The following is a 144179-nucleotide window of genomic DNA, read 5'->3' on the forward strand; positions in this document are numbered from 1 at the left end:
GGTTATCTAGAAAAAGTAGGGGCAGTAACAAGAGTATCAGATGAGGCATTATTTGGATTATCAGGGTTATCACTAGTGGGTGTATCGTCATCCGGTTGAGTTTCATCAAAATCTATTTCCTCCTTATCATTTTCATCAGTAGTTGGATTAGAATAAAGAGCATTCATTAATTCATGGTCTAATTGTTCACCAGCTCCAACATTATGGCAAAATTGACTCTTAGTAAATTGTAATAAACTATTATCACTATCAAGAATAGCATGTGTAGGACGGATATGAGATTTGGTTCGGGGAGCCGGGGGCAGTGGAGGAGGAACAGATTGACTACTAGATTCATCACTCTTGGATTTTTCCTTATTTTTATCAAATAATAGAAAATAAATAAAACAAACAAAACTATAATATTAAAACTTAAGAGTTGGAACGAGTTTACCAAATTGACGAACAACTTGTTAAAAATTGATTATCGTTGAAGACTTGAAGACTGATTCACCAACTTCACAATTTTTTCACAAATTGTAACAATAAAGTAAGCAATAATAGAAGAAAATTAGAGAGAGATTGATGATTTTGTACGAAAAATGAAAGAATGAGGGGGTATTTATAGTTGAAAATAGGAAAAAAGTGTAATTATAAAACGTTTGGGGTTAAAACAAAGTTTGGGGGATTAAATGGCTATTTTGTAAATAGCCAACATCTATTTTGACAGACCCAACGACCATATTTTACATGCCCAAACGGGCAGAATTGTTTTTTTAAAAATTTTTGACTGTTTGGTCGACCAGGGACCGGTTTGGTCCCAAACGGTCCCGGTCCTAGCGGTCCCAAAGTAGAGAGCCTGCCCAGAAGCACGTTTGGCCCACTTGGCCCGTTTGGCCCCGGGCCGGTCCACTTGTGACCCTTAGCTGAAAGAGAGAGCGAGAAGGGAGACAGAGATGTTATAAACTTTGGAAGGGGTGTCTCCTTGAAAGAGTTTGCAGCCAGCACTTAACAGGCTTAGAAGTGAATAGACCTATATAACTAAAAAGAATTCTTGAGCATTCTTTGACACAAGTATTTTAACTGAAAGGTAGAAAACAGTAGTATCAACAGCCAATGGATAAAATATCCAAATATCAATCAGAGCACTGTAGAAAATGAACATACCTTCACTCTAGGCCCATGAGGAATTGCAGGAGAGCCGTCCGCATTATTTGGCAAAAAAATCTCCCAGACACCAAATTCGTTCTGCTTATGGATCATGAATTAGTTTTATGCAACATTCCACCACTGCATAGAGCTTAACATTGTAACATGCAAAGCAAATAGATGATCCTTCTACATATCCTTCATTGTTAACATATTAATTACAGAAGATAACCGTAACACTGAAACTCTCTGTAACACCCACCTGCTCCCACCACCACCACCCCACCCCTGCCCCAAGGGGCAAAAAGGAGAGGAGAGAAGAGAAGAGAAAGACAATGCGAGCTAGTGAAGATGCGACTCATCTACTATAGCAGTGCAAGATTGTATAACAATTGTGGAATATGATCCATAAAATTTCAGGAAGTAGTTGGACAATGCCTGAAAAATCTTTAGGGAAACTGGAAAATAAATGAAAGAAGGAATAAAGACAATGCTTGGACAGAAATTCCTCAAGCGATGATTCTGTCAATTCGGAAAGAAGAGAATAGAAGATCTCTTGAGCAAGTGAAATTTTTTCCTTTTTTTGACACGTACAAGTGGGACTTTCTTTTGTTCCAAACAAAACGTATGATGTTCGCTTAGAGTACTTCAGGAGTACTCAAAAGATGCAACTTGTATAGGTGATAGGATGTCTTCTGCAGAGAGCAATAATTTTTGTATAGCTCCTCTTTGACCTGTACACTTGTCTAATATCCGGTTGATCCCTTTTGTGCAATGAACTGAAAAAGAAGGAATTTTATTGCATGCTCGTAGAAGTAAAGCAGAATTCTGAAAGACTCAGGAAAGTTCTAAAGAACAACACCAGATCTTGAATATTTCATTTTATCAGATCAATGGAACATTTGACAAAATAATTAGACTTCTTTTCTTTTTTTGATAAGTAACCAGACCAGTTAGACATAGAAAGCACTATTCTCACCGAATACCAATTTAAAGTGTGTCGTCATTTTCAGCCCTACTATCAAGGAACTAACGAAATATGAGCCTTACTAGAAATAAGTCAAGAAACTGTCACTTTGAAATCTTAAGAAATCCATATTTTCTTGCAAAGACTCCCTTGTAACATGCAAATTTGAAAAGGGGATCACGTGCCAAAATAACTCGATCAACAAAGGGGTAATAAAAAAGGTAAACAGAAATAAGAATACGAGACATTTGCTAGAAACTTTGAAATGAGTAGCAAAGACAATCGAATGTAAAGAACACAAGGCTCTCAAACAAAAATGGCAACAGAACAACTTGGATATGTACTGTAAGGGATATACCCGAGTCATGATGTCAGCATTTGGGTTCCAATTGTTGAAATCTCCAATGAGGGCAGCCCGCTGCAAGGGAAAGCATAGGATATACATGCAATTTAGACTTTCACAAAACCGATATTATCATATCATAAACAAAATGCAGAAGTTGGTATAACAACTGATGGGCATATAAGGAGATCACCAATGACTTTCCACGTTATTTCACATTATTGATCTCTCATTTCACCGTATACTGCACTTGAACCTTATCTTTTTAGTAATCAGTTTACACAAAACGTCAGAATTTGCAGCTTTGGCAGAAAAATGTTTTGCCATACATCCAGCAATTATGTGTTGCCAAAGGGATTCTCCTTTCTTTTAGAAGGCTCCTCAATCTAAAATCAGCGTACTGAACTCATCGGACTTAGTTAAACTCAAGAAATAACATTTTATTCTGATAAAAGCACCCCCTAACCAAAAGAGAAATACTTGATTTGCTGATATAAGTACCTGTACTGGCATAACACAAACCAGGTCAAAATATCATGATTGTGTTCCTCAAGACAAATTTGTACTTATTTCGCTGATCTTGAGTCAGTGTAGTTCTTGGAATCCTGGGAGCTAATTCTTACATGCCAAAATAGATCTTTTACTTGCTAGTGGCAGAAGAAAGATGATTCACTAATTATTTTGGGATACAGAAGTTTGCAACCTGGAGTATTTTAAAATAGTTTCTCAGTCCTTGACCTTTATTCTGAAAAGATGACTTAATATATGTCTATTCTCACTCCATCCTCAAAGTGACCATCACATTGGACCAGAATAAGTCTTACAAACTAAGTCAATGGCTCACCAAGTCGATGCCTAGATCAAGCTTGCAGAGCTAGTGAGTAATGCTATCGAGTAGCAAAACCAAACTTTAATGAGTTAAGCCAAAGGAATCTTATCCTCGTTTTTAGGTCAGAAGTCCATCCAGGGTGAAGACCATAATCTGTGCAAATGACAGAAACTGTGGAGCAATTACAATATTCTAAACTATCAGAAAAGAAACATATTTAGGTCAGAAGTCCTTAAACAGGCTTCTTGAGAATTAAAACATAAATCTTCTCCTTTCTACTTTCTCTTAGTTTCTCTCACCTTTTTTTTAAAAAAAGAAGTGGTTATCAATTTTGTGGTCCTTTTTATCATAGAGAATCTAAAACAAAACAAGAAAGGAAACATTGACCTTGGCACCAGGAGCCCACTCTCGATAAGTGATACCTGTAGCACTAGCAACAAAGTTCACAGGCAATCAGTGACTGATACTTCAGCCCCTCTCAGTAGAGCAAACTTACAAAAGGGAAAGAAGGAGCACCTACAGTAAGGTCAGGCTTACAGATCTGATATAACATACATATACTCCAAGGAAAAGAAAAACAGAAAGTAAAATGATCTACAATAAAGGGATGAAGTACATAGATTCTCTTCAAAACAATTAGGTGTAACATGAGCTCCAGACGGTTCCTTTTCGTAAACATTAGCTTTGGAAGGTCACTTTCCGGGAATCACTCCTGCTGTCTGAGATAAATACTTCAAATTCCAATATATACCATGCCTAGATTGCTAGAAACTAGATGATAGCTATTTTTAGTAAAGGACTGAGCATGTCAAGAATTAACCGCTGCTATATACATGTCTCCAAATACAAAATGTAATCTGTTTCTCTTTCTTTCATCTGCAGATATTACAACCTATATCACCTTTTCACTCCTCTATAGGTTTGAGTGTGGGCCAAATAAGTACCAAGTTGGCATCAACGAATAACATTATGGCATGAAATTGACAAGGTTTTGCTCAAGGCCGGTCTCGAATACCTTCAGAAAGAAAATTAAATAAGATAGAAAGCAGTTATTACCTACGAGTGAAACCCTTTTTTTCGTAACCACGAGAAAAAGCTTCCAAACCACCCTCATACTTGTCAATTGCCTCCCTCATTTTCTTGTACTCTTAAAACCTAAAAGTGGACAGCATAGAAAAAAAAATCTTTAGGCCAGACCGCCACATTTTCTATGGTTATCTAGCAACTAGCAATGAGATTACAAGTCGAACATTCCCGCCCAAGAGCTTTAATGATCAAAAAAGCAATGAGATCTCATCCTATGTAGTTACAGAGAGGATGTAAGCAAAAAATTTTTCCATCGATAAAATTCTCTCCAATTGCGTTAAACAAGTCGAACATTCCCGCCCAAGCTTCTCCAGAGCTGTGTTTGTAGGCAAGCTCCGGTGGCATTCCCTATTGTCTTCTGGAAGTCGCTCCTCCACAAACAAACCTCCTCCGAAGTTGTGTCTTGGCACTTTAAAACCGTACTCTCCATTTTACTTGAGCTTCCCATGAATGGTGCTCTATATTCAATATACTCTGGTATCTGCTACACGATGCCTTAGTCCCCACTTTATAGTAAAATGCCTTTCTCCTGTTACCAAATGGTAATTCCCGCGACAAAACTAGTTTCACATCCTCCTCTGATGATGTAGCGCAGCTACGCACGCCCTGCACTAGTATTTATCAAATAGTGCTCACTTGTCCAAAAGACATCTATACTGGTGGAACAAGTATAACATGTCTAATTACCTTCTATCAATTTTAGGGCATTTACTGTGGATAGCGTTCATGTATGGAATGTGAACAATGCCTCTACATATAAAACTCGTATGTATGAATAGTATTATGCGGATAATTTGTATTATTTCTGTGAATGGTGCCCATGCTTACACGGAACCAAGCTATTCCCTAGTCCTAGTACTACTTGTAGGGACATGCAATATACCGATATTGATAATTCAACCGAGCGTTTTGATACCATTTGTTGAGACCAAAGACACCCACAGTAAATAAAGGAAAATGATGATAGACATTGAAACTTTCAATTCTCAGATAAGAAAAAAATCATGACTAAAGAGAAAATAATATCAGTATCATAGAGAATAACATACACTTACTACTCTAGTATCATAGAGAATAACATACACTTAAAAGAAATACCCTCTTTAGAGACACTCTCAACATAATACTGTCAAAGTAACCACATTCCTCACATACTGTTGTGATATTGACTTTTAAACCTTCAGTTGGATTGACGAAGGAAACAGTCTCTCTTTTTGTGTCTTTTTCTTGTTCAAAGTTTGCTCCCTCAATTGATACTTGCGTAGACAAAATAGATCACCTATTGGGAGGGAGATTTTGGACTCAAAAAATATTTTTCCATAACCTGAGATAAGCATGCGTCTGTTGCAATTATTTAAACAAGACTGCTCAAGAAGCCTTAGTCATTCCAATATTATGGAAAGGATCTCTCTACCAAAATCCCAGACAATGGACTTTAAGTGTGGTAGGTTGAGCTGCTATGCATCATTTTTTTAATCCTCAAAAGTAATATTATTAATCATGGATTTATAGGCACTATTTGCTTATACGATGCCTAACACCTCAAATTTGCAGGTAATAGTAGTAGATAACTTATTGGGAGAACCTAAGGGCACCAAAGCATACTCATGCCTCCCTCTGAACTAAGAGTGCACACAAATTTATTTTCACGAGTTAGCAATGATACATCAACTGTAGCTAGAAGCCACGCATCTGGCATCTAGAAAACGGAAATATTGAGAAGACTACTTTTTAACGACACTGTTCTCATGGGAACAAAATGCAACAACACTTTCATTCAAGCAGACTCAGAAAGATATCTATTTAGAAGTGTTTCTGCAAGAAATTTGCCACCTCCACCTCCCCCCCCCCCAAAAAAAAGAACTCTCTTTTCAGAATTTGCAGCTTTGGCAAAAAAATGTTCTGCCATACATCCAGCAATTATGTGTTGCCGAAGGGATTCTCCTTTCTTTTAGAAGGCTCCTTAATGTAAAATCAGCATACTGAACTCATCGGACTAAGTAAAAATCAAGAAACAATATTTTATTATGATAAAAGCACCCCTAACCAAAAGAGAAACACTTGGTTTGCTGTTATAGGTACCTATACTGGCATAAGACAAGCCAGGTCAAAATATCATGGTTGTGTTCCTCAAGACAAATTTGTACTTAGTTGGCTGATCTTGAGTCAGTGTAGTTCTAGGAATCCTGGGAGCTAATTCTTACATGCCAAAATAGATCTTTTACTTGCTAGTGGCAGAAGAAAGATGATTCAATAAATTATTTTGGGATACAGAAGTTTGCAACCTGGAGTATTTTAAAATAGTTTCTCAGTTCTTGACCTTTATAATGAATAGATGACTCAATACATGTCCATTCTCACTCCATCCTCAAAGTGACCATCACATTGGACCAGAATAAGTCTTACAGACCAGGTCAATGACTCACCAAGTCGAAGCCTAGATCAAGCTTGCAGAGCTAGTGAGGAATGCTATCAAGTAACAAAGCCTAACTTTAATAAGTTAAGCCAAAGGAATTTTATCCTTGTTTTTAGGTCAGAAGTCCATCCAAGGTGAAGATCATAATCTGTGAAAATGACAGAAACTGTAGAGCAATTACAATATTCTAAACTATCAGAAAAGAAACATCTTTAGGTCAGAAGTCCTTAAACATCTTTCTTCAGAATTAAAACATAAATGTTCTCCTTTCTACTTTCTCTTAGTTTCTCTCACCTTTTACTTTAAAAAGAAGTGGTTATCAATTTTGTGGTCCTTTTTATCATAGAGAATCTAAAACAAAACAAGAAATGAAACACTGACCTTGGCACCAGGAGCCCACTCCCGATAAGTGATACCTGTAACACTGGCAACAAAGTTCACATGCAATCAGTGACTGGTACTTCAGCCCCTCTCAGTAGAGCAAACTTAGAAAGGGAAAGAAGGAGCATCTACAGTAAGGTCAGGCTTACAGATCTGATATAACTTACTCCAAGGAAAAGAAAAGCCCCTCTCAGTAGAGCAAACTTAGAAAAGGAAAGAAGGAGCATCTACAGTAAGGTCAGGCTTAGAGATCTGATATAACTTACTCCAAGGAAAAGAAAAACAGAAAGTAAAAAGATCTACAATAAAGGGATGAAGTACATAGATTCTCTTCCAACAATTAGGTGTAACACTAGCTCCAGATGGTTCCTTTTCATAAACATTAGCTTCGGTAGGTCACTTTTCGGGAATCACTTCTGCTGTCTGAGACAAATACTTCAAATTCCAATATATACCATGCCTAGATTGCTAGAAACTAGATGATAGCTATTTTTAGTAAAGGGCTGAGCATGTCAAGAATTAACCGCTGCTATATACATGTCTCGAAATACAAAATGTAATCTGTTTCTCTTTCTTTTTTCTGCAGATATTACAACCTATATCACCTTTTCACTCCTCTATAGGTTTGAGTGTGGGTCAAAGAAGTACCAAGTGGGCGTCAACGAAAAATATTATGGCATGAAATTGACAAGGTTTTGCACAAGGCCGGTCTCGAATACCTTCAGAAAGAAAATTAAATAAGATAGAAAGCAGTTATTACCTACGAGTGAAACCCATTTTTTCGTAACCACGAGAAAAAGCTTTCAAACCACCCTCATATTTGTCAATTGCCTCCTTCATTTTCTTGTACTCTGAAAACCTAAAAGTGGATAGCATAGAAAAACATTCTTTAGATTTTAGCTGGACATGTCCAGGCGCAGGAACTGCAGAGAAAGATAGCACTGCCACTTGGGGCAGAATGAAGCAGATAAATGCTGAGGCATATAGATACACCAAGAGCAAAACCATAATTGCATAACCAAAGGCAAATAATGTCTCGAGAGCAAGAACATCCAACAAAGCAAACAATTCATAGAGAAAGAACAAAAATTCTGGAAGTACATGTGAGCAATCAGCTCTCAGAGTTAGTAAAATTGGAAAGTTGAAGAATAAAACAGAACTGCTGACGAACAATCCAACCAATACAGAGCATGGTAGACTGCTACTAGAAATTAAACTAGCATGTTGCTGTGCTATGGACCTATTATGTCCTTCAAGAATTAAACTTGGGAGACAAAAACGAAGAATATACAAAGCAAATAATCAAACATAGGCAGAAGAACAAACAAAACCCAACATAGGACCACGGCAATTAAAAACAAACATCGATGACAATAACAAAACAGAAAATATTAAGAGCATTCAGATTGGAAAAAAAAACTTCTGTTTCAAACAATGACTAAAATATTATAAAGCATCTTAAATGGGTATAAACAAAAACAGTGGCTGGTAATGCCTAAACTAAGCATAAAAAAGGGGTCAGATGGACCAAATTGTGCATCTTAACTGGTCAATGGTTCCCCGGAAGGCTTCTTCCCTTCCCAAGGAGACTTGGGACAAGGTGATCATCTCCCTCTTCGTTCACGCAAGTGGTGGTCACCTATCTCCCATTTTGTCCATGGCCAAAAGATTAAGGCACTTAGAAATATGCTGAAAGTGGCTGTAGACGGGATGGATTGAGGGATTTAATGGGGAGCCAGTAAACCTTCAAATTGTCTCCATTACCCCTATGTTTATGCTGATAATACCGTCATGCTCTGTGATGCTGAGGAGAGGCAACCAATGCACCTAAGAGTCATTCGTGATGCCTTTGAGGCAGTTCCTGGCCTAAGGATCAACAATGAACTAAAATTTCCTCTTCCCAGTCAATAAAGTTCACAGCATACACTCACTGGCTGACCTGATCAAACGCAGAATTGGGGAACTACCTGCCATTTACCAGGGAGTTCTCTCAGGGCCAAATATAAAGACACGGCAGGGGAATGGAGTTAGAGAAGGTGGAGAGGAGACTGTCAAACTAGAAGAGGCACTATCTTTCAATGCGTGGCAGACTAGTATTTATTAATTGAGTCCTAGATAGTCTTCTTCCAACAACACCAGTACACCACTACCTTCCTGAGTCCTAAACGTGTGACAAAGCTCAGAAGGCATTCCTATGGGAAAGAAATGCAGAAACCAAAATGTACCACCTGCTTAGGTGGGATAAATGCATAAGTGAAAGGAGGCCGGTGGTTTAGGAGTAAGAAACCTGAAAAAGTATGACTGAAGCTCTTATACAAATGGCTATGGAGGTAAACTTCTCAAGTCTCAACAAGAAGGAATGTGGGAGTAGTGATTAGCAAAAGTATGGTTGGTCAACTCTGTGGTGTTTCAACCAGTGAGTGCTCGTCTTATGGGGTCTGCCTATGGGAAAACACAAGGAATCATTGGGCTGATTTGTTCACTTGTATAGATGCCAATCTAGGCAATGGAAGAAATTAAAGTTTTGACAAGATGCATAATAGGGCCATATTACCCTCAAAGATGAATCCACAGATCCTACGTCATGGCAGATAATTTGCAACTAAGTTGCTGAAGAATGTTCAGAAAGATTTCATATATATGTACACAATAGGACTAGTAAGCAGCAGCATATTGAAGTTGTTACACCCTATATTTTCGTACATAAAAATGCATCGTAAGCAAACTAATGTAGGACCAAAAATGAGATAATATTTAAAAGTATATAAATTAATTTAATCATGTTACCTCTGAGGTCACAAATATTGAAGATCATGAACAACAAGTACAAAGAGGGTTGGACGGTTCAGAAGATAAAGCAATTGAAGAAAATAATATTTCGTCGAAAGTCGACAAGTTGGGAATGTTATAACATATACCTTTGGGGTGATACTAGGGTGCTTAACATGATAAGGAGATTATGTTATGATTTATATTAGTCGTATGACATCCGTGTGTTATGTTTTGAAGTCAAGAGAGTTGTGGAACAAAAGTCGATGAAAGTCATCACAAGTTACATTCATAAGTTTTACTGAAACTTTGGGTCAAATGTAACTGCGATTTTCTCCCAATATACTTAGATTTATGGGATGTTCCACCCATCAAATTAAAGATCTATGAGTCTATTTTCCAACGCATTAAACCGTTTGTTAATACGACATTGGAGTAGAAAGATATGGGCATTTGTGCGATACTGCGCAAGCTGCTATGTGACAAGTAGGTGTGTCACCTACTTGCTTAAATGAGAGCCCAAAAAAATGGGCCATTTTGGGTCGTCCAAAGAGGCCTTTTAAGGGCCTATTTTCTTCATATATTAGACTTAAAATAGAGCACAATAACCAGACATAAGCTCTGCAAAGAATCCTCCCAAAAATTTCTCACAAACCCTAATTGATTTTCTCTCCCTTTCAAGTTCCAATTGGAGGTAAATCCTAGAGTTTGAAGAACCAAGATAAGAGCTGAGTTATCCAACAAATAAGGTGAGTTTACTTCTCTCTTTCATTCAATTTTTCTTCTGTAAATTCATGGTAAGTCGTTCTATACTTGTAAGAACTCACGGGACGGTGATCGGAAGCCGTGAGTTCGAGTTATTCACTTGTAGCAGACTGTTTTGTGGACTGTTTTGTGTTGCTGTTGGGCTGCGTGTTTTACTACTATTTTGTGGAGTTTTGGAGGAGGAAGGGGTTTATAAACACCATATAAATGTAGGGTGGTTGGCTGGTCATTCGTCATAACATTTTCGGGTCGTTTGACACTACTACGGTGGTTGTTTTGTGTACGAAGAGATTGGGGTGTGTTGGGCTGTTTTGTAGTATTTGATGGTGTATATAGGGCTGAAAAATGATGTATATATGTTGTTATTGTTCTGTTCTTGTATTGTTGGTGTTATCTTGAATTTGGAGGAAGTAAGGATTATAGGGGAGATGCTGCCCGTTTTAATACAAAATAGGTTTGTCGTTCGTTGTGCGATAGTTGTACCTTTCGTAACTTGACGATAGTATTATTATCATTCTTGTAGATTAAGGTGCGAAGAGGTGAGTTCAACTTGGTGATTGGAAAGATTGTGATAAGGTATGTTAAGGCTAAGCCTTCCTTCATTTTGGCATGATCTCGTAGCTACATGTGTTAGTAATGAGACAAAAGAGAAGTTCATATTCATGAATTTATTCACACTATTCTAGTCTCATAAGTTACAATATTATTCCTTATCAAGACTCTATATTCAATTTTAGTATTGTCTTCTTCCAGTCAAGAGAGCAGCAAGCCTATATATACAGTATTACAGTATTTTCATTACCATCGAGCTATAATCGATGGGCAGGCCCCTATTGGGCAACCTCTGATCAGATGGAAAGTTATATACCGAGCCTACTGTGGCCGAGCGCCTATGAGCTAGCCCAGCATGGTCGAGATACATAGCCTAGTATGGCCGAGCGCCTATGAGTGAGCCTACTATGGCAGAGCAGTTATATATACCGAGCCTTATAAGGCCGTACAATTATTTTACTTACTATATTGAAGGAGTTGAGTCAGTATCAGCAGGTAAGTATATCTCCAGATCATCTTTGACTCCCAGTTACTTCCAGTTATTATATTATCAGTTCAGTTTCGATTTTCAGTTATGTTATTGCCTTACATACTCGGTACATTATTTCGTACTGACGTCCCTTTTCCGGGGATGCTGCATTTCATGCATGCAGGTTCAGATAAACAGACGAGTAGATCTCCTTAGTAGGTGTTTCTCGAGTTCAGCCTGATCGGTAAGCTCCACGTCTTTCGGAGTTGCCAGGTCTAGAGTGTTGTGTACATCTTATGTATATCTGTATATATATTATGGGTAGGTCGGGGCCTTGTTCCGATCATAGTACATCTATCAGTAGAGGCTTGTAGACATATCCTGTTGGTTAGTGCAGTATGTTGGGTTTGTAGGCCTGGTATGTATAATTTGGTGGTTTGTCAGCTGTAGTAGCTATGACGGCCTTTTCAGCCTAGCTTTATATTGATGTTTAGTTAGCGCTAGTTTCCATTCAGTTTTATATTTTGCTTCGCAAATTGTCTTGCAAGGTGGCCCCATGGCCAAAGTATGACATTATGTGTTCAGAGTCCCTTAGTCGCAATTTGGTATGCCAGGTTAGGTGAGGCACCGGGTGCTTGTCTCGCTCCGAGGTTCGAGGCGTGACAAACTTGGTATCAAAGCAGTTCTATCCTAGGGAGTCTACAAGCCGTGTCTAGTAGAGTCTTGTTTATAGATGTGTTGTGCACCACATTATATAAGCATGGCACTACAGGGCATTTAGGAGTTGGTTACCCTTCTTTGAAATCTAAATCGTGCTACAGAACTGAGTTATAGGAAATTTGAATTAAACATATGTGTTGGTGTTTGCATGCACAGATTACGGTGACTAGGAAGACTACGGCTAGCCAAAGGAGAGATACAGTAGTAGGTGAGGGGACCAGCAGCGTACCCCCAGTAGATGGGGCCCAGCCTGAGGCTCAAGGTGAGACCCCTACTCAGCCATTACCGGCTCCCCCACCAACTACGGAGATTCCTAGGGAAACCGCACATCCAGTTCCCCCTCCACTTCCATCAGATCAGGACTTAAGGAGTGCGGTGCATTTGTTGACACAGTTGGTAGCTACCCAGCAACAGGCTAGGGCATCAGCTAGTGCAGGAACTTCTGAGGGGTCTGGGAGTTCAAGGGTCCGAGAGTTTATTGCTTTGAGTCCCCCAGAGTTCACGGGGACAGATCAGAGGGAGGACCCGCAGGATTTCATAGATCAGCTTCACAGGATCTTTCGTGTTATGCATGCCACGGAGAAAGAGGCAGTTGAGCTAGCAGCTTTTCGACTCCGAGATATAGCCATCCTTTGGTATGAGGGATGGGAGAGGTCCAGGGGACGTGATGCACCTCCAGCTATTTGGGAGAATTTTTTGAATGCCTTCCTTGACCAGTACTTACCACGGGAGATCCGACAGGCTCGAGTCGATCAGTTTCTAGCCCTCAAGCAGGGTAATATGAGTGTTCGAGAGTATAGTCTCCGTTTTGACTCATTGGCCAGATATGCACCATCCATAATTGCTATTATGCAGGACAGGATTCACAGGTTTATAGCAGGGTTAGCCCCAGAGTTAACCGAGGCATGTGCCACCGCTGCATTGCAGGATAGTATGGATATCTCCCGGATTCAGGCATTCGCCCAGAATATAGAAAGGGGTAGGCGTCGACAGCAGGGTACAGAGAGGGCTGAGCAAGGGCAACGTAAGAGGATGAGATTTCCCAGGTCTCAGGAGAAATATCAGGGTAGTTATAGGACCCAGTACTTCGGACGGCCACCTAGGCCTCTGCCACCTCAGTTACAGGGTTACAGGTATGACCGCTATACTCAGTCAGGACCAGGTGAGAGCTCATGGGCATCGGGTTTGCAGCGACAGCGAGGATCTGCGCAGACATGGTCATTTCCTCCACGGTGTGACATCTGTGGTAGAGGACACTTGGGCCAATGCCGAGCAGGTTCTGATGCTTGTTATACATGTGGGCGTCCAGGGCATATGATGCGGGATTGCCCAAATAGAGATTCGGGGGGAATGGCACAACCAGCGAGTTCAGCAACAGGATCATCTATGTCCGTGCATCCTTCAGGGCGCGAGTCTCAGTCTTCGGCTGGTAGAGGTCGGGGCAGAGGTAGAGGTTCCAGTTCAAGTGGTAATCAGAACCGTATCTATGCTTTAGCGGGTCGACAGGACCAGGAGTCTTCACCAGACGTTGTGACAGGTATATTAACCATTTGCTCTCACGATGCTTATGCTTTGATAGACCCAGGATCTACTTTATCGTATATTACCCCATTTGTCGCGAGGAAGTTTGGTATAGTGCCTGAAATACTAAGTGATCCTTTTGCGGTATCTACACCGGTCGGAGAATCGATTATTGCTAGACGGGTTTACCGAGGTTGTACGGTGACAATTTGTAGTCGTCAGACCTCAGCTGACCTAGTTGAGCTAGAGATGATGGATTTTGATGCTATCATGGGCATGGACTGGTTGGCAGCTTGCTATGCCACAGTTGATTGCCGAGCAAAGGCAGCCAGATTTCATTTTCCGGGTGAGCCAGTCCTTGAATGGGTAGGTAATACACCAACACCCAGAGGTAGGTTTATTTCCTATCTGAAGGCGAGGAAAATGATCGCAAAAGGGTGCATTTATCATATTGTGCGAGTTAGAGATGCAGATGCTGAGATACCTACACTTCAGTCTATTCCCGTAGTCAAAGAGTATGCAGATGTGTTTCCAGATGAGCTTCCAGGTATTCCTCCAGAGCGAGAGATTGATTTTAGCATCGATTTGCTTCCAGGAACTCAACCAATATCCGTCCCTCCTTATAGAATGGCACCTGGCGAATTGAAGGAGTTGAAGGAGCAGTTAAAAGATTTGTTGGAGAAAGGTTACATCAGGCCCAGTACCTCACCTTGGGGTGCACCAGTACTATTTGTGCGGAAGAAAGACGGCTCGCTGAGGATGTGTATCGATTATAGGCAGCTGAACAAGGTAACTATTAAGAATAAGTATCCACTTCCAAGGATCGATGACTTGTTTGATCAGTTGCAGGGGGCTAGATGCTTTTCAAAGATAGATTTGAGGTCGGGGTACCACCAAGTCAGAGTTCGGGAAATAGATATTTCGAAGACAGCCTTCAGGACCCGATATGGCCACTTCGAGTTCCTTGTCATGTCCTTCGGGTTGACTAATGCACCCGCTGTATTTATGGACTTGATGAATAGCCTATTCCGACCATTTTTAGATTTGTTCGTGATAGTATTTATTGATGATATTCTGGTTTATTCCCGTTCAGAGGATGAGCATGCGGACCACCTGCGAGCGGTACTCCAAACCCTCCGTGATCGTAAGTTGTATGCTAAGTTTTCTAAATGTGAGTTCTGGTTGAAGTCTGTAGCATTCTTGGGGCATATTGTATTAGATGAAGGGATAAAGGTGGACACTCAGAAGATTGAGGCCGTGAAATCTTGGCCTAGACCTACCACTCCGACAGAGGTTCGTAGCTTTCTAGGCTTAGCAGGATACTATCGGAGGTTCGTAGAGGGTTTTTCTTCCCTTTTGGCACCATTGACGAAGTTGACACAGAAAGAAACTAAGTTTCAATGGACAGAGGCTTGTGAGCGGAGTTTCCAAGAGCTTAAGAACAGGTTGACCTCAGCTCCAGTTCTAACACTTCCAGAGGGTCTAGAGGGTTATGCCGTGTATTGTGATGCATCAGGTGTCGGGTTAGGATGTGTCCTGATGCAACATGGGAAGGTAATTGCGTATGCTTCAAGGCAGTTGAGGAAGCACGAGAGGAATTATCCGACCCACGACCTTGAGTTAGCTGCGGTTGTCTATGCACTTAAGATATGGCGGCATTATTTATATGGTGTTCATGTTGATGTATTTACTGATCATAAAAGCCTACAATATATCTTCAAGCAGAAAGAGTTGAATTTGCGACAGAGGCGATGGCTTGAGTTATTGAAAGATTACAATGTTAACATTCTCTACCATCCAGGGAAAGCTAATGTTGTAGCAGATGCCTTAAGTCGCCGATCTATGGGTAGCTTAGCACATGTAGAGCCCAAGAAAAGACAATTAGCTAGAGAGATTCATCAATTGTCTTCGTTGGGGGTTCGGTTAGTAGATTCTGAGGATGGTGGAGTTGTACTCCAAAACACTACAAAATCATCCCTCATAGCGAAAGTCAAGGAAAGGCAGTACGAGGACCCAGAGTTGGTCGAGCTGAGAGAGCGAGTTCCGCAGCAGAAGAAGCCACTGTTAGAGCTAAAGGGAGATGGGGTTCTCAGATATAGGGGTCGTTTATGTGTTCCAGATGTAGCAGGGCTACGAGACAAGATTATGTCAGAGGCACATTATTCATGGTATTCCATCCATCTTGGGTCGACGAAGATGTATCATGACATTAAGGATGTGTACTGGTGGAATGATATGAAGAAGAACATTGCTGAGTTTGTCGCCCAATGTACTAGTTGCCAGCAAGTGAAGATAGAGCACCAGAAGCCTGGAGGGCTAATGCAGACTATAGAGATCCCGACATGGAAATGGGAGGCGATAAACATGGACTTTATCACGGGTTTACCTCGTTCTAATCGTAAGTTCGATTCCATATGGGTGATAGTCGATAGGCTCACGAAATCAGCTCACTTCCTACCGGTCAGATCTACATATACAGTAGAAGATTATGCAAAGTTATATATTAAGGAGATAGTGCGGCTACACGGAGTACCAGTTTCTATTATATCTGACCGTGGGGCTCAGTTTACAGCACATTTTTGGAGGTCATTTCAGAGAGGTCTAGGGACTCAGGTGAATCTCAGCACAGCTTTTCATCCACAGACTGATGGACAAGCCGAGCGCACAATTCAGACGCTCGAGGATATGTTACGAGTATGTGTGTTGGATTTTAAAAGAAGTTGGGATGAACATCTACCTCTTGTCGAGTTTGCATATAATAACAGTTACCACTCCAGTATTCAGATGGCTCCGTACGAGGCTTTGTATGGGCGTAAGTGCAGATCTCCTATAGGGTGGTTTGATGTTGGGAAATCTGGGTTATATGGGCCAGACCTGGTTCAACAGGCCATAGAGAAAGTAAAGCTTATCCGGGAGCGACTGTTGACAGCTCAGAGTCGTCAGAAGTCATATTCTGACATGCGGCGACGAGACTTAGAGTTCAGGATTAATGACTGGGTATTCTTAAAGGTATCACCTATGAAGGGCGTGATGAGGTTTGGCAAGAAAGGCAAGCTTAGCCCACGGTATATTGGGCCTTATAGGATCATTCGGAGAGTGGGCCAAGTAGCTTATGAGTTAGAGTTGCCCTCAGAATTGGAGTCTGTCCATCCGGTTTTTCACGTATCTATGCTACGGAAGTGCATTGGCGATCCTACCCGAGTGGTGCCCACGGATGATGTACAGATTACAGAGGACTTGTCATACGAGGAAATTCCAGTTGCCATCCTAGACCGACAAATCCGCAATCTACGAAATAAGGAGGTAGCTTCCGTAAAGGTTTTATGGAGGAGCAAGAATGTAGAAGAGATGACGTGGGAATCGGAGGAAGAAATGAAGTCTAAATATCCCCACCTATTTCAAACTGAAGATATGGCTCGAGATGGGATGCTACAACACAGCTCTATTCAGGCTAGCAGGTCAGCAGGTAAGCTTTTATTTTTCACTTTTAGTATTTATGATTTACGGTTGGTGAGGCAAAGTGTTGCTATTTATAAACATTGGCCATGTGTGGCATGCATAGTATGTTTTCTGGATACGTACAGGTTGGTTTTAACCTAATGTACGAAGGATACTCTGGCAAAAGTTTCCAAAGTCTCTAAGAGTAAACATTCGAGGACGAATGTTTCCAAGGGGGAATGATGTTACACCCTATATTTTCGTACATAAAAATGCATCGTAAGCAAACTAATGTAGGACCAAAAATTAGATAATATTTAAAAGTATATAAATTAATTTAATCATGTTACCTCTGAGGTTACAAATATTGAAGATCATGAACAACAAGTACAAAGAGGGTTGGACGGTTCAGAAGATAAAGCAATTGAAGAAAATAATGTTTCGTCGAAAGTCGACAAGTTGGGAATGTTATAACATATACCTTTGGGGTGATACTAGGGTGCTTAACATGATAAGGAGATTATGTTATGATTTATATTAGTCGTATGACATCCGTGTGTTATGTTTTGAAGTCAAGAGAGTTGTGGAACAAAAGTCGATGAAAGTCATCACAAGTTACATTCATAAGTTTTACTGAAACTTTGGGTCAAATGTAACTGCGATTTTCTCCCAATATACTTAGAGTTATGGGGTGTTCCATCCATCAAATTAAAGATCTATGAGTCTATTTTCCAACGCATTAAACCTTTTGTTAATACGATATTGGAGTAGAAAGATATGGGCATTTGTGCGATACTGCGCAAGCTGCTAGGTGACAAGTAGGTGTGTCACCTACTTGCTTAAATGAGAGCCCAAAAAAATGGGCCATTTCGGGTCGTCCAAAGAGGCCTTTTAAGGGCCTATTTTCTTCATATATTAGACTTAAAATAGAGCATAATAACCAGACATAAGCTCTGCAAAGAATCCTCCCAAAAATTTCCCACAAACCCTAATTGATTTTCTCTCCCTTTCAAGTTTCAATTGGAGGTAAAACCTAGAGTTTGAAGAACCAAGATAAGAGCTGAGTTATCCAACAAATAAGGTGAGTTTACTTCTCTCTTTCATCCAATTTTTCTTCTGTAAATTCATGGTAAGTCGTTCTATACTTGTAAGAACTCACGGGACGGTGATCGGAAGCCGTGAGTTCGAGTTATTCACTTGTAGCGGACTGTTTTGTGGACTATTTTGTGTTGCTGTTGGGCTGCGTGTTTTACTACTATTTTGTGGAGTTTTGGAGGAGGAAGGGGGTTTATAAACACCATATAAATGTAGGGTGGTTGGCTGGTCGTTCGTCATAACATTTTCGGATCGTTTGACACTACTACGGTGGTCGTTTTGTGTACGAAGAGATTGGGGTGTGTTGGGCTGTTTTGTAGTATTTGATGGTGTATATAGGGCTGAAAAATGATGTATATATGTTGTTATTGTTCTGTTCTTGTATTGTTGGTGTTATCTTGAATTTGGAGGAAGTAAGGATTATAGGGGAGATGCTGCCCGTTTTAATACAAAATAGGTTTGTCGTTCGTTGTGCGATAGTTGTACCTTTCGTAACTTGACGATAGTATTATTATCATTCTTGTAGATTAAGGTGCGAAGAGGTGAGTTCAACTTGGTGATTGGAAAGATTGTGATAAGGTATGTTAAGGCTAAGCCTTCCTTCATTTTGGCATGATCTCGTAGCTACATGTATTAGTAATGAGACAAAAAGAGAAGTTCATATTCATGAATTTATTCACACTATTCTAGTCTCATAAGTTACAATATTATTCCTTATCAAGACTCTATATTCAATTTTAGTATTGTCTTCTTCCAGTCAAGAGAGCAGCAAGCCTATATATACAGTATTACAGTATTTTCATTACCATCGAGCTATAATCGATGGGCAGGCCCCTATTGGGCAACCTCTGCTCAGATGGAAAGTTATATACCGAGCCTACTGTGGCCGAGCGCCTATGAGCGAGCCCAGCATGGTCGAGATACATAGCCTAGTATGGCCGAGCGCCTATGAGTGAGCCTACTATGGCAGAGCAGTTATATATACCGAGCCTTATAAGGCCGTACAATTATTTTACTTACTATATTGAAGGAGTTGAGTCAGTATCAGCAGGTAAGTATATCTCCAGATCATCTTTGACTCCCAGTTACTTCCAGTTATTATATTATTAGTTCAGTTTCGATTTTCAGTTATGTTATTGCCTTACATACTCGGTACATTATTTCGTACTGACGTCCCTTTTCCGGGGATGCTGCATTTCATGCATGCAGGTTCAGATAAACAGACGAGTAGATCTCCTCAGTAGGTGTTTCTCGAGTTCAGCCTGATCGGTAAGCTCCATGTCTTTCGGAGTTGCCAGGTCTAGAGTGTTGTGTACATCTTATGTATATCTGTATATATATTATGGGTAGGTCGGGGCCCTGTTCCGATCATAGTACATCTATCAGTAGAGGCTTGTAGACATATCCTATTGGTTAGTGCAGTATGTTGGGTTTGTAGGCCTGGTATGTATAATTTGGTGGTTTGTCAGCTGTAGTAGCTATGACGGCCTTTTCAGCCTAGCTTTATATTGATGTTTAGTTAGCGCTAGTTTCCATTTAGTTTTATATTTTGCTTCGCAAATTGTCTTGCAAGGTGGACCCATAGCCAAAGTATGACATTATGTGTTCAGAGTCCCTTAGTCGCAATTGGTACGCCAGGTTAGGTGAGGCATCGGGTGTTTGTCTCGCTCCTAGGTTCGGGGCGTGACAGAAGTCTATAATAAAACCTAAACATCATCAACCAGATCATCACAGGAAAAAGTATAACAGCCTATAGACGATATAATATCATCTCTCAATCTCCCAATCATCGAATTCTGCCTCTAAAATAGGTAAATTACTCAACGAATGAAAACATTTTTACCTGTAATCAAGGAGTTGACGATGGTTTGTCAAAAGGGGGTCTATTTCGTAAATCTTCTGACCAAGTCCAGTGGGAGGAATGCCCCTCTTTCTAACTCTATCAGATTCATCGATGATTGACTCTTCAGAAGTATATAATATTTTGGACTCCTTCAGTTTACCACCTTCTTCTAGTTGTAGTGATGAAGCAAAATCCAACTCTTCAACATTTCCTTTAAGACCACTTGCTGGCTCGACGTCACCGTTCTCAGCTTTAATCTGGCTAGCATGTTCCATTTCTGAACTATCTACATCAGTTGATGCCTAAAATAGAAAAAGTAATAGAACAATTATGAAGAAAAGTGACAATATGCATTGTCAGTGGTTCTATTATATTCCAAAAAGATTTGTACATTCAATTTAACAAGATTAAAATTATATAGTAAAGAGACATGCTCTAAGGATCTACAGATCTAATCGGTGGTTGGAGCAAGATTACTATTGAAGCTAGAGAAGTCTCACTGCTTACAATGTTTTAGGGTTTTCATCATCTTACTAGTGAAGCTTTTTTAACTCATGTGCAAAAGATGCCACCAAGATTAAAAAACTCACACGTCTAGCCACCGAAACCCAAGCGTCTTCTTTCAATCATAGTGGAGTACGAAACTAGAGATATCAAATCAGTCAAAGATTAATTCCAGAGGTACATAAGCTGGAAATATTATCAATCAAGCATCCGATGAATAGCTTTATCTATCTCCTAATAAATTGAACAAGAGGTTGCCTCCAAATTGATTTGAAAAGGAGATTCCAAATTGCTTTATGTATGAGAATTATATAGAGATAAAGGCCCACCATCAAAACTATAAATAGATCAAAACAGTGTTCGAAAATGACTCTCTTCAGAATTAAAATGATGATAATTTTCTTTTATTTGTTGTTGATATTGTTTTTTTTTCCGGTCGTTGGGGGGGGGTTGTTAATAACATGATTTTTTTTGATAAGTAAACAACATGATTATATTGTTGATGGACTAGATACAGATGAGAGATGACATTGAAAGGTGTGGAAACATTCGGAAATATTTGGATGCATGTTAGGCTATTCGGAGAGTGAGTTAATTCATAGCCCCAAAATATTTTTCTTTTTATCCTGTTAGACTATTGCTTTAATTTCTATAAAATGCAGAATTATCGAAAGATTTGGGATGAGTTCTATAAAGGTCTTACATGAAGGTTAAGTGCTGTTGCTGGTCTTACATGACTAGTGGTGGCAAAATGGTTAAAAGAAAACAGTTAAACATCCATATTATCCACTAAAAAATGGGTTGGATAATGAACTTTTTAAAAACGAGTCAAATATGGATAAGAACCATATTATCCATTTAGAAAATAGATAACCAATGTATAACTAATAGGTTTAACTTTTACATTTGTAAAGCCTCAAATTGGAGGTTCTTCAAGTTTGGGAGATTAGGAATTCTTCCAAAAGTGATCATATTCAAAAGGTCATAGATATTATGGTTACCCATATTATCCGCCGGTTAACTCATTTTTTATCCGTATTAAATATGGGTTGGGTCGGATGATTTATCCGTTCTTCATTATCCGCTTTCCACCCGAACCATATCCGACCCGACCCGTCTGTTTGCCACTCCTATACATGACGGTTAAGTTGAGAAATCACTTGTAAAGAGTAGACGTCTGTGACAGAAAGGCCAGACCGCCACATTTTCTATGTTTATCTAGCAACTAGCAATGAGATTACAAGTCGAACATTCCCGCCCAAGAGATTTAATAATCAAAAAAGCAATGAGATCTCATCCTATGTAGTTACAGAGAGGATGTAAGCATTTTTTTTTCCATCGATAAATTTCTCTGCAATTGCGTTAAACAAGTCGAACATTCTCGCCCAAGCTTCTCCAGAGCTGTGTTTCTAGGCAAGCTCCGGTGGCATTCCCTATGGTCTTCTGGAAGTCGTTCCTCCACAAACAAACCTCTTCAGAAGTTGTGTCTTGGCACTTTAAAACCATGCCTCTCTATTTTACTTGAGCTCCCCATGAATGGTGCTCTATATTCAGTATCCTCTGGTATCTGCTACACGATGCCTTAGTCCCCACTTTATAGTAAAATGCCTTTCTCCAGTTACCAAATGGTAATTCCCCCGACAAAACTAATTTCACATCCTCCTCTGATGATGCAGCACAGCTACGCACTCCCTGCACTAGTATTCATCGAATAGTTCTCATTTGTCCAAAAGACATCTATACTGGTCATACAAGTATAACGGGTCTAATTACCTTCTAAATTTTAGGACATTTAATGTGGATAGCGTTCATGTATGGAATGTGAACAGTTCCTCTACATATAAAACTCGTATGTATGAATAGTATTATGAGGATAATTTGTATTATTCCTGTGAATGGTGCCCATGCTTACACGGAACCAAACTATTCCCTAGTCCTAGTACCACTTGTAGGGACATGCAATATACCGATAGGGATAATACAACCGAGTGTTTTGATGCCATTTGTTGAGACTAAAGACCCCCACAGTAAAATAAAGGGAAATAATGGTAGACATTGAAACTTCCGATACTCCCTCAATTAATACATGCGTGAGACAAAATAGGTCGCCTATTGGAAAAGAGATTTTGGACCCAAAAAATATTTTTCCATAACCTGAGATAAGCAATTATCTAAACAAGACTGTTCAAGAAGCCTTAGTCATTCCAATATCATGGAAAGGATCTCTCTACCAAAATCCCAAGCTGATTGTACAAATGGCTTTAAGTGTGGCAGGCTGAGCTGCTATGTATCATTTTCTTAACTCCCCAAAAGTAATATTTATTAATCATGGTTCTATAGGCACTGAAGGGAGCGGACCACAAGGGTCTATTGTACGCAACCTTACCCTGTATTTCTGCAAGAGCCTGTTTCCATGGCTCGAACCCGTGACCTCCTGGTCACTTGGCACAAACGTTACCAGTTACGCCAAACACATCAAATTTGTAGGTAATAGGGGCAGATAACTTTCTACTATTATTTATTGGGAGAACCTAAGGGCACCAAAGCATAATCATGCCTCCCTCTGAACTAAGAGTGCACACAAATTTGTTTTCACGAGTTAGCAATGATGCATCAACTGTAGCTAGAAGCCACGCATCTGGCATCTAGAATACGGAAATATTGAGAAGACTACTTTTTAACGACACTGTTCTCATGGGAATAAAATACAATAACACTTTCATTCAAGCAGACTCAGAAAGATATCTATTTAGAAGTGTTTCTACAAGAAAATTTTCCACCTCCATCTCCACCCCCCTCCCCCCCCCAAAAAAAAGAACTCTCTTTTCATGCGGTTGGAGATTAATGAAACATACCAGGGCATTTTCTGGAACTGTATCAGCAACCTCCAATTGTTCAGTTGAGGATAAGGAGCTGTCACTCTGGCCGCCAGGAACAAGGACTTTCTCTGATGCTGCAACTGTAAAAGATCGGGATTCGGGCTCGTAAGCAAAAATCTTCCCTACATACATATATCAGATTAGTGTTATATCTCCACTAGGCTATTTAAGTGTCAATTAATCATGGTTGAAGAGAGCAAATATTTGTGTAATTAACTAGAAGTGATACTGCAGACACAATCAAAAAGATTTTTTCCCAACCCCAAATTCCCAAGCACAATTTTATAGTGTGACAAATTAATCCTATAGCGAAAACAGATTTTATAATTTGGGGTCGTTTGGTGCGGACTAAATTATTTGCGGGATTATATTCCCAAAATTATAATTTCAAGATTAATTTATACTATATATATGAAATAGGATAAGATATAATATTATGGATTAAGTTTGAAATTAAATTTATATCGTATTTGACTGACGGTATAAATTTATTCCAAGATATATTTGTACCTCTTATCAAATCCAACATCTTATCCTACTAATAATAGTGCGTGGGGATTGGTTGAAAGACTCCACACAAGACTCTTCATCGTCAATTCAACGCCAACTTGAACTCTAAGGTTGTTGTGCACCCGTTTATCTTTAACTAGAGTTTTTGAGTCTAAGTGTTACATATGAAATAACTTTTATTATGAAGTACTTTATTTTATAATATGGATCTTTTTGGGCGAATTTAGATTTTGACGAGCAACTCAATGTCGAACTCCAATATAAATACAAATAGGCAGGACAACTCAATGCACAAAGCATCTCGGTGCACAAAGTATTCTGTATTCACGCAGAGAAAGGATCGCACTTCAAGGGTGTAATATAGACAGTCTACCCTAATACAAGTATTAATGGTTGTATCCACAATTTGAACCTATAATAACTTTATCGTGCTCCAAGACTCTTTTTCCCAATACAAATATATACTCCCTCCGTTCACTTTTACTTGGCACGTTTTGACTTTTCACGTCCCTTAAAAAATAATAAATAAAGTGCATAATTTACCATGATACTCATATTAATTGATGCATATTTTATTGGATTTAAAAAAATAATTTGAAATCAGTAATAAATATTGTGGGTATAACATGAAAAAAATTTATCTTCTCTTGATATGCATAAAGTATCAATTAAAAATAAAAATCTATTTTTAGTATACATGTCAAGTAAAAGTAAACACAGGTAGTACACATGATGAAAAAAGAAAAAGAATCTTTTTTTTCAATTATTTTATTTTTTCAATGTTTTGATATTTTTCCAAAAAAGAAGTGTGTACTCTTGAGCCAAAGGGCCCACGTGGGGTGTTAGAAAAATGGAGTACTATATGAATCTTCGTAAATATGAGGAATGAAAGGCTGGTAATGTATTCCATGTGCAACTGATTAGCCATCTTTTTCAATCTTGTGGGGTTTTCACTTGTGATCTTTTTAGTGGCATTATTCCACGTGTCTCCTAAAAGTTAGGAGTGTACATTTTGTTAAAGATTATTTTGATGCGATATTCTTCTTGCTTATTTTTATGCTTTATACATCATATGCTAATTGAAAAAATACCATTAATATTGATTTTAAGTTCCACTTTAATGAGTTGATGAGATAATCACATGGATTTTAGTGGGTATCTTTTAGAACAACAACGACTCAATGTAATTCTGCTAGTGAGGTATATAGATGGTTGTATGTGTGCAAACTATTTAATCATTTTTTATAGAGTAAATCAACTAGACAATAGCTTTTTTCACAATTAAGCAATGATCTTTATGATCAGTATTATTACTGCTAGTCTATTATTATCTTATTCTTTAATTTTATTATTATTGTTGTTTCTTTTACTTTGAATATCTTTATTACTTTTATTGTCAATACCTTTATTTTTTCAGTATTTTAATCATAACTTTTTTACTCTTGCATTTTCAAACATGTTTTGAAAACGTTTTTCTGGAGTCGAAGGTTTATCAGAAACAACATCTTTATCTCATATAAGGTAGAGTACAGTTGTGTATACGCTATCCTTTCTAGACCCACTCTTGTGAGATCACATTGGGTATGTGGCCATTGTTGATGTTCCAAATAAGCAAGGATCCAGAATTTCAAGAGAATGAGTACGCTATTACGTAGTGGTCGATCTAAAATTTATATTTAACAAGTTCAATCTTTAGATTCTTACCATGAATTTATTATATTTTTGAGATTATAGGTTTAAAATTAAGTTATTTTGTAATTTTATTTGTTTCTCGGGTATATATCTTTACAATATCAGAAATATTTTTACAGTCTACTTGGCCAAAGTTTAATCAAAACGAGCCGAGTTTTTCGGCCTTTATCAAATTTTATGGATCCAAAAGTGTAAGATATGGATCCAAAAATTTGTGAGATAAAAAAAGGTTCCATACAATTAATGTCATTTGCGTGAGGCACAAAATAAATATTTTCTCCGTTGGCCTGTATGATTTGAATACTAGGCCGCTTTCCCCTATTTATCTTCTTCAACCCAACTGCCTCTTGTTTGTCAGCTGAGAAGCTTGATTTTGTTACTGTGTTTGGATTTCAAATTGTAGTTAAAAAACTAATTTTATAAGATTTGGGTTATGAAAATTATATTTGAAAGGTAACTCACCATTGTTGAACAAGTTTGAAGAAGTGGATTTAAATTTCGAATATGATATTAGTGAAAATTTTGGAGTTGGCATTATTTAGATTTAATAGAAATAATTATAGGAGTTCATCTACAAATTTGAAAGTTATTCGATGGAGATTTAATTATACTGATTTGGAACAAGAATTGTAACTAAAAATCGCAGAAAAAGTTTGTTTCTGTAGCTAGTGACGTGTTATACAATTTTTATATATTATTATACTTTTATACATTATTATACACTTTTATATAATATAGATACATTCGAGCCGTGGAAACAGCCTCTTGCAGAAATGTAGGTAAGGTTGTGTACAATAGACCCTTGTGGTCCGACCCTTCCCTGAACCCCGCGCATAACAGGAGCTTAGAGTATCGGGCTGCCCTTTTTTTATAAGATAGGTCATTATTTATAGAAGTAGATAAATACTATATAATAATGTATAGAAGTATATAAATATTACTGCAAACAAATTATTGGCTATTTGGGCATAAACTGAAAAATATGAATGCGTAGGTGCAGAGTATTGTGTTGGGATGTATGTTTTTAAATATTTCTCTTTGATTTAATTATATAAATATTTTTATAGTGGCAAACAGAAAATAGAGATTTCAATATATTAAATTTGGGAATGTCGAAGGAATACATCAAACAAATAAAAATAAGTACGTCGGATCTCAATTACAATGACAAAGAAAAAAGAAAGTATGTCAGATCTTTGTACAGATGCACCGAATAAGTATTGCACCAGATGACCTTTTGAGTTTGATCGCGCATACATATATTTAAATAATTTGAGAAAATATAACATTAGTATATATGGTCTAGGGACAGGAGTATCCCTCCACCTAGATACACCCTTTGTGGATGGGATCCCTTCACACTCTTTCGAGCCTTGTGAATGAAAAAATTCTAGTAGGGAGTGTTTCTCCCTTAAAATAGCCTTATGCGATTCGAAGTTGGATTAGTCGGGTCAATAAAATTCAAAAATGAGATGGATATAACCTAAAGAAAGAAAGGAAAAATTTCAAAGTGCTTGTTTTATTGCAATCTTGAAAATGTTGTTCAACAAGCCCAAGTTGATTAAAACATGTTTTAGTCTAAATTAACTCTAGAAATTTAGATTCTCTTTGAAAAAGTTAGAGCAAAAAAACTCTCTCTAAAATTATTCCCCCCCGGGGGATGGCCCCATCCCCACCCCTCGCATAGGACCAATTATCACCATCGGAACTAAAACTCCCCGACTCACCAGACACAAGTTCAACACCGATGGAAGTTGAATCAACTCCAAATAGGGGCAGTACCCAAATCGACCACTAACTACACTGTTGGGCCCATCATCCTCAGCCAAGAACAAAAAAAAATAGACTCTACCATCCATGGCGTTTCTCATTAATTATCAAGATCTTTGGGAAAAAGGTCCCCCACCACCTATTAAAATCAAAATTGCAACACCTATGGAATCCCAATGAACATCTGAAACTAATAGATCTGGGCAGAAATTTCTTTATGGTGAAATTTGAGAAAGAAGAGAACATGATGATTGCATTGCACAGAGGCCCATGGTTCATCATGGAACACTTCCTCTCCGTCAGAAATTGGGAACCAAATTTTGTTTCAGCGGAATAAAAATACATGATACCACCATCTGGATCTGGCTCCCCCAATTACCCACAGAGTTCTACGATAGAGAGATCCTGGAAAGGGCGGGGAGAGAGGCTGATAGGCTGTTAAAAATCGATATGTGTATCTCTGCTACCTTAAGAGGCAGGTATGCACGAATTTATATCCAAGTACCCATCGAGGTACCCCTCCAAACGATGGTGCTAATTGGTGAGCATAAGCAGCCCATTGAGTATGAAGGGGAGGTCATCATGTGCAAAGGGTGTGGGTGACTAGGCCACATGCTCAAAAGAATGCCCAAACTAACAACAGATAGAGGCAAACGACACAGTAAGGGCGTCGACGGCAGTACATAGTGCCCAAGACGACGAGTGGAAAGTGGTGTAATTCCCACAGAAATCAAAAAGGCAAGGGAGAATGGAGAGATTCAAAAACCAAGGACGACCAGAGGCAACAGAGAACAAACCAGGGAGCGGCCACTAGATTCATGTAAGTTTTCCATCCTTAGTAACATCGATGAGGGTGAGGGCGACAACAGGGCAGAGGAGTAGGGCAGTGCTAAGGTTGTGGAAAACATGGGCCAAACAAGACATGCCCAACAGTCACCATACGGGCCTCGTCTAACTAGCCCTCGACGAGACAAATAACTTAGACCATATGTGCCCAAGTTACAACTGTCTTGGCCTTTAGCGCACGGCCCAAACCAAATGTACAATTTACAGCCTGTGCCAAATATTGAACACACGCAAGGCATGTACTCTACCACACACGTACCTACTGCCTCGCACACGGTACAAGGGAGAAAATACGCACCCACATCGGGTAAGAAAAATACCCAAAATGAATTTCCAAATCTAATACCTCCCTGCTCTAACATAGGTCAGCTTATTGGGGTCCACCAATGGGGCTAAGCCCAATCTCACTACTAACATTACTAACATTGGGCAACGGGAACAAGATTTAATTATGCATTCTCACCTTCCCTCTCATATCACAACCCATCATGTGTCCCATCATCACTTCCCCGCTACTTATTTTACTGACTCTGTCGCCTCTCAAAGATCTCTAATGATGAGAAATCTGCATGCACGAAATTCCAACGGTGAAGATCTTTGCTTAAAAGAAAAAGAATGCATACCAATTGGAATAAACTCCATTACCAGGCTAGACACTAACAACGGAGGGGAAATTAAACAACCCAACGAACAACAATAACATACAGAGCCAAGGGGAGGAACCAAACCAAATGCGAGTATCATCAACCCCACTCCTCATGGATAGTGGCAGATGCAGGATTTTTGCTAACGGGGTTCAAAAAAAGAAAAAATAAAAAATTAAAAGAGATTGTAGCCAGTGGAAATTGAACCAATGACCTCACAAAGGTTTTGAACCCCCTTGACCATTAAGCTATGCTTTTGGGCTATATCAAGGGGATTCAAAACATAATATATAGAGGCAAAAATTAAATTTTGCCTTATATATACAGTGTAATTTTTCGGCAAACCCCCTTCCGCCCCTACCCATGGACCACATCCCAACATCATGGTTGGAGATGGCACTACAAGGTATTGTTTTTCCCCTGAACTTCTCAATAGGGACTGTGCCCATCTCAGTGGTCATTCAAAACCCATACTACTTGGCCAGCTAGTCACATCCAGCCTGAACCATGCCCTGCTGAACTATGGCCACCAGTTGTGGTTGTCAACATTCATGCAAGCTCAGTTTGCACTAAGCCAGCAAATAATGAAAACAGACCAGTTGAGCCTTCTTATGCAGCAGATAAGCCACACCCTCCCCTTCTTCCAACTAGTCTCCCCAAGAGAGGCGATCCCCAACCCCTCTTTCTCTCCATGGACACCAGGGAGGACAATGACCCTATTACTAATAACAGGGTCAGAAAATGTCCATGAGCACCTAGAGGCAACCAACACAGAACTAGAGAAAATGATAGCAAGGCTGAGAGTACCCAAGACCAAAGTTATGCTCTTACAACAGGAGAAAACATTAAGTTTAGATGGCCTGGGGGATAAATATTTATCGTACTATGCCCAGGATGTATGGTAATGTATGGAGTAAGCCTAAGATCAGCCTTAGAGCCAAACTCAATAGACTCAGTTGTGAACCTAAAACCAGTAATGGCCCAGTTAACCATCCAGACTCCTCATGGGATGGAGAACCAAGAGAGCCCAACAGTGAATGGGAAATCCAAAAAAGGAAGCAACAAACCAACCCAAGGTTACTGATGAATTTCATCATCTGAAATGCTAGGGGGAAATTTTTAATAAGAACTTAATAGACAAATTTTATTAATTTTAAATATTAAAAATTAGCATATAAGGTATTATAGTCCAAAAAATAGATTATTACAGTTATGTCCTTTCCCTATGAGTTCTTCCGCTTAATATTTTAGGGCTATTTTGGTATATTAATATTATATTTATACTTTTATAATAATATAGGCTCTCATTTTTCTAAATGAATTTGGACAATATAATACATTCTCAAATTAAATTAGTAATAGGACATTATAATATGTTTTCAAATTAAATTAGTAATAGGAATTTTTAAGAAGTATATTGTAAAGTAATAGGATTGCATGACTAAAAATATTTACTTTTTTAATTTTATATGAATTAGATATCCCGAAAGTAATTATACTAATAGTATTCCTAAAGGTAATCATGTAGGATTCCTAACGTGTAGTATTATATCCTAAAACTAATAGGATTATAAGACTAATATCTAGAATTCTCATTATATCCTTTTAATATGAGTTATTATGCTTAATATTATAATGTTACTTTTATAAATCGACATTATATTCATATATATATATATATATATATATACACACACACGTTTTTTGCCCTTTGCTCTCTATTCGAAGCGCCTCTTCTGCCGAAGTGGAAGACAAACCGGCTGCTGCTTTTGCTGTTGTGAGTTGTTTTTCTAGGTGTGACCGCCAATAATATCAACATTGCCGTTTGGGTTTCCTCTTAGTCTTTCCGGCTTCGCTTTTCTGCTATCTATAAGTGAGTGCTTCTTGCTTCCTCTTTTATCTCCTCCTTTAGATTTCTGTGCCGGGGTTAATGGACTGCAGTGGCTTCGGTAGCTTTTAATTGCTATCCAGGAGTTTGTTGCAAATTTTTTCTTCCCCTGTTTGTTTACGATATAATCTTTAACGGTGAAAAGCTAGGAAATTACAACTACCTTTAGTTGGAACAGATACTTAGATGCGTTGTTATTTATACTCCAAATTCCGTTGTTCTTTTAGGACGGAGGGAATTAATTTTTAATTTTAAGTTACTTTATCTTATCGTGGACAGAACTATTCTTGATTATCACAGAGTAATTTTTAGTTTCTGTACCAGAAGTAGAAACATTTACTAATGGTGAATTTTAGGTTCAGCAATTTTTCTTGTCTTAAGGAAAAGAGGCGTTCAAACGGAGTGAAGATTCATACAGTCGACCCGACTAGCTTCGGAATAAGGATATTTATTATTATTGTTGTTGATTAAGGGATAAGAGGTGTTCAAACGGAATGAAGATTCATATCGCTGATTCGACTAGCTTGGGAGCGAGGATAGTTATTGTTGTTATTGCTGGCTTTAGGAATATGAATTAAGATTTGAGAGCTCAAAGGGACTGAGAAAAAGTGAGAGAGGACTCACAGATTAAATAAAGCTTGGTTGCCAAACTAACCACTGGTTTTAACAACATTTCTTCTGTTATTTATAACAACAGATATGCTGCCAGTGGCCACAAACTGTGGGATAGTTAAATACACCACCAATCAAACCAAGAAATTTCAACAGGCCATATTTATGGATTACAAGTAAGTCATTTTCTCTGATCAAATAAGAAAATGCTCAGCTGACATGCATAACTTTGCAGGAAGAAACCTTTCTTGTTCACCATATGGGAAGATCTGAAGTTTTCATAAAAGATCCTATGACTAAATTCTAAGTTTTGCTGACTTTAAATTTTCAACTAATGATGACTGCTACAAAAATGTGTATCACTTTTATTATTTTGATTCATTCATTGAGCTTCTTAACTTGTAATAGATTGGAATTACTGATGTAGCCCTTTTCTGCTATTGCTGCTGGTTATTTACATGTACTCTGGCGGTATGGAAATTTTTTTATCTTCGCAAAGAATTTGTTGTTTTGGTGGGGGAGGGGGGGCTGAGATCTTGAGAATGGATCAAGGAAATCGTGATGCTCCCCCAGCCATTCCTCATGCTGAACAGGCTATGGGGGATCTGGATCTGGCCTTGCGATTGGGGCCGGCCGAGCCGACAGGGCTGGCTATCCCGATAGCAGACGGTCCACTACTTGCTTTGGACTTCAAAGAGTACATCTGTTCTGCCTAAATTTGCTTCCTCAGTTTACATTTGAAATAGTGATCGCTTTATTTTAAACTTCGAGGGGCACTTATTCATGAGATTACATACTTAAACTTCTCTTTGATGATTTCCATCAGTCATATGATAATTTTAAAGGGTAGAAATATATTCCAAATTGAATTTAGTAATGTAATTTGACATGAGTGGGTTGCTCTAGTGGTAAGCACCTTCCATTTCGTCGTTTTTTATGAAGTTGCCCGTCAGCATGCCTGCTTATCCTCTGCAGATATTTTGGTCATTTTAGTTATAACTGTGCAGTATTTTGTTATTCTTTAGGCTTTAATGCTTTTCTTGAGGATTACAAATGTCTAATATTCGCTCAGCAAAGGTAATAATTTCATGAAATGAATTGTTGCTCAACATTTTTAGTGCATTTTTATTTATATGATATAAGAGTAGTTTTTAATTTTTATAAACTATATATCTTGCAAATGGATATCATGTTTCTGTTGAGGTTTTTGTTATTTAAGATGAAATAGTCTTAAAATGAGGGTGAATGGAAAATGGAGGAAAAATGAAATTTTTGAGTAAAATTTTAAGTTTCTCCCTCTTGACAATGAGACATTGTCCCATATTGGAAGAGGAAAAGATTTTTGGTGGGTATATATATAATTGCTCTTCTTGTAGCTCTTAAAGAGTTAAGAAGAAAGCAAGCCTCGCGCCGTCATTGTCATCGCTCGGCTCGGCTTTGGCTTCGGATTTTCCAGAATTATTATTTACAAATACAGCAATATTGGCGGGAATAACAATTTTAAGGAATTTAATATTTATTTCTGTATTTGTATTATTCTTATTATTCTGCAAACTAAACCTTTTGAGGTTTTGTGTACTCCCATTTTGGAGAGTAAAGCTTTCGTGGCGTTTTGTTGGAGATTAAAATCTACGTGATTTTTACTCCAGTTTAAAAACGATTATTAAACGTTTGTTTGTGTCATTCTTTTACAGGAAAAATGACGGCTGAAAGCGAAAACCAAGCTGCTCCGACGGTGACTGCCAACGCATCGACAAGATGAACACCGGCGTTGGCACCGGCAGAAAAACTCGAAAAAATTTTCGGGATTGATTTCAAGCGCTGGCAGCAGAAGATGTTCTTCTACTTAACTACGTTATGTCTACAGAATTTCATCAAGGAAGATGTTCCTGATCTGCCAGATAAAACTCCAGAGAATGAACGCTTTATCGTGATTGAAGCGTGGAAGCATTCCGATTTTTTATGCAAGAATTATATTCTTAGCGGACTGGATGATAATCTGTATAATGTATACAGTGGCGTAGAGACGTCAAAAGAATTGTGGAATGCGCTTGAAAAGAAATATAAAACTGAAGATGCCGGGATGAAGAAATTCGTTGCCGCAAAATTTTTGGACTACAAAATGGTAGATAGCAAGTCTGTTATTACCCAAGTCTAGGAATTGCAAGTAATTATTCATGATCTACTTGCTGACGGTCTTGTCATCAATGAAGCATTCCAAGTAGCAGCAATGATTGAGAAGTTGCCTCCGTTGTGGAAGGACTTCAAAAATTATTTGAAACACAGACGAAAGGAAATGTTCCTTGAAGATCTCATTGTTCGGTTGAGAATCGAAGAGGACAATAAAGCTGCTGAAAGGAGAGGCCATAGAAATTCAACAATAATGGGAGCAAATATTGTTGAAGATAACAAAAAGAGAAAGAAGGCTTCTGGTCCGAAATACAACCCAAGCAAGAAGCGGTTCAGTGGAAACTGCTACAACTGTGAAAAAATCGGACACAAATCTACGGAGTGTCGTGCTCCGAAGAAAGATAAGAAAAGGGGTCAAGCAAACATGGTAGTAAACCATGATGATGTTGATAATTTGTGTACCATGCTTTTTGAATATAACTTGGTGGGAAATCCTAAACTGTGGTGGTTTGATTCAGGAGCCACTCGCCATGTTTGTGCAGTTAGAGAAGCTTTTACTACTTATGCTCCCGCTGGACCCGGAGAGACAGTTTATATGGGAAATGCTTCAACAGCAAAAGTTGAAGGATATGGGAAGATATTTCTGAAAATGACTTCTGGCAAGGTCATGACTTTGAACAATGTCCTTCATGTTCCTGAAATGAGAAAGAATTTAGTCTCTACTGGACTTCTTGTTAAGCACGGTTTTAAGTGCGTTTTTGTGTCCAACAAGGTTGTCATAAGTAATAATGAAATATTTGTAGGAAAAGGTTACCTCACCGAGGGCCTTTTCAATCTGAATGTAATGATTGTGGAAAACAATAATAATATTTCAGCTTCTTCTTACCTACTTGAGTCAAATGATTTATGGCATGTACGTTTGGGTCATGTCAATTATAAAACCTTGTAGAAAATGATTAACTTGGAAGTACTGCCTAAGTTTGAATGCGAAAATCAAAATGTCAAACATGTGTGGAATCTAAGTATGTTAAACATCCTTATAAGTCAGTTGAAAGGAATTCAAATCCTTTAGACTTAATTCACACAGATATTTTTGACATGAAGTCAATACCATCTCGCGGTGGAAAGAAGTATTTCATAACTTTTATTGACGATGGTACTCGATATTGCTATGTTTACTTACTGAATAGTAAAGATGAAGCAATAGACGCATTCAGGCAATACAAAAATGAAGTTGAAACGCAACTTAACAAGAAAGTAAAAATTATAAGAAGTGATAGGGGTGGTGAATATGAATCTCCTTTTGAAGAAATATGTTTAGAATATGGAATTATTCATCAAACAACAACCCCTTACACGCCCCAATCTAATGGGATTGCGAAAAGAAAGAATCGCACATTAAAGGAGATGATGAACGCGTTGTTGATAAGTTCTGGTTTTTCACAGAACTTATGGGGGGAAGCCATTCTTACGGCTAATCGAATATTAAATCGAGTGCCCCATAGCAAAACACAATCCATTCCATATGAAAAATGGAAAGGAAGGAAGCCCAACTTGAATTATTTTAAAGTGTGGGGGTGTTTGGCAAAAGTAAAAGTTCCTAAACCCAAAAGGGTAAAGATAGGACCGAAAACCGTTGATTGTGTTTTCATAGGATATGCGACAAATAGTAAAGCATATCGATTTCTGGTTTACAAATCAGAAAATCCCGACATTCATAATAATACGGTTATAGAATCAGATAATGCTGAGTTCTTTGAAAATATATATCCGTATAAAAAGGAATGTGAGTCGTTTGGTGAAGGATCTAAACGACCTCGAGAAGAAACAAAAGAAAGTATATGTAATCAGGAGGATCCAAGACGTAGTAAACGTCAAAGAACGTCTACTTCATTTGGACCAGATTTTGTGACTTTCTTATTGGAAAATAAGCCTCAAACATTTAAAGAAGCTATGACTTCTTCAGAATCATTGTTTTGGAAAGAGGCAGTCACTAGTGAAATAGAATCCATATTGAACAACCATATATGAGAATTGGTTGATCTTCCTCCTGAAAATAAACCTTTGGGTTCTAAATGGATTTTTAAGAGAAAAATCAAAGATGATGGCACTATTGATAAATTCAAGGCAAGACTCGTAGTCAAAGGGTATAGACAACGAGAAGGTCTAGACTACTTTGATACATACTCTCCAGTTACAAGAATTACGTCCATACATATGTTAGTAGCATTAGCTGCAGTGTATGGTCTTGAAATTCATCAAATGGATGTTAAGACGGCCTTCTTAAATGGAGAGTTGGAGGAAGAAATTTACATGGAACAACCTGAAGGGTTTGTGGTTCCAGGTAAAGAAAAGAAGGTTTGTAGACTTGTTAAGTCTCTTTACGGACTAAAACAAGCACCTAAACAATGGCATGAGAAATTTGACCAAACAATGTTGTCAAATGGTTTTAAGATAAATGAATGTGATAAATGTGTGTACATTAAAAATGTTCCAAATTACATAGTCATTGTTTGCCTATATGTGGATGATATGCTGATAATGAGTAATGACATTGCCAACATAAATTCTACTAAGCGTATGCTCAATAGCAAGTTTGATATGAAAGACTTGGGAGTTGCTGATTTAATTCTGGGAATTAAGATCCATAAGACTCCTCAAGGTCTGGCATTGTCACAATCTCATTATATTAAGACAGTACTTGAAAAATTCAAGCACTTGAGCTTTAAAGTTGCAAAGACTCCAATTGACGTGAATCTTGCATTAACAAAGAATAAAGGCCAAAGCATATCACAATTGGATTATGCTCGTGTGTTGGGATGCTTAATGTATATCATGAATTGTACACGACTAGATATAGCTTGTGCTATAAGTAAACTGAGTCGATATACGAGCAATCCAGGCCAATCTCATTGGATGGCAATGAAACGAGTTTTGGGATATTTAGAACATACCCAGAACTTTGACTTGCACTACAGTAAATTCCCTGCGGTGATTGAGGGATACTGTGATGCAAATTGGATCACCGGTTCAACTGATTCTAAGTCCACGAGTGGATATGTATTCACTATTGGTGGAGGAGCGGTATCTTGGAAGTCGTCCAAACAAACATGTATTGCCCGCTCTACAATGGAGGCTGAATTCATAGCCTTAGATAAAGCCGGTGAAGAAGCTGAATGGCTCCGGAATTTCTTGGAAGACATTCCATTTTGGCCCAAACCGTTGGCACCAATATGCATACATTGTGATAGTCAAGCGGCAATTGGAAGGGCTGGGAGTGTTATGTATAACGGTAAATCTCATCATATACGACGAAGACATAAAATCGTTAGGCAATTACTCTCTAGAGGAATTATCACGATTGACTATGTAAAGTCAAGTGATAATGTGTCGGATCCACTTACAAAAGGCCTAACTAGAGAGGTAGTTGAGAAATCATTAAGGGGAATGGGGCTATGGCCGAGAACAAGTCATTGTGGCGGTAACTCTACCTAGAAGACTGGAGATCCCAAGATCTAGGTTCAAGGAGATCAAACAAAGTCATTAATGATGGTTCAACATTGTCAAATAAAATTTTAGTCCGTTCTCGTGATGAGACAATGTTCAGTACCAAGGATAAAGTATTAAGGCTTTTTAATGATTTCTAAATTTGATACGGGGTATATCAAATAGTGTATCTACAGGATGACACGTTTAGGAATCACCTATGTAAGTGTGAAGTGTTAGCCGCTTCAAGGAGAACTTTGTAAGGCCAGTTCTCTATGCACTTATGAAACCAGGCGGTGTTCATGGCTGAAACGAACATAACAATGAGAACCAAAGACGGTTAAGGGTTGATTGTGTGACTTATGGTTGTCTAGGTATACACCAAAGATCGTCGGTTCAAAGATATCATATCTACCGATTGACCGAGTATATCCGACATAAGTTCACTACGGAAAGTTCAAAGAGAAACCTACTTATCCAGATGCGATTAATCCTTGCTTGCAAATCACACTGTTTTTCCATGCATACTTCCGTGATATAGCCATTCCCCATTCATGTGGGAGATTGTTGAGGTTTTTGTTATTTAAGATGAAATAGTCTTAAAATGAGGGTGAATGGAAAATGGAGGGAAAATAAAATTTTTGAGTAAAATTTTAAGTTTCCCCCTCTAGACAATGAGACATTGTCCCATATTGAAAGAGGAAAAGATTTTTGGTGGGTATATATATAATTGCTCTTCTTGTAGCTCTTAAAGAGTTAAGAAGAAAGCAAGCCTCGCGCCGTCGTCGTCGTCGCTCGCTCGGCTCGGCTTCGGCTACGGCTACGGCTACGGCTTCAGATTCGGCTACAGCTTCAGATTCGGATTTGGATTTGGATTTGGTCAAATGATTGATTGATTAATTTTTTGGACCAAATTTATTTGTTAATAGTAAATATTAACGTAAGATTATCCGCATTTGTAACGGATATGTTCCAATCCGTGTATTGACCACCAGTTGCAATAGCAGCCGCCTAATGCTCTTCCCACCATGGCCAAGTGCTTGCTCCACAAACAAGCTAGTGCATGCTCCACCATGGAGGGTGGAGGGTCGTTCATCTTTAAAGCTAGCTGCTATATATATGTGCAGCAGCTGTTGAAGAAAGATACGAACGAAAAACGGAAACACCAACAAAACTGAAATTCGCTCAACTTTCGACTTTGGATTTTTAACGAAAAATCGGGTTTACCTATACTCACTGTTTGCAGGTCTTTCCAATTGCACGTCTGATATAAAATGCATTTTCAGATTGGGATTGTTACATAAATAACCTGTTAGATTTAATATTTATTTTTTATAACTGATATACATATATTATACATTGTTATATATATGTACATATATTGGTCAGAAAATTGACACTTAAACTCTAAACTGCTCCGTGCAACTTCTTTTAAATTAAGTAGCCCAAATAATCATAGAGCAGGAAGGAAGGAAAGTTTTACAGCTTTGACTATAGCTATTGGGTTCGGGCTTTACCCGGTCTCATCGTAAATGGGGATAACCAGGTAGCTCATGGTCAACGTGTTTACCTGGCCACCTCGAAGATGAAATTATAATTTGTTATTACAGTTATTATCCGTTTGATTTCTCTTACCAGACTTAACACTTCCTGAAAAACTCTATCTGCAAACACCTCTTATCTTCACACATCTGCTCCCTCACTCCTCCCTTCTGACCATAGTTATTTTCTTAGTCAACTTTAAGCCCTCATACTATGTTGCATAACTGATGCATTGGCTACCTTATTTTGTCCAGTTTAGTGCTGCCTGAGAAAGACTTGTTTATAATGCAGTGTACTATTCATCTGTACGAGTATTCCAAAACATTTATATGCTTGAATTTGATTTTGAACTTTCTGCCTTAATTTGTTATTACCTTTGTATTGTTGTAAAGTAATTAACAAGAATTATGTAACATATTTTTCAATATGAACTACCGGTATAGTTCAATAAAGAAATGCCACTAACCTGAGATTCCAATACATCGGTGTAGTTGATTGATGAACATATTTTTGTTGATGAAAAAAGTTAATCATCATAGATCTTTTGTCGGCATAGCTAACATGGTGTTGTAACTATGTAATCTGCCTGTATATACGTATTTTGTAGGCTGCCAACTTGTGTTTGACTGGTAACACAAATGAGAACCTGCAACTTTTTTAGGCTGCCATAACACCATTACTAACGACCTCTTATTTCCAACATTGCAGAAAACATGGAAAATGCACTTTGCTTTAGTAACTTATTGCCATGTATATTTACATTTTTGTTAGCCCGTAAAACATATTAGTCCTGTAACTAATGCAAATAGTGATTACTGAAAACTCAACCCGAAAATATGAGCTTCCGGAGTCCTTATCCAATAGTACTTATCTATTGAAGTTATTACCTATTTGACTAGCCAGAGTAAATAGAAATAAAACTAACTTTTTTTGGATGGGTAAAAATAGAATGATAAATAAATAGAAAAAGTTATTGCTTGTCCATTACAGACATGGGATCCAAAGGAGTATTCAAAGAGCTATTTTACGATGAGTTTAATATAGTTATCTTAATCTCTTTTCATCCCTCCCGATTGAGTTTTGCAGACTATATCTCAAATAATAATACATCTCATAGAAATTTATTCATTGTTTTTATAAAATAATATAAATTTGGGTCCGGGCCCAGGGCCATTCTCTATACGTAGAAAGTATAAATATGTCCCCAAATGAATAACGCTAGCCGTGAAAGAAATTATATAAAAAGTTGATTATACTATGATATTAAGAGTCAAAATAGTTAAAATGCAAACTCACAAAAATACATAAATCACCTACACGCGCAACACGAAGACTATTTCACATGCACCATGCTCTTCCATATAGATATCATCCGATGGATATTTGGTCAAGACTATATAAGAATACAATCTTCAAACAATAAAAGACAAACAAATTGATCAATTGCATTTGGGAGGAAGTGTTAACCAGTAAAATTGAGACTTTTTCTTGCTAACATGTGGGCATGGGAGGGATACTGATAGGCTCTGTGTTTCCAAATTGAATACATAAAGACGACGGTCTTCGTGCTTAGTGAAGTAGATGGATTCTCTCTTGAGATTAGTACCTTTTGTGGAGCAAATTGTTCCCCTATAATCCTCTAGAAAAATTGCAGTTTCGCCAATGCTTTTTACCTTTACCCACGCTTTTTCTGTAAAATCAAATCGAAACACCAGAAAGCCGTATATCTCCTGCATTTGCCATCCATGATACAACATGTGAACATATAACAACGTGTCATTATCGTATTGAATGAGGTTACACGCATAGTATGGCATGTCTAAGAATTCTCCAAAATCATCCGGGGGTTGGTTAACCATTGGTGTAGCTGTTACTATTCCTGAGTCATGATCTAGATCGAAAAGTACTAGAATTTCTCTTTGAAAAGATAATCCATAAAGCTTTCCTCTGAAAATAGTCCAGAACCACATTATGCTATTTTTGCTAATTGGTTGTAAATCATATTTGTGAAATTCTTGATTATACGTCCCTGGCTTACAAAAATAAAGTGAAGACGGGGGGTCAAAGAAGAGAATGCAACATTCAGGCTCATGGGGTGGAGCGGACAAGAGGCATTGTAGTTCGTTGTATCTAGTATCTGGGAGTGGTGGGAGTTGAATTTTGTCATTTGAAATAGGATTCCAAATGTAGCAATCTCCAGAATTAGAGTCAAGTAATACCAGCCACCCATGAGCACATTCACATATCTTTTTGTTTCGAAGCTCTGGTATAGTTCGCATGTAATACCGATCTTCTGAGATGCTGAAAAATGTTTGCTTTTGCTTGTCAGCTCCATGAAAAATAACAAGCCAAGGGTGTTGTTGTGGAGAGGAAGGAGGTTCACCATATTTTTTCATGACTTTTTTTCTTTCTGCAAAAGAAAAAGAGAATAATATTATTAATGTATTGCTAATAACCTATTAATTACAAAGAATTAGGTAGAGTTAATTAAGTGTTTTAAGCTAGTCGATTAATATCATTCGATTCAAGAAAGAGTATATTTTTGTTGAACAAAATTTTTGAAAGAATTAAGAGGACCCAAATTACTTAACAATTTGAAGATTAATGAACTGTGTTCAATTCGTAAGTTTTTAATTTTGTATATCCATATTGGCATTAAATCAAGGTTTTATTTTTATTTCATCCAAAATATGGACAAAAATTTCGATCTACTAGTTGCTAACTTAGATCACGTACACAGCACAACAAGTTATATATCGAGATATTAATTGCAAATCTTGAAACTTATATATAATGACCTAAAATTAAGAAAACTAATATACATTTGGAAATTAACGCAAAATACCAGTACTGAAATAATAACTGAAAGAACAAGAAAACCAACGAGAGGAGCAGACACAAATTAAAAAAACTTACCTTCTCGATTAACCTCGTATGCTTTTGGTGAAAACTTGTAAGAATAATGAACAAATCAGCTTAAATAGAATGAGTGGTTTCCTAGTTCAAATACAATAAGGAAAGGAGTCAGCTTTAAATAAGGAAAGGAATTCTTTTCCAAGTTCAAATAGAATAAGTAATGAAGTTCAAAAACAGTAGAGGTTTGGAGATACAACGTGATAGATGAAAACTTGGAGAGGGAACAAATAACTAGTTTGGATAATAGAACACTATTTGTGAAAAAAGAAGCTTCATTCTTGAAACCTTGTATTGCGCCAGGGTTAGGAAATAAAATGTTTTTTTCAATGTTTCATGACAACAACAAGGTCGTTTTTTATTGTTTGGCCCCTCGCAAATATTACTCTTTCAATGCAGCTTTCTCAAGTCCAAATTGTTACAAACTGGACCAACCAACACCCTGCATCTGGATTGATCCCTCATATGATTGAAGTAAAGAATGATTTTCCCTTTGTTTTGGTATTTTTCATTAGTTAACAATGTGGTATTGGAACTACAAGATAAAGAGACGAACTACTTGCTTTGCGTTTTCACTTCATTTATTTTGCGCAACTTTCGCATTATTTGGTATTATATATTTTGATAAGTAACCCCGAGTACTGAACACAGGGTAAAAAATCAAAACAAAAAAATACTTATATGATAGTAGAAACTTGGCCAAATTTATGGACGTATATCACTTGAATATAATCAAAACCATGGACGGATTTATAGGTGTAATTACGGGGCACATGAACCCATAGTCTCTTCGTAAAATTAGATATTTTATATATATATTTTTTTTAAATTAGTGTAATATTAACTGTTGACATTCATGTTTTAAAAAGATTGAATTGTTCACTTGGTTTAAGGTTGAGTTATTTACTAAGAGGTATAATGAGCAATTCCTACTAATTACATTTTTTCCCCATTTTTTTTTAAAAATAATGCACCCATGCATGTACTAGAAATTCTAAATCCGCCTCTCATCGAGATAATGACCATGTCATGGTTAATTCGGTCACGAGAACATATATAGCAATTGAAGTCATTTAACCGACCGAAAAACATATATTCATTCCCAGTTTAAATTCACTTAATAGGAGATATTTATAAAGGAAATTTTGGACGGTGGTTGCCCATCTCTTATTTGCCAACCAATAAGATTTCTGAAATTAATCACTCGAGTTGGTTTGATTATTTTTTTCTATTGAAAAGGAGGTAGATGTTTGCACGTATATTGCTGCAGTGGCGGAGTCAGAATTTTCATTAAGGGGAGTCAAAACATGAAAATAAACTTACCAAGAAGTGAAAGGGGTGTCATTATGTAGTATATGTACATATTTTAAAAAAGATTACCGAGCTAAACACTGTAACAACCGACACCCATAGGGTGCATGTGGCTCTGCCACTGTATTGCTTCATATGTGGGTTTCGATCCTCCAAGACCTCTAACAGGGGCGGGTCCACGTTGGTTCAAGCGGGTTCAGACTTTAATTGGTCCTCCCATGTTCTTCATTTTCTGATTTTTTTTTTTTGGCTATTTCAAGGACGGAATATTGAGGTGAATATTTTAAAGACAGAATACATCGACAAACTCTTAAAGTTGTCTTTCACTTTTCCCTTAGATATTCCATCTAAGTCCGTTCCATTTGAACACTCTAATTACAGCTTAAATGTGTCATTTGAACACAAAATTCATAGACACCCAATTAATTCACACACCAAAGTGACGAATACGATGAGGACACGTGGATTTAACTTAATACCTCTCGTCGTCATCTTCCCAACGACCCCTCACCGGAAAAATTAATTTTCGGCCATTTCTTTTCCAAAACGCAGTAGCAAATGAACAGAACAGAAGGAATCCATTACCAATAAAATCATTAGCAAATAAACTAGAGCAGCAAACGAAGGGTAACACCAATGAACAACCAATTTAGATCCAACGTAAATGAACAAAAAATGGGGCTTAATCATAACAACCAATGAACAGAAGCATGAAGGTTGCCGGAAACACCAAAATTCGACTAAACCACAAAGTCGTCGGAAAACAAAATTTCGACCAGATTAAATAATGGTGGAGTTTCACCATATGTTTTTAGATCTATAATCTGTAAACAAAAATGAAAAGACAAAACGAGGAGAAGACGACATCGACGCATAAGGGTCGCCAAAACTTGTTATTTTCGATCATATCTGCTCGAATCTAGCCGCATCTGGTTAAGATTAAGATTCAAGTCACAAAATTTAATTGTTGAGGAAAAAGCAAAACTTCGTCGGGAAATATGAAGTTTCGCCGGACGAGTGTAAATGAGAGGGCTCTTGCCACTGTTCTTGTTCGTGCCATCCTATAGTTGCTCACATGGTGGAAGATAAATAGGAAAGATGAGGTAGGCAGCTAGCGGCGATGCTACTTTTCCGGCAAGAATTGCAGCGTCAATCAGATCTTAAAAATGAGAAGGAAAATGAAAAATTTATGATGGTGGCTAGATTTAAAGGTGGTAGTGGGGTTGTGCGCAGATCTAAAGGAGGATACAATAGTAATGGTATGAACAAATCTAAAAATAATTTGGGTTAAGATGGGGTTTTTTTTTTTTTTTGGATGATTTCAGGCGCTTAAAAAATGTGATAAACACTTACTTTGACATGTCAGTATATTGTGTTTAAATGACATATTTAAGTTATTGGAGTGTTCAAATGGAACAACTTAAGATTGATATTTATTTGTAAGATTTTTTTAAGTTTAATAAATTATTAAATTTGTAAAGGTAGATTGATTTGTTGTTAAAATTTATGTAAATCTAATTTTTCTAAAAAATTGTGCAGCTTCGAAACAAAATAAATAGTAGCGGGCAAAAAAAATTAAAATTTTGTTAGAACAAAAATAAAGAGTACAAGATAAACCTTGTTTGTTTGTTAACTCAGAGACGCTTCTATTACTGAGACTACTGTGATGACTCGCCATGTCATCATGCCACATAAGCGCCATTTGGCATATATTAATGCCATGTGGAAGCTTACATAGGAGAAATGCTTGCATTTGTGAGAAGATTCTAGAGAAGTATGGACATTTCCTTTGGAAGATCCTAGATGTTTATGAATTTGCTAGGAAAGTCCTTGGAATCTTCTAGGCTTGTAGAGAATTCTAGAGAAAGCCCTTATCTTATAAATATTAAGGACTTGTGTAACAATTAATAGTTGCACACTAGCCCCTAGGAGACTAGTATATAAAGGAGGCCATTCATTTGTAATACATCAAGCAAACAATTCAAGTTCTCTCTAATATAAAGCTTCCATTAATAATTCTCTTGTGTTCTTTCTACCATTCTCTTAGCGATCTTGAGTGTAGTAAGGCTAACTTGGCATAACAAGAACGCGAGCAAATTGTCAAGTGTCGCACGTGTACTTAGTTAATTACTAAGGACGTGACAACGTGGTATCAGAGCAAAGGTTGAGACTAAGGGAATGGCGAACGACAAAAAAATTAACGCTGCCAACACTCAAGCCAACGTCATCCAGGATGCTACTGGCAAGAGCGGCCGTAACAAAAAGAGAAATGCCACCAACAAGGGCCAGGAGGTGCCACCTGAGGTTGTGTCAAACGAAGGGCTTACATCCCAAGAACCATCTGCCACTGAGGCGAGCGAGGATGAAGTGGAGGTCCTGCCTGAGGACGTCTCGCTCGGTAAAGAGTGGGTGATGAAGATGAACGCGGGGATGGACGTCGTGGAGATCTTTGGCCAACGCTTGTGGAAGGTGGAAGGCACCCTTAGTGTTCTTGAGGGGCACACTCTTGAAGAGATTGAGAGCATCCGAAATGACTTGGAGGGACGTACACAGACCGAGATGGAACTAAGGCAAACTATCACTGCCTTAGAGTGCAGACTCATGGAGGCTTTGAGTACTATCGATGCTATGAAGGCAAAGATAGAGTCACTCGAGGAGCATGTTAGTGCTGGCGTGACCGAGGCAGCTAGCAATGTTGTGGTGACGAGGGAGGCCAAGATCGAGGCTCCCAAACCCCCAGTGTTCAAAGGTGTTCGTGATGCGCAAGAAGTGGAAAACTTCCTTTGACACTTGGAGAACTACTTCAAGCGCGGCAAAGTGAAGGACGACGAGGCCATGATCAACACTGCGGTGTTGTACCTCTCAGAGACTGTCATGCTATGGTGGAGAAGGAAGATGGCCGACGTGGATAAAGGTATATGTACTATTAGCACGTGGGATCAGTTCAAAGCCGAGTTCAATCGACAGTTCTTTCCAAACAATGTCTTGTATGAGGCAAGGCACAAACTTAGGGAGTTGAAGCAAACAAGGAGCATATGTGTCTATGTCAAGGAATTCACTACCCTTATGCTTCAAATCCCCAACCTGACCAATGATGACTTGTTATTCCACATCATGGACGGGTTGCAAAATTGGGCTAAGCAGGAGTTACAACGCCGGCAAGTCACAAATATAGACCAAGCCATAGTGGAGGCCGAATCATTGATGGATTTCAGGCATGACAAACACAACAAAGGGAAATTCAAAGAATCAAAGTTTAACAATGTCAAAGGTGGGGGAGACCGTGGCAAAGGCAAGGAGATACAACAACAACACTACAAGACTTAAGATTCCAAAAAGCTGAGTGGCCGTCAGGGGTACGCTGAGAAGAAAGCGCAGGCCGAGAAGAAGGGATGTTACATATGCGGAGGGCCTCACAGCTTCAGGAATTGTCCCGACCTAAAGAGCCTTAGCGCTATGGTCCGTGAACGGAAGGAGCAGCCGCAAGGAGAGAGTTCGGGAACCGTACAGTTAGGTATGATCGGATTATGCAGTGCTGTCACAAAGCAATCTATCCAACCTACCGAGAATGGAAACTAGTACGTGGATATCACCATCAACAACAAGCCTGCTCGTGCAATGGTGGATACTGGAGCAACTCATAATTTTGTGACTGAGGCTACCGCAAAAAAACTAGAATTGAAGCTTGCTCCAACCAACTCCCGCGTCAAGACTGTGAATGCCGAGGTACAAAATGCTCGTGGGGTAGCTAATGGAGTTGGTGTCAAATTGGAAACTTGGAAAGGTATGACAAACTTTACCGTAACCGCTATGGATATCTTTGACATCATATTGGGACAAGAGTTCTTTAGACATTGTCATATTTTGATCGATCCCTACCCCCAACATCTCTTGGTTATGGAGCGAGAAGGAGCTTGCATGGTACCTACAGTGTCTATGCCACACGGACAGAGCCAAGCACAACTCTCAGCTATGCAGGTTATAAAGGGGATCAAGAAGGGGGAGCCGACGTTCGTGGCAACCATCGCAAGTCTGGAGGAAGACAAGAGTTTTCAAGAGACACTACCACCTTGCATAGAGAAGTTGCTTGAGGAAAAACAAAGATGTCATGCCCGAGGAGTTGCCTAAGCACTTGCCGCCTAGGCGAGAGGTGGATCACAAGATTGAGTTGGAGCTAGGGGCTAAGCCACCCGCATTTGCCCCATATCGTATGGCACCGCCCGAGCTAGAGGAGCTTAGGAAACAATTGAAAGAGTTGCTAGATGCTGGTCACATTCGCCCATCAAAGGCACCTTTCGGCGCACCAGTATTGTTCCAGAAGAAGAAGGATGGATCACTACGCTTGTGCATAGACTACCGATCACTTAATAAGGTCACGGTGAAGAATAAGTACCCAATCCCGCTCATTGCTGACTTATTCGATAGACTTGGGCAAGCCAAGTATTTTACCAAGGTGGATCTTCACAAGGGCTACTACCAGGTTCGCATTGCAGAGGGGGATGAGCCAAAGACAACATGTGTGACGAGATATGGAGCCTTTGAGTGGTTGGTGATGCCTTTCGGCTTAACCAATGCACCTGCCACATTTTGCACCCTTATGAATAAAATTTTCCATCCCTACCTTGATCAGTTCATGGTAGTCTACCTAGACGACATAGTCATCTATAGCAACACCTTGGAAGAGCACATGAAGCACTTAAGGAAGGTTTTCTAAGTCTTGCTGGAGAACGGGCTATACATCAAGAGGGAGAAATGCGAGTTTTCACAATCAAAGGTGCACTTCTTAGGCCATGTTATTAGCAATGGCGAGCTACACATGGACGAGGCTAAGGTACGTGCTATCCAGGAGTGGGAGGCACCTATAAAGGTAACTGAGTTGAGATCCTTCCTTGGCCTTGTTAACTACTATCGTCGGTTCATCTGTGGCTACTCAGCAAAGGCCGCACCATTGACTGAGTTGCTAAAGAAGAACAAGCCATGGGTTTGGACGGAGCATTGTCAAAGAGCGTTTGAAGACCTCAAGGCAGCTGTAACAGAGGAGCCAGTCTTGGCATTACCTGACTTTGCCAAGACATTTGAGGTGCATACAGATGCCTCAGATTTTGCCATTGAGGGTGTCTTGATGCAGGATAAGCATCCCATAGCATTTGAGAGTCGCAAGTTAAATGAGACGGAGCGGCGTTACACAGTGCAAGAGAAGGAGATGACTGCTATTGTGCATTGCCTTCGTACATGGCGACATTATTTGCTTGGGTCGAGGTTCGTGGTCAAGACCGACAATGTAGCTACTAGCTACTTTCAGACGCAGAAGAAGCTCACCCCAAAACAGGCTCGGTGGTAGGATTTCTTGGCCGAATTTGATTATGTACTAGAGTATAAGCCGGGCAAAGGTAACGTTGTAGCCGATGCCTTGAGCCGGAAAGCCGAGCTTGCTGCAATCACTTCAACAAGATGGGACATTCGTGAGGCTATAAAAGAAGGCATGCAACACGATCCAGCAACCAAACAACTTATCGAGTTTGCCAACCAGGGCAATACGAGACGTTTTTGGGTCGAAGACAGCCTACTACTTACCACAGGTCGGCGGGTCTACGTGCCTAAGTTTGGAGACATTAGACGGTGGATTATAAGGGAGAGTCATGACACAATGTGGGCTGGTCATCCGGGCCAACGTCGCACTAGGGCCTTAGTTGAGTCAGTCTACTATTGGCCACGCATGCGAGATGACATAGAGTGTTATGTGCAGACTTGTCTTGTCTGTCAACAGGACAAGGTTGAGCAACAAAAACCCGGAGGACTTTTGGAGCCACTACCAGTTGCAGAGCGTCCATGGGAGAGCGTGACTATGGACTTTATCACTTGCCTACCGAAGTCTGATGGTTATGGTACTATTATGGTGGTCGTGGATAGATTTTCCAAATATGCCACCTTCATGCCCGCCACACCAGGTTGCACCGCCAAGGAAGCCGCCAAGCTATTCTTTAAGAATGTGGTGAAGTATTGGGGCTTACCAAGGCATATTATTCCGTTTTACTGGGAACTTTTGGAGAGAATTATTCGATATACTTGGCACGGAACTGCACTTTTCCACTAGTTTCCACCCACAGACAGATGGACAAACGGAACGGGTCAATGCCTTACTAGAATGCTACTTGAGGCATTATGTAAGCGCGCATCAAAAAGATTGGTCAAGGCTCCTAGACATCGCCCAATTCTCTTATAACTTGCAGCGGAGTGAGTCCACGGGACGGACACCATTTGAGCTAGCCACAGGCCAACAACCACAAACTCCACATTCATTACCAACCGCGTTCGAGGGAAAGAGTTTGGGGGCTTATCATATGGCTAAAGGATGGGAGGAGCAGCTTGACACTGCTAAGTCCTACTTGGAAAAGGCAGCTAAGAAGATGAAGAAGTTTGCAGATCGTAAGCGGCGTCCCACAGACTATAGAGTTGGGGACATGGTCATGGTGAAGTTTAATCCAAGACAGTTTAAGGCACTACGAGGCATGTATCAGAATCTGATTCGCAAGTATGAGGGGCCATTTAAGATAGTCGCCAAGGTAGGCAAGATCTCATACAAGCTTGACATGCCATCATATCTTAAGATCTACCCTGTCTTCCATGCCAGCATATTTAAGCCCTATCATGAAGACAATGATGATCCAAGTAGGGGCCAATCAAGTCGAGCGCCTATTACTATCACCGTCTCGCATGACCGGGAGATTGAGGCTATTATTGATTACCAGGCCAGGCGAAAACAAGGGCAAAAAGCCACCGCAATGTTCCTCGTCCATTGGAAGGGGCAATCACCGGAGGAGGCCACATGGGAACGTTATGAAGATTTATGGCAATTCAAAGATAAGATCCGAGAGTTTATGCAGCAACATTGCGCCGCGGTCGTCGCAACATTAGGTGGGGGAGAGTGTGATGACCCGCCATGTCATCATGCCACATAAGCACCATTTGGCATATATTAATGCCATGTGGAAGCTTACATAGGAGGAATGCTTGCATTTGTGAGAAGATTCTAGAGAAGTATGGACATTTCCTTTGGAAGATTCTAGATGTTTATGGATTTGCTAGGAAAGTCCTTGGAATCTTCTAGGCTTGTAGAGAATTCTAGAGAAAGCCCTTATCTTGTAAATATTAAGGACTTGTGTAACAATTAATATTTGCACACTAGCCCCTAGGAGACTAGTATATAAAGGAGGCCATTCATTTGTAATTCATCAAGCAAACAATTCAAGTTCTCTCTAATATAAAGCTTCCATTAACAATTCTTTTGTGTTCTTTCTACCATTCTCTTAGCGATCTTGAGTGTAGTAAGTCTAACTTGGCATAACAAGAACGTGAGCAAATTGTCAAGTGCCGCACGTGTACTTAGTTAATTACTAAGGACGTGACACTACAATATATATCTAAGTCAATTTATTTAACTTTATTCCCCTTTCTTTATTTTGTGTACCTCATCTTAATTTCCTATGTTTCTATGTCTACTCTCTTTTATATCCTCTCTTTATACAACTCATTTTTATTATTTATCAAATTATATATTTTCTTCCTTATTCTTTTTCTTTTTCTAGATTTTCAAAATTATTTGACTGTGACTTTAATCAATTTTTATTTTTAATCCATCTACTATTATTTTTTCCTTTAATTCAATATATTTTAGAATGATGGTATGATATAAGTAGATTGAATGGGGTGTATTTGGTAAAAAAAAATTAATTTTATATTTTTAAGTCACATTATTCAAAAGAATTTGAATCGAGAGAATTAAACCGAATTGGACAAAACTTATTCGATTTGATGATAATGTATTTATTTATGTATCAAAAAGTTGTAAATCGAACTGAATTAACTACAAAGCACCGAACCGAACCAAATTAAGTCAAATGAATTGAACCGACTAAATTTTCAATCTTGTAGGTTGCATTAATCAAATCCTAGATCTGCCTCTGGCCTAATGGCTCAAACTGCTCGTCTCATTTCCTAGTTGTCTCGTTACTATTCATAGTATCTGCAACAAGAATATAATACTATATAAATAATGGTTATCCGGGTAAGGCGTGAATGTTATCAAGGTCTAACATTTACATTTTTGACATATTATAAATGTTAAAATAGCACGGGGTTGCCAGTTTTCGGACTGATAATTAAAAAATAGCCAGCGTTTGCAAAGTCATTTTAAAATAGCCATTATTTTGCTACAACACGAAAAGTTCCAGCATAATATACTGGAGATCGGAGCACCTGTCTATGAACTTCCAAGATATTATGTTAGAACTTCAGCACACTGAAAGTTCCAACATAATATACTAGAGATTGGAGCACCTGTGTATGAACTTCCTGCTGGAATTCCAACAATATATTCCAATAGTCTACTACTAGTCCCGACTCGAAGATACAAGTTGAGTTTTATCCGATAAACCAGTGCCTCTTCAATCTTCTCCAATCTTTGAAAAATCTTTTTATTTTTCTCAATCCAAACAGCATATACCACAACAAAAAAATTAGGTTTCAACAATAAGATTACCTAGAAGGAAGAATTCTCAAGTCGTCATTAGCCGAGGTGGGCCAAGAAGCAGAAAAGTGAGTTCGATATGACAGATGTAGGGCTTATGTCATGCTACTTGGGCCTAAAAGTGAAGCATATAGAGGATGAAATTTTTATCTCTCAAGAAAACTATACAAAAAGAGATATTAAAGAAGCTTAACATGATCGATTGCAACCTCATGAACACAACGATGGAGAGTAGGACAAAATTGTCCAAGTTTGATGAAGGAGAAAAAGTGAATCTTACATTTTTCAAAGGTCTCGTGGGAAGTTTGAGGTACTTGACTTGTACCGGGCCAGATATACTCTTTGCGGTTGGAGTAGTAAATCACTTCATAGAAGCTCCTACCTCCACTCATTTAAAAGTCGCTAGAAGAATTCTTCGTTACATAAAAGATACATTTGATTTTGGGCTATTTTATTCTTCTTCTAACGTTTTCAACCTTATGGGATATTGTGATAGTGATTATGCAGGAGATATTGATGATAGAAAAAACACAATCGATTTTGTATTTTTCTTGGGTGATTCTGTTATTTCTTGGAGTTCAAATAAACAGTCCATAGTTACTCTCTCGACTCATGATGTTGAATATGTTGCAGCAACATCATGTACGTGTCATGCTATTTGGTCGACAATATTGTTGAAGGAACTCAATTTACCACAAATTGAAGCTACAGAGATTTGTATTGACAAAAAATCTGCACAGGCACTCGCGAAAAATCCTGTGTATCATGATCGAAACAAGCATATAGACACAAGGTACCATTTCATCAGAGAATGCATTATCAAGAAGGAATAGTTGAGCTCAAATATATGAAGTCTCATGATCAAGTTGTAGATATCTTCACAAAGCCTCTGAAGTTTGAAGATTTTCAGAGATTGAGATCAAGATTTGGAATTAAGAAGAATAATCAAAATTAGTGGGGAAATTTGTGGGACCTATTTAAGTAAAAAAATAAAGAAAACAAGTTGAATGGAAGGCTTACAAGTTGTGCAAGTTGCAAATTTGATAAATAAATAAGGAGACAAAAAAATAAAAAGAATTACATGGGATGAGGCCCACCATATTAAGGCATTATGGGAAGTTAGGGATCGGGAGAAACAACTTCAAACTTAAAGAAACAAAAGGGAGTAGTTACTGAAACAAAATTGGACGGCAATAAATTGACAAACAAAAGTGAGGAAAATATAAGCTTTTGGAAGTAAGATTTACATTTAAAAGGAAGGAGAATTGAACCTATATAGCAGCTTTCAGTGAAAGTATCCTTCGACGTAAAGAGGTCAATTTTCCCTTTCTTTGATTCTTTTTTTATTTTCTGGTGAATTTCTTTAATCTCAATTTTTGTGTTTATGGTATTTCATTGGGCATTAGAAATCTAAATTCCAAAAAAAACAAATTATGGACAATAATGCTATTAAGTTTCAACTTATATACAGGGTAAAGAAGATTGAATAGTATAATGAAAAAAAGATATGATTGCTTGTTATTTAGATGATTTTGGACTAGTTCAAAAATTAACCGTAGCATGGGTAGACACTAGACACAATCTTGAAAGATTGAGAATTAAAGATATGACCTTGAGGGTTGGGCATTCTAAATTAACTAGGAATTAGCCTAAACAAGAAAATTAACATGAGATCGATATTATGTAATTATAGATTGATTGGAGGAAGTTGTATGAATTGCTCGAGGTGAAGCATTTAATATTTCGGCACAAGTACTGTGAGTAGTAATCTTACCGCAATTTGTGTTTTTATAACTTGCATGATTTACACTTGATTTTTAAAATGAATATGTTACCGATTATTTTGCGTTGCATGCTGGACAAGTTTTTTACTAGATATGATACCGAAATAGTTATTTGAGATGATTACCATTGTTTAAAATATTTTTGTTGTCACTAGATCTCTTTTACCGTTACTTGAATTTACTGTACTCGAAATGAAATTATATGATTTGATAATAACCGAAATACCCTATATTATTTTAAAATATTTTCTACGAGCATATACGGATTACAGAGAGAAGTATAAATGGGAGTAGACATTGAAGGATCCTGTAGCTAACGGACGGATTCGTTAGACCTGGTGCACCTTGTAATTACCGATTACCGTTACAACCCTCACTAGTGGGAAGGTAGAACTAGCATACCGTTACTAATTTCCCTCGAGTAGGGTCTACCGTTATATTTGACTTCTTGCGAAGAAGTCCACATTTATACCGATTATATGATTCGTTCATTGAAACCTCCCAAACATGAATATTGATATTACATAATATTTACCAAGCTTATTACCGAATTGTCAGTTGATTTATATTATATGAAAAATATGATGAGACTGATTATTGTTTATTATTTTTGAAAGGGCATTTTTATGATTTTTTTTGTTTAATATACTAGCATGATTTCTGACTTGTCCCCAATAAAAACGGTTGTTGTTAAGTGTTATTGCTCACTGAGCTAGCGACTCATTCCCCGCTAATTTATTTTTTACAGAGATAGCAGTTGACGCGGGCGGGGATTTCGTTAATTAGAGCACACAGGTTGATAGTTCTTGGTAAGCCTCGCACTTGTTCGCGTGGGCGGAGATTTTAATTATTGTTATGATTTTTTCTTTGAACTCTTAAAGTCATTCCATAGTCATTCTTTTAGTGTCGTGAGTATTTATTTGTTGATACGGACTACTTACTAGTATTATACTTTTTCCGTATTTTTAGAGTTGGTTTTGGTTTTATTATGTTGAGGAGGTGGGTAATATTGGTGGAAACCCATTTGTGGTTAGTTGATGAAGATTGTGACTGATTAAGGTGAATATTGGTTGGTTGTTACTTGTTTATGAGACAGGAAACTTTTTGGATAGCCCCAAAATAGGGAAAACTCTGTCCGTTTTTTTGTAAAATACCGGTGAGGCTCACTTGGGGGCACTTGCTCCTAAGTGCCGGTCATGATCCTAAATTGGGACGTGACAAAGTTAGTATCAGAGCTTAGCCTTTAAGTCCTGAGTCATGGAGCAATGTTTAGTAGAGTCTTGCTTATGGGTATGTAGGCGCCCATACTTATGATCTTGAGGCTAATGAACATCTAGGAATGTTTTCCCTTCTTTCATTCTTTGATCGTGTGTTAAGATAACTTGAGATTGACTTTGGAGTATGTCTTTCGCAGATGGCTAGGACACGCACACCCTCATCTGCTGGACGTGGTACTACCCGGGGTGGCGGTCAAGTTGGGCTTCATCAAACTAGAAGACAGACTACTCCTCAACCTGAAGTTGGGAAAATGGGTCAACCCCAAGCTGCTATGCCAGATCAAGTGCAAGGGTAGGGAGTTCAGGACACTCCACCACCAGTGCCAACTGTTGTAGATACGGTTGCCTTACCTGCAGACGTAGTGGCAAGGTTATTGAATGTGTTAGAGGCATTGGTGCCTACTCAGGGTGGAAGTTCAGCTCATCAACCTACTTTACAGTCACAAGCACCTACACAGACTCAGACTTTCGGGAATAAGGAAGTATCCCTACAAGAGTTCCTAAAATTGAAATCACCAAAATTCACAGATTCTGATAATTCAGCAGATCCTCAAAGTTTCTTGGATGGGACACTCAAGGCATTACGTGCTCTAGGATGTTCTAGTGAGAGAACCATGGAGCTCGCAGCATACAAACTAGAGGATATGGCCAACACATGGTATGAAACTATATTGCTAAGAAGGCCAACAGGAGCAGCACCACTGACATGGGATGAGTTTAGTAAGTTGTTCATGGATCATTTTCTTCCAGACAACCTGATGCAAAAATATGCTAGAGACTTTGAGAGATTGGTTCAGACTCCAGATATAGATGTGTCAACATATAACACCAAGTTTTGTAAGCTGGCTAGATATGCTTTTTACTTAGTGCCTACCGAAGAAGCTCGAGTTCAGAAGTTTGTTGATGGATTGGTTGGTCGTCCATACACTACAGTATCCCCATAGATGAAGACCTTATCCTACTCTGTTGTAGTCGACCTTGCTAGAAAGATTGAAAACAAGGGACGTGATAAGCGTGTAACTAGTGATTTACGTAAGAAGGCCAAGACAGGATGGTCTTTCAGTGGCAGTTTCAGTGAAAATCGAAGAGCGGGAAATCAGGGACAACAACAACAGGGTTCTCAGACAGGGACACATTTGTCTTCACAGTCCACATACATACCACATTACAGACAAGGCACTAGGGGACCGTCAGCATCTGGACATCATAATTCTAGGCAGATATACGCCACTACTCCAGTCTGCCAGACCTGTGGTAGATCACATTTGGGCCAGTGTCGTGTTATAACTGGAGGGTGCTTTCGGTGTGGCTAGTTGGGACATCACTTGAGGGATTGCCCCCAACCTCCGAGGAATTTCAATCAGGCTTCTATTCAGTCAGATACACCTACTCAGACTACTCGTAATACTCCAGGTGCTACAGGTACAGAAAATAAAGGCCGAGGTGTTGGGGACCGTGCTACTATGACTCAAGGACAAGGGAATGCTGGTAGAGGTCAGGTGAGAGTTTTTGCATTTACTAGACAGGATACTCGGGTCTCGAATGATGTGGTTACATGTATTCTTTCTGTCTGTTTACATTTGCAATTTGAAGAGATTTGCATTTCTATATGGACTGAAGGCAAATAAATGGAGTTTCAATACGTATCTGTAATTCTAAGAAATTTGCAACAAAGTTATACTGTATAATCGCAATGGGATTTTGCTATTCTAAGAGATCACGGTACAATCTTTCTCAAGAATATCATACGGATTTTTCCCTACTTCGATCCACCGTTATATATTTTGTTGCAATCAATGTATGTTGGAGGGATTGTCAAGAGAATCGATTCAGGTATGTTAATGCTATCCCTTCTTTTTTTGGCATGATCTATACGACACAAACAAAACAAGCAAATGCACAATTTCTATACATGACTCTATTCATAGAAATACTAGAAATGCTTATGTTCTTGATTCCCCATGTGTCATATTATTCTATCATCTGTTCATGGGTCTCAGAAAATACGTAAGTTGATAAAGTTTATTTCATGATATTAATCAAAGGCATAATGGTCTTATGACAGTCCGAAAGATTTTATTGACGTATTTATCATATATTGCATTCATTACGCTTGCGTTGATTGATCCGGGATCTACTCACTCCTATGTGGCCTCGTACTTTGCTTTGAGGTTTAGTAGACAACCTGAGTTATAGAATGACCCTTTTCTAGTTGCTACTCCTGTTGGAGAGTCTCTATTAGCTGAATACGTGTATCGTGCTTGTCAGATTCGGGTTGAGGGTAGAGATACTCTAGTTGATCTTATTGCACTTGATATGATTGACTTTGACATGCTGATGGGAATGGATTATTTATCTTCTTGATATGCTATCGTCGATTGTCATGCAAAGATAGTTAAGTTTGAGATACCAAACGAACCCAGTTTTATTCTAAAAGGGGGTCAGGTTCCAGAGACTTGCAAAGTTGTATCTTTTATGAAAGCTTAGTGACTTCTGAAGAAAGGTTGCTTGGGTCTCTTAGCTATTGTAAATGACACAAGAAAGGAAATAATTAGTATAGAAAATGTACCAGTAGTAAGAGAATATTTTGATGTATTTCCTGAGGATTTACTAGGATTGCCTCTAGTACGAGAAATAGACTTTGGTATTGATTTTCTAACTGACACACAACCCATATCGATACCCCCATATCGAATGGCACCAGCAGAGTTGAGGGAGCTAAAGAAACAGTTACATGATTTGTTAGATAAGGATTTTATTAGACCTAGTGTATCACCACGGGGTGCACCAGTACTGTTCGTAAAGAAGAAAGACGGATCCCTGAGAATGTGCTTTGACTACAAGCAGTTGAATAAGATAACAATACTCAATAAATATCCTTTGCCTCGTATAGATGACATGTTTGATCAGTTACAAGGAGCTGCCCACTTTTCAAATATTGACCTCCGTTCGGGTTATCATCAACTTAGAATCAAAGATAAAGATATTTCTAAGGCTGCTTTCAGAACTCGATAGGAGCACTATGAGTTTCTTGTGATGCCTTTCGGACTGACTAATGCTCCAGCTGCATTCATAGATTTAATGAATAGGGTGTTCAAGCCATTTCTGGATAGATTTGTAATAGTATTTATCGATGATATCCTGATATATTCTCGTAGCCAAGAATAACACGAGAATCATCTCAGGACTGTGTTGCAGACATTGCGAGAACATCGGCTTTATGCTAAGTTCTAGAAGTGTGAATTTTGGCTAGACTCAGTATCATTTTTGGGGCATGTTGTATCCAAAGATGAAATTATGGTAGATCCTAAGAAGACCGAAGATGTGCAGAAATGGCCCAGACCTACTTCTCCTACAGAGATTCGCAACTTTTTAGGCTTAGCAGGCTATTACAGGCATTTTGTGCAGGATTTCTCTAGAATAACAGCGCCACTGACTAAGCTAACACAAAAAAATACAAAGTTTTAGTGGACGGAGGAATGCGAGCAGAGCTTTCAAAAACGCAAAACATATTTGACAATTGCACCAATATTAGCCATACCATCATGTTCTGGAGGATTTACAGTATTATGTGATGCCTCGATGGTGGGATTAGGATGTGTTCTCATGCAAAATGGTCGTGTTATAGCTTATGCTTCGAGACAATTGAAAAAGCACGAGCAAAACTATCCTACACATGATTTGGAGATAGATGCAGTGGTATTTGCTCTAAAAATTTGGAGGCATTATCTATACGGCGAAACTTGTGAGATTTATACTGACCATAAAAGTCTGAAGTATATCTTTCAGCAGAGAGATCTGAATCTTCGGCAGCATCGGTGGATGGAACTACTCAAAGACTATGATTGTTCTATTTTGTATCATACTGGAAAAGACAATATGGTGGCTGATGCATTGAGCAAAAAATCTATGGGGAGTTTGGCACATATAGCTCCTGCAAAGAGACTTTTGGCCAAAGATATTCAGAAACTGGAAGATACAACTATCAGATTTAGTGTCGAAAATTCAGAGGCATTGTTGGTTTGTGCTCAAGCTAAGTCTTCATTAGTTGAGCACATTAAGGCCACCCAATATGAGGATGGGCAATTATGCAAATACAGAGATGGGGCCTTAGATGGTAAAAGCAAGGATATGATTGTTGAAAGTGATGGTGTGCTTTGAATGGGTGACAGGCTATGTATAGCAGGCGCAGATGGATTGAGACATGCTATTCTTAAAGAAGCCCACAACTCTAAATACACTATACATCATGGATCCACAAAAATGTACCATGACCTGAAGAAATTTTGTTGGTGGGAAGGTATGAAGAAAGATGTTGCTAACTTTGTTTCTAGTTGTTTGACTTGTCAGCAGGTCAAGGCTGAGCATCAGTGACCCGCAGGACTGTTACAACAAATTGAGATTCCAGAGTGGAAATGGGAAAGAATTATTATGGATTTTGTCACCGGGCTACCACGAACCCTTAGAGGTTATGACTCTGTATGGGTGATTGTAGATCGACTGACGAAATCATCATACTTTTTGCTAGTGAAGACTACATATGGTGGAGTGAGGTATGCACAAATATTTATGAACGAAATTGTTCGACTTCACGGAGTTCCAATATCCATCATCTCTGATAGAGGATCACAATTTACCTCACACTTTTGGAAATTTTTTCAAGAAGTATTGGGTACACGAGTAGATCTTAGTACTGCATTTCATCCACAGACAGATGGGCAGTCTGAACGTACTATACAGATCTTGGAGGATATGTTGAGAGCTTGCATTCTTGAGTTTGGAGGTAGTTGGTACGCTTATCTACCTTTAGCTGAATTTGCTTACAACAATAGCTTCTAGCCCAGTATTCAAATGGCACGTACAAAGCATTGTATGGTAGAAGATGCCGTTCTCCTATCGCATGGTTTGAAGCTGGTGAGACTAAATTATTGGGACCCGACCTAGTACAAGAAGCTATGGACAAGGTCCAGTTAATCGGACAGAGATTGCTTACAGCTCAAAGTAGACAAAAGTATTATGCTAATAAGAGAAGAAGAGATTTAGTATTCACAATCGGGGACAAAGTGTTCCTACAAGTCTCCCCTATGAAAAATGTGATGCGGTTTGGGAAAAGAGGCAAGTTGAGCCCCAGGTTTATAGGACCGTATGAGATACTAGACTGAGTGAGAGCCGTGGCTTATCATTTGGCACTTCCGCCTGAGTTGTCCTTTATTCATCCATTGTTTCATGTCTCAATGCTAAGGAAATATATATCAGACTCATCTCAGGTGCTTGAAGCACATGCTATACCGCTTGATGAGAAGTTATCTTACGAAGAGGAACCGATGGCTATTGTTGATAGGCAAGTAAGTGAGATACGGTCAAAAGAAATTGAGTTCGTAAAAGTCTTATGGCAAAATCATACAGTTGAAGAAGCTACTTGGGAAATAGAAGATGTTATGCGAGTCAAGTACCCCCATTTGTTTCAGTCTACAGGTACGTACTTGAGTTAAATTCGGGGATCGAATTTTATAAGGTGGGGAGAATGTAATACTCCATACGTAAGTTAGAATATTTAAGTCTTTAGCATAATAAATAAATAAATAAAAAGACAAAAAAAAAAGAATTACATGGGCTGAGGCCCACCATATTAAGGCATTACAGGGAGTTAGGGATTGGGAGAAACAACTTCAAACTTAAAGAAGCAAAAGGGAGTAGTTACTAAAACAAAATTGGACGGCAATAAATTGACAAGCAAAAGTGAGGAAAATATAAGCTTTTCGCAGTAAGATTTATAATCAAAAGGAAGGAGAATTGAACCTATATAGCAGCTTTCAGTGAAAGTATCCTTCGACGTAAAGAGGTCAATTTTCCCTTACTTTGATTCTTTTTTTGTTTTCCGGTGAATTTCTTTAATCTCAATTTTTGTATTTATGGGATCCCATTGGGCATTAGAAATCTAAATTCCAAAAAAAAAATTTATGGACAGTAATGCTATTAAGTTTCAACTTATATGCAGGGTAAAGAAAATTGAATAGTACAATGAAAAAAAGATACGATTGCCTGTTATTTAGAAGATTTTGGACTAGTTCAAAAATTAACCGTAGCATGAGTAGACACAACCTAGAAAGATTGAGAATTAAAGATATTACACTTAAGGATTGGGCATTCTAAATTAGTTAGGAATTAGCCTAAACATTCATGTTTAAAAAGATTAACTGTTGACATTCATGTTTTAAAAAGATTGAATTGTTCACTTGGTTTAAGGTTGAGTTATTTACTAAGAGGTATAATGAGCAATTCCTACTAATTACATTTTTCCCCATTTGTTTTTAAAAATAATGCACCCATGCATGTACTAGAAATTCTAAATCCGCCTCTCATCGGGACAATGACCATGTCATGGTTAATTCGGTCATGAGAATATATATAGCAATCGAAGTCATGTAACCGACCGAAAAACATATATTCATTCCCAGTTTAAATTCACTTAATAGGAGATATTTATAAAGGAAATTTTGGACAGTGGTTGCCCATCTCTTATTTGCCAACCAATAAGATTTCTGAAATTAATCACTCGAGTTGGTTTGATTATTTTTTTCTATTGAAAAGGAGGTAGATGTTTGCACGTATATTGCTGCAGTGGCGGAGTCAGAATTTTCATTAAGGGGGGTCAAAACATGAACAAATAAATTTACCAAGAAGTGAAGGAGTGTCATTATGTAGTATATATATACATATTTTACATTATCGAGTTAAACACTGTAATTTTTTGACGAAGGGGTGTCGGTTGACACCCCTAGGGTGCATGTGGCTCCACCACTGTATTGCTGCATATGTGGGTTACGATCCTCCAAGACCTCTAACAGGGGCGAATCCACGTTGGTTCAAGCGGGTTCAGTTAAACCCGCTTCGTAAAACTTTTTGAAGAAATTATTTTTCTGCGAAACAAAATTGTCACTACTAAAAATCTGCTAAAAACCGACCAAGTATTTCCGACCAACATTGGTCGGTCAAAAAAAGCGACCAAAAACCGTCTAGCTTGGACGGAAACTGGAAAACAAAAATTATATTTTTTTAAAAACTAAATACCGACCAACGTTGGTCGGTAAATTGGTCAACGAATTGACCCAGCTGGTCAGACAAGAAAATTTTGGATTACCGACCAACGTTGGTCGGTAATCTGGATTCAATTTTTTAAATTTTAATAATTATTTTATTATTTAATATGTTTTATAATATTTAAGAATTTATATTTAAAATTACCGATCAACGTTGGTCGGTTAATGTAGGAGAAGCATTTACCGACCAACTTTGGTCGGTAATTGTTATTTTCTGCAAAATAACCGACCAAAGTTGGTTGGTTATTACGTCAACATTGGTCAAACTTTCGAATTACTTTATAACATGCTATTTGTAAATTGATTCATCGACTTATAACTTACTTAGATGCATCGATGAATATTAAAAATAAAATGTTTGACCTATATCGACTAATAGTAAAAACAAAACATCTCGACCTATATCGATTAATCTAGCTATGCCATGCATTAATAGTGATGAATGAATGAAAAATAAAAGAATTAATACTAAACATCTTTGACATATATATATATATATATATATATATATATATATATGGATCACAAATTAAATAAACGAAAGAAGCTATTAGTATTAAGTAAACGAGTTAAATTAATAGGTCAAACATGGTCAAACTTTAACAAGCTATAGATATACACACTAACATATACTATAACAAGCTATATATTTAGTTAAAGTATTACAGTGAAGTGTGTTTGTATGTGTGTGTATATGTATATATATATATATAGGTATAGGTATAGCCGTATATATATAAGAACACGAAGCGCTAGGACCACAGGGTCTGGTTCTTTTAGGGATAGACTTGGGAAGATACTAATTAGTATACATACTTTATCATCAAATATATCTATTTGTAAATTGATTCATCGACTTATAACTTACTTAGATGTATCGATGAATATTAATCGATGATTCATCAAAACGTCTCGACCTATATATCGATTAATCTATGTCATGTATTATTAGTGATGAACGAATGAAAAAAGAAGTTATTAGCATCAATTACAATATAGTGTATGTGTGTGTGTGAGAAATTACTCACATACTTAATTATAACTTAGAAAATTTACTTAGATAGATGCTATTATAATTTATTAAAATTAAATAGTTAATATAATTATTTATAAAGATTATACTTATAGTTTATAATTATTTATAATAATTGCATAGTTAAATAATATAAATGCTTGTAGTTAATAATATTTTTTTTATAGTTTATAATATTTTAAGAAAAAAAACACAAAAAAGATTTTTTTTTATTTTTAAAAAACCGACCAAAGTTGGTTGGTTTTTGGTCAAACGGTCAACACTTAATGTACCGACCAACTTTGGTCGGTAATTCTGAAATCAGAATTGAAAAATGGGGAAACCCCCATTTCTCTCTTATTTTCCCCTCTCCTTCTCTATTTCCCTCACTCAAAACCTTCCCCTCTCCTTCTCTATTTCCCTCACATAAATTCCATTCCCCACCCCGCGTCGCCACCGCCCAGCCCTCGCCGTCGTCGTCGCCACTGCCGCCCCTCTCCTTCTCCATCTCCTAAAAATTCTAGGTTTGAATTACAACCCATTTATTTATTATTTCTAGGTTTTGTTAATTAGTTATGAATTAGTTTCAATTGATTAGTGTTTCTATTATTTGAACATTGCATTTTATTGAGGATTAGGGTGTAGGTCTTGTTTTAATTAGTTTTGTTAATTAGTCAATTAGTTATGAATTAGTTTTAATTGATGAGTGTTTCAATTTTGAGTTTCTATTGTCTTGAATAGTTTAGTTAGAATTGAATTATTAACTTTGTATTGTCTTGAATAGTTTAGTTAGAATCTAAGGTTTACGATTTGTTCTTGTGAATCGAACTTTTAGGGTATGGGTTGAATTTCTTTAGTTTAGTTAGTTTATGTTTAAACTCGTAGGATATGAATTGAAATTTTAGTTTTTAGGATTTGTTCTTGTGAATTGAACTTTTAGGATATGAATTAAACTTTTAAGATATGAATTGGGCCTTTTGGATATGAATTGAACTTTTAGGATATAAATTTGTGTAATTAGGAAAAAATAATTATTTTGAATTAAATAAAAAAGATATAATTAATTTATAATTGTAGAATAAATTAATTTGTTCTTATGAATCGAACTTTTAGGGTATGGGTTGAATTTCTTTAGTTTAGTTAGTTTATATTTAAACTCGTAGGATATGAATTGAAATTTTAGTTTTTCTTATGAATTGAACTTTTAGGATATGAATTGAACTTTTAAGATATGAATTGGACCTTTTGGATATGAATTGAACTTTTAGGATATAAATTGGTATAATTAGGAGCTAATTATTATCTTGAATTAACTAAAAAAGATATAATTAATTTATAATTATAGAATAAATTATTTTGTTCTTGTTTTATTTGTATAGATAGAACATCGTACTTGGATGTACAATAGGAATTATCCTAATCGGCGGGGATTGCGGGAGGATTTTGTAGAAGGGATTGATGACTTTATTAGACATGCAATGTCACTTCCACCATACCAAAGTGAAGGAGTAATTAGGTGCCCTTGTGTCAGGTGCGATTGTATGAAGTTTAAAAAATCGGAGGAAGTTAAGCTTCATCTTTATTGGAAGGGGTTTATAGAGAATTACTTTGTGTGGACTAATCATGGAGAGATCGATGGTATCCGTGGGATATTTCATAACATGGTTGTTGGTGAAAGTAGTAGGTCGGTAAGAATACAAATCTTGATTCTAGAATTCAGGATATGGTTGCAGATGCTTTTGGGATGCACTTCGGGGGTGAGCCCAATGAAAATGTTGAACAAACTCCTTATGATGACACAAAATATTTTTATGAACAGTTAGAGGAAGCTAGTCGTCCACTACATGAAGGAAGTCCGCACTCTGAGCTGTCTGTTGCAGTTAAATTACTAAGTATCAAATCTGATTGGAATATTTCTCAAGTAGCCATGGACTCTTTCATTGACCTTATGAGTGAACTAGTTGACCCTAATATCAACTTACCTGGTGATTTCTATAAGGCAAAGAGATTGGTTTCTAAGTTAGGACTTTCGTCAATGAGAATTGATTGTTGTGAAGATGGTTGCATATTATATTATAAAGATGATACAACTTTAAACAGTTGTAAATTTTGCGAAAAGCCTCGTTTCAAGAGGCTTTCCAGCGGCAATATGGTCGATGTCAAGGCGATGCATTATTTACCTCTTATACCTAGGTTAAAGAGGTTATATGCGTCGATGAGTTCTGCTCCTCATATGAGATGGCACTTTGAAAATAGAAGACCACCTGGTGTTATGTGTCATCCTTCAGATGGAGAAGCTTGGAAGCACTTTGATAGGACATATCCAGATTTTGCTAGTGAACCAAGGAACATTCGGTTAGGTCTGTGTGCGGATGGCTTCACGCCTTTTTCTATATCTGCGATACCATATTCATGTTGGCCTGTCTTTCTTACACCTTATAATCTACCACCTGAGTTGTGTATGACTAGTCCATATATATTCTTAAATTATATTATCCCCGGTCCACGTAATCCAAAAAGTTTGATTGATGTATATTTGCAACCTTTGATTGATGAGCTAAAACAATTGTGGTATGATGGTGTTAAAACATATGACATATCAACCAAGCAGAATTTCAATTTGCGTGCTAATTTAATGTGGACTATTAATGATTTTCCTGCGTATGGAATATTGTCTGGGTGGATGACTGCTGGAAAGCTAGCTTGTCCTTACTCCATGGAAAATAGTAAAGCGTTCACTTTGAAATATGACCGAAAGCAATCATGGTTTGATTGTCACCGTCAATTCTTGCCTGATGATCATGAGTTTAGAAGGATGAAAAATGCATTCAAAAAGAATAAAGTGGAATATGATTCTCCACCTCCGATACTTTCAGGTGAGAAAATTTGGGAGAGGGTCCAGAACTTCAGTAAAGTTACTGAGGCTCCACCTAATAGATTTCCCGGATATGGTGTTAATCATAATTGGACGAAACAGAGTATATTTTGGGAGTTGCTTTATTGGAAGGATAATCTTCTCCGACACAACCTTGATGTCATGCATATAGAGAAGAATTATTTTGATAATTTGTTCAACACAGTGATGGATGTTAAAGGTAAAACAAAAGATAACCCGAAGGCTAGAAAAGACTTACAAGAATATTGCAGGCGGCCTGAATTATACTTGCAGACAACAAACAATGGTAAGGTGTTCAAGCCCAAAGCAAGTTACACATTCACTCTGGAGGAAAGACGACAAATTTTTGATTGGGTTACGAAATTGAAGATGCCTGAGGGTTATGCGTCGAATCTTGGAAAAAAAGTAGATATGGAGGTAGGGAAGTTGAGCCATTTGAAAAGTCATGACTGCCATGTTTTCATGGAGACCTTAGTGCCTATTGCATTTTGTGGTTTGCCTGAAAGAATCTGGAAACCCATCACAGAGATTAGTTTGTTTTTCAAAGACTTGTGTTCTACCACATTAAGGGAAGAAAACCTACTTCGGATGGACCAGAACATCCGTGTAATTTCTAGTAAGATGGAAAAAATATTCCCATGTGGTTTCTTTGATGTGATGGAACACCTTCCAATACACCTTGTACACGAGGCACGACTTGGAGGGCCTGTTCAATGCAGATGGATGTATCCCTTTGAGAGGTAATATTATAAGTTTGATGTACTATTCTATTTTATTTGAATGTTATTGGCTAACATGAGATTATGTAGGACAATTGGCAAATGCAAACAATTTGTTAAGCAGAGGAATAAGATTGAAGGATCTATATGCGAAGCCTATCTTGCAAAGGAAACTGCACATTTTTGTTCTTATTATTTTGAGAGTAACGTGCCATGTTCTAGGAATAGGCCCAATAGGCACACGGTCGAATGTGTGAATGATCCATTATATCCAGCAATGTCCATATTCAATCAACCAGGCCGATGTTCTAAGGATGTTAGAAAGAGAAGTTTGAGTGATATGGAGTACAAGTCAGCTACACTTCATGTGTTGCTAAATTGTCCCGAAGTTGTACCATTTCTCAAGTAAGTATTGATTTATTAGTTATCAAAATGTAAAATTTACTGTGACTACATATTGATGCAACTACTAAAAATATTTGATATGTCACAGTCGCTTCGTGGGTCAATTTGGCCATGATGTTGTATATACGAGATTTGATACGTGGTTCAAACAGTTTGATATATATATGTGTGTGTGTGTATATATATATATATATATGTAGTGAATGTATAAAAATTGATTCATAAGTTGTGCTAACTTATGACTTTTTTTAACTCTATGTAGGTAAATAATCCAAATAATGGTGTAAATCAATTTTTGAAAGATATATCTTGGGGACCTGGGCTTCAGGTCACAACAATGTCTAAGTACGTAGTGAATGGTTATAAGTTTCATACAGAGGATTGCTCTAAAAATAAAAATAGCAACAACAGCGGGGTGTGGGTTCAAGGTGGTGATGGCAACCAAGTTGGAGATATTGATTATTATGGTGTGGTCAAAGAAATATTACAACTAGAATATACAGGTTGGCCATATAAGAAATTGATACTCTTTAGATGCAAGTGGTTTGACCCAAATCCAACAAGAGGTACAAGAGTACATAACAAATACAACATAATTGAGGTTAATCATACGAGGGAGTATGATCGCTATGATCCTTTCATAATTGCACATAACGTTAGGCAAGTGTATTATGCTTCTTATCCATTACGGCGGAATAAGTCCGATTGGTGGGTTGTAATAAAAACTAAGCCTGTAGGTAGGGTGGAAGTCGAGAATGTGTTAGATGTTGCATATCAAAACGATATCTCCAATGTTCACCAAATAGTGGACGATCAGTTAGAAAATAATTTGGAACATCCTGAACGCATATTGGAAGAAGTTGATATAAATGAAGTAACAATTATAGAAAATGAGGACGAAGAATCAACTGATGAAGCTCAAACAAGCGAGGACGAAGAATTCTCGGACGAGGAACAATACGTCGATGAGGATTAAAAAGTTGGTTTTTTAAAGCACTCTCATTTTATAGCTAGTTTCTTATATGTTTCAATCTAAATGTGTATTAAATTATGCAGATGGCAGGCAAGGGTCAAGGTAACAATGACCCTACTAGTTCTCGGGGTCGAGAAAAGGGTAGGAAGGGAAAGAGGAGGGTAGAAAATAATACTCCCTCTTGTCCACCCTTTTCAGAGATACCTATGTCTTATCCTCCACCACACGGCTATACTGAGCTGCCATAGCATCACGAGCCGTACACCTTCATTCAGACACCAAGTGTTCCATCACAGGGCCATAGGACTATACGTCCGACATACAGTCCAGCTGCCTCACAGCCATCTGCATCGCAGCCATCTACATCACATCCACATGGATCACATCCCTACATATCACATCCACATGGATCGCATCCATCTGGGTCACAGCCATCGGTATCACATCCACTTGGGTCGCATCCAGCTATGTCGCAGTCACAGGGATCGCAACCATCTTCATCATTGACTCCATCTATTGCAGGCCTTCGCCTATGAGGCAGTAGCTCTGACCCGCCTACACCGTCTTCACATGCCTCTGATACACATGCTTCGGATGGTGATGACGAGGTAGTGCATTATGATCGATATGGCAGGATCATCATAGTCCCTGAGGGTGATGGGTAAGTGTTATTCATTATTTTTGCGTCTATTGTTTTGTAACATTTTTACTAAGATATTAATGTGTTTTTATTGTTAAATTGCAGGTTCAGGCCGGGTAATAAGACTACGAAGATAATTACCAATGCCATCAGAAAGCTTTATGATGGTCCTTGTACGACTTGGACTGATTGCCCATTCTCACTGAAGGAGCAAATTTTTAATCAATTTAAGGTATAAATGTTCTTTTAAACAGTTTAATAATTTATATTTATGATGTTTTCATCTAATATTTAACTTTTGAAATATAGAGCAAGTGTGTATGGGAACACCACTATAGCGCGGAAGTGGCTGCAAATTTTCATCATAAAGCTTGCAAGAGATTGGCGGATGTTTTCTCGGATGCTAGAAAGAAGAACAAGAGGCATGGCTGGTTACTTGAGTATTTATGTAATGATTTGCAAAGGCAATGGCTTACCGCAGAGTTCTTAGAGAGGAGCGAAAAAGGAAAGAAAGCTCGCGCATCCGAGTAGGGAGGCTCCTTGCACACTGGAGGTGCGATCAACCTAGGGACAATAAAAAGAAGATTGGTACGTAATTGCTTAAATTATTTTACTTTTCTAAGTATATCTATTCTGTTTATTAACTAAATTAATTTATTTTCAGGAAAAGAAGTATGGGCGTCCAATGAGTCATGATGAGCTATTCAAGGAGACGCATATTGTGAAGACGAAGAAAGAGGGGGATCAAGATAGGTGGGTCGAGGACCGGGCCTCGACTGCATATGTAAGCTTTCAATTTTCTTTAAATATTATAATTTACTTTTATAAAAATTTTAAAATACTGATTTAATTTAAAATAATATAGGGTCGCTATCAAAGTAACGTTGAGGAATTCATCCGTAGTCATCCAGCTGGTGAGTCGGGTAAGCCAACCCAACCTTCGGACGAGGATGCTGAAAGAATATGGTTGGAGTCTGTTGGCGGTCCAAAATGGGGGAAGGTATATGGGCTTCCTACTAAAAACATCCATCGCTATAAGTATGGAATGCGAGGAATAAGGACTTCCTCGCAAGGTGAGCAACTTAATAGGGAGAGCATCTCCGCTATGCGGGAGACAGTGACAAAGCTCGCATCCGAGCTAGAAGCGGCCAAGGAAAGAGAAAGGCTTAGAGATGCTCAATTCCTTGGCATGCAAGCTCAGATCAGAACTCTCCTATCTAGTGGAGCTTTTCCGTTGCCCCGATATCGTGAGGCATCTCCAGAGGGTCGACCTCCACGTGATCGTTCCTCCCGTCCTCCCTGTGATCGTGCTTCCCGTCCTCCACAATACCGTTCTCTATATCATCTTGTAAATGAAAGTTCATCAGACAGTGATGATGATGTTGTAAAAAACACCTCTTGACTTTTATATACTTTGAACTAGACAAATAGAACTAGTTTTGAACTAGTTGTAATTAGTTTTAACTTGGTTTTGGATTTTTATATTCAATTGAACTTTAATTTGTTAGTTTTAAAGTATTTATTGAATATTTTGGTTGTTGTTGTGTTGTTGTTATTGTTGTTGTTGTGTTGTTGTTGTTGTTTTTGTTATTGTGTTGTTGTTGTTATTAGGTGTATTGGTATGCTGGCAGGTGGTGTAGCTGCCAAAACAGGCATTTTATGCCAAAATTAAACCCAGAAAAACAGACCAAAGTTGGTTCGGTTTTTAATAAAAAAAATAAATTATTCCAAAATACCGACCAAAGTTGGTCGGTTAATGAACATTGAATTCCCAAAATTCAACATTACCGACCAACTTTGGTCGGTATTTTACCTGCACTGTTGAGATTACCGACCAACTATGATCGGTAATGTTTAATTTTAATTATTTTAAAAAAATATATATATTCAATTACCGACCAAAGTTGATCGGTTATTTTAAATTTTAATAATTAATAAAAAAATATAATTTAGTTAAACCGACCAACTTTGGTCGGTAAAATTAAATTAATAAAATATGTTTCCGACCAAAGTTGGTCGGTAAATACTTAAACTTGTCAGATGATCGTTTTAAGCTACCGACCATCAAAACACTGTCCACACCCTAATGGACGCATTTTGGTCGGTAATTGGCCATAACCGACCAACTTTGGTCGGTTTTTAGCGAATTTCTAGTAGTGTGTTATTAAAAAAGTGGTTGAATCTGTTTAACAAACCTATATGTTGGCAGTGGGTCTTGTGATTGATTCCTTACTTAGCATCGTCAATTTCTTTTTCACTTTTCTAAAATACTTTTTGTTAAGAAATAAGAGCAAAATAGAACAATATAGTAATAGAGACAAGATATATAGGAGGAGAATGTAGAAATTATCTTATAGTGTGTTTTTTGTGTCTACTTCCATGGACAAAGAATGTCCTATTTATAGTATACAAGATAACACCTAAAGTTCACCAGATACATCTTAAGAATTAATAGGTATATCTTTCTAAGTAGTATATTGAATAATATGTATGGATGGATTAAATGAACATCCATATACATTCACTTTATTTCATAACACTCCCCCTTGGATGTTCATTTGAAAAAGCCTAGTGAAGGAAAAAGAGTACGCATATCTTGTAATACGCATTGAGTGCTGCCTCATAAAAAACCTTGCTAGGAAAACCCAATTGGGACAAAACCTTGGTTAAGGGTAAAAGAGTAGAACGCGTATTATACTCCCCCTGATGAAAGCTTTATTTGATATCTCGGAGACGACACATTCCAATCTTATGTCTCAGCTTCTCAAATGTTGATGTTGGCAATGCCTAAGTGAATAAATCTGCTAGATTGTCACTTGAACGGATTTGTTGAACATCTATCTCACCATTTTGCTGAAGATCGTGTGTGAAAAAGAACTTTGGTGAAATGTGCTTTGTTCTGTATCCTTTGATATATCCTCCTTTAAGTTGAACTATGCAAGCAACATTGTCTTCATAAGCATTGGTCTAGCAATTAATTGGAGGCGTTTGATCAATGATTCCGCTAAACCATTTTGAGTATGAACATGAGCAACTGGATGCTCAATTATTATTCCAGTTGATATGCAATAATCATTAAAGGCCTGGGACGTAAATTCACCAGTATTATCAAGACGAAGTGTCTTAATTGTATAATCTGGAAACTGTGCTCTTAATCTTATTAATTGAGCTAGTAACCTCGCAAAGGCCAAATTACGGGTTGATAACAAGCACACATGTGACCATCTTGTAGATGCATCTATCAAAACCATATAATATCTGAATGGTCCACATGGAGGGTGTATGGGCCAACATATATCACCCTGTAAACGTTCCAAAAATACAGGAGATTCAACTCCAACTTTGATTATTGATGGTCTAATAATCAGTTTTCCTTGAGAACATGCAGCACAAGAGAATTCTTTAGTTTGAAGAATCTTCTGGTTCTTCAATGGATGACCATGTGAATTCTCAATTATTTTGCGCATCATATTATAACCGGGATGGCCCAACCGGTCATGCCAAATAATAAAATCATTAGTAAACTCCTTGTTTACTAATATGGTGTGCGTCGTAGCACTATCCAGAAGACATATTTCTTCTTTAATAGTGTCACTAAGACCTTTAGCGTCAAGGTGTATTTCAGCACCAAGCACCCATGGCAAATAGTTATTCCCAGAGATGTCAAGTGCCATAAATTCAAGCTTTGACAAATTCGACATAGTGAAAACTATCATAGAAATAAGTGAATTAGAATGACAAGAATTATTATCAATTCAGTGCAGTACATAATCGTGTATTAATATTCTATATATAAAATTATCAAACAAACAATTATGTGCAGCGCGATGATAAATTAGTTTGTACACTTAGGTGATAAATTTATTGAAGACACATTTAAACCTTTTGAAAATTTTGCAAGAATTCCTTCTAAATGCATATTCTGTTAGAATATTTGGATGTGGGCTTAATTAATCTAATTATTGTAATTCAATGTTAATACTTATTTATTTATGTGTAGGATTAAACTTCTTCGTAGTTTATATAATGAAATAACAATTTAACCGAAACTTATTATTTTCATACCAATGCAATTATTATAATCATATTCAAAATAAGTTATGCATTTGGTAATTAAATTACAGGTTAAAGAAGATCCTAATAGAAACGTTATAAACATATGAATGTATACCTGAATCGGAAAAGAAACTGACTATCTCTTTTAGGAAGAAGATAAAATTCGGATGAAGCAGATAACCTCAGTTGGTTAGAACCTCGTATTGATAACGTGTTAAGAAATGAGAGCAAAATAGAACAATATAGTAATGGAGACAAGATATATAGGAGGAGAATATAGAAATTATCTTATAGTGTATTTCTTGTGTCTACTTCCATGGACAAAGAATGTCCTATTTATAGTATACAAGATAACACCTAAAGTTCACCAGATACATCTTAAGAATTAATAGGTACATCTTTCTAAGTAGTACATTTAATAATATGTATGGATGGATTAAATGAACATCCATATATATTCACTTTATTTCATAACACTTTTACTTTAATTGGTCCTCCCATGTTCTTCATTTTCTGATTTTTTTTTTTGTTGTTTCAAGGACGGAATATTGAGGTGAATATTTTAAAGACAGAATACATCGACAACCTCTTAAAGTTGTCTTCGCTTTTCACTTAGACACTCCATCTTAAGTCTGTTTCATTTGAACACTCCAATTACAGCTTAAATGTGTCATTTGGACACAAAATTCATAGACACCCAAACACAAAAGATGCATATAATTCACATACCAAAGTGACAAATATGAAGGGGACACGTGGATTTAACTTAACACCACTCGTCGTCATCTTCCCAACGACCCCTCACTGGAAAAATTAATTTTCGGCCATTGCTTTTCCAAAACACAGTAGAAACGAACAGAACAGAAGAAATGCATGTCACCACCCAAAATCCCACCACAAGCGTCGTGATGACACCTAGTCTCTAAGACTAGGTAAGCCGATTTCCATTATATTTCGAAGCCATTTTTTTTAATAAACGAAACCAACAACGAAAATAATTATAACAACCTCCCAAGACTGGTAGTACTGAGTCACGAACTCTAACATAATACATGAAATGATCTCAATGATAGAATACTCAATACTGTTTGATTAAAAATTAACAGTACAATGACATGAACATACTCCAAAGGACTGCGACGACCAAGCAGATCTACCTTGAATCCTTGCGATCACACTCTAACTCTGTCCAGGTCCGATACCTCCAATACTTGGCTCTGCACAAAAATATGCAGAAGTGTAGTATGAGTACACCATGGTCAGTACCCAGTAAGTATCAAGACTAACCTCAGTGGAGTAGAGACGAGATACAGTCAAGACACTCACTAGTCAAATAACCTGTACAATATAGCAGTATATAATAGTACTGGAAAACAACTAGCAATGATAACAACAAACTCAACCAGTGATATAATAACAAGGCAATAAGAACATCATAATTATTACTTAGGCGAATAAGGAACACAAGTACAATCAACAAGTTAAGTCCTTCAAATATAAATCCTTCACATATTATTCTTTAAGATAAATATCTTTCAAATATACTTCTTTTGAATAATTATCTTTCAAATATAATTCTTTCCAATAAATATATTTTCAAGTAAAAGTCACCATGTGATACCTCATTTCACAATCATAAAAATTAGGGGTCTCAGCCCACTTTCATATTTTTTCACGGCACCTCGTGCCCATATTTCTATCACCCTCACACCAACAACTCACGTGTCAATAATAAAATCATCATATTTTTCCATATTATTTTCATAACTGCATGGACAACTCACGTACCAAAATATCAATGTATATAAGATCCGTATGATCAATTTATTTTCAATAAAGTTAGGTTAAAAATCTTTAAATCAAGTAAAAAATCAACAAAAAGATAAGTTTATTTTAGAAATCGTTTGAATGAGGAAAAATGACATTTCCATTAAAATAAAGCATCAGCTAAACTACTGATTTGGATATAGAATTTATTAAATTAAACATACTAGAAATATTTCTTTTATTTAAAACAACTCAATCATAAAAAACAAGTACAACCCAAAAATACAAAACCTCAAAGTCTCGTACGAAAAAGTCAAGGTCAACACAATACATCAAGAAATACAAAACACTTAATATTAAGTCAAATAATACATCACGAAAAATACAAGAATTTATAAATTACGGAAAAATATCAACAAAAGGGCACTCCTGAAGTACTGCCTCGTAGTCCCAAAAGTAAATATGCAAAATAGGGGAAATCTCCCGAGCTACCGCCTCGTAGTCCCAAAAGTAAATATGCAAGACAGTGGGAATCTCCCGAGGTACCGCCTCGTAGTCCCAAAAGTAAATATGCAAGACATGGGGATCTCACGGAATACCGTTCCGTAGTCCCAAAGTAAATATGCAGGGCAGGGAGATCTCCCAGAATACCATCCATAGTCCCAAAGTAAATATGCAGGGCAGGGGGATCTCCCTGAATACCGTTCTGTAGTCCCAAAGTAAATATGATTTCAACAACTGCACATCAAGTGCTCACATATCACAAATGGCTCATCAATTGCTCAAATATTACAACATATAACAAATTGCACATCGAGTGTTGATCATGCCCAACTATGCCTTATAAAAAGGACTAAGCGGTCGTTGCAAATATATTCCGGCTAATAAGTTCGGAGTCGAATCCCACATGGAATTAACCTATCAAATACAGCTACTAGACTCGCACAAATTCACACAATCAATCTTCAGAAGGATTTAAGTAACAGATTGGTTTTTACTAACTAAATATTACGTAATTAAAATGTAATAATTAACAACTAACTACGAACGGGTTGTAAACAAGAATTGGAATGACCTAAGGTTGTAATTTCCCCTATTGTCGGAATCTTTTCCGCTACGTTTTCTACAAGTTTGCCTAAGTCTTCTCTACCGATCATGAGCACTCTAACTGTCGTAATTCTCTACCGAGTAATTACCACAATTACTAGATATATTCTCCCGAATTACGCTAGCTAGCATTAAGCACAGCTCATTTAGATCGCACCAAGGTTTCGTTATCCCTAAACCCACCTTTAAACCTCCGTATTGATCCCTCATATACGTTTAGGAGTGATGTTGTTCAACAACTACCTAAATATGCACTCTCTCCCGAGTAATACATACTAAATAGGCACAGCTAATTGAAGGCCCTTCAATCAACCACAAGAATAATATAGTTGAACAAATAGAGAAAATACTACGGCAAATCTATATTAACATAACAAGAAAATTATCCTTCAATACGTTCCATCAAAACCCTAGATTAGGAATTTAGCTACTCATACACATAATAACAATATCCCAAATATTTTGCATAATTAAAATAGAGAGTAAAGATGAAAAGATGTAAAAATGATGATTCTAACTCCAAGGAGTGATTCCACAAGCTCTTCTTGCCTCTAGCTGCCAAAAAACGTCCTTCCAAGTGGTGTTTTAGGTCTATTTATATGTGTAGAAGAAATCCTAAACGTGTGGGCCGAGTCCTAGTCAAACCCGGAATGAAAGTCTTCAAAACTCGGATTGGACCTGGCCTCAGGCCTGGTGTCGCTAGCTAACGCCTGGAATTTGGCTGGCCTCGCCAGGCTAAAGCCTGGTTCAGCCTGGCCTTAGGCTGGCCTCGCCAGGCTAAAGCCTGGTCTAGCCTGGCCTTAGGCTGGCCTCGCCAGGCTAAAGCCTGGTCCAGCCTGGCCTTTGGCTGGCCTCACCAGGTCTCTCCTTTTCACTGTTCTCGAGCACACCTTTGACGTTTAAGTATCTGTTTTGCTCTACTTTCATCTCCAATTCACCTACATATAAAATAGACTCCATTATGCGCAAATAAAGTGTAATTTATCATTAAAGCATGTAAAATGCAAGGCACATAATGTACGAAACTATGGAATTATAGCCACACATCAATACCCCACACTTAAACATTGCTCGTCCTCGAGCAATCAAACTACACTTATAGATACGACCTTTTAAAGCAATTCTCCTAACTCATTATACCAAGAATTTTTAAAACAGTTTAATCACACAAGTGTGACATCTTCGCCTCAAGATTCGACTCACAAATACCATGCCTTATTCACAATTCACTTACTTACTCTGACATGGATATCAAGAACATTACCTTTCCTTTATGAGTCATGTGCCCTCACCCAATCAAAGATCTTAGTTCCACACATAATGAATTTTTAAGAACATAGGAATTCAAGATAGACAAAATTCACTCGCTCTCAGAAATAACATTCATATGCTACAAATGATGCACCATAGGCTTGCCCGTAGTGTAATACTCTACGAATCGAGTTCATTCAATCTAAGATCAAGTAGGACTTTCATTGGTTGTAATGTAGGTTGCGGGTCGAGTATGATACATTTGGATATGAGTGACTACACCTCCCTTAGCACTTTAATACATATACTTTACACACATACCATACTTGTGCCAAACCAAACATTCCACCTTCACTTCAATTTATATTACCCCATATTTCTTTAAGCATAATTACATTAAGAGTCGCCACTTTTCAACGAATATTCTCTTTTCTTTTTTTTCTTTTTCGATTCAAGCAGCTCTTACTTTTTCAAAACAATTCACCTTTCTCCTTATTTCATTGGTTCCACTCAAAAACCAAACCAATCACCCCACACTTTAACTTTTACAAAGTTCATAACAATTCAAGTGTTCATTCGAGGTGAAAAGGTTCAAATAGACGGTTAATTCAAACAATTGGGTAAGGCTTGTAGTGTGGTGGTTGCCAAAGAAACAGGATTACAGGATCAAAGGGGTTAACTACGTTACATAACTTTTAGGTGGGTAAACTATATATATCAGGCTTAACAAAGAAATGCCTATATCACTTCTCAGACTGAACAAGACTACTATTTCGCTTTGCACACACACAGGGCAAGTTCTAGACATTAAATGCAATGCACAGAATACATACAAAACTCACACACGCATAGCACATAACTAACTCAGGATTGGTTTCATCGCGACACTCCAGTCAAAGCAGCTAAGCAAAATTAGGAATCTACGATTTAAGGTTCTTATGCGAGAGTCAAAAACCGAGCCTAAGCGTCACAACCTTAGTACTAACTATTCTCAAGGCATAACAAAGCTAAGAGATATTGCTACAATTAAATGCATAGCTTCGTGATTCCTACTCCTAAAAATTAAAACTAACTACGCCTGGTTCAACTAAAAGCCCCTGGAAAAGAACCACGACCCAAAGAAAAACCAAGGGGAAATTACTACACTACCTGCACACAACAAAAAAAAATCGTTTTGGTATTTTCTTTTGACTTACTTCCCTCAAGAAAACCATTTGGGAGATCCATCGTCGGGATGAGTCTAACTCAATTTAAAGATTTTTTTTTCTTTTTCTTTTTCTTTAGCCAAATCAATTACTAAACTACTAAAAACACATACTAACACAATTAACATTAAATAACTAAATGACTAAAATTAACCATGTACAAGAAAACATGCTGAAACCCTGTTCGACTTGCCCAACTCGCCTGCAAACTTGTTAGTACCTAAAAACAAAACCAAAACAAGGAAAAATTCTAACTACACTAAAAATCAACTACGAATTGGGTTGCCTCCCAACGAGCTCCTGATTTAACGTCGTGGCACAACGCAGATAATTGCACTTAAGGCTCGCTTAACCTTGGTGGCTCAAGCAAATGAGTCACCAACACTACCTTCACATCTTCCATGCCCAAATAATATTTTAACCTGTGCCCATTGACTCTAAACGTGCGAGAGTCATTTGATGTAGCAATCTCTATGGCTCCGGTGGGGTGAATCTCCACCACACTAAATGGTCCCGACCATCGTGACTTTAACTTACCCGGGATAACCTCAACCTCGAGTTTTATAACAATACCTTATCTCCGGGTTTAAAATTCCGCTCAAGAATATTTTTATCATGCATTATTTTCATTCTCTCCTTGTATAATCTTTTGCTCTCAAAAGCATGGTAACAGAATTCATCAAGCTCGTGCAGCTCTGTGACTCTACTTGTGCCTGCAGCTTCTATATCAAGATTCAACTGTCGCAGTGCCCATAAAGCTCTATGCTCCAACTCCACTAGTAGGTGACATGCCTTCCCAAATACCAATTTATATGGCGTCATACCAATCGGAGTTTTGAAAGCTGTACGATAGGCCCAGAGTGCATCATCTAACTTTCTTGCCCAATCCGTTCTTGTAGCATTCACAATCTTTGTCAAAACACTCTGTATCTCTCTGTTCGACACTTTTACTTGCCCACTCGTTTGAGGATGATATGGGCTGGCAACTTTGTGATGTACACCATACTTTTCTGACAGCTTTGCGAAGGCTCGATTACAGAAGTGAATGCCTCCGTCACTGATTATCGCCCTTGGAGTGCCAAATCGGGTGAATATATTCTTTCTCAAAAAGCCAATTACTCCCTTAGCATCATTTGTCGGGAGCCCTGTAGCCTCTACCCATTTCGACACGTAGTCCACAGCTATGAGTATGTATTTGTTGCTATATGAGCTGACGAAAGGCCCCATGAAATCGATTCTCCACACGTCAAACACTTCTACCTCTTGAATTGGGTTCATAGGCATCTCATGTCGACGGGAAAAATTCCCAGTTTGTTGGCATTCGTCACAATCTTTCACCCATAAGTGTGCATCCTTGAACATTGTCGGCCAGTAGAAGCCTGATTCCAGCACTTTTACGGCGTCCTTACTCCTCCGAAGTGGCCACCATATGGTGATGCATGGCAAGCCTGCAAAACAGAAGATTGATCTATCTCGGGGATACATCTCCGGATCATGTTATCAACACAAATTCTGAACAGGTAAGGATCATCCCAATAATACATGTGACAGTCACGAAAGAACTTTTTCTTTTGAATAGAGGAAAGATCATAGGGGATAATACCGCTTGCCAGGTAGTTTGCAATGTCTGCATACCATGGCGCTTCCTCCAATATCACTGCTAGCAATTGTTCATCTGGGAATGTCTCAGTTATATCTTCTACCTCGTCTTTCTTTTCAGCTCCCTCCAACCTTGAAAGGTGGTATGCCACTTGGTTCTCTGCCCCTTTTCTATCGCGGATCTCCAAATCAAATTCTTGTAGAAAAAGAACCCAACGGATCAAGCGTGGCTTTGACTCCTTCTTTGCTATCAGGTACCTAAGTGTTGCATGGTCAGTATAAACAATCACTTTTGAACCAATCAAATAAGACCTGAATTTGTCGAATGCAAACACCACATCCAACATCTCTTTCTCAGTCACGGTATAATTGAGTTGTGCACCGCTCAGCGTTCTGCTTGCATAGTAAATTGGGTGCGCCAGTTTGTCCTTCCGCTGCCCCATGACTGCTCCTATTGCATAGTCACTTGCATCACACATGAGCTCAAATGGTTGTTCCCAGTTGGGTGCAACGATGATTGGTGCAGTCACCAGTCTCCTTTTCAGCTCCTCAAAGGCTAACTTGAAGTCATCAGAAAACACAAAAGAATGATCTTTTTCAAGGAGTTTACATAAGGGGTTAGCAATTTTTGAGATATCCTTTATAAATCGCCTGTAGAACCCGGCGTTCCCAAGGAAACTTCTTACTGCCTTAACTGAAGTGGGCGGTGGCAAATTCTCAATCACCTCAACCTTAGCATGGTCAACTTCAATACCCTTACTGGACACTCGATGCCCCAGCACTATACCTTCTTGTACCATAAAATGGCACTTCCCCCAGTTCAACACTAAATTTGTCTCCACACACCTTTTTAACATTCTTCTTAAATTGTGCAAACAGTCTTCAAATGAATCCCCTACCACAGAGAAATCATCCATAAAGACTTCCATAATATCTTCAACCATGTCAGTAAAAATGGCTAACATACACCTCTGAAAGGTGGCTGGTGCATTGCATAGGCCAAACGGCATTCTCCGGAAAGCAAAGATGCCATACGGGCAAGTGAATGATGTCTTCTCTCTATCCTCAGGGACTATGGAAATCTGATTATACCCTGAATACCCATCCAAACAACAGAAGTGAGACCTCCCTGCCAGTCTATCCAACATTTGGTCAATGAATGGTAAAGGAAAATGGTCTTTCCGGGTGGCTGTGTTCAGTTTTCTATAATCCATACAAATTCGCCAACCCGTAACTGTACGAGTTGAGATCAACTCATTATTCTCATTGGGCACTACAGTCATTCCACCCTTCTTTGGCACACACTGAACTGGGCTAACCCAATTACTGTCAGAGATTGGGAAGATGATTCCCGCATCTAACCACTTGATCACTTCTTTCTTCACCACTTCTTTCATGTTGGGGTTCAGCCTTCTTTGATGTTCTTTGGAAGGTTTGTGCCCATCTTCCAATAGAATCTTATGCATACAAAATGTCGGGTTGATCCCCTTTAATATCTGTAATGGTCCAGCCAATTGCAGTCTTGCATTCCATTAACACCTGCAAAAGTTGTTCTTCTTGCACATCTAACAAACTGGATGAGATAATAACAGGTAAAGTTTATTTAGGTCCTAAGAAAGCGTACCTGAGGTGAAAAGGTAACAGCTTTAGTTCCAACTGTGGTGGCTCTTCAATTGACGGCTTAGCTGGAGGTGTTTTTCTTTCTTCCAAGTGTAAGGGCTCGAATTCAAGCTCTCTTTTCCAGTACCCTTGCCCTTCAAGGGCCAAAACCCACTCTATCAAGTTTTCACAATTCATTTCTTCTAAGTTCATAAGACATGCTGCTAGAGGGTCTTTTGCATTCAGAGTCTCATCTTCCTCCTCCAAGATCACATCCACAGCTTCTATCAGAGAGCAGTTAGCAAACTCACTAGGTCGCTACATAGATTTTTGCACATTAAACGTTATCTCTTCATCGTTCAATCTCATCTTTAGCTCTCCAGTTTCACAATCAATTAGGTCTCTTCCAGTGGTCAAGAATGGCCTTCCCAAAATTATGGGAATCTCCTCGTCAACGCGGCAGTCTAAAATGACAAAATCTGTTGGGAAAACAAACTTCCCCACCTGTACTAATACATCATCAATGATACCAGAGGGCCTCTTCACTGTCCAGTCGGCCAGCTGTAACAACATAGACGTCGGTCTAGCTCTTCCAATGCCTAACCTTTTGTAGATAGTCAAGGGCATCAAGTTTATGCTTGCCCCCAAATCACAAAGTGCCTTAGCAAATGCATAGTTGCCTATTGTGCATGGGATTGTGAAACTCCCTGGATCAGATAACTTCTCGGCTATGGGTCTTGTCACAACCGCACTACATGTCTGAGTCAGTGTAACCGTGGCCAAGTCTTGAAAGTTGAACTTACGAGACATCAAGTCCTTCATCATTTTTGCATAACCAAGCATTTCCTTTAAGGCATCAATCAATGGAATGTTTACCTGAATTTGCTTCAACATCTCCAAGAATTTCTTATATTGCTCATCTTTTTGATATTTGGCCAATCTTTGGGGGAAGGGTGCTGGAGGCCGCTTCTTTAATGTGCTTTGATTTTGAAGCTGCTCTAGCACTATTTCTGCTGCCTTCTCTTGCTCTGACTCAGTTTCCTTCGTGACTTCTTTTTCCTTGCTTGTTTCTGCTAGCGCATGTTGTACCATCACCTCTGTTAACCCTGTTGAGTCATCTATCTCGATGGGTATAAGCACAAGTGTTTCAGTAGGCTGTCTTTCGCGAGCCATCTCTTGCACCAGATCTAGGTCTCTACCATTTCGTAGACTCACTGCCATAAGCTATTTTGGGCCCTGTTCTTTTGGATTGACTTGTGTATCTGCAGGTAACGCCCCCTGGGGACGATTGTTTAGGGCCATAGAAATCTGTCCTAATTGGATCTCAATACCCTTTATTGCTGATTTATGCGAGTCTACCCTTTGATGCATTTTTCCCGTGGACCCAATCAATTGTTGCAGCATTCCCTCAAGTTTAGTAAACCCATCCTCTGGTCTCATAATCTGTTGCTGTTGAGGTTGTTGATAAGTCAGCTGCTGATTTTGCTGGATGTAGCCTTGTTGCCTTTGGTAAGGCGCAACTTGACCCATTGGTCGCATAGCTCCAGCATTGTTGTTGTTATTGTACTGCTGCTGCGCTGGTCTATATTGTTGATTCTGTTGACCCCAATTCAAACCACCTTGCCTTTGTCCCCCATAGTTGGATACATAATTCATATCTTCATGATATTGCTGGTTGTCACCTTCCGCACTCCACGAGCAAACATATGGTTGGTTAATGCATGATGTACATAAGCCCTCATTAGTTGTGTCAACTATGTGAACCTGCTGCTTCTGGCCTGATTCATCAATCTTTTTGGTGAGGATACTCATTTGTGTCATTAGGGTGGCCACATTCTCAGCTATGGAGTTGTTTGGATCCAACGCCACTGAGTGAACTACCGGAGTGATCGTAGAAGCTCTAGTCATCCATCCTGAGTTTTGTGCCATCTTATCAAGTAAGATCTTGCATTCTGGGAATGTTTTACTCAGAAATGCTCCACCCGCTGAAGCATCAACATTGGCCTTTAAGCTGTCAGCCAGTCCCATGTAGAATATCTGCCCCAACATCTGATCTGGGATACCATGATGTGGACATTTAACCAACATGCCCTTGAATCTCTCCCATGTTTCTTGTAGTGATTCTGTTGGTCTCTGCCTGTAGCTCAATATATCATCAATCTGTTGGGCAGTTTTATTTGGTGGGTAGAATTTGTTCAAAAATTGCTTGACTAATTCCTCCCAAGTAGTGATGGAATTTATGGGAAGTGAATTAAGCAAAGTGTGAGCTTCTCCTGTCAGCGAGAATGGGAACAAGCTTTATTGCGTCCGGTGTTACGTTAGGTTGCCTTTGCGTTAAACATATTGACATGAAATTCTTCAGGTGCTGCTGAGGATCTTCAATGTGTGACCTAGAGAACAGTCCCTTGTTCTGCAACAAATGTAGCATGTTATTTGTGATTTGGAATGATTCTGCTTGTATCTGAGGGACTGCAATTGCGGTTGCCAGATTGTCGGCGGTGGGTTGTGCCCAATCATATAATGCTGTTTCTGGTACAAGAGGCACCACACCCCGAATGTTTGGTTCATTCTCATTGTTTCTGTTGTTTATTGGATTTTCTATTCCGTCAGCCATGTTTGGTTCGATTTGTTCTCTCGAGTTTCATTGTTGTTTGCTTCTCTTGTTTGCACGATTTAGTGCCTTGAAAACTTTCTCAGGATCTGATATCGCTTCAAGCAATTCACCAGTTCTTGAGGAATTTTTAGGCATGCACATGTAACACCCAAGACTACAAACGTTAAAATTTTAATGTATTTGGTTTAGAATGGGGAAAATTGACTACACTAAGAATTCTAGCACTTCTTTTAACTGTAATTAATACCGTTAACTCCCCGGCAACGGCGCCAAAATTTGATCACGCCCAACTATGCCTTATAAAAAGGACTAAGCGGTCGTTGCAAATATATTCCGGCTAATAAGTCCGGAGTCGAATCCCACAAGGAATTAACCTATCAAATACAGCTACTAGACTCGCACAAATTCACACAATCAATCTTCAGAAGGATTTAAGTAACAAATTATTTTTTACTAACTAAATATTACGTAATTAAAATGTAATAATTAATAACTAATTACGAACGGGTTGTAAACAAGAATTGGAATGACCTAAGGTTATGATTTCCCCTATGGTCGGAATCTTTTCCGCTACGTTTTCTACAAGTTTGCCTAAGTCTTCTCTACCGATCATGAGCACTCTAACTGTCGTAACTCTCTCCCGAGTAATTAACACAATTACTAGACATATTCTCCCGAATTACGCTAGCTAGCATTAAGCACAGCTCACTCAAATCGCACCAAGGTTTCGTTATCCCTAAACCCACCATTAAACCTCCGTATTGATCCCTCATATACGTTTAGGAGTGATGTTGTTCAACAACTACCTAAAGATGCACTCTCTCCCCAGTAATACATACTAAATAGGCACAGCTAATTGAAGGCCCTTCAATCAACCACAAGAATAATATAGTTGAACAAATAGAGAAAATACTACGGCAAATCTATATTAACATAACAAGAATATCATCCTTCAATAGGTTCCATCAAAACCCTAGATTAGGAATTTAGCTACTCATACACATAATAACAATATCCCAAATATTTTGCATAATTAAAATAGAGAGTATAGATGAAAAGATGTAAAAATGATGATTCTAACTCCAAGGAGTGATTCCACAAGCTCTTCTTGCCTCTAGCTGCCAAAAAACGTCCTTCCAAGTGGTGTTTTAGGTCTATTTATATGTGTAGAAGAAACCCTAAACGTGTGGGCTGAGTCCTAGTCAAACCCGGAATGAATTAAGCCTTCAAAACTCGGATTGGACCTGGTGTCGCCAGCCTAACGCCTGAAATTTGGCTGGCCTCGCCAGGCTAAAGCCTGGTTCAACCTGGCCTTAGGCTGGCCTCGCCAGGCTAAAGCCTGGTCCAGCCTGGCCTTTGGCTGGCCTCACCAGGTCTCTCCTTTTCACTGTTCTCGAGCACACCTTTGACGTTTAAGTATTCGTTTTGCTCTACTTTTATCTCCAATTCACCTACACATAAAATAGACTCCATTATGCGCAAATAAAGTATAATTTATCGTTAAAGCATGTAAAATGCAAGGCACATAATGTACGAAACTATGGAATTATAGCCACACATCAAGTGCTCAAATATTTTAACTTGCCACAGAAATCAACAATACATTATTTTTCACAATAAGGAGCCCATGGCTCGACCATAATGCGCACAAAATCTTAACAAAATATATTTCACATAAATTCAAGGTGGCAATCACACCAAATAATCATATAAAAATAATTTCAACAAACAAGGATCTAGGCATGACAAATAGAGGATTTAATAAGTGTCAAAAATTCCAATTTAATACATAAAGGCATCTAAGGATTTTTAGTCAATGAAATTCGCACATATAAACCAAGTACGTACTCGTCACCTCGCGTACATGATTTTCAATTACACAATTTGCACATAAGACTCAGTGACTAAGGGGAAATTCCTCCAACTGATATTTTAAAATTGCCTTCTTGCTTGAATTGACCTCCGGACGGCTCCAATCTTTCTTGAGCATTCCTTACATTACTACGAGGTTCTGAAAATTCTAGAAACTTCAATCTACTTAGAAGCATAACAAAAGTGAACCATAATTAGGAAGATTTTCATGGTTTCAGCTCATTTGAGCATTTTATCAAACACTAGGTGTGCAAATTTGATTACAAAGTTTTTCTACAAGATTTCCTTCATTCCACAACCCAATCTTTACTTATTTGATCTCAACAATCTTCCTACAAACCTTATTGGTACAAGCATATATACATAATATTCTTACACCCAAGAATCATACTCCCAATCACCAATCTTTTACCCCAAACTCGAAATTGAAGACTAGGGGTTGAATCTTACCTCTTAGATGAAGATCTTGTGATTAGCTTCCTTGATTCTTGAAGATTGGATGATTAGAATGTTAGGTTCCCTCCTTCTCTCTCTAAAATGCTTCTTACCTCTCTCTAAAACCCTCAGAAAAATACCCCAAAATAAGCCCCAAAGCCTATTTATCAAAATGGGGTCGGGTTATGAAAATAGAAAAATTAAACCTCCGAAAGTAGGTCTGCGGTCGCATAATAGACCGCAGAATGGGTATGCGGGCCGCATAATTGATCGCAAAATCGGTGCCCAGAACTCGGCTGTTCTGGTCTATTCCGCGACCAGTTTTGCGGTCGCAGAAGCAGTTTCGTGATCGCATAACGATTTTGCGATCGCAGAATTGGTCGCAGAATCGCATTTTTTCAGCCTTTGGTAATTTGGTCATAACGTCTTGTAAGAGTGTCCAAATGACGAACTGTTTGAAGCGTTAGAAACTAGATACATAAACCTTTCTTTTGATAGGTAACACACCATAACATTCTTCATATCAAGAGAGGTATTCTCGTTTGAAACTAGGTCTTGTGCGAACTCACTTGAAACTTGAGTCTATTATGAAATTTCCAACTTCAACATTCGATGCCGAAACCTATCGAATCAAGTCCGATTGACCTCAAATTTTGCATACAAGTCATAAGTGACATAACAGACCTATTCCAATTTCTAGAATTGGATTCCGACCTCGTTATCAAAAATTCAACCATCGATCGAACTTTCCGAAAATCGTATATTTTTCAACTTCGCCAAAATGCATCGAATTGTCCTACGGACTTCCAAATCCAAATCTGAACACGCACCTAAGTCCAAAATCACCATACGAAACTATTGACATCATCAAAGTTCTATTCCGAGGTCGTTTGCTCAAAAGTCAACTATTTGATCAACTCTTTCCATTTAAACTTCAAAATGAAAATTTCTCTTTCAATTAAATTCTAAATCTTTCGAAAATCAAATTCGACCACACCCGCAAGTCATAATACATATTATGAAGTTGCCCGGGACCTGAAATCGTTGAACGGGGTATTAATTCTTAAAACGACAAAGTCGGGTCGTTACAATACATTACCAATAAAATCATTAGCAAATAAACTAGAGCAGCAAATGAAGGGAAACACCAATGAACAACCAATTTAGATCCAACGTAAATGAACAAAAAATGGGGCTTAATCATAACAACCAATGAACAGAAGCATGAAGGTTGCGGAAACACCAAAATTCGACTAAACCACAAAGTTGTCGGAAAACAAAATTTTGACCGGATTAAATAATGGTGGAGTTTCACCATATGTTTTTAGATCTATAATCTGTAGACAAAAATGAAAAGACAAAACGAGGAGAAGACGACATCGACGCATAAAGGTCGCCAAAACTTGTTATTTTCGATCATATCTGCTCGAATCTAGCCGCATCTGGTTAAGATTAAGATTCAAGTCACAAAATTTAATTGTTGAGCAAAAAGCGAAACTTCGTCGGGAAACATGAAGTTTCGCCGGACGAATGCAAATGAGAGGGCTCTTGTCACTGTTCTTGTTCGTGCCATCCTATAGTTGCTCACATGGTGGAAGATAAATATGAAAGATGAGGTAGGCAGCTAGCGGCGATGCTACTTTTCCGGCAAGAATTGCAGCGTCAATCAGATCTTAAAAATGAGAAGGAAAATGAAAAGTTTATGATGGTGGCCAGATTTAAAGGTGGTAGTGGGGTTGTGCGCAGATCTAAAGGAGGATACAATAGTAATGGTATGAACAAATCTAAAAATAATTTGGGTTGAGAAGATGACCGGAAAATTTTCCGGCGTAAGCTATACATTTTCGGATAAGAATTATGTGGAGATTGGTTTTTTTTTTTTTTTTGATGATTTCACGCGCTTGAAAAATATGAGAAACACTTACTTTGCCATGTCAGTATATTGTGTTTAAATGACACATTTAAATTGTAATTGGAGTGTTTAAATGGAACAACTTAAGATGGAGTATCTAAGTAAAAAATGAAGATAACTTTGTATTCTGCCTATTTTAAAGGACCCCAATATACAAAAATTATAGGAGTACAATTATCTAAATGTGTAACATAATAATTTTGGTTTTTGACTTTCCTTCAAATATTATTCTATGTCAATTTTGCAGTTTTTTCTTTGAAACGTTTCATATATTTTAAACTGATTTACTTGTCTGATGTCTCCTCCACTTCCTCCTCGTTATCGGCCTGCACTTATTCTTCTTCTGTTATTCTTTATTCTAATTCAGCATCTTTTCATAGTTTTAGAAATTTTAATATGAATTATCAATTTAGTTTAGTGTGTAGATCTCTTATGTTATTTTTTGTTAACAATTAGCACAAGTTAAATTAAAAATAATTAAATAAATAGAGATTAGTAATTTAGTATAGATCAAATTGATATTTGTTACAGAAAAATTTTGTAAGATTTTTTTAAGTTTAATAAATTGTTAAATTTGTACAGGTAGATTGATTTGTTGTTAAAATATATGAAAATCTAATTTTTCTAAAAAGTTGTGCGGCTTCGAAACAAAATAAAGAGTAGCGGGCAAAAAAAATTAAAATTTTGTTAGAACCAAAATAAAGAGTCCAAGATAAACCTTGTTTGTTTGTTAACTCAGAGACGCTTCTATTACTGAGACTACAATATATATATATCTGAACTCTCTTACACAAAACTCTAGGTCCGCCAATGATTTCTAAGTCAATTTATTTAACTTTATTCCCCTTTCTTTCTTTTGTGTACCTCTTCTTAATTTCCTATGTTTCTCCGTTTACTCTCATTTATATCCTCTCTTTATACAACTCATTTTTATTATTTATCAAATTATATATTTTCTTCCTTATTCTTTTTCTTTTTCTAGATTTTCAAATTTATTTGACTGTGATTGTAATTAATTTTTTTTATATACATCTACTATTATTTTTTCCTTGAATTCAATATATTTTAGAATGATGATATGATATAAGTAGATTGAATGGGGTGTATTTGGTAAAAAAAATTAATTTTATATTTTTAAGTCACATTATTCAAAAGAATTTGAATCGAGAGAATTAAACCGAATTGGACAAAACTTATTCGATTTGGTGATAATGTATATATTTATGTATCAAAAAGTTGTAAATCGAACTGAATTAACTACAAATCATCGAACCGAAACAAATTAAGTCAAATGAATTGAACCGACTAAATATACAATCTTGTAGGTTGCATTAATCAAATCCTAGATATGCCTCTGCCTAATGGCTGAAACTGCTCGTCCCATTTCCTAGTTGTCTCGTTACTATTCATAGTATCTGCAACAAGAACATAATACTATATAAATAATGGTTATCTGTGTAAGGCGTGAATGTTATCAAGGTCTAACATTTGCATTTTTGAGATATTATAAATGTTAAAATAGCACGGTGTCGCTAGTTTTCGAACTGATAATTGAAAAATAGTCAGTATTTGCAAAGTCATTTTAAAATAGCAATTATTTTACTGCAACACGAAAAGTTTTACCATAATATACTGGAGATCGGAGCACATGTCTATGAGCTTCCAAGATATTATGTTAGAACTCCAGCACACTTAAAGTTCCAACATAATATACTAGAGATTCGAGCACATGTGTATGAACTTCCGGCTGGAATTCCAACAATATATTCTAACAGTCTACTACTAGTCCCGATTCGAAGACACAAGTTGAGTTTTATCCGATAAACCAGTGCCTCTTCAGTCTTCTCCACTCTTTGAAAAATCTTTTTATTTTTCTCAATCCAAACAACATATACCACAACAACAAAATTAGGTTTCAATAATAAAATTACCTAGAAGGAAGAATTCTCAAGTCGTCATTAGCTGAGGTGGGCTAGGAAGCAGAAAAGTAAGTTCGAGATGACAGATGTAGGACTCATGACATACTACTTGGGCTTAAAAGTAAAGCATATGGAGGATGAAATTTTTATCTCTCAAGAAAACTATACAAAAAGAGATATTAAAGAAGCTCAACATGATCGATTGCAACCCCATGAACACAACGATGGAGAGTGGGATAAAATTGTCCAAGTTTGATGAAGGAGAAAAAGTGGATCCCATATTTTTCAAGGGTCTCGTAGGAAGTTTGAGGTACTTGACTTGTACCGGGCCAGATATACTCCTTGCGGTTGGAGTAGTAAATCGCTTCATAGAAGCTCCTACCTCCACTCATTTGAAAGTCGCTAGAAGAATTGTTTGTTACCTAAAAGATACGTTTGACTTTGGACTATTTTATTCTTCTTCTAACGTTTTCATCCTTATTGGATATTGTGATAGTGATTATGCGGGAGATATTGATGACAGAAAAAACACAACCTATTTTGTATTTTTCTTGGGTGATTCTGTTATTTCTTGGAGTTCAAAGAAATAGTCCATAGTTACTCTCTCGACTCATGAAGTTGAATATGTTACAACAACATCATGTACGTATCATGCTATGTGGTCGAGAATATTGTTAAAGGAACTCAATTTACCACAAATTGAAGCTACAAAGATTTGTATTGACAAAAAATCCGCACATGCACTCGCGAAAAATCTGGTATATCATGATCGAAACAAGCATATAGATACAAGGTACCATTTCATCAGAGAATGCATTGTCAAGAAGGAGTAGTCGAGCTCAAATATATGAAGTCTCATGATCAAGTTGTAGATATCTTCACAAAGCCTCTCAAGTTTGAAGATTTTCAGAGATTGAGATCAAGATTTGGAATTAAGAAGAATAATCAAAATTAGTGGGGAAATTTGTGGGACCTATTTAAGTAAAAAAATAAAAAAAATAAAGAAAACAAGTTGAATGGACGGCTTACAAGTTGTGCAAGTTGCAAATGCAAATTGCAAATAGGCAAATTTGATTTTGCCAAAACCAAGTCGATGAAAACTTAATAGCAGCCTCGTTTCTTCATTTTAAGTACACCAAAACGAGAAAAGCAGAAAACAGTTGAGATAAATAGTGAGTGATAGTAATATCATAGTGAGGTGTTTAAAATAATGTAATACTCCATACGTAAGTTAGGATATGTAAGTCTTTAGCATAATAAATAAATAAATAAAAAAGGAGACAAAAAAATAAAAAGAATTACATGGGCTGAGGCCCACCATATTAAGGCATTACGGGAAGTTAGGGATTGGGAGAAACAACTTCAAACTTAAAGAAACAAAAGGGAGTAGTTACTGAAACAAAATTGGACGGCAATAAATTGACAAACAAAAGTGAGGAAAATATAAGCTTTTGGAAGTAAGATTTACATTTAAAAGGAAGGAGAATTGAACCTATATAGCAGCTTTCAGTGAAAGTATCCTTCGACGTAAAGAGGTCAATTTTCCCTTTCTTTGATTCTTTTTTATTTTCCGGTGAATTTCTTTAATCTCAATTTATGTGTTTATGGTATTCCATTGGGCATTAGAAATCTAAATTCCAAAAAAAACAAATTATGGACAATAATGCTATTAAGGTTCAACTTATATACAGGGTAAAGAAGATTGAATAGTATAATGAAAAAAAGATATGATTGCTTGTTATTTGTAAGATTTTGGACTAGTTCAAAAATTAACCGTAGCATGGGTAGACACTAGACACAATCTTGAAAGATTGAGAATTAAAGATATGACCTTGAGGGTTGGACATTCTAAATTAACTAGGAATTAGCCTAAACATGAAAATTAACATGAGATCGATATTATGTAATTATAGATTGATTGGAGAAAGTTGTACGAATTGCTCAAGGTGAAGCATTTGGTATTTCGGCACGAATAATGTGAGTAGTAATCTTACCGCAATTTGAGTTTTTATAACTTGCATGATTTACACATGATTTTTAATATGAATATGTTACCGATTATTTTGAGTTGTATGCGGGACAAATCTTTTACTCGATATGATACCTAAATAGTTATTTGAGATGATTACCGTTGTTTAAAATATTTTCGTTGTCACTAGATCTCTTTTATCGTTACTTGAATTTACTGTACTCGAAATGAAATTATATGATTTGATAAGAACTGAAATTCCCTATATTATTTTAAAATATTTTCTATGAGTATATATGGATTACAAAGACAAGTATAAATGGGAGTAGACATTGAAGGATCCCGTAGATAACGGATGGGTTCGTTAGACCTGGTGCACATTGTAATTACCAATTAATGTTACAACTCTCGCTAGTGGGAAGGTAGAACTAGCATACCGTTACTGATTTCCCTCGAGTAGGGACTACCATTATATTTGACTTCTTGCGAAGAAGTCCACATTTATACCGATTACATGATCCGTTCATTGAAACCTCCTAAACATGAATATTAATATTATATAATATTTACCAAGCTTATTACCGAATTGTCAGTTGATTTATATTGCATGAAAAATATGATGAGACTGATTATTGTTTATTGTTTCTGAAAGGGCATTTTTATGATATTTTTCGTTTAATATACTAGCATGATTTCTGACTTGTCCCCAATAAAAACGGTTGCGGTTAAGTGTTATTGTTCACTGAGCTAGCGACTCATTACCAGCTAAGTTTTTTTACAGAGACAGCAGTTGACGCGGGCGAGAATTTCGTTAATTAGAGCGCACAGGATGATAGTTCATAGTAAGCCTCGCACTTGTTCGCGTGGGCGGAGATTTTAATTATTGTTATGATTTTTTATTTGAACTCTTAGAGTCACTCCATAGTCATTCTTTTAGTGTCGTGAGTATTCATTTGTTGATACGGACTAGTTACTAGTAATATACTTTTTTCCGTATTTTTAGAGTTGGTTTTGGTTTTATTATGTTGAGGAGGTTGGTAATATTGGTGGAAACCCATTTGTGGTTAGTTGATGAAGATTGTGACTGATTAAGGTGAACATTGGTTGGTTGTTACTTGTTTATGAGACAAGAAACTTTTTGGATAGCCCAAAAACAGGGGAAACTCTGTCTGTTTTTCTGTAAAATACCGATAAGGCTTACTTGGGGGCACTTGCTCCTAAGTGCCGGTCATGATCCTAAATTGGGTCGTGACAAAGTTGGTATTAGAGCTTAGGCTTTAACTCCCGAGTCATGGAGTAATGTTTAGTAGAGTCTTGCTCATGGGTATGTAGGCGCCCATACTTTTGATCTTGAGGCTACTGAACATCTAGGAATGTTTTCCCTTCTATCATTCTTTGATCGTGCTTTGAGATAACTTGAGATTGACTTTGGAGTATGTCTTTTGCAGATGGCTAGGACACGTACACCCTCATCTACTGGACGTGGTGCTGGACGTGGTACTACTCGGGGTGGCGGTCAAATTGGGGTTCATCAAACTAGAAGACAGACTACTCCTCAACCTGAAGTTGGGAACATGGGTCAACCCCAAGCTGCTATGCCAGATCAAGGGCATGGAGTTCAGGACGCTCCACTACCAGTGCCAACTGTTGTACCTAATGTTGCCTTACCTACAGACGCAGTGGCAAGGTTATTGAATGTGTTAGAGGCAGTGGTGCCTACTCAGGGTGGAAGTTCAGCTCATCAGGCTACTTTATAGACACAAGCACCTGCACAGACTCATACTCTCAGGAATAAGGAAGTATCCCTACAAAAGTTCCTAAAATTGAAATCACCAAAATTCATAGGTTCTGATAATTCAGCAGATCCTCAAAGTTTCTTGGATGGGACACTTAAGGCATTACGTGCCCTAGGATGTTCTAGTTAGAGATTCGTGGAGCTCACAGCATACAAACTAGAGGATATGGCCAACACATGGTGTGACACTGTATTGCTAGAAAGGCCAGCAGGAGCAGCACCACTGACATAGGACGAGTTCAGTAAGCTGTTCATGGATCATTTTCTTCCAGACAACCTGATGCAAAAATATGCTAGAGACTTTGAGAGATTGGTTCAGACTCCAGATATAGATGTGTCAACATATAACACCAAGTTTTGAAAGTTGGCTAGATATGCTCCTTACTTAGTGCCTACCAAAGAAGCTCGAGTTCATAAGTTTGTTGATGGATTGGTTGGTGGTCCATACACTGCAGTATCCCCATAGATGAAGACCTTATCCTACTCTGCTGTAGTCGATCTTGCTAGAAAGATTGAAAATAAAGGACGTGATAGGTGTGCAACTAGTGATTTACGTAAGAAGGCCAAGACAGGATGGTCTTTCAGTGGCGGTTTCGGTGAAAATCGAAGAGCAGGAAATCAGGGACAACAACAACAGGGTTCTCAGACAGGGGCACACTTGTCTTCACAGTCTATATACAGACCACATTACAGACAAGGTACTAGGGGACCGTAAGCATCTGGACATCATAATTCTAGGCAGATATATGCCACTACTCCAGTCTGCCAGACCTGTGGTAGATCACATTTGGACCAGTTTCGTGTTCTAACTGGAGGGTGTTTTCGGTGTGGCTAGTTGGGACATCATTTGAGGGATTGCCCTCAGCCTTCGAGGAATTTCAACCAGGCTTCTATTCAGTCAGTTACACCTACTCAAACTACTCGTAATAATTCAGGTGCTACAGGTACATAAAATAAAGGTCGAGGTGTTGGGGACCGTGCTACTGTGACTCAAGGACAAGGGAATGCTGGTAGAGGTCAGGCAAGAGTTTTTGCATTTACTAGACAGGATGCTCAGGCCTCGAATGATGTGGTTACATGTATTCTTCATGTCTGTTTACATTTGCAATTTGAAGAGATTTGCAATTCAATATGGATTGAAGGCAAACAGATGGAGTTTCAATGCGTATCTACAATTTTAAGAAATTTGCAACAAATTTATACTGTGTAATCGCAATGGGATTTTGCTATTCTAAGAGATCACGGTACAATCTTTCTCAAGAATATCATACGGACTTTCCCCTACTTCGATCCGTCGTTACATGTTTTGTCGCAATCAATGTATGTTGGAGGGATTGTCAAGAGAATCGGTTCAGGTATGTTAAGGCTATCCCTTCTTCTTTTTTTGGCATGATCTATACGACACAAACGAAACGAGAAAATGCACAATTTCCATACATGACTCTATTCATAGAAATACTAGAAATGCTTATGTTCTTGATTCCCCATGTGTCATATTATTCTATCATTTGTTCATGGGTCTCAGAAAATACATAAGTTGATAAAGTTTATTTCATGATTAATCAAAGGCATAATGGTCTTATGACACTCCGAAAGATTTTATTGATGTATTTATCATGCATTGCATTCATTACACTTGTGTTGTTTGATCCGGGATCTACTCACTCCTATGTGGCCTCGTACTTTGCTTTGAGGTTTAGTAGACAAACTGAGTTATTGAATGACCCTTTTCTAGTTGCTACTCCTGTTGGAGAGTCTCTATTAGCTAAATATGTGTATCGTGCTTGTCAGATTCGGGTTGAGGGTAGAAATACTCTAGCTGCCCTTATTGTACTTGATATGATTGACTTTGACATGCTGATGGGAATGGATTGGTTATCTTCTTGATATGCTATCGTCGATTGTCATGCAAAGATAGTTAAGTTTGAGGTACCAAACGAACCCAGTTTTGTTCTAAAAAGGGGTCAGGTTCCAAAGACTTGCAAAGTTGTATCTTTTATGAAAGCTCAGTGACTTCTGAAGAAAGGTTGTTAGGGTCTCTTAGCTATTGTAAATGACACAAGAAAGGAAACAATTAGTATAGAAAATGTACCAGTAGTGAGAGAAGTTTTTGATGTATTTCCTGAGGATTTACCAGGATTGCCTCAAGTACGAGAAATAGACTTTGGTATTGATTTGCTAACTAACACGCAACCCATATCGATACCCCAATATCGAATGGCACCAGCAGAGTTGAGGGAGATAAAGAAACAGTTATAGGATTTGTTAGATAATGGTTTTATTAGACCTAATGTATAACCATGGGTGCACCAGTACTGTTCGTAAAGAAGAAAGACGGATCCCTGAGAATGTGCTTTGACTACAAGCACTTGAACAAGATAACAATACTCAATAAATATCTTTTGCCTCATATAGATGACATGTTCGATCAGTTACAAGGAGCTGCCCACTTTTCAAATATTGACCTCCGTTCGGGTTATCATCAACTTAGAATCAAAGATGAAGATATTTCTAAGGCTGCTTTCAGAACTCGATAGGGGCACTATGAGTTTTTTGTGATGCATTTCAGACTGACTAATGCTCCAGCTGCATTCATGGATTTAATGAATAGGGTGTTCTAGCCATTTCTGGATAGATTTGTAATAGTATTTATCGATGATATCCTGATATATTCTCGTAGCCAATAAGAACACGAGAATCATCTCAGGACTGTATTGCAGACATTGCGAGAACATCGGCTTTATGCTAAGTTCTCGAAGTGTGAATTTTGGCTAGACTCAGTATCATTTATGGGGCATGTTGTATCCAAAGATGGAATTATGGTAGATCCTAAGAAGACCGAAGTTGTGCAAAAATGGCCCAGACCTATTTCTCTTACAGAGATTCGCAATGTTTTAGGCTTAGCAAGCTATTACATGCATTTTGTGCAGGATTTCTCCATAATAGCAACGCCACTAACTAAGCTAACACAGAAAAATACAAAGTTTTAGTGGGAGGATGAATGTGAGCAGAGCTTTCAAAAACTCAAAACATGTTTGACAACTGCACCAATATTAGCCATACCATCAGGTTCTGAAGAATTTACAGTATTCTGTGATGCCTCGATGGTGGGATTAGGATGTGTTCTCATGCAAAATGGTCGTGTTATAGCTTATGCTTCGAGACAATTGAAAAAGCACGAGCAAAACTATCCTACACATAATTTGGAGATGGATGCAATGGTATTTGCTCTAAAGGTTTTGGAGGCATTATCTATACGGCGAAACTTGTGAGATTTATACTGACCATAAAAGTCTGAAGTATATCTTTCAGTAGAGAGATCTGAATCTTCGGCAGCGTCGGTGGATGGAACTACTCAAAGACTATGATTGTTCTATTTTGTATCATCCTGAAAAATTCAATGTGCTGGCTGATGCATTGAGCAGAAAATCTATGGGGAGTTTGGCACATATAGCTCCTGCAAAGAGACTTTTGGCCAAAGATATTCAGAGACTAGAAGATACAGGTATCAGATTTAGTGTTGGAAATTCAGAGGCATTGTTGGCTTGTGCTCAAGCTACGTCTTCATTAGTTGAGCACATTAAGGCCACCCAATATGAGGATGAGCGATTATACAAATACAGAGATGAGGCCTTAGATGGTAAAAGGAAGGATATGATTGTTAAAAGTGATGGTGTGCTTTGAATGGGTGACAGGCTATGTGTAGCAGATGTAGATGGATTGAGACATGTTATTCTTGAAGAAGCCCACAACTCTAAATACACTATACATCCTGGATCCAAAAAAATGTACCATGACCTGAAGCAATTTTATTGGTGGGAAGGTATAAAGAAAGATGTTGCTAACTTTGTTTCTAGTTGTTTGACTTGTCAGCAGGTCAAGGCTGAGCATCAGCAACCCACATGATTGTTACAATAAATTGAGATTCCAGAGTGGAAATGGGAAAGAATTACTATGGATTTTGTCACCGGGCTACCACGAACCCTTAGAGATTATGACTCTGTATGGGTGATTGTAGATCGACTGACGATATCATCACACTTTTTGCCAATGAAGACTACATTTGGTAGAGTGAGGTATGCACAGATATTTATGAACGAAATTGTCCGACTTCACGGAGTTCCAATATCCATCATCTCTGATAGAGGATCACAATTTACCTCACACTTTTGGTAATCTTTTCAAGAAGTATTGGGTACACGAGTAGATCTTAGTACTGCATTTCATCCACAGACAGACGGGCAGTCTGAACGTACTATACATATCTTGGAGGATATGTTGAGAGCTTGCATTCTTGAGTTTGGAGGTAGTTGGGACGCTTATTTACCTTTAGCTGAATTTGCTTACAACAATAGCTTCTAGCCTAGTATTCAAATGGCATGTACGAAGCATTGTATGGTAGAAGATGTCATTCTCCTATCGGATGGTTTGAAGCTGGTGAGACTAAATTATTGGGACACGACCTAGTACAAGAAGCTATGGACAAGGTCCAGTTGATCGGACAGAGATTGCTTACAGCTCAAAGTAGACAAAAGTCTTATGCTAATAAGAGAAGAAGAGATTTAGTGTTCACAATTGGTGACAAAGTGTTCCTACGAGTCTCCCCTATGAAAGGTGTGATGCGGTTTGGAAAAAGAGGCAAGTAGAGCCCCAGGTTTATAGGACCGTATGAGATACTAGACTGAGTGGGAGATGTGGCTTATCATTTGGCACTTCCTCCTGAGTTGTCCTTTATTCAGCCAGTGTTTCATGTCTCAATGCTAATAAAATGTATATCAGACTCATCTCAGGTGCTTGAAGCACCTGCTATACCGCTTGATGAGAAGTTATCTTACGAGGAGGAACCGATGGCTATTGTTGATAGGCAAGTAAGAAAGATACGGTCAAAAGAAATTGAGTTCGTAAAAGTCTTATGGAGAAATCATACAGTTGAAGAAGCTACTTGGGAAATAGAAGATGATATGCGAGTCAAGTACCCCCATTTGTTTCAGTCTACAGGTACGTACTTGAGTTAAATTAGGGAATTGAATTTTATAAGGTGGGGAGAATGTAATACTCCATACGTAAGTTAGGATATTTAAGTCTTTAGCATAATAAATAAATAAATAAAAAAGAAGACAAAAAAAAAAAGAATTACATGGGCTGAGGCCCACCATATTAAGGCATTACGGGGAGTTAGGGATTGGGAGAAACAACTTCAAACTTAAAGAAGTAAAAGGGAGTAGTTACTGGAACAAAATTGGACGGCAATAAATTGACAAAGCAAAAGTGAGGAAAATATAAGCTTTTGGAAGTAAGATTTACAATCAAAAGGAAGGAGAATTGAACCTAGATAGCAACGTTCAGTGAAAGTATCCTTCGACGTAAAAAGGTCAATTTTCCCTTTCTTTGATTCTTTTTTTGTTATCCGGTGAATTTCTTTAATCTCAATTTATGTGTTTATGGGATTCCATTGGGCATTAGAAATCTAAATTCCAAAAACAAAAATAATATTATGGACAATAATTCTATTAAGTTTCAACTTATATACAGGGTAAATAAAATTGAATAGTACAATGAAAAAAAGATATGATTGCCTGTTATTTAGAAGATTTTGGACTAGTTCAAAAATTAACCGTAGCATGAGTAGACACAACCATGAAAGATTGTGTAACAACCTGACTTGTCATTTTAAGAATTAACATCTCGTTCAATGACTTAAGGTCCCGGTCAACTTCATAATATGTATTATGACCCGCAGGTGTGATCGAGTTTGATTTTCGGAAGATTTAGAATTTAATTGAAAGAGAAATTCTCATTTTGAAGCTTAAATGGAAAGAGTTAACCAAAGAGTTGACTTTTGAGCAAACGGTCTCGGAATAGAATTTTAATGATGTCAATAGCTTCGTATGGTGATTTTAGACTTAGGCGCGTGTTCGGATTTGGATTTGAAAGTCCGTAGGACAATTCGACGCATTTTGGCGAAAGTTGGAAAATAGACGATTTTCGAAAAGTTTGATCGAAGCTTGAAATTTTAATAATGAGGTCGGAATAAGATTCTGGAAATTGGAATAGGTCTGTTATGTCACTTATGACTTGTGTGCAAAATTTGAGGTCAATCGGATTTGATTCGATAGGTTTCGGCATCGAATGTTGAAGTTGGAAATTTCATAAAAGATTAAAGTTTCAAGTGAGTTCGCACAAGACCTAACTTCAAACGAGCATACCTCTCTTGATATGAAGATTTATATAGTGTGTTACCTATCAAAAGAAAGGTCTATGTATCTAGTTTCCAACTCTTTATACTGTTCGTCATTTGGACATTCCTACAAGAAGCTTTGACTAAATTACCAAAGGCTGGAAAAATGGTCGACTGCAAAATGGTCGCAAAATGGTTATGCGATCGCAGAAGTAGTTATGCGACCGCAAAATGGTCGCAGACCTATCCAGTGAAGCCCATTTCTGGGCATCGATTTTGCGGTGCATTTTGCGACCCGCATACCCATTATGCGGTCCATTATGCGACCACAGACCTGCTTTCGGAGGGTTAATTATTTTATTTTCATAACCCGACCCAATTTTGATAAATAGGCTTTGGGGATTATTTTGGGGTGTTTTTCTGACGGTTTTAGAGAGAGGTAAGAGCATTTTAGAGAGAGAATGAGCGAACCTAACATTCTAATCATCCAATTTTTAAGAATAAAGGAAGCTAATCACAAGATCTTCATCTAAGAGGTAAGATTCAACCCCTAGTCTTCAAATTTCGAGTTTGGGGTAAATGATTGGATATTGAGAGTATGATTTTTGGGTGTAAGAGTATTATGTATATATACTTGTACCAATAAATTTTGTGGGAAGATGGTTGAGATCACATAAGTAAAGATTGGGTTGTGAAATGAAGGAAATCTTATAGAAGAACCTTGTAACCAAATTTGCATACCTAGTGTTTGATAAAATGCTCAAATGAGCTGAAACCATGAAAATTGTTCCTAATTATGGTTCAATTTTGTTATGTTTCTAAATAGATTGAAGTTGCTAGGATTTTCGGAACCTCGTAGTAATGTAAGGAAGGCGCAAGAAAGATTGGAGCCGTCCGGAGGTCAATTCATGTGAGAAAGCTATTTTGGAATATCGGCTAACTTTAAAAAGGTAAGTATCTTGCCTAACCTCGAGTGGGGGAATTACCCCTTAGGCATTGAGTCTTACGTAGAAATTGTGTAATTGAAAACCATGTACGCGAGGTGACGAGTACATACTTGGTTTATATGTGCAAATTATATCGGTTAAAATTCGTAGACGCCCTTAAGTATTAAGTTGGAAAATTGTTGTAACTTATTAAATCACTTAATATCATGCCTCGTTCCTTGTTTGCCGAGGTTGTTTTTATATGATAATTTGGTGTAATTGCCACTTGACTTTTATGTGAACTCTGTGTTTGTTTGAGTTGCCATTTTTATGAAAATTACTTTCATTATTGATTTTTACCTACAGATAATTTAAATGGATAATTTAGTTAATAAGATGAATAAATCTATTTATTTCCTGAAGTTGTGATTTAAAAGAGGTGTTGTTCCTTGACGAATTACTTTTCAGTTCATGTTGTTAAAAATTTTGGTATTGAATTATAAAGGCCGTGAATTATATTGAGGCAAAGTGCCAAATTGTGAAATATTATTCGGTTGAGTTGTTCACTCCCGAACATTTTGTTAATATGTTGTGCACATTATGATCGAGTCGTGGCTCCTTATTGTGGAAAAATAATGTATTGTTGATTTCTATGGCAAGTTGTAACATTTGAGCACTTGATGTGCAATTTGTGATATGTTGTAAGATTTGAGCACTTGATGTGCGATTTGTGAAATATTATGATATTGATACGCATGCGGTGAGATAAGGGTGGCTTGAAACGCGTGGCTAGTAGGGGAACTACTAGAAGTCATGCGGTGATATAAGGTCAGGGTGTTGAAACGCATGCAGTGATATAAGGGTGGCTTGAAACGCGTGGCTAGTAGGGGAACTACTAGAAGTCATGCGGTGTAATAAGGGTGGCTAAAACGCGGGATGCTATTTCGGAAAAAAATGATTTTTAAAGAATAATATGTGAAGGCTCCCGTAGTGATATAAGGAAAGATTTTGAATTTATTTATGATTTGGGACTACGAGGCGGTACCTCGGGAGTGCCCTTTTGTTGATATTTCTCTATGGTTGCACTTACCTTTGGTTATTTTATTTTTTCATAATTTATAAATTCTTGTGTTTTCTGTGATGTATTATTTGACTTAATATTAAGTGTTTTGTATTTTTTTGATGTATTATGTTGACCTTGACTTTTTCGTACGAGACTTTGAGGATTTGTATTTTTGGGTTGTACTTGTTTTTTATGATTGAGTTGTTTTAAATAAAAAAAAATTCTAGTATGTTTAATTTAATAAATTTTATATCCAAATCAATAGTTTATCTGATTCTTTATTTTAATGGAAATGTCATTTTTCCTCACTGAAACGATTTCTAAAATAAACTTATCTTTTTGTTGATTTCTTACTTGATTTAAAGATTTTAACCTTACTTTATTGAAAATAAATTGATCGTGCGGATCTTATATACATTGATATTTTGGTGCGTGAGTTATCCGTGTAGTTATGAAAATAATATGGGCATGAGGTACCGGGAAAAAATATGATGATTTTATTATCGACACGTGAGTTGTCCGTGTGATGATGATAGAAATATGGGTACGAGGTGCCGCGGAAAATATGAAAGTGGGCTGAGACCCGTAATTTTTATGATTGTAAAATAAGGTGTCATGTGGTAACTTTTACTTGAAAATATATTTATTTGAAAGAAGTATATTCGAAAGATAATTATTCAAAAGAAGTATATTCGAAAGATATTTATCTTAAAGAATAATATGTGAAGGATTTATACTTGAAGGACTTGACTTATTGATTGTACTTGTGTTCCTTATTCGCGTGAGCAATAATTATGACATTCTTGTTGCCTTGTTGTTATATCACTGGTTGAGTTTGTTGTTATCATTGCTAGTTGTTTTCCTATACTATTGTAAACTACTATATTGCACAGGTTATTTGACTAGTGAGTGTCTTGACTGTACCTCGTCTCTACTCCACTGAGGTTAGTCTTGATACTTATTGGGTACCGACCGTGGTGTACTCATACTACACTTCTGCACATTTTTGTGCAGATCCAGGTATTGGAGGTATCGGACTCGGACAAAGTTAGAGTGTGATCGCAAGGATTCAAGGTAGAGATGCTTGGTCGTCGCAGTCCCTTGGAGTCTTTTCATTTTATTGTAATATTAATTATTAATCAAACAGTATTGAGTATTCGATTCTTGAGATCATTTTATGTATTTAGTTAGAGTTCGTGACTCAGTACTACCAGTCTTGGGAGGTTGTTATATTCATATTTGTTCCGTTGTTGGTTTTGATTATCTATTTAATTCAGATTCTATAAATATAAAAAAGATGGCTTCAAAATGTAATGGAAATCGGGTTACCTAGTCTTAGAGACTAGGTGCCATCACGACGCCTGTGGTGGAATTTTGGGTCGTGACAGATTGAGAATTAAAGATATTACCCTGAGGGTTGGGAATTCTAAATTAGCTCTAAATTAGCTAGGAATTGAAAGTTCTGCAATATAAACTAAAAAGTTAGAAATAGTAGGGTGATATTGCCAGAAAATTCATTTGTAGCAATATGAAATTTTTCTAAAAAATCTACAAGCATTTTAACATTAGCTCAATCCGCATTTGTAAGGTGCTCATCATCATCACTTACATGAGCATTAAACGTTGAGTTTATGGGGTTTCTATATTCATATGCAACAACTAAACCTTCATACATGTAATTCCATCTACTTGGACAAGGTTTATGAACCTTTTTTTCTCTTAGGCCAAATTCATCGCATCTTTTAAAATATTCTCCAAGTCTACTTCTATGGTTTGAATAAAAAAGCCAGTTAAGAGCCATTTTAACCTTTTCAATTTTAATATTTAAAATTCTCATACCATCACCCACAATAAAATGGTAAATATGACAAATACATCTAACAAGAAAAATGTTACTAAATGTAGGACTTAGTGTAGTGATAAGCAATGCTATAGCATTTGTGTTACTAGTAGCATTATCCATTGAAACTGACATTAATTTTATCATTAATGTAAAAATATTTACAAATATCCGTAACTGTGCTAGCAATAAACTGCTCTCTGTGACGCGAATTAATTATTCTATAAGCAATAATGCACTTTTGCATTATCCAATCCTCATAAATCCAATGACTGGTAACAGTAAGATAATCACAATTGTTACCACTTTTACCAATATCAGTTGTAATAGCAATACAACAATTTATATGAGTAAATAAATAGTGCAGATATTATTCCTATTCATGTTTATATTTATAAATATCGCTCTTTACGGTTGTGCGAGTAGGATTAAAAATATTTCTAATATAATGCACAAAGTTAGGGTCACAAGGAAAACTATAGGGTATGGACATAATAGTAACCATTTTTGCCAATTCTTCCCGATCTTTTTTGGATCATAATATAAAATACCACCGGTAACAATGTTGATTCTCGGTTGAAATTGATTTGAACCGGTACTAGGGTCAGCCTGACTAGGAGGTACACTTTTTCCCTTGGTCAAAGCTTTCAAACAAAGATATCTGACTCTATCTTGAGGGTGTTTCAATATTGTTAGTAAGTATAGTGTAGTTTTGTACCACATTGGAAGAGGAGTAATATCTCATTGTAGTGTATAGCTATAAATAGGGACCTCTTATATTGTATTTATCATCTCATATCAATAACATATTTTCTCCCGTACCTTCTCACATTGTATCACAACATTAGTGAGAAACTCGTCGCTGTGCATCATTCCAGTGACTTCCGGGAAGAATGTCCTCTTCGCCATGCAATTTTCCGACGACTTAGAAGGTTGTCCGTAAGCAAATCACTTTTTGTTGGTGTTGTGTAAAAACCAACACCACCACAAGACTCCTCAGGCTCTGGCGACCAAACCCCAGTCAACCCCACCGGAAAACACACGTCCACGCGCCCTCACGCACCTGGTAAAGAAAAAAAATTCCGGCAAAATCTGACCCACACGCCTGCGCGTGAGTACTATTCCAGCTAGATTTTGAAAAAGTTCCAGTTGAACAGTAGGATCGCCTGGTAATTCCGATCCTACCCTCATTGGTTTTGTTTCATTCTGACTACTTTGAGTTTTTTCCGTCAGCTATAGTAGATTCCGGCGAGCTACAGTATTTCCAGCGTGAACAATGTTTCCGGCGCAGAAAAGTGTTCTGGTTTCCTGCTGTAAACAGTGTTTTTCAAGCTATTTCTTCAGTTTTCTCGGCGGAGTTCCTTATTTTCACTATTTCAAGTTAACCCTACTACTACAAATTGTAGCGACATGGGAACCGATGCTTTGAATAGTCAGATGGTTTCTTTAGCAGATTATATTGAGTTCCTTCAGTACAAAACATGTAAGCAGACATCTTCTAAGATAGCTTCTGTTGTTCAAACAGGTAATAGAGTGACTTGTATCTCTCAATCTTCATCCTCTGAGTCTTGGGTCATTGATTCAGATGCATCAGATCATATTTCTGGTAACAAATCTCTTTTCACTACTATTTCGTATTCTCAATCTTTTCCAAAAGTCACAATGGCCAATGAGTCTCAAACCATGGCAACTGCAATAGGTCAAGCAAGCTCACCTCCTTCCTTACCTTTAAATTCAACCTTTTATGTTCCCAATAGTTCTTTTAATCTCATAGTTGTTAGTCGCTTAGCCAAATCATTTTAATGCATTGTTTTATTTCTTGATGACCATATTTTTATACATGAACGCAGTACGGGGCGGATCATTGGTACCGGGCGTGAATCAAACAGACTTTATTACCTTATCCTTACTAAATCACATGGACTCACATCTTGTGTTCCTTCTACAACTTGTCCTATTACTGATTCACCAGATTTATTAAATAAACAGTTAGGACATCCCAGTTTGTCAAAACTTCAGAAAATGGTATCTGATTTATCTCACTTGTCAGCTCTAGAGTGTGAGTCATGTCAGCTCGGTAAGCATCCTTGCTCTCATTTCCCTCGGCGTCTTGATAATCGAGCAGTCACCTTTTACTTTAGTCCATTCAGATGTTTTGGGTCCTAGTTGGGTCAGTTCCACCTTGGGATTCTGCTACTTTGTCAGTTTTATTGATGATTATTCCAGGTGCACTTGGATATTTTTGATAAAAAATCGATCTGAGCTGTTATCTATTTTCCAGACCTTCCACGCTGAAATTCAAAATCAATTTGGGGTTTCTATTCGCACATTTTGTAGTGATAATGCCCGAGAATATTTGTCTTCCTCATTTCAGCAGTTTATGAAATCTCATGGAATTATTCATCAAACATCTTGTCTGTACACATCTCAACAAAATGGGGTAGCTGAAAGAAAGAATAGACAGCTTATTGAAACTGCTCGTACCCTACTCATACAATCTCATGCTCCGTTGCATTTTTTTTAGGGGGGGATGCAGTTCTTACACCTTGCTATCTTATTAATCGTATTCTATCTTCAGCTATCCAGAGCCAAGTTCCATTCTCTGTCATGTTACCCCACTTACCTTTGTTCTCTCGTCCACCCCTTATCTTTGGAAGCACTTGTTTTGTCCATAACCTTACTCCAAAAATAGATAAGTTAGCTCCTCGTGCTCTTAAGTGCGTATTTCTGGATTTCTCGAGAACACAAAAGGGGTATCGATACTACTCTCCTGACCTACAGCGGTACCTTATGTCCGCTGATGCTACCTTCTTTGAAACCCAATCATACTTCACATGTTCAGGTCATCACTTAGATATATTTGTGGTACTACCAGTTTCATCTTTTGGAGATTCAGCCACTCTAGCTCCACCACCTACAACTCCAGTTGTAGCTCCACCACCTATAGCTCCAGTTCCACCACCTACAGCTCTAGTTGTAGCTCCACCACCTATATCTCCAGTTCCACCACCTACAGCTCTAGTTATAGCTCCACCACATATAGCTCCAGTTCCTCCACATAATCCAGTTTAACCTTCTGCAGCTCCACCACTCTTGACTTATCATCGTCGTTCACATCCAGCATCAGGCCCAGATGATTCACGCCCCACATCAGATTCTGCACCTACCGCAGACTTGTCTCCTCTTAGTCAACCAATTGCAGTCTGCAAAGGTGTACGGTCCATACTTAATCCTAATCCCCACTATGTCATTTAAGTTATCATCGTCTGTCGTCACCTCATTATGCTTTTATATCTTCTTTGTCCACTGTTTCTATCCCTAAGTCTACAGGTGAGGCACTATCTCATCCAGGATGGCAACATGCTATGATTGACGAGATGTCTGCTTTACATGCGAGTGGCACTTGGAAGCTTGTTCCTCTTCCTGCAGGTAAGTCTACTGTTGGTTGTCGTTGGGTTTATCCAGTCAAAGTCGGCCTAGATGGCCAGGTTGATCGACTTAAGGCTCGTCTTGTTACAAAAGGATATACTCAGATTTTTGGACTTGATTATAGTGATACTTTCTCTCTCGTGGCTAAAGTAGCCTCTATTCGTCTCTTTTTGTCCATGGTTGTTGTACGCCATTGGCCTCTTTATCAATTAGACATTAAGAATGCTTTTCTCTACGGTGATCTTGAGGAAGAAGTTTATATGGAGCAACCACCTGGTTTTGTTGCTCAGGGGGAGTTTAATGGTTGTGTGTGCAGATTGCCCAGGTCACTATATGGTTTGAAATAATCCCCTCGAGCTTGGTTTGGTAAGTTAAGCATAATTATTTAGGAGTTCGGCATGACTCGTAGTGCGGTTGATCACTTTGTGTTTTATCGGCATTCTGCTCCTAATCTGTGTATTTATCTAGTGGTTTATGTTGATGATATTGTTATTACTGGCAATGATCAGGATGGTATTACTAATCTGAAGCAACATCTCTTTCAGCACTTTCAGACTAAGGATCTAGGAAGATTGAAATATTTTCTAGGTATTGAGGTCGCTTAGTCTAGCTCAGGTATTGTTATTTCACAGCGGAAGTATGCCTTAGACATTCTTGAGGAGACTGGAATGATAGGTTACAGACTTATTGACTCTCCTATGGATCCGAATGCTAAGCTTCTGCCTGGACATGGGAGGCTCTTAGAGACCCTACGAGATATAAGAGGTTGGTTGGCAAATTGAATTACCTCACAGTGACTAAACCTGACATTTCTTTTCCGGTGAGTGTTGTAAGTCAGTTTATGGATTCTCCCTGTGATAGTCACTGGGATGCAGTTGTTCACATTCTTCGGTATAAAAAGTCAATTCCAGGTAAAGGATTACTATTCGAGGATCGAGGCCACGAGCAGATTGTTGGGTACACAAATGTTGATTGGGCAGGATCACCTTTTGATAGACGTTCTACGTCTGAATATTGTGTTCTAGTAGGAGGTAACTTGGTCTCGTGGAAGAGCAAGAAACAGAATGTATTTGCTCGATCTAGCGCCAAAGCTGAATATCGAGCCATGGCTATGGCGACATGTGAGTTAGTTTGGGTCAAGCAGTTGCTCAATGAGTTAAAGTTCGGAAAAATCAGCAAGATGGAACTAGTGTGTGATAACCAAGTTGCTCTTCATATTGCGTCAAATCCGGTGTTCCATGAGAGGACTAAACACATTGAGATCGACTGTCACTTTATCAGAGAAAAAAAAATACTTTCAGGAGATATTGTTACAAAGTTTGTAAAGTCGAATGATCAACTACCAGATATTTTCACTAAGTCTCTTACTGGTTCTCGTATTAGCTATATGTGTAGCAAGCTTAGTACATATGATGTATATGCACCGGCTTGAGGGGGAGTGTTAATATGTATAGTGTAGTCTTGTCCCACATTGGAAGATGAGTAATATCTCCTTGTAGTGTATAACTATAAATAGCGACCTCTTGTATTGTATTTATCATCTAATATCAATAACATATTTTCTCCCGTACCTTCTCACAAATATGTGTCTATCCAAATTTCCCACCCTCCCCCCACCCCCGTGCGACTGAAAATATTTAAATTTTAACTGCGTGCCATAAATTTTACACTTAGCCTTATTTTCTGGAATTAGTTGAGTAAAAAATGGCCAAACATGAGATGTTTCCGTCTGTTTGGTAGGTTATCTAGAAAAAGTAGGGGCAGTAACAAGAGTATCAGATGGGGCATTATTTGGATTAGCAGGGTTATCACTAGTGGGTGTATCGTCATCCGGTTGAGTTTCATCAAAATCTATTTCCTCCTTATCATTTTCATCAATAGTTGGATTAGAATAAAGAGCATTCATTAATTCATGGTCTAATTGTTCACCAGCTCCAACATTATGACAAAATTGACTCTTAGTAAATTGTAATAAACTATTATCGCTATCAAGAATAGCATGTGTAGGACGGATATGGGATTTGGTTCGGGGAGCCGGGGGCAGTGGAGGAGGAACAAATTGACCACTAGATTCATCACTCTTGGATTTTTCCTTATTTTTATCAAATAATAGAAAATAAATAAAACAAACAAAACTATAATATTAAAACTTAAGAGTTGGAACGAGTTTACCAAATTGACGAACAACTTGTTGAAAATTGATTATCGTTGAAGACTGATTCACCAACTTCACAATTTTTTCATAAATTGTAACAATAAAGTAAGCAATAGTAGCAATTATAGAAGAAAATTAGAGAGAGATTGATGATTTTGTACGAAAAATGAAAGAATGAGGGGGTATTTATAGTTGAAAATAGAAAAAAAGTGTAATTATAAAAAGTTTAGGGTTAAAACAAAGTTGGAGGATTAAATGGCTATTTTGTAAATAGCCAACGTCTATTTTGGCAGACCCAACGACCATATTTTACATGCCCAAATGGGCAGAATTGTTTTGTTTTAAATTTTTGACTGTCGGGACCATTTGGTCGGCCAGGGACCGGTCCAGTCCCAAATGGTCCCGGTCCTAGCGGTCCCACAGTAGAGAACCTGCCCAGAAGCCCATTTGGCCCGCGGTCCCGGGCCGGTCCACTTGTCACCCTTAGCTGAAAGAGAGAGCGAGAAGGGAGACAGAGACACTATAAACTTTGGAAGGGGTGTCTCCTTGAAAGATTTTGCAGCCAGCACTCAAAAAGCCTTAGAAGTGAATAGACCTATATAACTAAAAAGAATTCTTGAGCATTCTTTGACACAAGTATTTTAACTAAAAGGTAGAAAATAGTAGTATCGACAGCCAATGGATAAAATACCCAAATATCAATCAGAGCACTGTAGAAAATGAACATAACTTCACTCTAGGCCCATGAGGAATTGCAGGAGAACCGTCTGCATTATTTGGCAAAAAAATCTCCCAGATACCAAATTCGTTCTGCTTATGGATCATGAATTAGTTTTGTGCAACATTCCACCACTGCATAGAGCTTAACATTGTAACATGCAAAGTAAATAGATGATCCTTCTACATATCCTTCATTGTTAACATATTAATTACAGAAGATAACCGTAACACTGAAACTCTCTGTAACACCTACCTGCTCCCACCACCACCACCCCACCCCTGCCCCAAGGGGCAAAAAGGAGAGAAGAGAAGAGAAAGACAATGCAAGCTAGTGAAGATACGACTCATCTACTATAACAGTGCAAGATTGTATAACAATTGTGGAATATGATCCATACAATTTCACGAAGTAGTTGGACAATGCCTGAAAAATCTTTAGGAAAATTGGAAAATAAATTGAAAGAAGGAATAAAGACAATGCTTGGACAGAAATTCCTCAAGCGATGGTTCTGTCAATTCGGAAAGAAGAGAATAGAAGACCTCTTGAGCAAGTGAAATTTTTTCCTTTTTTTGACAAGTACAAGTGGGACTTTCTTTTGTTCCAAACAGAACGTATGATGTTCGCTTAGAGTACTTCAGGAGTACTCAAAAGATGCAACTTGTATAGGTGATAGGATGTCTTCTGCAGAGAGCAATAATTTTTGTATAGCTCCTCTTTGACCTGTACACTTGTCTAATATCCGGTTGATCCCTTTTGTGCAATGAACTAAAAAGGAAGGAATTTTGTTGCATGCTCGTAGAAGTAAAGCAGAGTTCTGAAAGACTCAGGAAAGTTCTAAAGAACAACACCAGATCTTGAATATTTCATTTTATCAGATCAATGGAACATCTGACAGAATAATTAGACTTCTTTTCTTTTTTTGATAAGTAACCAGATCAGTTAGACATAGAAAGCACTATTCTCACCGAATACCAATTTAAAGTGTGTCATCATTTTCAGCCCTACTATCAAGGAACTAACGAAATATGAGCCTTACTAGAAACAAGTCAAGAAACTGTCACTTTGAAATCTTACGAAATCCATATTTTCTTGCAAAGACTCCCTTGTAACATGCAAATTTGAAAAGGGGATCACGTGCCAAAATAACTCGATCAACAAAGGGGTAATAGAAAAGGTAAACAGAAATAAGAATACGAGACATTTGCTAGAAACTTTGAAATGAGTAGCAAAGACAATCGAATGTAAAGAACACAAGGCTCTCAAACAAAAATGGCAACAGAACCACTTGGATATGTACTGTAAGGGATATACCCGAGTCATGACGTCAGCATTTGGGTTCCAATTGTTGAAATCTCCAATGAGGGCAGCCCACTGCAAGGGAAAGCATAGGATATACATGCAATTTAGACTTTCACAAAACCGATATTATCATATCATAAACAAAATGCAGAAGTTGGTATAACAACTGATGGGCATATAAGGAGATCACCAATGACTTTCCACGTTATTTCACATTATTGATCTCTCATTTCACCGTATACTGCACTTGAACGTTATCTTTTTAGTAATCAGTTTACACAAAACATCAGAATTTGCAGCTTTGGCAGAAAAATGTTCTGCCATACATCCAGCAATTATGTGTTGCCAAAGGGATTATCCTTTCTTTTAGAAGGCTCCTCAATCTAAAATCAGCGTACTGAACTCATCGGACAATCTAAAATCAGCGTATTGAACTCATCGGACTTGGTTAAACTCAAGAAACAACATTTTATTCTGATAAAAGCACCCCCTAACCAAAAGAGAAATACTTGATTTGCTGATATAGGTACTTGTACTGGCATAACACAAACCAGGTCAAAATATCATGATTGTGTTCCTCCAAGACAAATTTGTACTTATTTGGCTGATCTTGAGTCAATGTAGTTCTTGGAATCCTGGGAGCTAATTCTTACATGCCAAAATATATCTTTTACTTGCTAGTGGCAGAAGAAAGATGATTCACTAATTATTTTGGGATACAGAAGTTTGCAACCTGGAGTATTTTAAAATAGTTTCTCAGTCCTTGACCTTTATTTTGAAAAGATGACTTAATATATATCCATTCTCACTCCATCCTCAAAGTGACCATCACATTGGACCAGAATAAGTCTTACAAACTAAGTCAATGGCTCACCAAGTCGATGCCTAGATCAAGCTTGCAGAGCTAGTGAGTAATGCTATCGAGTAGCAAAGCCTAACTTTAATAAGTTAAGCCAAAGGAATCTTATCCTCGTTTTTAGGTCAGAAGTCCATCCAGGTTGAAGACCATAATCTGTGCAAATGACAGAAACTGTGGAGCAATTACAATATTCTAAACAATCAGAAAAGAAACATATTTAGGTCAGAAGTCCTTAAACAGCTTTCTTGAGAATTAAAACATAAATCTCCTCCTTTCTACTTTCTCTTAGTTTCTCTCACCTTTTACTTTAAAAAGAAGTGGTTATCAATTTTGTGGTCCTTTTTATCATAGAGAATCTAAACAAAACAAGAAAGAAAACACTGACCTTGGCACCAGGAGCCCACTCCCGATAAGTGATACCTGTAGCACTAGCAACAAAGTTCACAGGCAATCAGTGACTGATACTTCAGCCCCTCTCAGTAGAGCAAACTTACAAAAGGGAAAGAAGGAGTACCTACAGTAAGGTCAGGCTTATAGATCTGATATAACATACATATACTCCAAGGAAAAGAAAAACAGAAAGTAAAATGATCGACAATAAAGGGATGAAGTACATAGATTCTCTTCAAAACAATTAGGTGTAACACGAGCTCCAGACGGTTCCTTTTCGTAAACATTAGCTTTGGAAGGTCACTTTTCGGGAATCACTCCTGCTGTCTGAGATAAATACTTCAAATTCCAATATATACCATGCCTAGATTGCTAGAAACTAGATGATAGCTATTTTTAGTAAAGGGCTGAGCATGTCAAGAATTAACCGCTGCTATATACATGTCTCCAAATACAAAATGTAATCTGTTTCTCTTTCTTTTATCTGCAGATATTACAACCTATATCACCTTTTCACTCCTCTATAGGTTTGAGTGTGGGCCAAAGAAGTGCCAAGTTGGCATCAACGAATAACATTATGGCATGAAATTGACAAAGTTTTGCACAAGGCCGGTCTCGAATACCTTCAGAAAGAAAATTAAATAAGATAGAAAGCAGTTATTACCTACGAGTGAAACCCTTTTTTTCGTAACCACGAGAAAAAGCTTCCAAACCACCCTCATACTTGTCAATTGCCTCTCTCATTTTCTTGTACTCTGAAAATCTAAAAGTGGACAGCATAGAAAAAAAATCTTTAGGCCAGACCGCCACATTTTCTATGGTTATCTAGCAACTAGCAATGAGATTACAAGTCGAACATTCCCGCCCAAGAGCTTTAATGATCAAAAAAGCAATGAGATCTCATCCTATGTAGTTATAGAGAGGATGTAAGCAAGATATTTTTCCATCGATAAAATTCTCTCCAATTGCGTTAAACAAGTCGAACATTCCCGCCCAAGCTTCTCCAGAGCTGTGTTTGTAGGCAAGCTCCGGTGGCATTCCCTATTGTCTTCTGGAAGTCGCTCCTCCATAAGCAAACCTCCTCAGAAGTTGTGTCTTGGCACTTTAAAACCGTACTCTCCATTTTACTTGAGCTTCCCATGAATGGTGCTCTATATTCAATATACTCTAATATCTGCTACATGATGCCTTAGTCCCCACTTTATAGTAAAATGCCTTTCTCCTGTTACCAAATGGTAATTTCCGCGACAAAACTAGTTTCACATCCTCCTCTGATGATGCAGCGCAGCTACGCACGCCTTGCACTAGTATTTATCGAATAGTGCTCACTTGTCCAAAAGACATCTATACTGGTGGAACAAGTATAACATGTCTAATTACCTTCTATCAATTTTAGGACATTTACTGTGGATAACGTTCATGTATGGAATGTGAACAATGCCTCTACATATAAAACTCGTATGTATGAATAGTATTATGCGGATAATTTGTATTATTCCTGTAAATGGTGCCCATGCTTACACGGAATCAAACTATTCCCTGGTCCTAGTACCACTTGTAGGGACATGCAATATACCGATAGTGATAATTCAACCGAGCGTTTGATACCATTTGTTGAGACCAAAGACACCCACAGTAAATAAAGGGAAATGATGATAGACATTGAAACTTTCAATTCTCAGATAAGAAAAAAATCATGACTAAAGAGAAAAAATAATATCAGTATCATAGAGAATAACATACACTTACTACTCTAGTATCATAGAGAATAATATACACTTAAAAGAAATACCCTCTTTAGAGACACTCTCAACATAATACTGTCAAAGTAACCACATTCCTCACATACTGTTGTGATATTGACTTTTAAACCTTCAGTTGGATTGACGAAGGAAATAGTCTCTCTTTTTGTGTCTTTATCTTGTTCAAAGTTTGCTCCCTCAATTGATACTTGCGTAGACAAAATAGATCACCTATTGGGAGGGAGATTTTGGACTCAAAAAATATTTTTCCATAACTTGAGATAAGCATGCGTCTGTAGCAATTATTTAAACAAGACTGCTCAAGAAGCCTTAGTCATTCCAATATTATGGAAAGAATCTCTCTACCAAAATCCCAGACAATGGACTTTAAGTGTGGTAGGTTGAGCTGCTATGCATCATTTTTTTAATCCTCAAAAGTAATATTATTAATCATGGATTTATAGGTACTATTTGCTTATACGATGCCTAACACCTCAAATTTGCAAGTAATAGCAGTAGATAACTTTCTACTATTATTTATTGGGAGAACCTAAGGGCACCAAAGCATACTCATGCCTCCCTCTGAACTAAGAGTGCACACAAATTTGTTTTCACGAGTTAGCAATGATGCATCAACTATAGCTAGAAGCCACGCATCTGACATCTAGAATACAGAAATATAGAGAAGACTACTTTTTAACGACACTGTTCTCATGGGAACAAAATGCAATAACACTTTCATTCAAGCAGACTCAGAAAGATATCTATTTAGAAGTATTTTCTGCAAGAAAATTTGTCACCTCCACCTCCCACCCCCCCTCCCCCCAAAAAAAGAACTCTCTTTTCATGCGGTTGGAGATTAATGTAACATACCAGGGCATTTTCTGGAACTGTATCAGCAACCTCCAATTGTTCAGTTGAGGATATTTTTCAGCAAAAATCTTTCCTACATACATATATCAGATTAGTGTTATATCTCCACTAGGCTACGATAGTGTCAATTAATCATGGTTGAAGAGAACAAATATTTATGTGATTAGAAGTGATGTTGCAGAAGCAATCAAAACGTTCCTTTCCCCAAGCACAATTTTACCAAACTATTTCAACTACATGTATAGTCTCGGAATCAACAGTCCCATCTAGCTTAAAGTAATGTTAATAGGATCTCATTCTTCCGTGTGACAGTATTTTCATGGTAAACCAAGAAACTTCTATACAAATAGTAGAACAGCAATGACATCACTTAGTAGCTTAGAAGCCCCACCTTCCAGACAAAACCTTAACTTTCACTATTCAATCAACAAATCAACTAAAAAAACAAAATTCAAGAATATCTAATCACACAAAAGAGGGGAAAAAAGTATAACCACTGATCATTCATACAACTTGCTTTTTGGAGGAATAAAGAAACCTCCAGAAAAGCACCATACAGAAGGTCCTTTTAAACCCAGAACCCACACTTCAAAAGAGTTAGTATTACCTTTAGAAATGTAAAATCAAAATTTTTGCATTAATATTCATTGATTTGTTTTCTTAGAGAAAATACTTAACAGACTTCAGAAACACCCAATTAGACTACCAAATATTTTCACCAACAATATTGTCTAGAAAGGTACAACAGACTGACATCACTTGTTAATACAAAAAAAAAAAGAAAAAAGCCCCATTTCTCCAGATAAAAACCTTAACTTTCAGCAATCACCATTCAATCAACAAATCATGTAAGGGAAAAAACAGAAACTGATCAGTCAATTGAAGAATATAAGGCCCTTTTACACCCAAGACTAAGTCAATTATAACTGACCAATTCTTCAAAAAGTTACCACTGTTTCAGTAATGTCAACCATGAAAATTCATAATTTTACTTTCTGAGAAAATATACTTAAAAGGCTATAATAAGTACTACTAACTTTAGAAAATACCCAATTACAACAAACCAAAGAAAACACACACACACACACACACATAGAGAGAGAGAGAGAGGAGGGGACAGGGTAGTACGTGAAACAGAGTGCTTTTTCAAGAAGACGGAAACGCTAGGATTCCTCCGATCAGCATTGGAAGTGAAAGCAGGGGATTTGTGAAGCGATGGAACAGTAGGAAAACGAACACCAGAGAGTGTGTACACCATTGTTTTCCTTAGGGTTTTACGAATCTTAGTTCATGAGGTTCAAGTCCTACACTAAAACTACAGATCTGATAACTAACTGTCAAAAGTGTGCTGAGTTCAAGGCGCCAAGAGAAGCGTGATTACAGAGAGAGAAAGAGCAACTGACTTTGAGTGGCGGAGGTTTTATATTTATATATTTAGTGAAACCACCTTAGTGTGAACAATGAAAACAGACTAGTTGAGCCTTCTTATGCAGCAGATAAGCCACACCCTCCCCTTCTTCCCACTAGTCTCCCCAAGAGAGGCGATCCCCAACCCCTCTTTCTCTCCATGGACACCAGGGAGGACAATGACCCTATTACCAATGATAGGGTCAGAAAATGTCCACGAGCACCTAGAGGCAACAAACACAGAACTAGAGCAAATGAAAGCAAGGCTGAGAGTACCCAAGACCAAAGTTATGCTCTTACAACAGGAGGAAACATTAAGTTCAGATGGCCTGGGGGATAAATATTTATCGTACTATGCCCAGGAAGTATGGTAATGTGTGGAGTAAGCCTAAGATCAGCCTTAGAGCCAAACTCAAGAGATTCAGTTGTGAACCTAAAACCAGTAATGGCCCAGTTAACCATCCAGACTCCTCCTGGGATGGAGAACCAAGAGAGCCCAATAGTGAATAGGAAATCCAAAAAAGGAAGCCACAAACCAACCCAAGGTTACTGATGAATTTCATCATCTGGAATGCTAGGGGAAAATAGTAGGGAATTTAGGAGACATTATGCTCAGTTGGTTAAGCTGCACAAGCCTACCATGCTGGTCCGCCTACCATGCTGGTCCTCTTGGAAACCAGAATGGTTGAGCAGAAGCACCTGATCCAGGAGTTGGGTTTCACAAGGCAAATTCAGATACTTGTTGCAGGAATGTCAGGAGGCGTTGTCATCATGTGGAAAGATGACATTCTGAAAATTGATGAAGTCTCCACCACCGCAAGGCATTAATGTCATGGTCAAGGTAACTCCCTCTTCCACCCTTGGCTTTTCACTACGATATATGCCAGCAACACTTATGCTAACAGAAGGGCACTGTGGGACCAGCTTAGAACCATCTCTAATAGTTATAAGGGGAGCTGGCTGGTAGGGGGGACTCCAATGAAGTCCTAAGGGCCAGAGATAAACAGGGGGAAATTTTATCTCTACCCGAAGAGCTAACCTGTTCTGGCACAGCCTGAACCATTGTAAGCTTATTGACCTGGGGTTTAAGGTGAGTAAATACACTTGGACTAACATGAGGTATATGAATAGGAGTCAACTAATCTTGGAAAGACTAGATAGGTGCTTTGCCAATGATGAGTGGTGTCACACCTCATTTTTCCGAGTAATAGGAAATTTTTCCAATTAAAGTGACATTAATCGAGATTAGATTATTTATTTAATTCAGAGTTACCACTTGGGATAATTATATGGTGTCCCAAGTCAACGGTTTATTTTAAATCCCAAATCGAAGAAATTTGACTTTGTGTAAAGTATGCGAAAACCAGAAGATCGGGTAAGAAATTATGTTAACCCGAAAGAATATATTAGGCATTCGCGGATTCTGTGGTTTTAGCACGGTCACTTAAATCATACCTGGCTTAGTTAATTTATTTAATTACGTATTTTTAGAACCTATGTGTATTTACCCTTTTTACCACTTTTAATTATGGCGTTTATGGATTTAATCTTTGAAACGGATTACATGTGTGTAAATTCGCTTTATTTGAGGCGCTTAAAATCATGTCACGCGTACGTGTACACATTTTATCATGCTTTATTAATTATCAAGATTGTTTGGCCAAAGTTGTGCGAACGCGTACCTTGATTTATTTTGGGAATCATAACTATGTTACGCGAACGTATACATAATCACGATAGTAAATTTGTTAATACGTGTCTAAAGCACACTAGCGATTAATTGTTATGAGGCCCCGATTTTATGAATGAATAAAGTATTTTGGAGATATTAAATTTGCCAACATTTTTAGAGTATGCATGATCATCTATGGATTATGGGGGGAAATAGGCTAGCCTTTATTAAGTTTTCTAGTCTAGGAGCCCAGAAATGTTTTAAACCATTAACAATTATATCAACAAGACTCAAACATATATCCTCAAAGCCCAAACCATCTTTAAATGACCAATCTTTTCTTATTGTCTCGCATTTAAACCACGTAGTCCACTAATATTCTAGCTAATGAGGCAGCCCAAAACGAATTAGTACATGATTTAGTAAACCTAAAATCAGTCATCCCATCATAGTCTTACATTCAATCTCATCACTTAAATTCATTTAAACTAGTTAAGCAAACTTACTGTCCATATTATAATCAAACTATTACACCAATGTAACAATTGTATAAAAAACATGATTTAATTCCAAGCATCAAAAGATGAACCGATCCAAAAAATTTCAATGAACTCGTAAAGGAAGTAAAGAAAAATAGGGAATCATATATCATCAAGGAAGCAGATTATAAATTAAGGCGACGAACAAAGACAAGCTAACATCGAAGAACAACATCTCACTAAAATCCTTCACTATATTAGAAAGATCATATGGAATAAAAGGAGTATAAAGAAGGTACCTTTTTATAACTTTCAGAACATCAGATATCTTCCAACTATTTACGAGAAAAAATAGCAATGAGGTTGAAAACGAACAGACCGTCAACCGGAGACCACGACAGAAATCTCGAACCTCAAGCGACTCGAACGACAACCTTTGTTTACTAAAGACTGCAGGTTTCAGAGCTTCTTTGCTAATAAAAATGGAGTTCGAGATGAACCAAACTGACAGCTAAAGGTGAAAGATTTCATGGTGTATTGGAGCTGGGTTTCATGACAGCGTTTTCATGGTGTTTCAGAGAGTTTACATCTACATTGTCTCTATATGCGATCCCCTGTTTTTCCTTTCCCCTGCTTTCTGATACGATATATCACTGCTGCAAATTGGAAGATGCTAATATTGTGAGGTTGCCGATATTATTAATGTTGAGGTTTTTGTTATTTAAGATGAAATAGTCTTAAAATGAGGGTGAATGAGAAATGGAGGGAAGAGAAATGAGGGTGAATGAGAAATGAGACATTGTCCCTATTGGAAGAGTAAAAGATTTTTGGTGGGTATATATATAATTGCTCTTCTTGTAGCTCTTAAAGAGTTAAGAAAAAAGCAAGCCTCGCGTCGTCGTCGTCGTCGCTCGCTCTACTCGGCTCAGCTTCGGCTTCGGCTTCAGATTTGGATTTGGATTTGGATTTGGTCAAATGATCGATTGGTTGATTAATGTTTTGGACCAAATTTATTTGTTAATAGTAAATATTAACGTAATATTATCCGCATTTGTAACGGATATGTTCTAATCCGTGTATTGACCACCAGCTGCAATAGCAGCCGCCTAATGCTCTTCCCACCATGGCCAAGTGCTTGCTCCACAAACAAGCTAGTGCATGCTCCACCATGGAGGGTGGAGGGTCGTTCATCTTCAAAGATCACTGCTATAAATATGTGCAGTAGCTGTTGAAGAAATACACCAAACTGAAAACGCTCAACTTTGGCTATACATTGCACTCCTTCCTCTCAGCATTTTCATACGATTTTCTGAGTTTCTACTCTTTTGTTCTGCATTGTTTTAACTTCAAACAAAGCAACTGTAAGTGTGATTTGCTACCGAACTTTGTGTTCGCTGAAATACTGGGGTTTGAAGTACCGCTACACCAGTGTGTGATTCGTTCTATCCTGGGAGAAAATAATCCATAACCTTGGGTACTAGGAGGGGATTAAATTCTTTAAGAAAATACTGTGAATTCAGTGGGCTCGAATTAATTACTGTTTCATTACGATAACTTATATTTTTCAGAATTATTATTTATAAATACAGCAATATTGGCGGGACTAACAATCTTAAGAAATTTAATATTTAATTATGTATGTGTGTTATTCTTATTATTCTGCAAACTAAAACCTTTGTAGTTTTGTGTACTCCCATTTTGGAGAGTAAAGTCTTCGTGGCATTTTGTTGGAGATTAAAATCTACGTGATTTTTACTCCAGTTTGAAAACGTTTATTAAACGTTTGTTTGTGTCATTCTTTTATAGAAAAAAAATGACGACTGAAAGCGAAAACCAAGATGTTCCAATGGTGACTGCCAACGCATCGACAAGCCGAACACCGGCTTTGGCATCGGCAGAAAAACCCGAAAAATTTTCCGTGATTGATTTCAAGCGCTGGCAGCAGAAGATGTTCTTCTACTTAACTAAGTTATGTCTACAGAAATTCATCAAGGAAGATATTCCTGATCTGCCAGATAAAACTCCAGAGAATGAACACTTTGTCGTGATTGAAGCGTGGAAGCATTCTGATTTTTTATGCAAGAATTATATTCTTAGCGGACTGGATGATAATCTGTATAATGTATACAGTGGCGTGGAGACGTCAAAAGAATTTTGGAATGCGCTTGAAAAGAAACATAAAACTGAACATGCCGGAATGAAGAAATTCGTTGCCGCAAAATTTTTGGACTATAAAATGGTAGATAGCAAGTCTGTTATTACCCAAGTCCAGGAATTGCAAGTGATTATTCATGATCTACTTGCTGAAGGTCTTGTCATCAATGAAGCATTCCAAGTAGCAGCAATGATTGAGAAGTTGCCTCCGTTGTGGAAGGACTTCAAAAATTATTTGAAACACAAACGAAAGGAAATGTCCCTTGAAGATCTCATTGTTCGGTTGAGAATCGAAGAGGACAATAAAGCTGCTGAAAGGAGAGGCCGTGGAAATTCAACAATAATGGGAGCAAATATTGTTGAAGATAACAAAAAGAGGAAGAAGGCTTCTGTTCCGAAATACAATCCAAGCAAGAAGCGGTTCAGTGGAAACTGCTACAACTGTGGGAAAATCGGACACAAATCTACGGAGTGTCGTACTCCGAAGAAAGACAAGAAAAGGGATCAAACAAACATGGTAGTAAAGCATGATGATGTTGATAACTTGTGTGCCATGCTTTCTGAATGTAACTTGGTGGGAAATCCTAAACAGCGGTGGTTTTATTCTGGAGCCACTCGCCATGTTTGTGCAGTTAGAGAAGCTTTTGCTACTTATGCTCCTGCTGGACCCAGAGAGACAGTTTATATGGGAAATGCTTCAACAGCAAAAGTTGAAGGATATAGGAAGATATTTCTGAAAATGATTTCTGGCAAGGTCATGACTTTGAACAATGTCCTTCATGTTCCCGAAATGAGAAAGAATTTAGTCTCTACTAGACTTCTTGTTAAGCACGGTTTTAAGTGCATTTTTGTGTCCGACAAGGTTGTCATAAGTAAGAATGAAATATTTGTAGGAAAAGGTTGCCTCACCGAGGGCCTTTTCAATCTAAATGTAATGGTTGTGGAAAACAATAATAATATTTCAGCTTCTTCTTACTTACTTGAGTCAAATAATTTATGGCATGTACGTTTGGGTCATGTCAATTATAAAACCTTGCGAAAAATGATTAACTTGGAAGTACTGCCTAAGTTTGAATGCGAAAAATCAAAATGTCAAACATGTGTGGAATCTAAGTATGTTAAACATCCTTATAAGTCAGTTGAAAGGAATTCAAATCCTTTAGACTTAATTCACACAGATATTTGTGACATGAAGTCAATACCATCTCGCGGTGGAAAGAAGTATTTCATAACTTTTATTGACGATGGTACTCGATATTGCTATGTTTACTTACTGAATAGTAAAGATGAAGCAATAGATGCATTCAGGCAATACAAAAATGAAGTTGAAACGCAATTTAACAAGAAAGTAAAAATGATAAGAAGTGATAGGGTGGTGAATATGAATCTCCTTTTGAAGAAATATATTTAGAATATGGAATTATTCATCAAACAACAGCCCCTTACACGCCCCAATCTAATGGAATAGCGGAAAGAAAGAATCGCACATTAAAGGAGATGATGAACGCGTTGTTGATAAGTTCTGGTTTGCCACAGAACTTGTGGGGGGAAGCCATTCTTACGGCTAATCGAATATTAAATCGAGTGCCCCATAGCAAAACACAATCCATTCCATATGAAAAATGGAAAGGAAGGAAGCCCAACTTGAATTATTTTAAAGTGTGGGGGTGTTTGGCAAAAGTGCAAGTTCCTAAACCCAAAAGGGTAAAGATAGGACCGAAAACCGTTGATTGTGTTTTCATAGGATATGCGACAAATAGTAAAGCATATCGATTTCTGGTTCATAAATCAGAAAATCCCGACATTCATAATAATACGGTTATAGAATCAGATAATGCTGAGTTCTTTGAAAATATATATCCGTATAAAAAGGAATGTGAGTCGTTTGGTGAAGGATCTAAACGACCTCGGGAAGAAACAAAAGAAAGTACATGTAATCAGGAGGATCCAAGACGTAGTAAAAGTCAAAGAACTTCTACTTCATTTGGACCATATTTTGTGACTTTCTTATTCGAGAATGAGCCTCAAATATTTAAAGAAGCTATGACTTCTTCGGAATCATTGTTTTGGAAAGAGGCAGTCAATAGTGAAATAGAATCCATATTGAACAACCATACATAGGAATTGGTTGATCTTCCTCCTGGAAATAAACCTTTGGGTTCTAAATGGATTTTTAAGAGAAATATCAAAGATGATGGCAATATTGATAAATTCAAGGCAAGACTCATAGTCAAAGGGTATAGACAACGAGAAGGTCTAGACTACTTTGATACATACTCTCCAGTTACAAGAATTACGTCCATACGGATGTTAGTAGCATTAGCTGCAGTGTATGGTCTTGAAATTCATCAAATGGATGTTAAGACGGCCTTCTTAAATGGAGAGTTGGAGGAAGAAATTTACATGGAACAACCTGAAGGGTTTGTGGTTCCAGGTAAAGAAAAGAAGGTATGTAGACTTGTTAAGTCTCTTTACGGACTAAAACAAGCACCCAAACAATGGCATGCGAAATTTGACCAAACAATGTTGTCAAATGGTTTTAAGATAAATAAATGTGATAAATGTGTGTACATTAAAAATGTTCCAAATCACATAGTCATTGTTTGCCTATATGTGGATGATATGCTGATAATGAGTAATGACATTGCCAACATAAATGCTACTAAGCGTATGCTCAATAGAGAGTTTGATATGAAAGACTTGGGAGTTGCTGATTTAATTCTGAAAATTAAGATCCATAAGACTAATCAAGGTCTGGCATTGTCACAATCTCATTATATTAAGACAGTACTTGAAAAATTCAAGCACTTGAGCTTTAAAGTTGCAAAGACTCCAATTGACGTGAATCAGGCATTAGCAAAGAATAAAGGCCAAAGCATATCACAATTGGATTATGCTCGTGTATTGGGATGCTTAATGTATATCATGAATTGTACATGACCAGATATAGCTTGTGCTATAAGTAAACTGAGTCGATATACGAGCAATCCAGGCCAATCTCATTGGATGGCAATGAAACGAGTTTTGGGATATTTAGAACATACCTAGAACTTTGACTTGCACTACAGTAAATTCCCTGCGGTGATTGATGGATACTGTGATGCAAATTGGATCACCGGTTCAACTGATTCTAAGTCCACGAGTGGATATGTATTCATTATTGGTGGAGGAGCGGTATCTTGGAAGTCGTCCAAACAAACATGTATTGCCCGCTCTACAATGGAGGCTGAATTCATAGCCTTAGATAAAGCCGGTGAAGAAGTTGAATGGCTCCGGAATTTCTTGGAAGACATTCCATTTTGGCCCAAACCGTTGGCACCAATATGCATACATTGTGATAGTCAAGCGGCAATTGGAAGGGCTGGGAGCGTTATGTATAACGGTAAATCTCGTCATATACGACGAAGACATAAAACCGTTAGGCAATTACTCTCTAGAGGAATTATCACGATTGACTATGTAAAGTCAAGTGATAATGTGTCGGATCCACTTACAAAAGGCCTAACTAGAGAGGTAGTTGAGAAATCATCAAGGGGAATGGGGCTATGGCCGAGAACAAGTCATTTTGGCGGTAACTCTACCTAGAAGACTGGAGATCCCAAGATCTAGGTTCAAGGAGATCAAACAAAGTCATTAATGACAGTTCAACATTGTCAAATAAAATTTTAGTCCGTTCTCGTGATGAGACAATGTTCAGTACCAAGGATAAAGCATTAAGGCTTTTTAATGATTTCTAAATTTGATACGGGGTATATCAAATAGTGTATCTACAGGATGACACGTTTAGGAATCACCTATGTAAGTGTGAAGTGTTAGCCGCTTCAAGGAGAACTTTGTAAGGCCAGTTCTCTATGCACTTATGAAACCAGGCGGTGTTCATGGTTGAAACGAACACAACAATGAGAGCCAAAGACGGTTAAGGGTCGGTTGTGTGACTTATGGTTGTCTAGGTATACACCAAAGTTTGACGGTTCAAAGATATCAAATCTACCGATTGACCGAGTATATCCGACATAAGTTCACTACGAAAAGTTCAAAGGGAAACCTACTTATCCAGATGCGATTAATCCTTGCTTACAAATCACACAGTTTTTCCATGCATACTTCCGTTATATAGTCATTCCCCATTCATGTGGGGGATTGTTGAGGTTTTTGTTATTTAAGATGAAATAGTCTTAAAATGAGGGTGAATGGGAAATGGAGGAAAAATAAAATTTTTGAGTAAAATTTTAAGTTTTCCCCTCTTGACAATGAGACATTGTCCCATATTGGAAGAGGAAAAGATTTTTGGTGGGTATATATATAATTGCTCTTCTTGTAGCTCTTAAAGAGTTAAGAAGAAAGCATGCGTTGCGCTGTCGTCGTCGTCATCGTCGTCGCTCTGCTCGGCTTCGGCTTTGGCTTCGGCTTCGGCTTCGGCTTCGGATTTGGCTTCGGATTCGGATTCGAATTCGGATTCGGATTCGGATTCGGATTCGGATTCAAATTCGGATTCGGATTTGGATTTGGTCAAATGATCGATTGATTGATTAATTTTTTGTAACGGATATGTTCCAATTCGTATATTGACCACCAGCTGCAATAGCAGCCGCCTAATGCTCTTCCCACCATGGCCAAGTGCTTGCTCCACAAACAAGCTAGTGCATGCTCCACCATGGAGAGTGGAGGGTCATTCATCTTCAAAACTGACTGCTATAAATATGTGCAGCAGCTGTTGAAGAAATACACCAAACTAAAAATGCTCAACTTTGGCTATACATTGCACTCCTTCCTCTCAGCATTTCCATACGATTTTCTTTAACTTCAAACAAAGCAACTGTAAGTGTGATTTGCTACCGAACTTTGTGTTCGCTAAAACACTGGGGTTTGAAGTACCGCTACACCAGTGTGTGATTCGTTCTATCCTGGGAGGAAATAATCCATAACCTTGGGTACTAGGAGGGATTAAATTCCTTAAGGAAACACTGTGAATTCAGTGGGCTCGAATTAATTACTGTTTCATTACGATAACTTATATTTCCAGAATTATTATTTACAAATACAGCAATATTGGCGGGACTAACAATTAATTACACCGTAGTTATTTTTATTCCACTTTAATCCTATTAGTTATGTTGTTTACATTTTAGCTTGTAAGTTCCCTTAGCTGTAGTTGTAGCTTTGGTTTTGCACTTTTCGATTCTGTATCAGTGGTATCAAAGTATCGATTCTCTGACCTCTATTGCAATGGAGATGGATAGATTTCTCCCACCATACAACTATTATAATGACCCACGAGCTAGGCATCTATGGAATACTGTATTGAATATTCCAAGTAGTTCCAACTACTACACCAGCTCCTAGACCTGAAGTTAGTTCTGTCATAAAATTTCAGTTATGCACAAGGTGCAGATTCTTATGGTCATTGTAATACAGGATATGGGGCTCAAAACATGTGGTATCAACATCATTTCAATCAAACACCTCCTCTATACTCTTCTAATTTCAGTCCACAACATCCTTGGCAAGTCTCAAGTTCCCAACATGTCCCTTATACCTACCAACCGTTTGGGTTTTCCACTGTCGTTCCTAAATTTTGGACTGCAGTTGTGGTTCCGGAAGGAGTTGGTTCCGTCACAGACACAAAAATGATTGGAGCCAACTGTATTAACACCAGTTTCAACGAATAAAGACTAAGCAAAACTTGTGTAGCTGAAAGTTGTAATGATGCAATTTCAGAAGTCTCGCTGGAAGCAATGATATTATCCTCCTCTATTGTTAATTTTCATCATCCCCACCTCCCCAACAGTTCTCCTGTTTTCGAATTTGGAGCTGATACTATCTCTTCTCTGGAGGTTTGTGTCCCTAGAACTTCTATCTTAGATGTCGCAATTGCAAACATCAAGGATACTAGCAGTATGAATTTGGATTTGGAGGTTGACTTAGAAGAACATGGAGCTGATAAGGAAGAGAACACGCTGTTTATGTGCCCCTCACTCCTTGATGTGAATACGCACAAGATGTTTGATGAAATGTCAGTTAATGAAATAGGGGAGCCTTTTGATGAATCGGTTTCTCCTGAAATGAACGAGATTAAAGAAATGGTGCAGAAGCTTGCCTTTCAAGTGACTAGTCTAAGCTCGAGGCAAGATAGACAAGTGCAACAATTTTCTTCTCAACTGAGGGAAATTAAAGATTCATGGGAAAATAAGAGGAATTTGGATGACAACACCTATTTTGTTGTGGAGGAGGTCAAGAAGAGGGATATTAAACAAAGAAATTATCCCTTGGCCGGTGAGAAGCTTGAGGCACTAGTTGCTATGGTGAACAACATCGATATCAGTCACATAATTCATGCTCCTACAGCTGCAGAGCCTGCTACAGATGGAGTATTTGATGTTGAATTTGGTGAAGCTACAGAGGATCATGAACTTGTTGTGGCACGTCGAGTTTCAATGGTAGAGGAAGATCTTTCAACTATTGGAACTGGGGCTGAGGGGTATTTTTGTCCAAATATTTTAGCTTAGTATAAATAGATTTTTTTGTCAATTTTAGGTTATGTTATGTTTTTGCTGAGTAGGTGAGACGGCTAGGTTTTCCCTTTTGGCCAATTTTGTATAAGATTTACCTTATAACATTAGATTTTCATGTTTTAATTTAGTATTATGGATTATATCTTCTCTTTATCTTTGATTTCTGCTATTATTATGAGTAGCTAGACTCATAGCTAATGTTGTGACCCAACCCTAGTATGGGTATTTAATGGGTACTGAATTCTAGGGCTTGAATGCTTATGGGTTAGTGATATTTAGCCTAGTTCTTGCTAGAATTATAGAATTAGTGGTTGCAAATACTGATTTATGCCTTTATGACTTGGTCTCTTCTAGAAAAAGAAGGATTAAGTATGGGAAAACTAGGCTAACAAGGAATTGGGGTGAACTCAAGAAATTGATAGCCCCAATTAAAGGGTTAAACCTAGAGATAGTAATACCCGAATTGAGCTAATATCACATGACCTGCATGATACCCAGTTAGACTTGAGAAAGCCAAACTGGGCAAAATCCCTCAAACTATCGAGAGATATAGAGTGAGTACTTGGGTGTGATAGCTATATTACGATCCCAAATTAATCAAGCTTGCCCTTGATTCTTACCACATGTTAGAAGTCCACCTAGGTGTAAGTCACTACCCTAGTCGTTTTAAACACTTGAAAACCAACATAAATAATATTAAACACTTGAAAACCAACATAGAATAGATCTAGAATTAGAATCAACACCATCATGTTTGGAAGTGCAATTAGGACCAAAACACGCATCTAGACTTAGATATAAACCTAATTCCAAATCAATTAACTCCCTGTGGAAATCGATCCCGACCTTGTTGGTAAAACTGCATCGACCATCCTCGCTACTCAATAGTGGTGTAGGTTTAGACTCGATCACCGTATGAGTCAAAGTGTTGCTATTTATAGACATTGGTCATGTGTGGCATGCGCAATATGTTTTCTGGATGCGTGCAGGTTGGTTTTAGTCTAGTGTACGGAGGAGACTCTGGTAAAAAATTTCCAAAGTCTCTAAGAGTAAATATTCAAGGATGAATGTTCCCAGGGGGAATGATGTTACACCCTATATTTTCGTAAGTAAAAGTCCGTCATGAGAAAACTAATGTAGGACCAAAAATGAGATCATCTTTGAAAATATATAAAGTAAATTAATAATGTTATCTCGGAGGTTACAAATATTGAAGATTATGAACAACAAGTACAAAGAGGTTTGGAAGGTTCAGAAGCTAAAGGAATTGAAGAAACTAATGTTTCGTCGAAAGTCGACAAGTTGGGAATGTTATAACATGTACTTTTAGGGTGAGACTAGGGTGATTAACATGATAAGGAGGTTATTTTATGAGTTATGTTAGTCGTATGATTGTCGTGTGTTATGTTTTGAAGTCAAGCGAGTTGTGGGACAAAAGTCGATGAAAGTCATCATAAGTTACGTTCATAAGTTTTACTGAAACTTTGGGTCAAATGTAACTATGAATTTCTCTCACTATACTTAGCGTTATGGGATTTTCCACCCATAAAATTGAAGATATATGAGTCTATTTTATAACTCATTAAACTGTTTGTGAATACGATATCAGAGTAGAGATATATGGGCATTTTTGCGAGACTGCGCAGACTGTCACCTACTTCCTTAAATGCGAATCCAAAAATGGGCCAGTTCGGGTCGTGCAAAGAGGACTTTTTAAAGGCCTATCTCCTGAATATATTATACTGATAATAAGGTATAATAACTAGATATAAGCTATGCAAAATCCTCCCCAAAAAAATGCCCACAAACCCTAATTGATTTTCTCTCCCTTTCAAGTTCTAATTAGAGGTAAAACCTAGAGTTTGAAGAACCAAGATAGGAGCTGAGTTATCCAATAAATAAGATAATTTTACTGCTCTCTTTCATCTATTTTTTTTCTGCTTTAAATGCATAGTAAGTTGTTCTATATTTGTAAGAACTCACAGGACGATGATCGGAAGCTGTGAGTTCGAGTTATTCACTTGTAGCAGACTGTTTTGTGGATGTTTTTGTGGTGCTGTTAGGCTGCGTGTTTTAATACTGTTTTGTGGAGTTTTGGAGGATGAATGGTGTGGAGAAACAACACATAAATGCAGGGTGGTAGGCTGGTCGTTTGCCATAGTATTTTCTGGCTGTTAGACACTAATACGATGGTCGTTTTGTGTATGAAGAGATTGGGGTGTGTTGAACTGTTTTACAGTATTTTGTGGTGTATATAAGGTTGGAAAATAATGTTTACAGGTTTTTATTGTTGTGTTCTTGTGTTGTCGGTGTTATCCTGAATTTGGAGGAAGTAAGGATTATAGGAGAGATGTTGCCCGTTTTAATACAAAATAAGCTTATCGTTCATTGTGCGATAGTTGTACCTTTCGTAACTTAATGATAGTATTATTATCGTTATTGTAGATTAAGGTGCGAAGAGGCGAGTTCAACTTGGTGATTGGAAAGATTGTGATAATGTTAAGGCTAAACCTTTCCTTCATTTTGGCATGATCCCGTAACTACATATGTTTAACAACGAGACATAAAGAAAAGTTTGTATTCATGAATTTATTCACATTATCCTAGTCTCATAATTTACAGTATTCTCCCTTATTGGGACTTTATATTCAATTGAGTATTGTCTTCTTCCAGTCAAGAGATCAAAGGGTCTATATATATACAGTATTACAGTATTTCCACCACCATCGAGCTATAATCAGTAGGCAGGCCCCTATTGGGAAACCTCTTATCAGATGGTAAGATATATACCGAGCCTACTATGGCCGAGCGCCTATGAGCGAGCCCAGGATGACCGAGATACAGAGCCTAGTATGGACGAGCTCCTATGAGCGAGCCTGCTACGGTCGAGCAGTCACACGTACCGAGCCTTATAGGGTCTGGCATTTATTTTACTTACTATATTGAAGAAGTTGAGTTAGTATCAACAGGTAAGTATATCTCCAGATCATCTTTGACTCCCAGTTACTTTTAGCTATTGTATTATCAGTTCAGTTTCAGCTTAGTTATGTTATTGCCTTACATACTCGGTGCATTATTTTGTACTGACATCCCTTTTCTGGGGATGCTGCATTTCATGCGTGCAGGTTCAGATAGACAGATGGGTAGACCTCCTCAGTAGGTGTTTCCCGAGTTCAGCCTGATCGGTAAGTTCCACGTCCTTCGGAGTTGCCAGGTCTAGGGATTCGTGTACATCTTCTATATGTATGTATATATGTTATGGGTAGGTCGGGGTCCTGTTCCGATCACAATACATCCATCAGTTGAGGCTTGTAGACATATTCTGTCAGTTAGTGCAGTATGTTGGGCTTCTAGGCATGGTATGTATATTTTGTTGGGTTGTCAGCTGCAGTAGTTATGACGGCCTTGTCAGCCCAGCTTTATATTGATGTTTAGTCAGCACTAGTTTCCGTTCAATTTTATATTTTGCTTCGCAGATTGTCTTACAATGTGGCCCCATGGACAGATAATGACATTATATATTCAGAGTCCCTTAGTCGCAAGTCGGTACGCTAGGTTAGGTGAGGCATTGGGTGCCAGTCTTGCCCCCCAGGTTCAGGGCATGACACTTTTGCACATAGCAGATGCTGTCGCTTTCCATAGTCATCCAAAAGTATCCAGCTCTCAAAATCTTCATGGCTAACGTGAACCCGTTCATTTGGGGTCCACACGTTCCTGCATGTATTTCTTCCAACACTCTGGTTGCTTCGATGGTGTCTACACATCTCAGCAAACCTAAGTTTGGGGTCCTCCTGTACAAGACTTCCCCGCTGAGGAAGAAGTGATTTGCCAACCTCCTGAGGGCTCTCTTTTGACCATTAGTAGCATTTTCTGGGTATTTCTGGGTCGCAAGGAACTTCTTGATGTCATGATACCAAGGTTTACCATCTGGTTCTTCATCCACATGGAAGCAATATGCATGTTGATCTCTGACTTCTACCTCGATGAGGTCGATGTAGTTCTTGTGTGGATGCTGAATCATGGATGATAAGGTCGCAAGGGCATCTACGAACTCGTTCTGAATTCTGGGGATGTGTTTGAACTCAATCTTTGTGAACTTTTTGTGCAGCTCCTTCACGCAGCGCAAGTACGACAGTATCTTGACATTCTTGGTTGACCATTCTCCCAGGACTTGGTGGATCAACAAATCAGAATCTCCTATGACCAAAAGTTCCTTGATGTTCATGTCGATTGCCATTCTGATTCCAAGGATGCATGACTCGTATTTAGCTATATTATTAGTATAAGAGAATCTTATCTTTGTCGATGCTGGGTAGTGTTGTCCAAATTCTAAAATCAAGACTGTCCAAAACCCGACTCCTTTGAAATTTGCTGCTCTATCGAAGAACATTCTTCACCCAGGGTATGATTCTCCAATATCTTCCCCGGTAAATAGTACTTCTTCATCTGGGAAATACGTGGTAAGTGGCTTATAATCCCCATCTACTGGATTCTCGGCGAGGTGGTCGGCTAAAGCATGTCCTTTGATAGCCTTCTTAGTTATGTACAGAATGTTAAATTAGCTGAGGAGAATTTGCCATTTAGCTAGCCTTCTAGTAGGCATTGGCTTCTGGAAAATGTTCTTGAGTGGGTCGAGCTGAAATATTAGGTGTGTGGTGTACGCCGACATGTAATGCCTTAGCTTCTGAGCAATCCAAGTCAGAGCACAACAAATGCGTTCTATCAAATTGTACTTGGCCTCGCACGGTGTGAACTGCTTGCTTAAGTAGTAGATGGCCTGTTCCTTTCTCCCAGTTTCGTTGTGTTGCCCCAACACATAGCCGAAGGCATTTTCCAAGACTAACAAATAGAGCAACAATGGTTTCCCTGGTTCGCGGGGAACCAGCACTGGCAGTTTTGAAAGATACTCTTTAATTCTGTCGAAGGCTTTCTAGCACTCCTCCATCCATTTCGTGGCAACACCCTTCTTTAGCAGCTTGAAAATGGGTTCGTAGATTACCGTGGACTGGGCTATGAAACGACTGATATAATTCAATCTTCCCAAGAACCTCATGGCATCTTTCTTGCTCTTTGGTGGTGGTAATTCCTTGATGACCTTGATTTTTGACAGATCCAATTCTATCCCTTTCCTACTTAAAATAAAATCCAATAGATTTCTAGCAGGGACTCCGAACGCACACTTTGCTGGGTTCAACTTCAAACTATACCTTCGCAAGCGTTCGAAAAATTTCCTCAAGTTGTCCAAGTGCTCTGAACTCTTTCGAGATTTTATGATGACATCATCCACATATAATTTGATCTCCTTATGAATCATGTCATGAAAAAGGGTCGTCATTGCGCTCATGTAGGCGGCACCGACATTCTCGAGACCGAACGGCATAACCCTATAACAGTATACTCCCCAAGGAGTGGTGAAAGTTGTCTTCTCTGCGTCTTCCTCATACATTAGGATTTTATGGTATCCAGCAAAACATCCACAAACGACTGCAGTTCATGATTCACATAGTTGTCGATGAGGATTTGGATATTCAACAAGGGGAAATCGTCCTTTGGGATAGCTTTGTTGTGATCCCGGTAATCCACACATATTTATATCTTTCAGTCCTTTACGGGCACTAGGATGATGTTGTCCAACCAGCTTGGGTAATTGGTGACCCTCACCATATTTGCCTCTATTTGTTTGGTCACATCTTCTTTTATCCTCAGACTTAAATCTGGTTTGAACATCCTGGGTTTTTGCTTGACCGGAGATCGGGTAGGGTCGGTAGGTAGTCAATGCGAGACAATGTCAGTGCTTAATCCTGGCATGTCATCATAGGACCATGCGAACACGTCAGCGTACTGTCGGAGGAGCTCAATCATTTTTTCCTTCTGCTCGGTTTCTAGGTGAATGCTGATTCTGGTTTCTTTCACATATTCTTTGCTTCCAAGATTTACTACTTCCGTTTCTTCGAGGTTGGGCTTCCTCTGACTCTCCAGCTGTTCGATCTCCAGTGGGAGATTGTCTGGCATTATTCTCTCATCATATTCCTCGTAATTCGGATCGTTGCACTCAACGGTTTCGTTACATGTCATAATCGCGGAACGAGGTTTTTATCGGTTTGATTACTGAAAAGATAAGCTAGGTATAAATAAAGCAGTAAAATAAATTGCGATATTTAGTAAAAGACTTTTTATTTCATCAAAAGGGGAACGTCTTAAGCGTTCACAAGAGAAAAATGACAAAAAGGTATAGACACGGTACATGCCTCAATTGACCGTGCTCTTTTCAAAAGAAAACTTTTACTGTTCCATACTAACAGACTCCCGGCGAACCAAACATATCATATTCATGAACAACTTCCCTATCCCGTCGATGATATCATCTTCGTGTGTTGAACTCTATCCCGGACTTAAAACATGCTCTGGCACAAAAAACTTTTTTTCCCGGAGCTAACGATGTGAGTTTTCGCTTCTGGAGGCTGATATCCTATGCCAGCCCTTCCTTTTTGCCCATTGTGTTCAATTGGTTCATTGATCGCATCTGACCTGGCTCCCAACCCTTTTCAATGGGAATGTACCGTTCGTGAATAGCGGCATATGCCACAGGTATATGCTGGTTCGTGGTGAAAGTGACTTCGTCGCGAGGAGGGGCTGTTGCATTAGTGTTAATAGGCGGGTTTTGTGATGTCTGAGGATATTGTGGTACGTAGGGAGTGTGAATAGGGGTGTTTGGAGGGTTAGCGGGTGTTACTGGGGATATAACTTGAGTGGTGGAGGTTGAGGTTGGAGTGTTATTGTTTTGGCGTGATGTTGAAGGAAAATGATCTGGGAGTGAATCCGAAGAAGAGAGTCTAGGTGGTTGAGGAAGTGTTGTCACATCTAGGTGCGCCGATTCTCTGATATGTTGGACCTTTCCTCTTAAGAATTCTATTTCTTGGGCCATTTCTCATAATCGCCCCGGGCTATCGGCTATGACCAGAGTATGTTCAGTTGGGTCTTCTACAACTGACATCTTTCCCTTAGACCTTAGATTGTATAGTGGCTCCACCCGTTTTAGTCAACGCAAACCAACTTTCTTTTCTTTTCAGGGGTAATAATAAAGCAAAAGAAAATAATAAGAAAGAAAAGAAAATAGCAAGAGTCAGTTTCTTCATTTATACGAGCAGGAAATCACATAGAGCAGATAATTCATGCATTACCGCTAACGCGTTCCTAAAATTTGCAGGGACCTTTTGTTGCCGGAGGTAGGCCTAATTCGTGGATGTTTGACAGACATTTTGACCTGATACATTTATTTCTAAAGCGATTTGTTTTCATTGATAATTTGGACTAATACAAGCAGGAACAGGGATTACATCACAAAGTTGCATGGGCTTAGACAGTTGCCATTTTGGAAAGTAAAAAAGAGAACTAGGGATAAAGGTACAAAGTAGGAAAATCAACCAATTCTAATAGCTATCCCCTGAGTCGATTCCTGTGCCCTTTTCTTCTTCTGGCTCCTCTTTCGGATCCTCCTCTGGGTCTTCCTCAAACTCTTCTTCATCATCATTGAATTCAGACTCCTCCTCTGGATCTTCCTCTGGTTCTGTTCTTGACTCTATCTGAATACATTCTACCACCCTATCATCCTCTTCAGCCGGTGGCAATATATGGTCAATGGATCCAGGATCACCTGACGATGCATTGATGTGGTCACAAGATAGTGTGGCAGGATCTAATGGTATGTCTGTAAAGCAACCACCGCATCCTCTAACCAAGCTATACCCTCTCTGCTTGGGTGGGCCAGTTCTTCTTCTTCTTCGTTAATCCAGACATAGTACTCAGGGGTGCACCATGAATTTTGATCCATAGGCATTGTTACCAGGTCATTCCACTCTTCTTTCAGTTTCCTTATCCTAGGAATTAGGATCTGGCCATTGTAGTCATCCTCGTACAGCGATGTCCTTGTCCATAAGGGCACATCTTAGATCATACCAAATTGTCCGAGGACCCGCAGAGGTGAGTACGGTTGAATGCCTTCTAATTCGATCAGCTCGATGAAGTACTTTTAGGGATTCCTCAAGATTGCTCTTCCTCCTAACCAAGAGAGTTTCCAGTTGATCCATTCTCCTATCATATTGGTCAGTGTTTTCCTCCATTCTTCTTGCCCAAGTTGGGATATCTAGTGCCTCATTCTTTCATTATGGTTGCAGATTATATTACTGACGCCTACGAAGTAGTCGATAGTAGCCTTCCGTTAGAAAAAGTGTTCGGTAGCCCAAATTTGTAGCAGCAATTTGCATCCTTTGAAGAAATTGTATCCTCGTGAACAGGCGGATAAAGCTCTCAGCATCTTAGCTAACACCATCGGCTCCAAGGTAGCTTGAAGATTTCCACGGAAGGTCTCCAGGACCACTGGTAACATGTTGATGTTGATACGTCCCCTTTGTTGTAGGAAGACCAATAATCCTAGCAGTGCCATTGCGAAAGTGATAGGCCTGAGGCTCTCCCATGTCGCCTGGTCATATTTGAACTCCCCTGAATACCACTCGTAGCTTTCACGGTGCCCAAACCTGTCGAACATCTTGTTGAGACTCACCCACCCGTCCTCGATACTTCTGAGACTTCTACTATTGGTAAGACCTAGAGCATCTAAGAACCGATACCCGGGCATAGTAACTGGCAACACTAGCTTTCTTCCGTTTAATGGCAGCTCCGTAAAACTTGTGACTTTCTCCAATGTTGGTACCAGCTCACAGTCGGCAAATTTGAATATCACTTTAGCTGGGTCCCAAAATTTTATCAACATGCGAGTGAGCACTCTGTCTACTCTGATGTTCATAAATGCACTTAATGCCCCTAGGTGCGTCCGAACTTCGTCTCTATGTTCCCGACGAATATTCTTCCACCACTATTTCAGCTTACGCGATGCTCCCATTACCATGCTAATTTCAGGGATGTTTTGGTTGATTTCCATTTTTTGAGGTAGGTAGGTGAAAAATATTTGGGTAAGTGTTTGTTTTGGATCCATAAGTGTCTTGTCATGTTTGTTTGTCTTTCCACAGAAATTATGTCGCTGGGTGCATGACCCGTTGACATCAAAGTGGCTTTCCTAATTGTGTGTTGGTGTCAGGGACTAACTCACCTAAGGTTTATGCAATATGACCTATTTTACTAGAGTAGAGTGTCTCCTACTTTTGAATTGGAATGAGAACTGCGATAAGTTATGTCAGTTAACCTGACAAAGCCATTCTCTAAAACTAGAGAGTTTTGGAAAGAAGGTTCGGATGGGTGTAAAATACAACCCTCGCGTGCCATTGTGTGTGATAGTGTTCGGCCAAGACTCGATTTGAAAAGATGTGATGACAATATATATAAAGCAGTAGCAAATAAGGGTTTAGTAGTAATATAGCAAAGTGATCATAGAAGCAGGTAATTGTAAAGAGCAAATAAGGTATATAAGCATGTAATAGTAGTTTTGATCATAATCAAAGCAATATAAAAATAAATCTAGAAGCCAAATTAGTCTAAATTTGTTAAGGTCAGAACCTAAGTGTGGTGTCCCCAGCAGAGTCGCCATGTTGTTACACCCTATTTTGTACTAGTCAAGACCGGATTCAACTTGTGGTTTCTCTGTTGTAGATGAAAGAGAGTCGCCACCTAATATTTAAAGGTATACTAGGGTACCTATTTAATTACTAAGTTATTTTTTATTATTAGTCTGCTAACCGGTGAGATTATGGGTAAGGGTTCTTGTTTACCTAAGGGGAAGGTGTTAGGCACCTCTTAAAATCTACCCGAGGTAGCTCCATAGGATTTAGACTAAGTTTGGGGATTAATTATTTGTAAAAGGCTTTGACTAGTAATAAGGAAGGTTGCTTATTGTATACCTAAATATGGTATTGATAAAGAGAATGCGGGGTCTTAGAGGGATATAAGTTTATGGAGGGATTCATAAGAGGTGTTAAAAGAGTCTTGAAATTGGTACATAAGTGGTCTAGATTTTTTATAAGTTTATAAAAGGGATTGAGTTATAAAAATACTTTGATTTGGGGGATGGCTATATATATAATGCAAAAGGGATGTTTGTGAAAAAAGCATATCTAGAATTTACCTTAGATTCAGAGGGTTTTTAAAGAAGGGGTTATTTACCGAAAAATTCCTAAAGGGCGACAGTTTCTTTGAAGTTATGATTTTCCTTTTGAAAATGAAGCTGAAATTTGATTCTTCCTTTTGAAATAGAGTTGTTGTTTCGTTAAGTTCTGGATTTTGAAAATCTCTTAAGGAAAGGAAAGATGAGTGAAACATAACAATAATTCGTGGGCAGATTATAATTAGTGAGTTAAGGATCTACTTCTAACTAATTTCCCTTTTAATTTCCCTTTTCGTGGGCAGATTTAAGGCTTGGCTAAGTTTACATAATACTAAAGCATGAAAGAAAAATATGTGTTCTAATATATGAGTGTTATATATATGAGAGACAAACAATAATAAAGACATAATAAATACAACTAACATTAAACTAGTAGAAGCAGTAAACAAAATTAACGAGATAGTAATAATGATAAAGGAGTTAAGGGAAAGAGGACTAGACTCTGTGATTGGGCCTTAAGAAAGCAGGCCCGGCAGCAAAGAGACGCGGATACAAGCTGACTTTGGACTCCTCGATGAGATGCAATAATGCTGGAGCTGGGCCTGAGTTTATCATGAACTCAGAGGCCCAAACAGGTGTACATGTGAAAGAATAAGAAAGTCATTAGACATATATCTAGTATATTTAGCATATTTTAACTACAGATCATTCTTTGATGTACATAACAAATAAATAAAAAGTTTATTAAAGCAAGAACAAGATTAATATGGTAGAGGAAATTATATATTAATGTGATGGCTTTACTTAGCAAATAATTCACATTGAAAACCTTTCGTTGTCATTAAACACTAAACCCTTAAAGAACTGAATGTGTCAATAAATTAAGAGCAAAGGAGGGAACCCCACTCGAGGTCGATGCTCCCTTTGGATCCCCCGATATTTTAAAGTTCCCAAGGGACTCAAGTCCCAGGGCAATTCTTGTGCCGAGGAGGGCATCCCAACCTAGAGTCAAACGCCGCTCCAAATACCCTTAATTACTAACGACATGTGTTCCTTACGGGTTTATGTACCAATGAGGCCCTTCCAGTGCAAACTAGATACTAAAGCATTTCCTACCACAACATATATACTTTCCTCTTAACAACACCAGAGTATACAGAATATTGTGATACCTAACAAGGAAACATATATAAAGTAAACCAAGAGGGGGGGGGGGTGACTTTAGAATACACATAGAACAAAAAGGTTCCATATTATACCCTCACAGGAATGAATCATTGAGGCACAACATACTCAAACATGTATTAATGTTCATCACTTGGAAACTTAAAGACATGAAGGTAGATTCAAACCAACAGTCATAGTCAGCAATTGTTACACAACAATTATCAAGGCCATGGGATTGAACTCTCATCATGATTATAAACTCACATATTTAAACATGGGGATTCTTAAGGTCTCAACAGGCTAATGCTTCTAACAGTGTTAGCAAGTCATCATGTTCAGACAATATCAACAATGGACTTCATAAGATTTGAGAGTCAGACTTAGTTTTGGATTAACAGTAGGGAAAAGGACTGAGCATGATTCAAGATAGAACATGGTGTTAAAGAGTTAAATCAGGGACACTAGTAACATTAAATCAACTACACATAGGCAGGGTGAATGAAATAATGATCTCACATAAGCAGGGGAACTTTGCACATTAGAGAACCAATTACAGAATCAAACCAACATGTTGCTAAACAAAGGATATGGAAAACATTGTATCAAAACAAGTTCAAACTCAAACATAAATCTAGTTCAGCATATAGGTATGAAGTGACCATACTTAAGTTCCTAAAGCTATCAATTGGTCATAATAGTATGCCTAAATCATTTCTTCATGGGAGGCAAGTTAAGGACAAGGATGTATTACACATGTATGTGAAGATCTCAATTGATTATGGAACAAACAAACTTAGTTATGCAGCAATTACTAGTTGACTTTATCTAAACAAAATCATGACTTACGCTAAGAAGAAGAGAACAGTTTGACCTTAACAGAACATTTATATACAACAAAGAATCATGAGAAGAAGACTGCTTGGTGCAAATAAGATAGTTTCCTATGCATTCAAAAGTTGAGCATGCTCATGAGAAAGATAGTTTCATATGCATTCCTAGACACTTTGATTCTTTCAACTTAGTTAAATGACATGGACATATATTATATAAGTTAAGATTACCAAATAATGAACCTGATCATAAAGAGGTAAGATGCAGGGAATAATATCCAGAAATGAACATTATAACAGTATCATTGGTGAAAGGGAAAACATGAACATGATTGGTTTAACAATGATAATAGTCAAACATAGTAATGACCATAGTAGTAACTCAGATACAGTTTAATCAAAAGCACAGGTAGACAAGAAGATAGTTAGACATTGTAGGTTCAAACTTAAGGTTAAGAAGCAGGGGAACATAAGTCTTGAACAAATTCAGGTTTCATTTTAGAAATAACTATCAGGTAGTGAACTTAGCTTCCAAAAAACTCATAAAATTTACAGAAGTACAATAAACAGAGATGAGTCTACTATAAGTCACTGAGAACTACGAGGTTTGTATTGGACTTGAACATGTAAGAATTCGGGCATGGAGACTGTAGGAGAACTCAAAACAATGATCAATAATTACCACTTATGACTTAATCTATTATCACTTAAGGGATCATAACAGAACATGCTAATCATAAAAGATTGTCACACTAACAGAACATAACTATCAAGCATGTCAAACACATACAACATAACTATAATTTACAAAACTTAACATTGACATATCTAAATCATTCAGAGAGGAACAAAAGAAAAGGGAGAGAAAGATGTTGAGCTTCTTAAGGGCACCAGACCAAATGAATTCTTTTGTTGCTCAAAGACCCCGAAAACCTTCAAGATTGAACTGGAAAAGAACACGACAAAAGAGAGAAAGACAGTAAGAGACTAAGACCAGGAACCCTAATTGCTAAATGTGTGTTCGTTCGTGTTAGATTGTGTCTTGGACCCTTTCCCAACTTTACATGTTTGCCTTTGTCTTTAATAATTAATTCCCCTGTCCCCTTTGTACCTTTGTTAACCAACAACCTTTCTACTTTTTTAAATCCCTTTTTCGTTGCCAACAGAAGGCGAGGATTTTAAAATCCTTGTTTTCTTATTAAATTCTAATTCTTCAAGTTAGCTACATACCATTGAGTTTTCATAAATTTTGGCCCTTATGACATAGAAACTTGATATGCTCCAAATGCATTTGTTGATCTTGTAACCTCCACTAATTCAATGATTAACTATTGAAATTATCCTATGCACTCCAATAACTTTGTTCCACTCAAATAACCATGTAGCTTAGATTTAATAAATTAACTCGAATTAATTATAAAAATTCACGGGGCTTTACATTTTCCCCCACTTAGAAACATTCATCCTCGAATGTAAATCCTTGGTCGTGCTAACGTCCGAAGGTGAAATTTTCGAGTCTTTCCTTACTCCTTAACTCTTTAAGGCTTCGAAATTTGACTACTCCCCAAATTTCAAAAAAAAACAAATTGCTAGAGTTTTCTTTGTTTATAGGTCTCTCCAAAATTTCAACCTGACAGCGAGCCACCAGAGTACAACATAAAATGCCACACACGACTCTACTCATTAGAGCTACATCAGTGAAAGTCTCCATGATTTTCAATGCCTTCAAACACCATTACATAGCCTCTCTCGGCATCACGATAATAAAGTCTAGTACCATGAGACAAATCTAACCACCATGAGCAATAAATGAATAAATCACATCACAAAATCATATTGAATCCCAACTAATAAGTAAGATAAATAAATTGCTTACTTGCTCTATGGAACTAAAGCATGATATGCATTCAATGCTCTAGGGCTTCACGAATTCAAAATCAGTAGTGGAGAGTGACGCACAGTAGATAATGATAGCAAATTGAATGAAAATCAAAAGATAGAGGGGGAAAATCCAGTAGTGATTTTACCTGAGTACTAGAGTGGAGTGAGTCGTTGAAGGTAGAGGACCATCGGTTAAACTTAAAACACAGAGGTCACTACATTTGACCTCTGGGTAAAGAATCCTCATGATGAACCCTCTAAAAATCTTCATGCATGCTACGATTTGATGGAGCGAGAGGGGATTTAGCCGATTTGAAGTTACATCTTCGAGCTAGGATTTCCAAACTCGAAGGGTTTTGAACTTTGTGATTGAAAAAGAAATTTTCAGCAGGAATAAAGCTCAAGCAATATAAGTTTTCCCTTTTAAGCATAGGGTTTCAGAATTTGGGCATTTGAATTTCTAGTGATGAAGTGGAAAAAGGATCTGCGGGAATCGCGGCTGGTGAAGACAAGAGGGATGATTCAAGAGTTGATTTGTAACTTTGCATGAATTGGTGCAAAATCTTTGTGATTGATTAGGTTTAGAGTTTGAGAGACTCGAGAGAGAAAATGGAAAGAAGGTGGCTGGGCAATATGGGAAATGATTAGGGTTTGGGGGGGGGGGTGAGACCAATAGGTTTCTATGTTAAAACGGAGTAATAGATCTGGGCCGTTGGATCATTTGATCAATGACCCTGATAAATCGGGGAGTTACATTTTGAGAAAATCAATTCTGGGAAAATATGAAAATCATTGGATCTGTGTGATCCAACGGCTGAGATAATACCTAATAATAGGTCAAGATTAATTCAGAAAGTAGGGATAATATGTGACGGTTGATGATTGGAATCAACGGTTCAGATTACTTGTGTTTGTTTTGTGAGTGGGATTAGAGGGTGATGTGTCAGGTCGTGATTGGTTGAGAGGTAATGGCAAGGATTGCCAAGTTGGAAAGGGATAAGGTGTTTGGACTAGGCATATTTCGGACTTGGGCCTGGTATTTGGGCTGATTTTAATTTAGGGAATGGCCACTTCATTTTAAATGAAGGAATTGCAATTATAGCCTTTTAGTTTTAAACACTCTTAAAATTAATTTAAATAAGCTTAACAATTTTAATAAAATGTGGTAAAATTATAATTACTATATGTTACTAATTAACATAGTAACCCAATTAAGGAGTAATTTTGTAAAATTAAAAAACCTATATAATGTATATACAAAAGTTATTTTTATAATAGTAAATACAATTGCAATTTCACAATATTAGTACTATGTGATTAATTTTGAAACTAAGAATTTATTAATTTATAAAAATAGATATTCATTAATAGAAAAATACTTTAAAGATATTTATTATAAATTTTTAAGCGCGAATAAATTAATTTTAAAAGGGAGGGTCAAAATTGGTCGTCAAGAATGGCGAAGCGATGACTGTTGTTCCATAGGTCATTCTTGGTGGGCCGGTAAAATTTTAGGTGATTCGTTCCTGCTGCCGATATGCATGCAGATGGCGTGGGCTATAGCACACGGAAATTTGGAAATCGGGTGTAATGCCAGGTTTATGGCCCTAAAACGCCAAACAATGAGGAACGGTCATGGCGAAGCGATGACTATTATTCCTTAGGTTTTTTTGGTGGGCCGGCAAAATAATAGGCGATTCAGGTCCAGTCGCTCGGATGCATGCACATGGCGTGTGCTATAGCACAAGAAAATATGGGAATCAGGCGGAATTCAAGTCTTATTGCCCTAAAACGCCAAAAAATGAGGAATGCTCATGGCGAAGCGATAACTATTGTTCCTTAGGTCGTTTTGGTGGGCTGGCAAAATTTTAAGCAATTCGGGTCCGGTCGCCGGGATGCATGCAGATGATTTGGGCTATAGCACACAAAAAACTAAGAATTTCGAGAAATTCCAATTATATGGTCCAAAATTGCCAAAACTGAGGAGCGATCATAGTGTAGCGATGAATATTGTTCCTTTAGTCGTTCATGGTGGGCCAGCAAAATTTTAAGCGATTCGGGTCCCGTAACACAGATGCATGCAGATGGTGTGGGTATAGCATACGAAAATCTGGGAATCAGGTGGAATTCTAGCTTTATGGCCCTAAAACAACAAAAAACGATGAACAATCATGGCGAAGTGATGACTATTGTTCCTTAGGTCGTTCTTGGTAGGTCGGCAAAATTTTAGGCGATTCAGGTCCAGTCACCCGGATGTATGCAGATGGAGTGGGCAGTAGTATACGTAAATCGAGGAATCAGGAAGTGTTATGGCAATTAATGCCAAAATACGAGGAACAGTCATGGAGAAGCGATGAGTATTATTCCTTAGGTCATTTTTGGTGTGCTGGGAGTATTTTAGGCGATTCAAGACTGGTCGCCTGGATGTATGCAGATGATGTGGGCAATAGCACACCAAAATCTTGGAATCGAGCAAAATTCTAGTTTTATGGCCCTAAAATGCCAAAAAATAAGGAACGGTCATGGAAAAGCGATGAATATTTTTTCTTAGGTCGTTCTTGGTGGGTCGGCAACATTTTTGGCGATTCGGGTCTGGTCAACCGGGCGAAATTCCAAATTTATATCCCTACAATGCCAAACCATAAGAACGGTCATGGCGAAGCGATAATTATTGTTGCTCATGTCGTTCTTGGTGGGTCGAAAGTAATTTAGGCAATTCAGGTCCGGTCGCCCAGATGCATACAAATGGCATGAGCTATAGCACACGGAGATCAAGGAATAGGGTGGAATTACAGTTTTATTGCCCTAAAATGCCAAAAAAGGAGGAACGATCATGGCGAAGCAATGCCTATTGTTCCTTAGGTCATTCTAGGTCGGCTGGAATTATTTGAGGCGATTCGGGTCCTGTCACCCGGTTGCATGCAGATGGCATGGGTTGTAGTACCAAAAAATCTAGGAATCGGGCAGAATTCCAATTTTATGGCCCTTAAACACAAAAAGCAAGAAACGGTCTTGGCAAAGCGATGAATATTGTTCCTTAGGATGTTTTTGGTGGGCCTGCAAAAT

The 144179-nt window shown here is 37.9% G+C and overlaps 8 protein-coding genes and 2 long non-coding RNA genes across 11 annotated transcripts; 5 read left to right on the forward strand and 5 right to left on the reverse strand.

Moving 5' to 3' along the window:
• Nucleotides 1-1110: 1110 nt before the first annotated feature.
• On the reverse strand, nucleotides 1111-23923 carry LOC104099023 (1,4-alpha-glucan-branching enzyme 1, chloroplastic/amyloplastic-like). The gene is made up of 6 exons (XM_070179737.1): nucleotides 23682-23923; nucleotides 20323-20624; nucleotides 7911-8009; nucleotides 7151-7193; nucleotides 2454-2513; nucleotides 1111-1227 (listed from the first exon to the last, which is right to left on the reverse strand). The coding sequence occupies exons 1-6, from the start codon at nucleotides 23835-23837 to the stop codon at nucleotides 1120-1122; spliced, it is 768 nt and encodes a 255-aa protein (XP_070035838.1). The 5' UTR covers nucleotides 23838-23923; the 3' UTR covers nucleotides 1111-1119.
• Nucleotides 23924-30890: 6967 nt separating this feature from the next.
• Nucleotides 30891-32643, forward strand: LOC104088077 (uncharacterized). Of its 2 annotated transcripts, XR_011409411.1 has the most exons (3): nucleotides 30891-31040; nucleotides 31753-31843; nucleotides 32167-32643. It is a non-coding gene; the product is annotated as an uncharacterized lncRNA (long non-coding RNA). The 2 variants fall into 2 exon arrangements; XR_011409410.1 differs by lacking the exon at nucleotides 30891-31040 and having other exon boundaries at nucleotides 31054-31843.
• Nucleotides 32644-40264: 7621 nt separating this feature from the next.
• On the reverse strand, nucleotides 40265-41221 carry LOC138896335 (uncharacterized). The gene has a single exon (XM_070181135.1). The coding sequence runs from the start codon at nucleotides 41219-41221 to the stop codon at nucleotides 40265-40267; it is 957 nt and encodes a 318-aa protein (XP_070037236.1).
• Nucleotides 41222-51800: 10579 nt separating this feature from the next.
• Nucleotides 51801-52409, forward strand: LOC117277455 (secreted RxLR effector protein 161-like). The gene has a single exon (XM_033656883.1). The coding sequence runs from the start codon at nucleotides 51801-51803 to the stop codon at nucleotides 52407-52409; it is 609 nt and encodes a 202-aa protein (XP_033512774.1).
• A 1712-nt stretch (nucleotides 52410-54121) lies between these two features.
• On the forward strand, nucleotides 54122-55158 carry LOC138895041 (uncharacterized). The gene is made up of 2 exons (XR_011409253.1): nucleotides 54122-54169; nucleotides 54775-55158. It is a non-coding gene; the product is annotated as an uncharacterized lncRNA (long non-coding RNA).
• Nucleotides 55159-55251: 93 nt separating this feature from the next.
• On the forward strand, nucleotides 55252-55581 carry LOC138896336 (uncharacterized). The gene has a single exon (XM_070181136.1). The coding sequence runs from the start codon at nucleotides 55252-55254 to the stop codon at nucleotides 55579-55581; it is 330 nt and encodes a 109-aa protein (XP_070037237.1).
• On the forward strand, nucleotides 55582-58758 carry LOC138896337 (uncharacterized). Its single transcript, XM_070181137.1, has 6 exons — nucleotides 55582-55875; nucleotides 55951-56136; nucleotides 57137-57243; nucleotides 57673-57771; nucleotides 58189-58657; nucleotides 58738-58758. The coding sequence occupies exons 1-6, from the start codon at nucleotides 55582-55584 to the stop codon at nucleotides 58756-58758; spliced, it is 1176 nt and encodes a 391-aa protein (XP_070037238.1).
• Nucleotides 58759-82190: 23432 nt separating this feature from the next.
• Nucleotides 82191-83580, reverse strand: LOC138896338 (uncharacterized). The gene is made up of 2 exons (XM_070181138.1): nucleotides 83437-83580; nucleotides 82191-83126 (listed from the first exon to the last, which is right to left on the reverse strand). The coding sequence occupies exons 1-2, from the start codon at nucleotides 83578-83580 to the stop codon at nucleotides 82191-82193; spliced, it is 1080 nt and encodes a 359-aa protein (XP_070037239.1).
• Nucleotides 83581-109775: 26195 nt separating this feature from the next.
• On the reverse strand, nucleotides 109776-116215 carry LOC104096796 (1,4-alpha-glucan-branching enzyme 2-2, chloroplastic/amyloplastic-like). Its single transcript, XM_018771309.3, has 6 exons — nucleotides 116086-116215; nucleotides 115468-115564; nucleotides 113007-113105; nucleotides 112338-112380; nucleotides 111106-111165; nucleotides 109776-109883 (listed from the first exon to the last, which is right to left on the reverse strand). Exons 1-6 carry the CDS (start codon nucleotides 116213-116215, stop codon nucleotides 109776-109778), a joined length of 537 nt encoding a protein of 178 aa, XP_018626825.2.
• Nucleotides 116216-130737: 14522 nt separating this feature from the next.
• On the reverse strand, nucleotides 130738-131418 carry LOC104090711 (uncharacterized). The gene has a single exon (XM_009595879.1). It carries the CDS (start codon nucleotides 131416-131418, stop codon nucleotides 130738-130740), a length of 681 nt encoding a protein of 226 aa, XP_009594174.1.
• Between the last annotated feature and the right edge of the window lie 12761 nt (nucleotides 131419-144179).

Source organism: Nicotiana tomentosiformis, chromosome 7, assembly GCF_000390325.3.
Source record: "Nicotiana tomentosiformis chromosome 7, ASM39032v3, whole genome shotgun sequence".
Taxonomy (NCBI): Eukaryota; Viridiplantae; Streptophyta; class Magnoliopsida; order Solanales; family Solanaceae; genus Nicotiana; species Nicotiana tomentosiformis.

Coding starts and splice junctions, on each gene's coding strand:
- LOC104099023 (XM_070179737.1), bottom strand. CDS start 23,837: ATGTATGTAGGGAAGATTTTTGCTTACGAGCCCGAATCCCGATCTTTT. Junction 20,625..23,681: donor CAGTTCCAGAAAATGCCCTG/GTATGTTTCATT, acceptor TTTCTATTTTAG/GCATCAACTGATGTAGATAG. Junction 7,194..7,910: donor AAAATGGGTTTCACTCGTAG/GTAATAACTGCT, acceptor CTTTGTTGCCAG/TGTTACAGGTATCACTTATC.
- LOC138896335 (XM_070181135.1), bottom strand. CDS start 41,221: ATGAAAAAATATGGTGAACCTCCTTCCTCTCCACAACAACACCCTTGG.
- LOC117277455 (XM_033656883.1), top strand. CDS start 51,801: ATGGAGAGTAGGACAAAATTGTCCAAGTTTGATGAAGGAGAAAAAGTG.
- LOC138896336 (XM_070181136.1), top strand. CDS start 55,252: ATGGAGCTCGCAGCATACAAACTAGAGGATATGGCCAACACATGGTAT.
- LOC138896337 (XM_070181137.1), top strand. CDS start 55,582: ATGAAGACCTTATCCTACTCTGTTGTAGTCGACCTTGCTAGAAAGATT. Junction 55,876..55,950: donor AGATATACGCCACTACTCCA/GTCTGCCAGACC, acceptor CGGTGTGGCTAG/TTGGGACATCACTTGAGGGA. Junction 57,772..58,188: donor TTTGTAATAGTATTTATCGA/TGATATCCTGAT, acceptor ACCATCATGTTC/TGGAGGATTTACAGTATTAT.
- LOC138896338 (XM_070181138.1), bottom strand. CDS start 83,580: ATGGCTGACGGAATAGAAAATCCAATAAACAACAGAAACAATGAGAAT. Junction 83,127..83,436: donor ATCTGGCAACCGCAATTGCA/GTCCCTCAGATA, acceptor ACTGCCCAACAG/ATTGATGATATATTGAGCTA.
- LOC104096796 (XM_018771309.3), bottom strand. CDS start 116,215: ATGGTGTACACACTCTCTGGTGTTCGTTTTCCTACTGTTCCATCGCTT. Junction 115,565..116,085: donor GAAAAAGCACTCTGTTTCAC/GTACTACCCTGT, acceptor ACATTTCTAAAG/GTAATACTAACTCTTTTGAA. Junction 111,166..112,337: donor AGTGGGCTCCTGGTGCCAAG/GTCAGTGTTTTC, acceptor TTTCCCTTGCAG/TGGGCTGCCCTCATTGGAGA.
- LOC104090711 (XM_009595879.1), bottom strand. CDS start 131,418: ATGGCAATCGACATGAACATCAAGGAACTTTTGGTCATAGGAGATTCT.